Genomic DNA, 123,258 nt, shown 5'->3' with positions numbered 1-123,258 from the left:
GAGTTCTGCTTTTAAACTTCGAATCGTCTGCATTTAAATTTTTCTCCACATGATCTTCCAGAATTCTTCTAATGTGTTTTGACAAAAAAGTTTCGAGTATTCTTGTTGTAAAACCATAAACAAATATTGTTATAAAACTGATTTTGAAAAACTTATTAAAATAAGAGAAACAAATTATAAGAAAGAGAGATTGATGCAACTGAGAAGCTAAACTCTTTTAAGTTAAATATGGTGTAAAAAATAGATTTTGTGTGATATTTTCAAATCTATCATGGAATAATGCAAAAGGCTTGCTTAATTTTTAATTATATGAAATTTTAAGATGAAAAGGTGATTTTAATCTAATTACATAAAGTTTAGCTAAACGCTGCCGAAATTATTTAAAATTTGAAAGAAAAACAAAAAATAAAAGTGGAGTTGGTTAATGTCTCACGATTGCCTAACAATCAAAAATCCTCAGTTTTCTTATTTGATCAAACGAACGAACAAAAAATGGTTTAAATTTGATAACTATGAATTGTTTTGAAAACCTTTTTTAGTAGTTTGCTAAATTGAGAGAAAAAAATGAATCGTATAAATTTAAGGTCATTAAAAAGATAAATTATTGTTCTTTAACAAGGTGCAAATGTGATTTTGCCTTTTTTGTGATGTAAAAATGCCATTTTTTTTAAATATTTCACTAGCTATTGGCTAAAAAATACGAACATTATCTTAATTTTCAATTTTTAATTAAATATATTAAGAAAAATTAATTTTGATAGTTAAAAATATCGCCATTTATGAAATGTATTTCAGAATGTCGCATAAAAATTTCAAGGGCTAGTTTTCCCGTTTAGAAGAAATTCTTGGAACCGACATGTATTTTCTGCTTAATATTATACATTATTATTTATTTAAATGCACTTTGGGAAGATTCGATCCAATCTTCAAACATTTAAATATTAGTTATCGCAAATTATTACTGATTACAAAGGAATATTTCTAAGCTGAGCATTATGCTACAATTATTACTGTTATTATCATTTGTCTTTCATGATATTTTATTTTAATTTATATTCAATCATACTTTGAAATGCTGGGCCAAAGAAGCAGTTATTTTAACCAAGATTTTTATTTAAGCACTTATTATAATTCCTAATATTAAATACCTAAAATAACAGTTTTGATCTGAAATAGAGTTCAGATTGCCATTCATATCGCAATGATTGATTATTTTGAAAATCGTAAGATAAAGATACATTTTCTGTTTCATATTAAGGATTTCATATAAGCTCTGTACCGTGTTTCACATTGCAGATTTCATTTTGGGACAGTATTTTTTTCAGCAACAGATATCCAGAATTTCCAATAATATTTAGAATAATTTACTGTCTCTAATAAATAGGTGTATTTAAATACAGAAAATGAAAGAAATTGGAACTTTCATTTCGTATATTTTGAGGTTCAATTCAGAGTTTGAAATCTTCGAAACAATGTTTAGAAGATTTCGAAATATTTTTTAAAGTTCGATTCAGTTTTCTTGGCCTCCGCTTATTAAAATATATCAATCATTGAATTATGAGCTTAACGTTTTTTAAATTTTATGTCGTTTTATTTAAAACAAATACCAGCAATTAACGCTATTATTTAAAAAAGCAACTTTATTTTATCGTTTGCTATAAAATATTTTTTCGCGGATTTTTTTAAATTCAACTTTATATATTCATAAAAATTATATCAAAATAATTCAAAATACATGGGGAATATTTTAAATCTCAATTTAATTAACTGTAAAAACTTCAATTCATAATAATTACGAGATTAATTTTCCCTACTCTATACTGCAAAAGCCAATTCTACAGACAGACGGATTTTGTAAAAATGTCTTTAAATACTTTTTGCAAAATAAATTATGATAATTATTTAATTTTTATTACTAAGGTTAAGGAAACCAGTACTAACCTTAATTAATAAGATAAGAAACAAATACATTTTTAAGTTCTAAAATCTAAGATTTAGAAAGCACTTCAAACAATTTTCATACCTGAGCAAGTAATAAACAGTATACCATCTTAGAAGCCTTATCAGATTAAAATAATTTTTTAAAGTGATTGCTGAAATTCGAGACTGTTAAACATTGACTATTCTGGTCTTTTTTTTTTTCCGCTTTCAAAATTCGCTGACAAATGTCGAATGTATCCTCTTATTATCTTTTAAAAAATGCAAATTTTTGTAGAATTTACATCAAAGGAAATGTTTCAAACGCTCCACATTGTTTCACTTGGACCCGTATCAACATTTAACACTATTTATATATATATAGTCTATCTACAGCTACAGGAGCAATGGTACCGTTGTTTTCTTAACTATCACACAGATATCTTTCTTATCAAGTACTTTGAAATGTAAACTAACACGATTAAATGCAGATTATATGTGCACTATTCAATTGGTTTCGTTTTACTTAAACTATTTTGAGACTCTAAAAAAATACCAAAATAAAGAAATTATGTAAATTTTTTATTTTTAATGCATCTTCTTGGAAGTAAGCTAAAAGGTAGAAATATTATTTTATTTTAATGCATTTCTAAGAAGTGGCCTTTATATTTTAATTATTTTCTGTTATTAGGCCTTCAATATAATGTTACAAACATTATGGAATCATACAACCAGTTTCTTTTTTATCAAAAATTATTGATAGATGACGTCATTCGTAAAGAATCAAAATTTCATTAAATGAATTAAATAATTATAATTAAGTTCCAATTATATTAAAATAGTGCATTTTTATAAAGGGTATTCAAATGCAAAAAAAAAAAAAAAAAAAAAAAAAAAAAATTGAAAATGAAAATTCCTGCTAATAAGCAAGTCTGAAAAAATTATTACTAAATTTAGTCTTTATAAATATGAAAGACACCGTGTTAAATTGTTTTAAAAAGTAATGTTAGATGTATGAATTTTATTTTTTACCAACTTTAATACTTTGAAAAATCTTTAACACTGCCAAACGAGAAGAATTACATAGCATTTAAATTGGCATTATAGAAAGGCAATTTTTAAAATTTTAAAATAATCTTTAATATAAAATCTGTGATATTGTATTTTCAGAAGTTATGATGATGAAGTTATAATGTCATAATCTCCCAAAATCTCAAATTAAAAATTAATTCTTAGAAACTCTGAAATTATATGGTGTGTGTCTTTCGGACATCAAACAACATGATAATGTGATAAAGTAACAATTATAAGCAATGTCAAATTAGGAGACAGATATTTTTAAAAGCAGTATTCTGTATTAATATAAAAGATTTTACTTATTTGTAATAATAATGAAATATAATATTAGATAAATTAAGCAAACGATATTAAAATTAATTTATAATATTCAGAAATTCACCAACCAGCAATGAATCAATGGTAAAAACCTATTTTGAAATTTTTATCGTTTGTTCTCCGATGTTAACATAGCAGTAGAAACCAAATGAATTCAAACAGCTAAACATACATACAGCAAGGTACGTGTTAAATACACATTTCTGTTGCTACATGTTTTTGGTTATTTATTTCATGACACACATTTTACGAATGTTGAACGACATGGATTCAACATAGAAAACATTAAAAGCATAGAGCTAATAATTATAGGGCTATTTTAAATTATTATTATGGCTATTTATCGATTCCAAATTCAATCTGCTTTGCATTTATCCAGACTGACTGAATTCTCCATCGGACAGGGAAAACGCTCGCTAGATTTTCCCTTCTTAGGGATTACTCTGGTAACAGTACGTGATAATTCAAGAAGTTTTTGAAAGAAGGAATAAACGTTCATCTGTAGAGGTGTAGACTAAATGCAACGAAAAGATTTTGAATTTCACAATCAGGATTTTTAAATGAGCCAGCTTTAATAACTATAATATAATATGTTTATAAGTTGGATGCTATCTGTTAATTACATGTGTATGATGTGAGATTGAGAATGCAGGTACTTCTTGAATAGTATGTATCCATTAAGAAAGTATGGACCTATTTAAATTGAATTTGAATTCAAAATGAATCGGAATCTTAAAATTTTCCCTTTATTACGATTTATATAGCCGAACACGAACCGTTTTTGCGCTACTTTCAAATCAAAAATAAACGAATTTTTCAACAATTTCAATTTTATATTCATATAATTTTTACTTAAAGAGTATATATTTAAGGCTGCTGAATTGACATGTTATTGCTTTTAAATTAGGAGCAAAACGAAAAATAAAATAAAGATAGACGAATCACACCTAAGACGTAATAAAGATAAAAGCAAAATTCTAGACTGTAAGAATGAATTAAATTTATGTGTAACTTATTTTATGAAACTCATAATATTTTGTTTACAGAATATGTCTTTATATTATAAGCATGATATTTTTGTCACTACTAGCTGGAAATCTCGGAGCGGTCTTCAATGAAATATAATTTTTCATAGTCTTTGAAACGTTTTGTAGAGCAAACCAATCGTGCTTTCAGCTTCCCTATCAGTATATACTTAATTATTGGGAAGTAGGTGTTCATTATCTAAGTTCTTTTTTAAATTCTTCTTAGTTTTTAATTAATAATTAATGGAAATATTAATGCTTTTTCTCAATAACATCAAAGCATATTTTAGTTAAAAAAAATATCAATTTTACTGCAAAAAGAAAAGCAAAGAAAAAAAAAAAGAATTTTTATGCTATTTGAATGCAGTTTTTGTTAATAAGTTTCATAAAATTTGCTATGCAAAGGTTTTTTTAAACAGATTTTTGTTACTCAATTGCTATTTATATGCTCAGCAGTCTATTTAACAGAGAAGTTGGCATTTACAGTTCATAAAAAGAATAATAATTACAGAATTATTAAAAATTGTCATATTTATAATTAATTAATTTACATTTTAAAATGTTTAATTCTCTAATTTTGTGTTGAAATTTAAGGAAAAAGTTTCGTATTTTGCATTATGATATAATTTTATGAATTTGGAGACTTGCAACTAGTTGATGGATTTGAAGACTGGAGATCACTTTTTTTACCTTTGAATTTAGAGTTTTCAAGGCTGACATAATCCGGTTTGATTCTAAACCTATTCTGGTTTTGATCCTAAACCTAATCAGGCTTGATCGCGGTTCAAATCGATTCAAACAGAATCACTCCCAATCTATTTTGTTCCTCTATCACTTCCCTCCAAAATTCGTCTTCATTTTCTCACTGAAAATTTTAATTTACTTATTAATTTTATATTATTTATTTGTTTAATTATTCTTTTATTTGATTATTTATTTAATTAATGATTGATTGATTTTACTTACTGACTTTTGTGAATTTCGATTACACTTCTTGTTGCTTTGACAAAAATCATATTTTGTTAATTGAATATTTTGATAAGAAGTTGCTCTTCGAAAAACAAATATAAATAATTTATATAATATAAATATAAATAAAAAACAATAGATGCTCCCTTGGCTTAAAAATCACTGACTTCGTCAACGAGCTTGTCCATGGCAAATGTCATTAGAAACAATAACAACAACTGATCTTTAATATATTTCAATTAATAATTGGAAATAGTATGGAATGTATTATTAAAAATTCTGGAAAATTAATTTTTAGATGGCGCCATTGTTGTAAAATCTATTTTCATTGCTCTTCGAAAAACAAATAGAAATAATTTTCTAAAATGTTAATCAGATGGAAATTTTTATAAAGACGGGATAATTGTTATTATTTTATAGTTATAAAAGACGATAAATGCTGCAAAATCTTCAAAAAATAGCTGTTTTCTTTTTCGCAGTTTATATTGAACGATAATTTGTATATAAAAAATATTTTTTAGTTGTTCTATGATCAGATATGAGGAATTTTGCAAGACTCGAAGAAGGAAAATTCTGTAACAACGTAACTTTTCCGATCAATTTTATTCTGAAGTTGAATGGTTGATTATATGGCTGTAATGAAAAAAAATCCAATTTGTTTACCAATTGTTACGGAATTCTTCGGGGTTCTTTGCCGATTTGTTGGTCGATGAAATAAACCGCTCTTTAGTAATAAACGAAGACACTAATACAAGGACATCAAATATACAGCCGAGACGAATACAGGCAATAAACAGTAGCACACTACAACAAACAGTAGCCCACAAGTAGTAATCAGTAGCAATAACACCCACAGCACACAAAGCGGCCAGACAGAATTTAGCAAAAGGAGGGAATCTACGTAACTTCACTCTACGGTCTCTCCAAATATCTGCAATTCACCACTGTCGCCTTGCTTTAGCTGTATCCAACTGCCGACACGACTGGCTACTGTACACACGATACGATGCTGCTTGTACAATAAAAACCAGGACTCGGCACACAGCACATTTCAGCAATCCTTTGAGCTCCACACAACACTTGCTTTTCTCTGGACTGATAAAAATCTTCGCCATTGGCTTTTTCCATGATTACGACTAGTTTTACGACTGATTTCGGCTTTAGACCGCTTGCCTTTAAAATTCTCGGAGGATAAAGTTCTGAAATAAGCAGGCATATCTCTATTCCTATTGGCTCAATCGCAAAAATTCTGAAAGTTTCCAGTAATATCTATTTTTTCACCCAAGTCGCCAAATGTTCGCCAGGTTTGTCGCCAAGCTCTAGGATCACCGATCTAGGCACCCGATCAGCATCCAACAGAGCTGATCGTAAAAACGGTTTTTTCAGTGATCGAACTAACCATGCGGGGATGCAACATTACAGATTTAAAACAAAATTTACAGTATGGTGCAGATAATGCATGACATTTTGATGGTGTAAATGATTTATCTACGTGATCTTTCAGAAAAATAAAAATTCATGACAATTCTAAAAACCATTTAAAGAATGCACAAATAAAACAATGCTTTCCTAAACTTCACATTTGGTTTTGAAACTTAAAACTTCAGTCAACTTATGTGTTTAGTAGCATCTTTGAAGGTAAATATTCTTGATAAATATTTTTTTTTTCAGAACTACCAGTTTCTGTCTAATCGTCAAGGTCAAGACGATAAGAAAACTGCCGAGTCAAGCCTAAATCATTATCACGCGATGTGGTTTTGATTTAAAGATTCAATTTCTTTTTCTTTTTTCTCCCCTTCAAAATTTCCGTATTTATTAGCTGCAAAAATTATTCTAAATTCTTTCATGAAATTGTGAGCTTCTGTTGTTGAAACAAATATTATTCTTGAATAAAATTAACAATATATTATTTAATACACAATCTAAGGTATCCATTAGATGAAAAAGAAAATCCATGTATTTTGTCACAAGAATATTAACATGGCGATCAGTAGTAACGTGATTTCCGTTTCCGGACAACAGTGATATTTTCAATTTTTGTAAACAACGACCAAGCATAATATAAAATCTTTAAATTGAAAGCCTTAAAATGTAGTTTCAAATAACAAAATCTCCAACCAGCATTCGAATATAGTGAAGCAAATACAACCAGAGAAATAAAATTATAGTATACTATTTAAGCTTGCAATACATTTATAAAAAATAATACTAATTTATAATGATTACTTTTAATGCCTAAAGGATGAGTCTGAGCCTCGTTTAAACTTTCTCGACAGTTTTGAAAATGATGAGAAGAGTGGAAATCAGAAATAAAATTTAAGTCTAAAGAATTAAATTGAGTTAATTAAAATTTAAATAAAAGAATCAAATTAATTAAAGAAAATTTTTGACTAAAAAATATACAAATGTATTTTTAATCAAAAAAAAAAAATTAAATCGAATCCAAATTTTCCGAATTTTAGCTCATGAGTCAAAAGGAACCGAGATACCGTTCCAGAATCTTCTCTGCCGAACCCCGGGAACTATAAAAGGCCGGCCGTCTTATCTCAAGCCGAAGTCATTTGCGAATCGGTCGTAGTCGTGAAACGAGTCGTAATCATGGAAAGAGTCGACGGCGAATAGTTGTATCAGTCCAGCAAAGTGCAAGCGCTGTGTGGAGCTCAAGCGATTGCTGAATTCAGCTGTGTGCCGTGTCCTTGTGTTTATTGTAGAAACAGCATCAAGTCGTGTAAGGAGTAGCCAGTCGTGTATTAGTGTGTCGACAGTTGGATACAGCTAAAGTGCGGAGACAGTGGAGAATTGCAGGCATTTGGAGAGACCGTAGAGTGAAGCTACGAAGATTCCCTCATCCTTCTGAATTCTGTCTTGCCGCGTTGTGTGATGTGGTTGTAATTACTACCGATTACTACTTGTGGGCTACTGTTTGTTGTAGTGCACTGTTGTGTGCTTATGTTTGCCTTGGTTGTATATCTGTTAGCAGCGTACTCTTGTCTTCGCGTTTAATAAAAGTCGTCATTCGTTATTGAGACCTGTTGATTGTTTTCACACTTTACACCTACTAAAATCGAACTCTGTGACTTTACGGACTTAGCGGAATTGAAGTTCCGTGACAATATTACGAATTAGCTTAAATATAAAATAATCAATATTTCAAACTCTCATCTCATGGACAGTTGCAACAATTTAACATAGAAGAATGTAAATAAAGGGTGAAGTTGATGATCCCATTAATGATTTTTATTTGTGCTAAGCTTCGTTTGCACACATAAATCAGTCAATTAAGTCATTAAAGACTTGCTTTTTTCCACTTTAGTTTTACTTGCAGAAGTTTTACTTGCTTAGCGCCGAAACAAAGTATTTGGATTTGCATTTCCGAAAACAATGCAGAATAAAAGAGCGGGAATATTTTTTAACTCCGCCAGGTAATACGTAAAGTCGTAATACAGGGTGGGCAAATGTAAAAACTCTAAAAATTTATAAAACCCGAAAAATTTAACCAAAATAAAAAACGCTTTGCAGGTTTAGCATTCATAGGTGGCGGAATTTTTTTTAAAGATAAGAAATTTTTTTTTAATCCGATAGATGGTGCTGGTAAGAACGACTGAGTTGGAAATATGCAAATAAGACAGGTGATTATAAATACTTACGCTCTTGAGAGCCAGTTATCCAGTTATCCTTTGCATGCCATGAAAGTAAATAAGGAGGGAAAGTGGGAAAGATAAAGCTTTATTGGTGAAGCTATTTTACCTGAATCAAAAATCAGCGACTGTTGTACAACTTAGATCCCAACTTCAGAAAAATATGAAGACTGGAAAAGGACCTTTAACACTAGCAGGCTTCATAAAGCTTGTTCAGTGATTTGAGAAAACTGGATAGCTGGAAGACGGACAACCCAAGTCTAAGGCAGACACGTTCGACTTGCTTTCAGCCCAAATGGAAACATTAGCATCAGAACCCACAGCAGGGACTAGAAGTGCACGAGAAGCTGGCAGAAGTCAAGTTTCCATGGCGTCCCCGGTCTCCAGATCTGACACCAGCAGGCTATGGGGAAATTTAAAATCCAGGGTATATCGATCCCGTCCATTCAATTTGTCGGAATTGATGAATCAATCTGCCATGTACACAGCCGGGCATGCTGCACTCTGCCATTGCAGGATTTGTGACACACCTGCAATGTTTTATCACCTGTGGTGGTGGACATGTTGAACACATATCGCTATAATAAATGAATCGGTAACATTATTTTTGTTATCTGTGTGTCTTTTCTTTCACTTATTTACAAAACGCCACACGCCACCTATAGGTTGTTTTTTAAATATTTTTTTTTCATAACATAAAAAAAAATCCTATGACTTATCGATGCTAAACCTGCAAACCGTTTTATATTTTGCTTAATTTTTCCGGGTTTTACAAATTTAAAAAGTTTTTACGGGCGTTTTGCCCACCTTGTATATTATGTAATAGAATACCATTTTGAATAATCTGATTATATCTGATTATAAAGTGGAAAATGATCCTTATTATGAAAATAATTAAAACAAATTCATTTGTAGATATTTATTTAAATGTTTCACTCTGTTTGTCTCTTTGACAGAAACTCCTTTCAGCCAGTAAATATCCTAGTAATCCCAAACATGAAATCGTAAACATGATGTACAGTTTGACTGAAGTGCAGAGGAATTCACCGTAGAGAAATGGTAGCGCAAATCCAATGGAGCCGTACAAGTTCAAGCTTGAAAAGGCCGTTTCTTCCTCTCCTTGGAAAAAAACTCCATAAAGAGCTAAAAGAAAAAAAAACTATTATAATAAATTTCTGAAAATTATTTACTTACGTAAAAGTGTCTGTTCTTAGTTAACGTTCCTCTTATTCGTTGCAATCTACAGTACGCATTACAAGATAAAAAATATACGGACACTTGGGTTCAGAATTTTTCTACTTTCTCGTATACGTAGTATAGAAAAAGCATAGAAATCCCCGAAAAATTCGAACTCGAGATTTTGACGAATCTCCGTATTTTAGACTTCTCTGAGTTTGAAAAAATTTTTGGGAGATATTATCCGTCTGCCTGTCTGTGATATAGATGACTTGACGGTTGAAATCTGGTACATGATTTTTTCGCCAAATGTGCAGATTTCTATCGAATTTTGAGTAAATTCTTCTCAGCGGAATTTTGTCCTACTTTTCGAATATAAGTTAGCGCAATAAAAACAAAACGAAGACAGCTAGATGGATAAAATTCTGTATACAGAATTAACATCTATAAAGTAGACACCTATCACATTGGATTGATCTGTCTTATCAATATCTTAAAAGATTGATCTGTCTGACAGTCTTTACTTGCAAAAATATGTAAATGCACTAACTCAAAAATGAAATGATGTAAATATATCAATTTTGATATGCAATTTTGTTAGTGCAATTTTGCTCTCAAATTTCCTTTCAATCAGTTGTCTAAAATACAAATTTGATTTTCGGATATTATTAAACGCATGCGAGGGATTAATCACCAAAAAAACACTCACAAAGGATGAAACGATGTATACAATAAAAATTCTAATTTCACATCAAAGGTTAATATTTCGTAACTCTTGTTTGATAGTGCCATGCAAAGCGTTCTCTGGAATAACACCTTTATTAAACAGCATACGGGAACGTTTCGAGGAGACAACACCGGCTAATTTTGAATTATTCCAGAAATGCGGAAATTCAACTCCTACAATGTAAAAAAAATGCTTTCATTTTATAGCGATCTTTTTATAACCAAATATTTAGAGAATCGACCGGTAACTGATGAATAATGTAAAGCTCTTGCAGTTTCATATGGAGCTGAAAGGGATTAGTAACTTGAATTAAATTAGCAATGGATTTCTAATTTCGTAAAATAAGCAAGCATATTTGGGAGGATATAAGTCTTTAAAAAAAAACTCAAATTTTACATCATGTTGTTTAGTTTTAATTTGTAGGATTTTCAACAGCAAGCAACTTTGCAAACTGATTAAAATGTGGAAGAAATTTCTTCTCCTTGGTTTCTTACGCTGTTATTTCTAACATCAGGCTTTATGAAGAGTGTTTCTCGTTTTAATCTAAATCCTAAGAGCTCTGAAACTTATTTTGCCAACCGTAGTTTTGACTTGAAATAAATGAATTCTTTTTAACTTACTGAACTCATAATGTCATGGGCAATTCATTATGTGATATTAAAATTACAAATAAAATAATAAACCGGTTACATTTTGAGCCAAATCCAAAAAAGGGTTGATCGCTCAAGACTCTATATTTTCAGCAGTATATGAGCGCGATAGCTCAAAAACACAATGAACTGATATATCACATCTGGCATGAGTCTTAATGACTATCATTTTTTTTGGTATCAAGTTTTTGTTTGAATCTGTTTGATAAAATTGATCTAAATCACAAATTCGATTCGATTCATCTAATAATTCACGTTAAATTTAATACTTCGCGATTATTGTACGGAAGTCCCATGCACGTCTTTCTCTGAAATAGAACCTTTATTAGAACGTATGCGAGAAAGTTCAGAAAGACCACTCCCTCTGCTCTTTTTAGTATACTTCATGTATGAGAAAATAAAAAGTGTTTCACTCAGGGTTTAAATTCTTCACACCACTTTAGATAAAATTAAAACTTCAAGAATGCTAAATAATAATTATTGTTTTCCATGGAAGACTGCAAAATATAAAATAAACATCACATTCAGCTATCATCCATTATAATTATACTTGTATACAGGGGGATTCAAAACTTATCGTTCAAATTTCGTGGGGTGGTAGGGAATACGTCATAAAACCGATTTCACACAGGTAGGTATGTCCGCAAACGTTATCTGCATGGGCAAAATGGACAAGTCAAGTGAACACAAGGAAACAGTACATTTAAGTAGTAGCGAATGTGACTTTTATTCCAACAAAGATAAATCACAAGTTAACAGTGGGTGCAGTTCGTGCCATTGATGCGAATACAGGATTCCCAGTGCCGTTGTACAGACTGCCCAATGTCTGAAGCGGCCACTATTCGTGCAACAAGGTCCCTTTCATTGTCAAAGGGGATCTTGTATATATGGTCTTTCATGGCCAGGCACAAAAAGAAAATTACGGACGATAAATCAGGTGACCTGGGTGGCCAAGCGATCGTTCTGCCGATCCATTGAGCTCCGAATGTTCTGTTCAGGTAATAACGCGCAACAATTGTGCTATGGTCTGGAGCTCCGTCGTGCTGATATCACATATATCGACGGATATGCCGCAGGCATTGTCCGTAATACGCTCGGGTGTTTTTGAAAATGTTCGATGGTCGATGCAACGGCGCTGTTAATCCCGTGTTCGTGTAAATAGTCGCAATCCCTATTATGAAGCACCAATTGGTAAAGAATGTACTTTACCTTGTTGGAATAAAGGTCACTTTACCACTTTACTCTACTGTTTTCCTTGTGTTCACTTCACTTGTCCATTTTGTCCATTTAGATAAAGTTTGAGGGCATATTTACCTATGTGAAATCTATTTCCTGAGATATTCCCTACCTTCCCACGACATTTGAATGAAAAGTTTTGAATTACCAGATATAGGGATTTCACTTCCACCCAACGCACCATGCATCCATTCACCAGAGGATGGCACCACCGATAAACTGACAAGTATATCACAATTTGATAAAAAAAAATTGTGGAGAAGTCTCCTTAAAGGTTAACTCTTTCTAGTTACTCCAGTTTATATCATCTGAAACATCATACTCACCTTTCGTTTGAGACTGGAATATTCCACATAAAAAACCAAAAGTTCCACCTGCCAAGTAGAAAATAACGGGTTGTTGGGCGTCAGGGGTCCACAAGTAAAGCAAGACGAGACTCACTATGTTGATAATTTGAGCGCAAATTAAAACGATTCTTCTTCCTAACTGCCTGGTCAGCAGACCGGAAATAATAGAGGATAAAGAGGCAGCGACACCGAAAAAAACAGAGACCAGTCCGATACGTGAGGTGCTCCAGGAGCATGCGATGTATGACTACAAATAGACAAAATTATAGATAAGTACAAAAATAAAATAACATTTTTTTGTATGGAAATTTTTCAAATTGTAATTACTCTTTTTAAAATAAATTATTCGAGATTTGTTTATTCTTTTCAAAAAGTCAAAATATTCATTAAATATACACAGTGCACTCCCGAATATCCAGCCGAATGTAGCGAAAAGGCAGGTCAAATAACAAAAATACCGGATAAGCCAGAGTTCTACGAACTCATTTCATTGCCCACCAACACCAGAAGACAAAGTTTTTACACCAAAACTCAATGTTATAAAATGCATTTTCAAAATTCTTATTGAGTACTAAGCTTCCATTTATCTCAATGTGAACGTAGCCGCTGCCAGGTGAATCATAGAAGCAGTTGCCAGAAACGAATCGAGTTAAAATAGAAGGCTATGTACTGGTAGTTTAAATATGTTTATATACTGCACTGCACGTTTCAGGAATTTGTTAGAAAAAAGGTAAGTTAAAGGATATAAATTGCTCACATTTTAACATAAATTTTGCAATGACCAAATTAAATGTAAGAAACATAAGTAAAATATTAATTTAAGGTGTAGGCCTAATTCTTAAGAAAATTGGCTGAAACTGATTTTATTACTTACTGTTAAATGACAAGAGTCAAAACATGCAGTTTTTAAGTTTTGATACGTCCTTAATAGATGATGAATTTGAGTCCTTGCCTTCCTCATTTAAATACGATAAAAGAAAACTAGGTTGGATAGTTGCGAGCGGATACTCGGGAGTGTACTGTATTTAAACTGGCGGGTTAAAAAATGTGTTATCCCCCGAGAACGCTTTGCATTTCACTTGCAAAAAATAGTGACGAAATATTAATTTTTGGCGAGAATTTGAAATTTTTACTGAATCTATCATGTCATCCTTAGAGAGTCTTTTGGCGATAAATGCCTGGCATGCATTTTGAGGTATACGAAAATCGAAATAAAAATACGAAAACCGAATTAAGAACGTTTTTCACATTCGATTTATACAAAAATTTAATGCAAAACTGAACTTATAGGCATAAAAATCCCATGCCAAATTTGATACAAAACTGCACCTACAGTCACAACATACCATAACAAATTTAATACATTTGAATCAACGAGTTAGTCAATTATAGCGTTTATTAGTTTCCGGCTTTGCAGACCGACAAACGGTCAATCCATTGTTGTATTTGCCTCAAAATTTATCCACGCTTTAGATGTTAAATATCTGTACCGTTTTTTATCTATCTACTCTCTTTATTTTGAAGTTATCGTATAAATTTATACACAGCAGCCGGACAGACAGATTTCCCCTGAATGAATTTTACTCAAAATTTGTTAGCAGTCCACAAAATTGTTGTAAAGACCAAATACCAAAATTCATCCACCTATCTCACATCATTTTTGAATTATTTTTGTCACAGCTAGACAGACAGACGGACATTTTCCAAAAACGTATTTTTCGAACTCAAGGAGGTGTAAAACGTTGAGATTCGTCCAAATCAAGAGTTCTAATATTTTTGACGATTACTATTCTCTGTCTGTAAAAAAAAAAAAATTCTTTTATTTTTGAAATTTTTTTTAAATAAATTGACATTTTTTAAATTGATTTAACTTAATTTATTAGAATGTTATGTATAGATTTCGAGTAGACTAGGTTGACTTAGACAAAAAAAATGCCCTTTTTGAGCAGTTCGAAGTTCTTTGAAAACAAAAATTCCTTTCGATAAGAACAAATTTTTTTATAACTATTTAAATCTACATAAATTTCAATTAATATAAATATTCTGTTTTGATCGGATCTAGCTAATTCAAATTTACTTCGGTCTCGTTACTTTCACTTAAAGCAATTTTTTTTAAATGTATTAGGATGTCCCAAAATTTTCTTTCTCATCGCGCAAAAGTATCCGTTTTTAAACAGGTATGTCACTGGAGACGAAAGTGGGATTTTATATGGAAATGTCCATAGTAAACGCACTTTGTGTAAGGATAATAAGCCTTCAAATGTTGCAAAGCCGGACTACACCTCAAAAAAGTTCTTTTGCTCATTTGGGATTGAAAAGGCGGAGTTTTCTACGAGATCCTTCCTCAAGGTGAAACAATAAATTCTGCGAAATACTGTCATCAACTGAATCAGTTGAAAGCTGCCATAGCCAGAATTAATGAAAAGATGAGACATTGTTTTTCATCATGACAACGCGAGACCACATATTGCATTAGTCGTAAGAGAGAAGCTTACGACTAATGCATTTCGTCAAATTCATGTTATAATATTGAAAATAGATTTTATGCATATTTTTGAAAGCATTGCTTGCTGTGCTTGTGTTAGAAATATAGATGTCTATTTTTACAGATTAACCTTAGATTAGAGATAACAACTGACCTTCTATAATAAAATCACTATTTTAAAGACCATTTAGCCATTTAGGTGATGGTTATATTAATTATTTTAACCTTCCCAATAAAACTAATTAAATATTCAACAGGAAATAATACGAGGGTAGCAACATAATTCGGCAGATTGGGATATTTTACCGGATCCTACATATTCTAAAGATCTCGCTCCACGGATTATTACTTCGTTCTGTCCTTAAAAAATACTCTTCACGATAAGCGCTTTAAATCCATCAGCTGAATAAAAGCGAATCTCGAGGATTATTTCTTGTCCAAAGCACAAAAATTTTGGAAAGAAGACATAATGAGTTCCTGAGAGATGGAAGAAGGTAATAGAGCAAAAGAGTTCTTACATAACAAAATAAATAATATCTTAAACAGTAAATATTGTGTATTCATTTCATTTTAGATAAAAGAAAGAAACTTATGGGACACCCTAATACGTTCATTCAAATCTAATAAGAGCATTTCTTGAGCTTTAAATAAATTCAAAATCAGATTTAGGACAAAATGAGGAAATACAAATTCATTAAATTAAATAAAATGTACTTTAACATACCTTCGTGAAATCGGCGACATAAAAGGCGCGAAGCATGCTGGAACAAATGGTAAACGGTATTATAAGAAATTGTTCTTTATTTGTGATGAATTTAATGGTGGCAAAAATGTGATTCCACGATAGAGTCATTCGTCTTTTAGATTTTTCCAAGAGATCCACAAGTAGCCATATCAGTAGTACAGAAAGGATTCCACAAGCAAAGCACACGCCTGTGTAATATTGTCTGATATTTGCAGGGACTTCTTCTATTTTAGTATCAACACACACTTGGTCAGTATTACAGAAATCTGCCCCACAAGAACAGTTTGAAATTTTATCATAGTTATCCACACGTCCTGAGGCAAGCACATAGAAACTGATCAAATTACTCCAAACTTGTGCAGAACAAAATACGAAACCATGAAGGCTAAAAAACAAAGAATTCACTGAACTAAGAGATTTGGACTTTTGATTATGATTATTTTGAATATTTTTAATTCCTTGTAACTCGATAATATCTCGTTCGGTTTCCTTAATGGACTGGATGGCGTCAAACGATTTATGATCAGTGATTCTTTCGGAATTTAAGTCTTCAAAACCTTGATCATATTCTGTTATTTCTTCGAAAGTTTTTTCAGAACATTGTCGATTTGATTCTGCTTCACTTCCAGATTCAGAACGTTTATATGATGGCAGATATAGTGGTGGAGAAAATGCTAGAGAGTTCTCACAATTTTCTTCAAAGTTTAGACCTTCTGATTTTTCCATGAAGTCTTTTCCTAATAATTCTCTTGTTCCTTTTGTATTAGGTATCACAAGATTTGGAACGTAATTAGGGGATTTCTCTGTAAGGTCTATATAAAGGACTGAGCATTCATTAAAATATGTTCACTGAGCTCCCCAAAGCAGTGCGCAACCGATGCCAATCATGGCTGCTGATGGCACCAAAGTAATCCGTGAAGGATAGAAATTTGCTGCAATGTAAGGTAAATATAGAATCATGCCCACAAGTTGGGCATTCTTAGTACCAAGTTTTCTGACTAGATAACTAGAAAATAATAATGACGATATTCCGTTAGAAAAGTATAGGACAGCTTGAGCAGCCGTGCCTTTCTCTTTATTCATCGTCGTTTGCAGCTTCCGAGCTTGGTTGGTTCAATCACTGGAAAGACCATTTTACGATCAGCTCTGCTGGATGCTGTTTGGATACCGAATCAGTAGTCTCAGCGCTTGGCAAAAAATTGGCGCTTTGGTGATGGATTTGGCGACATTGGCTACAAAATAGATAATACTGGAAACTTCCAGAATTTTAGCGATTGAGCCAATAGGAACCGAGATAAGCCTGATTGTTCTAGAAATTTCTCTGTCCTCCTCCAGGAACTTTAAATGGCCGACAATCTCAAGCCGAAATCAATCATGGAAAGACTATACGACCTAATAATAGCCGCGAGGAGACTGTGAAAAATCATAGGCGTTAGGAGTGGCAGTAGAGTGAAGTTAAATAGATTACCTCCTGCTGCTGAATTCTGTCCAACCGCGTTGTGTGCTGTTGTTGTTATCACTATTTATTACTACTTTTGATCTACTGTTTGATGTAGTGTGTTGATATGTGTTTCCTGTTTTCGTCTCGGTTGTGTATTTATTGTATTATGTCTTCATGTTCAATAAACTTCGTTGTTTTTTACTCAGGCCTATTGATTGTGTGTTTCTTCATCGAATAACAAATCGTGAAAAGAACTTAATTATTCGCAACAATATGCATACTTTGAAGTTCGGTAAAGTCCTTTTGCTTTGCGTTATAATTTAAGTGGTTTATTTCAGAGAGAATCTAGGATTCCCATTTTTTATTCAAAATTTGTTGTAATGTCTCACAAAATCTTCAGCTTTGGAGAACAAAATTCACACTGATAAACGTAAATCAACCATCTGTGTGGGAGCGTAAAGTAGGAACAAAATTTTTGTTCTGTTGCATTTGTGGGAAAGACCTCGGATCGGATTTTATAAACAACACAGACTGATAAAATGGGATTTTGCAATTTCCGCTTTTTGCACGATAGACTTTTTTAACAAAATCATTCACCGGTTTCCTGTAAATCATTCATCCATTAGAAGTTGCGTGAGATTTCACTAAATTATTTGAATTCTATATAGAGAATAAAAATTGTAGCTACTATTCTACTAATAATAAACATGAAGGTGTGAATGTGTGTGTCTGTTGGAGCACTACAAGCTAGAACACCTAAACTTTACAGGAGAATTGATTTTGGAGAATAAAAATGTGCATCTCAGAGTGCCCCTTGTGAAATTTTTTTTTTAAATTTTAAGTAGAATTTCTATTAATTAAAATTTTAGCAGATATTTGGCATTTATCTTGCCATAACGTTCTACGATATTATTGTAGAAAATTAATTTTTAACCATTTCTAAAACTTTTAAAAATTATCTTTTAATTGATACCAAATTAATTATGGTTGAATTCTTTAGTTGAGGTTTAATGAATTTCTAAATATATCTTAAGTTATTTTTTAAGAACGTTTATTGCAAGATTTAGAAAAATGCCCCAATTATTTCCATTGTTATAATTGTTATTTCATCAAGAATTTTACAAATGTTACTAGTAATTAAGATATAAAAATTCGACTAGCTTTCATTATTGAATAGATTTCGGAAGCCTATCTTTAAAACCTTTTCGGGACGGGAGGCCTGTATCCTGCATGGACGTACAGGACGAAGCGTACGCGAAAGGATTCCTCCCACAGGCGAGAGGTTTTACGGCGCTAAGTCAAAAATAAAAAAACACAGAAATAAAATTTATGTCCTAACATCGTAAGTTTTTCTACCTTTTTAGACTGTTAGTTCATCCATAATATGAGTTCATTATTCCTTTGATAAATCGCGTTTTCTTGTCATCATAAACCGAAATCAAATCTTTCCGCAATAAATAGAGAAGTGTGCAAAATATATCCAAAAACTGCGGAACATACACAGAATTTCCGGAAGAACGCATAAAGAGTAGTTACGTTTAAACAGTAATAACCAAAAAGAAAAGATTTCGGAGGGAGATCAGAAACAGGAATGATTCTATCAAGTGGAAAGTTACACAACCCAACTCTGTTTTTTTACATAATTCTTACCCCCGCCCCCCGCAACAGCTGATGAAAAAAATACCAAAGGCTGACTATGAGCGAACTGAAGGTCCGGATACTAATACTATATTTATGTCAAAAGTAATGGGCACAGGGAGCCTTCTAGTGGCATTTAAAAATTATTTCAGTTTAAATTGCACATATGCATCACCGTCCCATGAGTTCGATTTCTAGAAATGCACGGGTGGTAAGCTCCGCTGTGAGAGTCGTTCACTGGTGATACATATATGTCACGCCTGTTGGGAAAAGATTAGTAAAGTTTTTTAACCTTGGAAATCAAAGTTGACCTCTAACTTCAGAAGTATAGACTGCTAAAAAAAATCTATAGTTTCTTAAAATAAAAATTATATCTTTTAGTTTGATATTTTTCTTTTTTTATAATAGTGCACATAATTTTTCTTATTGAATCAGAGAACTTACTTCAATGCAACTTCAATTTTGAATGATTCTTCTTTCTGTTCTTATAATTTAAAAAAAAATCTGTTTACTTCTCACTTAAAATTAATCATAAAATTTTTTCTGAAATGACAGAAAATCAGAAAGGCATATAATTCAATAAACAAGACAATATATAACTTTTAAAATAGCTCTTATAAAACTGATGAAATGATATGAATAATTAAATGATATTTCTTAATGTTACGAATGATATTAATAATAAAATATGAATGTTTAATATATAATATATACAGATTAATATATGAACTCATATTGATGATATGAATGATATTAATATTAAATGATATTAATGGTGATAAATTAAATGATTATTAAACTCCGAAGTTTAAAGTGAGTTCGCTATTAATATTTATTTAACTATTATTTACTACTGCATATTTACGAAGCCATATTCACGATTCAATAGATTTCTAAGTGTTTAAATTTCTAAAAGATTATAAGAAAAAAATTCTATGAAATAAATTTTTACATAATAAATTTTAGTAAAATTTATTAGAATATCGCTTGAAAATAGCATTGAGATGCTCATGTTTTGGTAGTTAATGTGAGGTAAAACTTGTTTTTATTATGCAATAATATGCGATGAAATCATTAAGAAAAAAATGTTCATATTTAAATTAATTTTTAATTAAAAATTTAATTACAATTTAAAACAACCTTTCTTAGTAAATATATACGTTCTAAGAAATAATTACATACAGAATTTTGAATCCCTCAGGTTTAAATTCTATAGCATGCTTTAAAATTTATTTTTCAAATCCTGCAATTTACAGATAGTATGCCAGTATATAAACATTTTTATATTAAAATAATTTTTCAAAGACAAATACTAATAATCTGATTTCAAAAACAATCGGTAATCTGCTTATGATTAAACAAAACATAGATCATTTTGGCCAGATTTTTCCGCATGTAGCTTTCAGTGTATATTTCAAAGACATTCAATACAATATACCCTATAACAGCTTGTAAAAAAGAAAAAACGAAATCTTTAAAGACTTACATCATGCGTAATGATTCAAACTTTCCGCATCGTTTTAATTGCAACAGCGACAACGTTTAACACTTCGTGTATAATTTAAATCTACTGGTTATGAAAGTTTTTCATAACTGCCGCATAACTATCTTATCGAGTACTTTGAAATATAAACATGCACGATTCGATTCAGATTATTTGTGCTCTTGGTTTTTTATTTGATATCATTTGAATGAAAAATTATGCCTCATTTGCATTTCAGAAAATGAAAATATAAAGAAGTCAAAAAACAATCTTTCAGTACTTTTCTAACTTCTTCTCTTTTTATTTCAATTATCTACTCTTTGATCTTTAATTTATGATTACCTTAATATAAATAAAAGTGATTGTGGCTGCCTATATATGTCTTCTCTTAAACAAGTCCATCGAATTCTAAAAAATTTTAATTCCGCGGATCATAAAAAGACGTTTGGGAAAATCAAAATCAAAATTTCGGCATTAAAAAAATGTAAATACTTTTTTTACGATATAACAATTGTATGGATAATCTTAAAAATATTTTTAATGACAAGCTCTTAATTGCTGAATTTACGATTCTTTCTCTTCAGATTCTGTTATTTTGTATTTATTATGCAATTTAGTATTTTTTTGTTATATTTATGGTTTTTATATTATTTTATGATACGATACTGTAAGGGTGATTTTTGTTTGAATTTTCTATGTTTAGAACTGCTCAAATAAATTCTGTCTTTTTTTAAATTGTTTTAATATTTGGATAAAAGATATTCTTCAATAATGTTTTTTAAAAATTAGTTGGGGGTTTGATTAAAAATTCTCAAAATAACAATACACCGTACAACCACAAAAACTTCAAGATTTAAAAAATGTTAATGCTTTATTATTAATAAACTATGTAATTGTTACGAAACATTCATTTATATATTCTTATTTCTCCATACTATAAACAAAATTTTAAGGAACTATTTAATAATTTTAAGCAATTAGAATTAATTAATAATTTTAAACATCGTTAAAAGAAAGTAAAAATCTATGAAAAAACAGTACATATTGACATCCGAAGACACCAACCAAAAAATCTATTTAAAAAACCATATATAATATTTTTAATGAAAAATGTTAATTTAAAAAAAAAAAAACCACAATTTAATATTACAGAAAATAAATTTATATTTTTTGCGAGGGGTGTAATTCGCGGATTTTTCGAAATTTTATCTATTTTTTTGCACATGCGATGAAAACCAGCGGAAATAAATTACCAAACACTTTCTGTTACACTCTCTAACAAATGTATTTAATTTATCAACAGTTTGCCAATTGTGAACGCTAGTTACGAAGAAATCTATTAAAATGCGATATTCGATCATTTTTTTTAAATTTAAAAATGGAGTAAAAATTTTTTCCTATAATTTTATGTTCTAAAGTTATTCAGAGAAAACGACAAAGTTGATATTAACTTTTAATTAGAAATTTAATTATAATATTGTTGAAAATTCTTTCTGATCAGCTATCAAAAAGTAACTATTCGCCAAATGTGGTAGTTCTTCTTCAGACAATGATTTGCCCAACAGACGATTTTCAAAGTTTATTTTTATTTTTATTATTATGCATGACACATTAAGCAAATTACAAATAATATGTCAGGCTATAAAAGGATGATATTGGAGCAGAAGAAAAAAATTCCAATGCCATTTTGCTATCAACATTCCACATTTTAAAGTTATTGTTCATTTTTTCATTTCAAAAAATAATTTTATTGAGAAAAACATGTTGCTTCTTCCACATGTCGGATTATTAAAAACTCATTTTAAAAGCTAAAGTATTATTATTATTATAAACAAGAATAAAACAATTTGATGTTTCATATTTTCTCAATGATATGTTCTGCCATCTATCAAATGACCAAGAAACTAAATAACTCTCTTAATAATGTTTTCCTTGTACTTTCGGTTATGAATAAAATTTCGAAGTTATGGCAATACGAGAAAAAAATTAAAATCAATAGGAAGAAATAGGAAAAATTAAGAATAAAATACCTTTTATATTAAATATCCCAAGACATTTTGTAATCGAGATGCAATATTTTACTATCAAGCAAAGCAAGCACACATTTCGTTTTTAAAATTCCGTCGAGTATGAAATAAAGAGAATACGTGAAATAAAAGATTTCGCCGTATGTGTGTGATAGATAAATTGTCTATTGCGAAAGAAGAAAAAAATACATACCTCTTCACTCCACAATATTTAACTTTTTTTAAGTTTTCAGGGCACTAAATTTTTTTTAACAATTCCTAAATAGTCAATATTCTAAAGTTAGTAAAGATAATAACGACATTTTTAAAAGAAAATATATAATGGTGAATACTGCTCACGCATTTAAAAATGTTTCCTTTTTACCTTCTCATATACGTATTATAAAGAATTTTAATCGTCAAAACATTCGAATTAGAGATTTTGAATAAAATCCATGTATCAACTTTCCAGAGTTCCAAAAACACTTTTTTGGAAAATGTCTGTCTGTTTGTCCGGTTGTCTGTGACAACCATAACTCAAACACTCTTTGCGGTAGAGGCTTAAAATTTGGTATGTGGTCTTTACAAGAAATTTGTAGCTTTATATCAAATTTGGAGCAATATCCGCTCAGAGGAACTCTATCTGTCCGGCGTTTCGAATATAAGTTAACACGGTAATTACAAAACGAAGTGAGCTAGATTAGGCACACAAATTTAACATCTATAGTATAAAAAATTACCAAATTTGGAGTAAATACAACGAGGAGTTGACCGTCTGTCGGTCTGTACTTTCAGAAATGTGTAATAACTCAAAAACACGATGACTTAAATGCATCAAAATAGGTGTAGAATTTTGTAACGTGCAGATTTGTGTTAAATTTTTGTTTCAATCGATTGCGAAAAATATCTCTAAAGTGCACATTTGATATTTGGATGCTATTTATTTCATGTCATGTATTAATGGATAAATATTTCGCCAAGGACACGATAGATTCAGTAAAAAAATGCTAAATTGAAGCCAAAATTTAATATTTCGTAACTATTGCACGCCAGTGTCATTTAGTACCTTTATTAGAGAGTAGCAAGAAGAATTTCGGGAAAACGTATCCTGATTGTATTCTATGTAATAAAAGTAAAAGTATAAACACCTACAAAAAGGCAGACACACACACACACACACACACACACACACACACACACACACACACACACACACACACACACACACACACACACACACACACACACACACACACACACACACACAAAATAGATATAATTAGAGAATAAATAGATTTAACACTTCATCAAAAAAATGCAATTGATATTGTTTAAATTAATTTTGAAAAATTGATTAAAAAACAAAGGAAACCTGAATGGAAATTTTTTTGAAAAGACAATTTTAAAATGTCGTTAAAAAATTTGTAAGACAGTATCTTTCAAAGCTATGGCGGAAAAAATGTAGAATCGTCTAATCCTCTTTTCCACTCCCTTTAGCAGCACAGTTGTAATTTCTTCAATAATTATAGAAAAACCTTGTAACCGGGCAGACAGACTTTCTCTGCATGGACTTTGTTCAGAATTTAATATTACTCTGCAAGTTTAACATACCTAATTTCATTCATCTTGCTAAAAACTGTTTTCAGTTATTGTGTTCGTACATCAATAACTTCACTCTCGGAGGTATGAAACATAAAAATTCGTCAGAATCTGTAAATTGATTTTTTTTTACGATTTTTCATTGTGTACTTCTCATAGGATAATGTAAAAAAACATATAATAATTTCCTTCGATTTTAAAGAAAATACACAGGCAAATATCAAATAAAGAAAAGCGTATATGATTTTTAATGAGGCGCATGTTGTAAATGTAAACATGCCGATGTATGAAAATATCTCGCTAACTGCTTTTTTCAACAGTTTTACAGCTGCACTTAATTCAACACTTCACTCATTACATGTATAAGTATTATAACATAAACACCTACTTGACGTGTCAAATACTTCATTCAGTCAGAAGTGTTACGCATTCCCTACCTCGTCCATAGGGGTTCTTTTACGATTTGATGTTCGATGCAGAAATAAACAGTCCTTTAGTAGAAAAGACGACGACTTTTATTACACTGGAAGAGACGACAAACAAACAGACGACAAAAATATTCAGCCCAGACAAAGACAGGCAACAAATAGCAGCACACTACAACCAACAGTTGTTTACGAGTCGTAAACGGTAGTAATAACAGCCACAGCACACAAAACGGCAAACAAATAATTCAAAATCGCCTTTTCATCCTATCAACGGAATAATCATGCGATTCTTACCTGAATTTCAGCATTTCTTTATACGTACCTCTCGTGATTGACGGCAATAAATTTCAGTGCTGCTTTAAATTCACGCCATTTTCGTTTTTCATCAAATGCTTACTGGCTCAGTTTTATTCCGTAATTGAAAGTTAAGGAAGAGTGCTTCTGATACTTATCTGCGGAGTTTCTATAAGAAGCTAGAAAGTGAAGTTATACTACTGCGAAAGACAACATACAATTAGAAGATAGATCCCCCTCAGACTTAAGTTTTTAATGATACTATCATGTCATTGAACCGGACTCCATCCTTGATGGAAGAGATTTTATAAAATGGTTCGAATTATTATTTTTAAATGACATTCTTTAGCCTAAATTGACTTCGGCAAAGCATGTTATGTATCAAATTAACATTATTCAAAACACAGTCCAGTGCCGCCAGTTGGGCAGGAAATTACCCCATTTAGGGTGTCATTACTTTTTGGTCCTTGATGTAAAGATTTCTCGAAACCTTAGTTAGACTTTTTTAAATTAATATTAACAGAAATTTTAATGTGGTTTTTTTCCCTCGATAACTTTGAAGCCTAATTTCCCATACAACTTACTCAACTTTGAATGTACTTGAATTATAAAGGTTTTTGAATTGAATGTCTTCTCTAAAATTAAAAATTTTTTAAAAATATTTTCAGCACTTGTTTTATTATTAATCTATTAATTTAATTAAATTTATAATTAATACGAGTGGTACAAATTTGAAAAAAGTAAATGCTTTTACACTTCTAATAATATTTATAATTACAAATCATTAATAAAAAACATACAGCATAAAACAACAGAAACTTAATTTATTTGTCTAAACAAATTTTTGTCAACGTTTTAGACAAATTAATAATAATTAAATAAATTTAACAAAATAAAATAATATTTCGATTTTGTACTACACGAATAAGAGCATGCATTTAAAAATTCTTTTTTATTTTGAACTGTACATATTTTTATTTTCTTAAAATGAAAGGCGATAAATCTTTCCAAAAAAACTACAGGAAATAAATATTCAGCTGCGCGGATAATGAATGTTTCATCGCCTTTGATCATATTGCAAAGAACTCGATAAGATACATAGTGTGATTATATACAAATTTTCTGCATCATCATTCAGATGTATATAGTGCAAAATATTAACGCTATTTCAATCAGAATGAAGTAAAATGTTTGATCCATTGTGCTTAAAGAAAGGTTTTGAAAGTTTGCATTTTTTTAAATCAATAGCAGTGTACATTACTTTCAATGTATAAGAAATATACTCTGGACATTGAAAAAAAATTAGCTAACACCACCAATGTCTGATTTGATCAAAAACAAATAATAAATTGATTGCTCAGATCGAAATATTAAGAATCGTCTTAAAAAATTATTTTATTATGAAAATTCTTGTAGGTTGACTTATCTGTAAATTTCCGGATATGAAAACCGTTTAAAATGTTCTGTAGAGCAAAACATTGGAATTTTAAGCTTCCATATTGGTGTTCGCTTTGTAAGTTCTTTTTCAAATTCTGGTTAGTTTTTAATTAATAATTAATCGAAATATTAATGCTTGTTCTCAATAACTTCAAAGCCTATTTTAGCTTAAAAAATATCAATTTTGCAGCAACCCCCCCCCCCCCCAAATTTCTTTTTATGTTATTTTAATTCAATTTTTTTTTAAATTTTAATAAACATAAAATTTGCTATGAAAAGGTTTTTTTCCCAAGAGAGTTTTGTTACTCAATTACTTTTTATATGCTCAGGAGTCTATTTAACAAAGCAGGAGTTGGCATTCACAGTTCATAAAAAGAATAATAATTTCAGAATTATTAAAAATTGTCATGTTTATAGTTAATTAATTTACTATTTAAAATAATTAATTCTCTCATTTTGTATGCTCATTTTTCGTTGAAATTAAAGGAAAAAGTTTCGTATTTTGTATTATGATATAATTTTATGAATTTGGAGACTTGCAACTAGTTGATGGATTTGAAGACTGGAGATCACTTTTTCTACATTTGACTTAAGAGTTTTCAAGGTTGACATTATCCGGTTTGATCCTAAACCTATTCTGGGTTTGATCCTAAACCCAATCTGGTTTGATCGCAGTTCAAAACGATTCAAACAGAATCACTCCCAATCTATTTTGTTCCTCTATGACTCCACTCCAAAATTCGTCTTCATTTTCTCACTGAAGATTTTAATTTACTTATTAATTTTATTTTATTTATTTGTTTAATTATTCCTTTATTTGATTATTTATTTAATTAATCATTGATTGATTTTACTTACTGACTTTTGTGAATTTCGATTGCACTTCTTGTTGCTTTGACAAAAGTCATATTTTGTTAATTGAATATTTTGATAAGAAGTTGCTCTTCTAAAAACAAATATAAATAATTTATATAATATAAATATAAATAAAAAACAAGAGATGCTCCCTTTGCTTAAAAATCACTGACTTCGTCAACGATCTTGTCCATGGCAAATGTCATTAGAAACAATAACAACAACCGATATTTAATATATTTCAATTCATAATTGGAAATAGTATGGAATGTATTATTAAAAATTCTGGAAAATTAATTTTTAGATGGCGCCGTTGTTGTTAAATCTATTTTCAGCTACATTAATTTATTTATTGATAATCAAGAAGTCTGAAATAATTAAAATATTCTATTTCATATGGAACCACCAACTGCACAAAATTTCAGAAATCTGGTATTCTTGGATACGAGTGAAAAATGGATTGCAAAGTTCTGTTCTTAAAAAAATAAGCGTATGATATTAAGTTTGATTTATATAAGACTATGAAGTAGAAAATAATATTTACTATACGAATAATTAAAACAAATTAATCAGTAGATATTTATTTAAAGGTTTCATTTTGTTTTTTTCTTCTGCTGAAACTCCTTTCAGCCCGTAAATATCCTAGTAATCCCACACATGAAGTTGTAAACATGATGTATAGTTTGATTGAAGTGCAAATGAATTCACTGTAGACAAATGGTAACGCCCATCCTATGGAACTGTACATGTTGCAGCTGGAATAGGCTGTTTCTTCTTCTCCTTGGAAGAAAACTCCATAAAGAGCTAAAATAAATTCAAATTTTTTTTTTTTTAATAAACTTCTAAAAATTATTTATTTGCGTAAGAGAGCCAGTTATCAGTTCACCTTATTCTTCTTTGTAACAATCTAATCAATCTATGATATAAGTATTATTTATCCCTAAGTATGGTATTAGTATTGTCTAAGTATGGTATATTTTCTATGTCTTCGTATTGTATAAATATTATCTGAGTATGGTATAAGTTATATATCTTCAAGTATAGTATAAATATTATCTGTCTCTAAATATGGAATTAGTATTGTCTATCTCTAAGTGTGGTATAAGTATTTCCTGTCTCTAAGTATGGTACAAGTATTGTCTATCTATAAGTATGGTATAAGTATTGTCTATGATATAAGTATTGACTATGGTATAAGTATCTCTATCACTATATAATCATAAGTATTGTCTCAATTCATTGCAATTTTTCAAAAAAGTAAAAAAAGGCACTCTTTATGTGATTACTAATTATGTCCTGTGGACTTCTTGTATTGAGGGTCCCTGAAATAATCTACCATAATCTTTTGATTTCGAACTCATTTTTTTTCATTATTTTGATATTCTGGTGGAACCATACTTATTATTCTTTACTAAATTCCCCGATGTTCTTCAAATATTTTACCAAGCAAATAAGTAGAAAATGTAGTTTATGCTCATATTTCCACGTCATGTTTTAGAGGTATTTTTTAATATATTTTGTGTGGTTTCTTATTGACTTTTTTTTCGTGGTTTCCCCAAAACACCTTAATAACCAACATGATAGATGACCAATCAGATGATTCAGTTTAATTGCAGTTTCCAAAAACTGTTTTGCATTTCAATGAGTTTATGAATTTGAGGATCGTTAACCGTTTCCTTGTGCGGACTTTCTTTGCACAGATGAAGAAAAATAAATTTGCTAATATATTGGAAGCAATCACCATCTTTATTGAGTTCCAAAAGGTATTATTTTATGAATAGAAGATTCAGAGGATACTAAGATAATTCTCTTATTTTTATTAATCAATTTCTCTCTGAAAGTTTTCTTTGCTCCTAAAGCAAGTATATCTTTTAAAGGCCATTTCACTTTCTTTTCAGTGACATCCGTGTATCCTATTGTCACGCAAATCGTATTGCGTATATCGTTTTCATTATTCCACAAAAAAGATGACCGTCTTCAGATCAACTCAAATATATTACTGATGTCCTTGACAATAGAGCTCCTACAAAACCATTTTAACATTTTAATATTCCGCCTAAATTTCAAAAGAATAGGAAATTGTCAGGGAAGGATGATGACTTCTGTTGTTGCTCAAACAATTGCGAGTACACCTTAGTTTCACTTGATAAGTCCGACTTTAGATATAAATAACACATTACCGGGAAGTGAAAATATGTTTTTATTTTTACATATAACAAATGGTTTAATTTAGAGAAAAATAAAGAACAATCAACGAAAAACTTCTAAATTGAAAGGTTTCAGTAGCATTTTAAATAAACATAAGCAAGTTTTTGCCTGAAAAAATTGAGAATACACCAATGAAGGTTTTGTAATATCTCGATTATAAAGAAATTGTCAATATTTAGTTGCATGTCTTTTGGCTTTTATAATGGCTTTTAAACGTCCTGATACTTATCGAATCAATTTTCGGGGGTATCTGAAGATATTTTACCCCATTCATCTTGGAACACTTGTTTTAAATGGGTTTTATTTCTAATTTTTTTTTTTTTGACCTCTGTTTCGAGTGTGGCCCACAGACATTTCACGACATTGATGTCGGTGGACAGTGGCAGTGTGTGTAATTGCAGTTTAAAATGAAAAAGACATCACATTTTGACGTTATGTGCTGTGTTTCTGGGGTCGTTGTCCTGCAGGAAAATGATATTTCCATCTAAAGCCAACTTTTTAGCACTTTCCTTTAGATTGCTGCAACCATATGGCTCATTCAACTTGCTGCAGAAATTTCTCAAATCATAGGCAGAAGTGTAAGTGCTGAATATTTCAGAAATAAAATGAGAAGGATATAAAAGTCGGATTGAAAACCAGTTTTTCAAAGAAAGTTATATTTAATGATCAAAGAATACTCAACATTCTTGGCAGTGACCGCCGTCGTACCGTATGAAGAAAGCCTAATGCTGCTTTGGATCCAAAAAGAATTACGTTCTATAGTTAATCCACCGAAGAATCCACCGTACTAGAAATCTGATCTCAACCAAAAATCGTACTTTAAGTGCCAACGTGAATAAGCGTTTCGGAAATAACTAAAGTTACATACTTTACTTCATACGTTTGATGCAGTACTGCTTTTTTGGCGATTTCAAGTTTCTATGATTGGCTAGACTCAAATCTTCCAAATGTGATATTTTGTATATAATCTAAAATTAATTCACTTAGGATTCAAATGTTGCATGCCATTACAGATGAAATTAAAATTATTACGATGCTAAATGCTTCATATTATTTTAATTTAATACAAGTTTATTTTAAAGTGCATTAAAGAATGAAAAATGTAAAAAATAAAAACCTCGGAACCTCTAGAACTCATTAACCTAAACTCTAATCTAATGATTCTTATATAGGAATGAAAATTGCATCCAAAGCACCGTACAACCAAATAGGGAAGTACTGGCAAATTGCCATATATCTCATAATTTGATAGAAATTGTCCAAGGTCAAATCTTCTCAAGGGTTAACTATTTTTAATTTTCTCCGATGATATAGCATACGAAACATCATACTCACCTTTCATTTGAGAATGGAATATTCCAATTACAAAGCCAAATATTCCACCGGCCAAGTAGAACATAATAGGTTGTTGTGCATCGGGAGTCCACAAATAAAGCAGGACTAGACTCACTATGTTGATAATCTGGCAGCAAATTAAAACGATTCTTCTTCCAATTAGTCTAATCAACACACCGGAAATCATAGATGATAAAGCGGAAGTAATGCCGTAAAAGACAGAAACCAATCCAATATGTGAAGTACTCCAAGAGCATGCGATATAAGACTACAAATAAATTCATTCAGTGATTAGTAAAAAACAGAAAAGAACATCTTTCTGTTCAAAGTTATTAGGTTTATTCAATTCAGAAAGAAATTCGTCTACAATTATTCTTTCAGAAAAAAATTATTCTAAAGTTTTTATATTTACAACTATTACTCTATTCAGAAAGAAATTATTCTACAATTATTATATTTAAAACAATTATTCTAGATATAATCTATTCAGAACAATTATTCTATTCAGAAAGAATAATATATTCTTATTTCTTTCTAAGAAAAGAAAATTACGAATTTAAGATATATTTTTGAAAGGATATTTTTATATTTTGGCAATTGGAATTTTTCCATTTTTTTTCCTTGACACTGGGAATGTTTCTAACATATATTTTCTAATATTTCTATTTTCTGATATTTCTACATTTATGAAAATTTATATTTAGATCAATCTCAATTTATTTAGAAGCAAAAAAATATTGTGTTTTCTCTAACAGTTCAAAATTCTTTGTAGATTAAAATTCCTTTTTAAATATTCAAATTTAATTAGAAACTAGATATAATTTGGCGTTCCGAGGATTAAAATCCTTTCATAAGTAATTCATTGAATGCAAATATTACTTTTCTATGAAATACTATAACAATTTTACGATCTGCAGTAATATTTCTGTAGTTTTATATCTATGCCCTTTGTAAATCTTATGAAATAATATCTTTTTATTATTTGAAATATTTTTTAGAAAAAATTAATATCTGAATGTAAGTTACAGATGGTTTTAAAACCTGCTATAAGCTCATTTTTCTTTATTAGTTTATAATATTAGTACTTCAAATTTTGATCACAAACGCTGTAGTGTTAGAAAATTTTACAGGGCACTATGAGAAACAATTAACTAAACAATTAATTTTTCATTAATAAATACTTGGAAAATAAAATAAATTAATAATTTTCTTGTTACAATACTTGTTGCCTTTGTTTCTGAAATCTGCTCTTAGAATTTTGCTCATGTGCTCCTGCAAAAGTTCTTCGTATGTATTGTTATTGCTAATAAGGAATATTTCATTAAGGGAATAAGGACCAATAAGGAATATTTTATTTTCTCAAGAAAGATATATTTTCCTAGTATCTTTTCTTTAAATTTGAGTGGTGCACTTATTATCATGTGAGGACATGATGTTGTTTTGGCTAGGGGTTTTGAAGCTTGAAATCACGTAGCCAATGAATAAAGCATAAGTGGCAATTTTCATCATCATCTTTTAATCGCATATATTTTTATACGCAATTCTGCTTTTACCAGTATTGCATTAATATTATGTATGCTTCTTTGAAATCAGATGCGTTTTTAAAAGGTTGACCTTTTTTTACCAGTATTGTTTTATTATTACGTATGCTTCTTTTGCAGCAGATGCGTTTTTAAAAGGTTGACATAGAACTATGACATCATAGCTATTATTTCATCTCAAAACGGTCGAGCTTCAAATCTTTGTTTGCCAGCTAGAAAAATTTAAAATAAAAGTTTTAAAAAATATTAATATATATACATATATATATTGATCTCTTTATATAAAATCATATATAAACAGAGAGAAGGGGATAGAGACCGATAGAGAAGTCTCGTGATTGTTTCAAATCGGTTTGAACTGTTTTATGACTTAAATTAATTAAGACAAGTATTGACTTAAAAGTAATAATGTTCTCACATGATAGCTTGAAATTTGTGATCGTAGATTTCATTGTAATTTTTCTTCAGTTTTGAAATATTTTTTTTATTTAGTTTCATTGTTTAATCTTTTCTTCAAAACAAAGAAAAGGAGTTCTCAGCAGATGTGTATTAATACAAGAGAGAATTAAACAAATAATGACTCAGTCATTCAATATATTAAAGTTGCGTAGTAAAGGAGTGCCAATAAATTTCCTTATTTCAGAGTCATTTGCACTAAATGTTTTTTTTAAAAATATAAATGATAATTGACCGAAATTAAATTGGTGTTATAGAAAAAGTAAAAGTTTAAACTTTAAAAGAGAGTAAAAACATAATTTTTGGAATTTTTTTCCGAACTTACTGTGGAAAACAGGCATTGATTTTGTAATTTTTCACAGCTCGAAACTTCTGTTGTGTCTGCAAGTGAAATTCAGTTCACTTGCTTGTTAAAGCTTTACTTTTCCTGGTACTTTGCAGTTAGCCAAACGCAAGCGAAAATTTAGATATCCACCAATCTGAGCACATCTTAATGCTAAAACACTTTTTGGCAACGTTTTTTTTTTTTTTTTTTTTTTTTTTTTTTTTTTATTTGGCGCAGATCAAAATAATTTGATGATATTTTTGCTTATATCCGACTAATGGAAAAGTATTCTTTTCCTATATTTTCATTCCGTCTGAGCGACTACCGTTTTATTTTATTTTTATTTTTTTGTCTTACGACATTTTAAATCACTATTTCAATGTCAGTGCAAATTGATTTCAAAGTTCTAAAATGACTCCATTTCTACTTTAAGAATAAAGATAATCCCTGTGAAAAGGCTTATTAAAATAAAAGAGGAATTTAAAAAAAATTTCTGGCAGGGTAATTGTATTAAAGCTGTTGAGCTAAGGATCATTTCCAATTATTTCAATTCAAAATACGATGCGAGAAATTTTCTGAAGGATTAATAACAATTGAAAGACAAATTGCGCAAAAATGAAATAAGTATCGTTAAAGAGGCAAAATATTCTAAATTATGGATGGTATAAATTTCCTTCGAACTTTCAGTGACAAATAGATGAAATGTGAGTAGTACTTTTTTTGCCTTTGTTAGAGTGATTGATTTACTCCTACAACAGATTCATTAAATGGTATAAAATGAACTTTAACATACCTTCGTAAAATCAGCCATATAAAACGCTTGAACCATGCCGGTGCAAATGGTTAGGGGTATTATAAAGAACGGTTCCTTTTTCCGGATGAATTTAACGGTGGCAAAGATATGATTCCACGATAAAGATACTTGCTTTTTAGATTTTTCCAAGTGATCAACAAATATCCAAATTAGTAGCACAGCTAGGATCACACAAGCAAAACATAAACCTGTGTAATACTGTCTGATATCTGAGGGCACTTCTTCTATCATAGAAGTGACACACTTTTGGTCAGTATTACAAAAATCTGCCCCACAAGAACAATTTGAAGTTTTATTATAGTTTTCAGTATGCTCTGAGGCAAGCACATAGAAACTGATTAAATTGCTCCACACTTGTGCAGAACAATACGCCAAACCATGGAAGCCGAAAAACCAAGAATTCACAGAACTAAGAGATTTGGACTTTTGATAATGATTATTTTCCATCTTGTTCTTTGTATGCAACGCAAAAGGTTTATTTTCTTTTTCCTCAATAGCTGGGATGTCCTCAGATAATTTATGATTATTGATTCTTTCGGAATTTAAGTTTTCAAAATCTTGAACATATTCAGTTGTTTTTTTGGAAGATCTTTCAGAACATTGTCGATTTGATCTTGTTTCACTTCCAGGTTCAGAGCGTTTGTATGACGGCAGATATATTGATGAAGAAGTTTTTAGAGAGTTTTCGCAATCTCCCTGAGAGTTTAGACTTATTTCTGCTGCTCGCAGAAAATGCTTTGCAGATAGTTCTTTTATCTCTCCTTTACCAGATCTATAGGTGATCACGGGACTTGGAATATAATCAGTGGAATCATCTGTAAAGTTTCTATAGAGAACTGAGCATTCATTGAAATATGTGCATTGAGCTCCCCAAAGCAAAGTGCCACCAACACCGATGATGACGGCTGACGGCAGCAGAGTAATCCACGAAGGATAAAAATTTGCTGCAACGTAGGGCAAATGCATAATCATTCCCAAAAGTTGAGTAGTTTTACTGCCAAGTTTCTTGCTAACATAACTAGAAAGTAATAAAGACGAAATTCCATAAGCAATAAACATGACAGCTTGACCGACCGTGCCTATCCCTTCCTCTTTATTCATAGTCGTTTGGAGCATAACTAAACCATCACAAGCAGTGTACAACAAAAGAAATGAGATAGATATTGCAGTCAAATTCTTAATGATTCTTAATTTGCTGAAACTTGCTTTTTGGTTTGAGATTTCCATTCTTGTGTCATTAACTAAAGGTTTCCCGAATTTCACAGAATTTTTTACAGCTTAAATGAAAATTTTGGAATGTACCTGTTGATAAAAAGTATATTTTTATTAAGGACTATTTATAATATGGATACTTTTATAACATGAAAACTAGACAATAGACTTTGTTGCAATAAAAATTAAATAGATTTATTGGTAAAATCATTTAGTTCATAAAATCATGCATAATATAAATCTTTTAATAGTCTTTTTATATAAATGTTAAATTATCTAGAAAAAAGTGCGGAAAATTTATTCTTGCACTCAAGTTCATTCGTGTCTGACTTGGAAACACATCGGACTTTCTGATTGCTAGTTTTAAAAAGAGAAAATGTTTTCAATAAATTTATTATCAAAACTACAATTAGGAATTTTGAAAGAAAAACCAAAATTAAAAGTGTAGTTGGTTAATGTCTCACGATTGCCTAACTATAAAAAATCTAGAGTTTTCTTATTTGATCAAACAAACAAACAAAAAATGGTTTAAATTTGATTACTATGAATTGTTTTTAAAATGTTTTTGGGGAGTTTGTAAAATTGAGAGAAAAAATGAATTGTGATAAATTTAAGTTCACTAAAAAGATAATTTATTGTTCTTTAACAAGGTGTAAATGCGATTTTGCATTTTTTGCGATGCCAAAATGCCATTTTTAAAAAAATATTTCACTAGCTTTTGGCTAAAAAAGACGAACATTGTCTTAAATTTCAATTTTTAATTAAATATATTAAGAAAAAAGTAATTGTGATGGTTAAAAATATCGCCATTTATGAAATGTATCTCAGAATGTCGCATATAAATTTGAAGGGCTAGTTTTTCCGTTTAGAAGGAGTTCTTGGAACCGACATGTATTTTCTGCTTAATATTATACATTATTCCTTATTTAAATGCACTTGGGGAAGTTTCGATCAAATCTTCAAACATTTAAATATTAGTTATCGCAAATTATTACTGATTACAAAGGAATATTTCTTAGCTGAGCATTATGCTACAATAATTATTGTTATTATCATTTGTCTTTCATGACTTTTTATTTTACTTTACATTCAATCATAGTTTGAATTGCCGGACCAGAGGAGCAGTTATTTTAATCACGATTTTAAATTTTTTTAACCAAGATTTTTATTTAAGCACTTATTATAATTCCTAATATTAAATATTTAAAACAACATTTTTGATCTGAAATAGAGTTCAGATTGTCATTTATATCGCAACGATTCATTATTTTGGAAATCGTAAGGTAAAGATACATTTTCTGTTTCATATTAAGGATACATGAATTCTTACCCGTATTTCACATTGCAGATTTCATTTTGGGACAGTATTTGTTTTATCAACAAATGTCCCGAATTTCGAATAAAATTTAGAACAATTACTGCTTCTAATAAATAGGAGTATTTAAATACAGAAAATGAAAAAAATTGGATCCTTCATTTCGTATATTTTGAGGTTCAATTCAGGGTTTGAAATCTTCGAAACAATGTTTGGAAGATTTCGAAATATTTGTTAAAGTTCGATTCAGTTTTCTTAAATATATCTATCATCTCTTATTGAAATCTCTTATTGAAATATATCAATCATTGAATTATGTGCGTAACTTTTTATTTTTATTTTATGTAGTTTTATTTAAAACAAATACCAGCAATTAACGCTATCATTTATAAAAGCAACTTTATTTTAACTTTTGCTATTTCAAAATATTTTTTCGCGGATTATTTTAAATTCAACTTTATATATTCATAAAAATTATATCAAAATAATTCAAAATACATGGGGAATATTTTAAATCTCAATTTAATTAACTGTAAAAACTTCAATTCATAATAATTATGAGATTAATATTCCCTACTCTATACTGCAAATGCCATTCTAGATAGACGGATTGTGTAAAAATGTATTAAACTACTTTTTGCAAAATAAATCATCATAATTATTTAGTTATTAAACAATTGCCAGCAATAAACATTATTATTAAAAAAGCAAATTTATTTTATCGTTTGCAAATTAAAAAACTTTTTCGCTTATTTTTTTTTAAATAAAGCATTACATATTCATAAAAATTATATCAAAATAATGCAAAATACCACGACCTTCGTAATACAAGGCCTCACAACTCCCAACGCGTTCAGCCCGTGACGTCACGAGTTAGGATGAATTTTCAGGAAAATTCTAAAGGCAGCTGGTGTAAAAGAGTGCGGTTAGTCACGGTAGATGTTGGCGTAGCGAAGTGCGGGTAATGTGTTACTGGTTTTATTTAAAAGTTTTCTGATCTTTTTTTCATATTAATTTTAATTTATTGTAATAAAGATGCCTAGTGCGTGCTGTGTTCCTAATTGTAAAAGTAATTACACGAAAAATAGCCCCAATATTTCAGTATTTTCGTTTCCAAGATATGAAAACACTAGAAAAGCATGGATCTCTGCAATAAAGCGGGAAAATTTCGTGCCAACTAAATATAGTAAGGTAAGTTTGATTTTTTTTTGTACAGTTTTTAGTTAATTAATTCTCTTGAACTGTGAAACATTTAAAATTATGTATAACTTCCATTTCTGTCATTTTGTTTTCTCTACATTTAGTTGCTTATGCTTCCAATTACTTTGGTATTGTTTGCTTGAGCTAAATAAAAAATTTCTTTGTTTTATTGTTACTTCTCATAGTCTTTTTTTTAAATTTGTTCTTAATATTTAAAATGTTTTGTTTCTGTATCTTTTTAATTATACTTCATATATATTTTTTTAAAATTTGACTTAAGCCTAATATTGGTTTCATATATGTAGGTCTGTGCTAAACATTTTCCAGAAAATCAGTTTTTAACTGTTAGAGAAGCGTTTAATACCAGTACAGGAGAACTTATTCAAGTACCAATGGAGTATAAAAGGTAAGTTTTTTTTAGAAATATGTAATAATTATCACCAAAATCTTACAAATTACTTAAGTGATTTACTGTTATTATACTCTTATAAAAAAGTTTAAAATCATCTAATGAATAATAAAACTTAATTTTTTATTATATATATCATGACTATAGATTGTAGCAAATTAAATTTATATTTTGTTCTAAAATATTATGTAAAAAAGTTAGATATAGTTGTAAAACAATACGAATTGCATGCTCATATAGGTTTAGAAAATGTAGTTTTTATTTGTTTATCTATAAATCATCAGATTATATATAAAACAATTAATATTTATTATTTTTAAATATCATTAGTTATACACAATCTTTAATTATAAATGAATGCAACTTTTACAAAATATCTTAAACTTTTTAAAAAAAGTAATGAAAAGTTAACTGTTTTTAAATCAATTTTTCATACCTTGTAAAATCAATTGATTAATTCATGTAGAATATTGTATTACTTGAATGGTAGTAATAATAAATAATTATTTTAGATATTCCAAGACAATATTGAACTATTTATTTTGGATGAATAAATGTTTCTGTTGATTTTAAACTTTATTATTTAATAGTATGATTTTATTTAATACTGTCCAACATACGTTAGCTTTCAGTTTATGCATTATAAAATTATTAATTTTTTTTTATCTAATGAATTCCACTTTTTTTTTCTAGGCTTGTACCTGGTGCTGTACCTTCAATTTTCCCTAATTTACCCTCATATTTTTCCTCGGAATCAAAAGCAAGAAGAGAAACTCCAATGGATAGGGCAACACGTAAGGATATGGAAAACTTAAAAGCAGCTTTAAATAGCAGTCTACAGGACATAGCAAAAAAAGAGGAGTTAGAAAAAATCAACACTTTTTCTGATTTAATTTTAAAATTTAAAAACTTTGAATCAAATATATGGAGTGTAATTCAAAAAGCAAACCAAATAATTTTTATTTGTCTAGACACTTCTCAAGCTCCTAAGGTAAGTCATTCTTTATTAATTTCTTCCAAATTAGAAGCCCATGCATATGTTGCAGATCATGAGGTTAGAAGTTTAGGCAATTTTTCTTTTCCATTAGTCATAAGTAAATCAGGTACAATTATAGAAATTCTAGATCATTTAGAAAATTTTATGTATGAGTTAAAAGGGAAAATTGAAGTAAAAGATACAGTCCAGTTAATATGCAACTTATTAAAGGCCCTTTCGGAAAATTCTGAAGTTAGCTCGCAAGCAATTAATTTTTTGATGGAGCAAGTTTCTTTTCTTGGAAATAATAAATATGCACGCAGATATTCATCTGATTTAATGATATTTTCATCTTTACTGTATACTATAGCACCATCTGCATATAAATTCCTAAGACAAAGTGGATATTTGGTTCTGCCTCATCCAAATACTATAAATCATCTGTGTTCAAAGTATTACTAACTTGAAAAAGAGGAGGGATGATAAAAATATTTAATATTAAATTTTCAAGCATAACAAGTAATATCAGTATAAATTGTTAATTGACTTTTATCACAATTGTTTCTTTTAATATTGTTATTAACTTTTATTTATAAATTTGTATTTTAACTTTATTTAATATTATAATTATTTTCATTTGTCTGTGTGAAATTTATAATAAAGTTAAGAAACAAAATGTATTTTGTTATTGTCTCTGAAAATAAAATGTTATGAATAAAATAGTGTGTGATTTTTTATTTGTGTTATCCTTTACTGTTACTTCAGATTAAGTATAAGTGCATTGAAATGTGAAATCAGATGTAATAAAAGCTAGTTTATTAAATTGTATGAATTACTAATATATTAAATGAAAACAATTCTTAATGTGAAAAAACAAGGTGTGAAAGTAATTCTTTTTTATCAACAGAATTAGTTGGTGTAAAATTTAAATCTGATATTAAATACATTAATGTTTTATTTGAAAGTTCATAAGTAATTTGAGAAGTAAACAATTATATGTTAGTTTATAAAATACATGTATTACCTGTCACTACAATAAAAAAAATCATCAAAAGCTTTAAAAAGTCTTAATGATTAATTTAATTTCAAGCTTTAAAAAATATTTTCCAAGGAAAAAATAAAACGATTTTTAACAGCTTTTAATAAAATAAAAAAAACTATTAAAACAAGAAAACTAACAATACCTCAATGTATATATCTAATAAATTTACATCTTCGAAAGTTTGAATGATATTAAATGGTCAATACGCTATAGAGGACTTTTAAGATTTTCTATCATGCCGTTTCTTTTATTCACACGGGAAAAAATAAATCTTGAATTTTATGCAAGATTCATGTCTTAATATTAAGAATAGTAAGTTATTTTTAAGTGAATTTAAAATATACCTACACATCAAGGAAGAAAGCAGGATTCTGCTCACGGCAGGCAATCAACCTAATTGTGTGACGTCACAATCTAGTTGTGAGGCCTTGTATTACGGAGGTCGTGAAAATACATAAGGAATAATTTTAATTTCAATTTAATTAGCTGTAAAAACTGCAATTCATAATAATTATGAGATTAATATTTCCTACTCTATACTGCAGAAGCGAATTCTAATGAGAGGCGGATTGCGTAAAAACGTGTTAATCTACTTTTTGCAAAATAAATTATGATAATTATTTAATTATTATTGTTAAAGTTAAGGAAAAGAATCAAACATTCATATTTCTAAAATATTATTTATTTTTTTTTGTATTTAAAAAGGCATAAAAAGAATTTTCGTGTCATTATATGCTCCGAAGTTATTGTCTAAAAAGATTAATTTTTAATTAAAAATCTAATTAAAATTGAGAAAAAGAGTTTCGTAGTCAGTACTAACCTGAATTAATAACCTAAGAAACAATTACATTCGGAAGTTCTAAAATCCAAGCTTTAGAAAGCACTTCAAACAATTTTCATACCTCAGCAAGTAATAAACAGCATTTCATCTTAGAAGCCTTATCAGGTTAAAATAATTTTTTTTAATGATTGCTGAAATTCGAGACTGTTAAACATTGACCATTCTGGTCTTTTTTTCCGCTTTGAAAATTCGCTGCATGTTTCACAAATGTCGAATGTATCCTCTTATTATCTTTTAAAAAAATGCACAATTTTTGAAGAACTTACATCAAAGGCAATGTTTCAAACGCTCCACATTGTTTCACTTGGAACAGTATCAATGTTTAACACTATTTATATATATATATATTCTGTCTACAGCTACAGGAGCAATGGTACCGTTATTTTCTTAACTATCACATAGATATCTTTCTTATCAAGTACTTTGAAATGTAAACTAACACGATTAAATCTAGATTATATGTGCACTATTCAATTGGTTTCGTTTTACTTAAACTATTTTGAGACTCTAAAAAAATACCAAAATAAAGAAATTATGTAAATTTTTTTAATGCATTTTCTTGGAAGTAAGCTAAAAAGTAGAAATATTATTTTATTTTAATGCATTTCTAAAAAGTGGCCTTTATATTTTAATTATTTTCTGTTATTAGGCCTTTAATATAATGTTACAAACATTATGGAATGGTGCGATCAGTTTCGTTTTATCAAAAATTATTGATAGATGATGTCATTCGTAAAGAATCAAAATTTCATTAAATGAATTAAGTAATTATAATTTGGAAGAGGGTTATAAGGGGAGTCTCCCTTTTACTTGTAATTTTTAGATTCTACAGAAACAGAAATTCATTACATTGCAACTTGCCTTGAGAATACACGTCGTAGGAAATGAATAACAAAAGTTTTTAAAAGTTTTTTTTTTAACACAGCTGCAACTAAAGTAAACAAGCATTAGAAAATAACATTGAACCCCCGAAATTGGTATCCCCGAATCTTTCTCGTATATCCTCCAATAAAGGTTTCATCCTGTTTCCTCCGCATAAAATTGCGGATTTTGATTTTGGGTAAGGCCACGAATACCTAGCGTGGCACTGGTGAACGATAGTTACGAAATTAAATTCTTTTGCGTGAATCTAGCATGTTTATTGAATCTATGACGAGAATATTTCGACGCCCTTTTGCCGGCCACATGACACCAGAATCTGACAAAGATCTGCAATTGTAGATACAATATCACATACAAATTTTATTGATATAAGACATTGAATGTATTAGTAATTGTATTCACATGCATGCGAAAGTACAGAAGGACAGACGATCAAGATTTGGTTCAAACATTGATAAGTATCTGTATTTCTGATGTTAAACAATGTGTGCCAAAGTTTATCAACCTTGCGCTTTGACTTTTGTAGTTATAGAGTTCGCTTATTCTCGAACAAGTGTATAGACAGATTAACTATGAATGAATTTTGCTCAAAATTTGATAAAAATCGACACATTTGGTGTAAAGACAGTATTCTAAATTTCATCCTTTTAGCTGAAAGCTGTTTTAAGTTATCTTTGTCCCAGACAGACAGACATTTTCCAAAAATATGTTTTTCGTATTCTGCATGGTTTAAACTGTAAAAATTCGTACAAATCTGGAGTTCGAATTTTTTGACAATTACAGTTATTTTCTAGCTTACTGAATACACGAGGCAGTAATGAATGTTCTTTGCATGCATTGCATATGTAATTTAAATGTGTCGCAAGAATGTTTTAAATCAATTACCAGCTTATTCACCAGGAACGCTGTATGAATGAATTATCTTATGTATAATTTGATATTTTTGATTCTTTCAAAAAGGTATTTTCAAGCATCATAATTCTATAAACATGAAAGTCGTGTTATTTTAATAGCCCTACGCCAGTTTTGCTTATTAATGACATGAACTGTTGTGTATATGAACTGTCCTAATGAAATCAATTGTTATGGCGAGATTATCAAAATGCCTTATGGTATCATATGATATAATCGCATGGATCATAGCGTAAAAGCAAAGCGCATGGGTTATCTATCTTTATTCAAAATGTACTGTTATGAGTCATACTTAAATGTCATGCTAGAAACCTTCATAATATACTTTTACGGTCAATTACAATGGGGATGTGTACGGAGAAAAGAGTCCAACAAGGCCAATAACGAATAAAGTCAATTTTTTCTACATAGTTAAAGCACTAATTCGCAGTAGCAAAACGTAAAAGAAGTAAGCATAAAACATCACTAACAGCAAAATGCAGGTCACAGGCAGAAGAGCAGTAATATGCAACCGTAACAATATCAGGAGCTCAGAGAACCCGCAGGAGAGAGACTACGTTGGACTACTCACGACTCTCGATTCGTCTGCAACTCTCAATTGACTTAATACTGACTGCTTGGAGATCCGTCTCCCAGCGGTTTGCAGTTTCAGTGACAAAGCATAGAAGATTTTAAAAATATAGTAGAAACTCAAGTCCTAATGCAGATACTGCCAAGATTTTTGTAGTCTTTAATATCTTCGATTTTTTCGCGAAAGTCGCCAGATGCATCTACATGTGACTTTACGGACTTATTACGAATTAGCTTAATTATAAAATAATCAAACTTTCAAACCTCATCTCATTGACATTTGCAACAATTCAACATAGAAGAATGTAAATAAAGCGTGAAGTTGATGATCCCATAAATGATTTTTATTTGTGCTAAGCTTCGTTTGCACACATAAATCGGTCAATTAAGTCATTAAAGAAAACAGTTTTACTTGCTTAGCGCCGAAACAAAATATTTCGATTTGCATTTCCAAAAATAATGCAGAATAAAAGTGCGGGAATATTTTTTAACTCCGCCAGGTATTACGTACAGTCGTAATACAGGGTGGGCAAATATAAAAACTCTAAAAATTTATAAAACCCGAAAAAAATAACCAAAATAAAAAAAGCTTTGCAGGTTTAGCATTCATGGGTCGCGGACTTTTTTTTAAAGATAAGAATATTTTTTAATCCGATAGATGGCGCTGTAAGAACGACTCAGTTGTAAATATGCAAATGAGACTGGTGATTTTAAATACTTACGCTCTTGATACAGATCCAGATGTATGCCGTGAAAGTGAATAAGACTGGAAAGTGGGAAAGATAAAGCTTTATTCGTGAAGCTATTTTTCCTGAATCAGAAATCAGCGACTGTTCTACTACGCAGATTCCAACTTCAAAAAAATATGAAGACTGGAAAAGGACCTTTAAAGCTTTTAACATGAAGCTTGTTCAATGATTTGAGAAAAATGGATAGCTGGAAGATGGACAATCAAGTCTAAGGCAGACACGTTCGACTTGCTTTCAGCCCAAATGAAAACATTAGCGTCAGAATCCGCTGCAGGGACTAGCAATGAATGAGAAGCAGGCAGAAGTCAAGTTTCCATGGCCTCCTCGGTCTTCAGATCTGACGCCAGCAGGCTATGAGGAAATTTAAAATCCCGAGTATCTCGATCCCTCCCATCCAATCTGTTGGAATTGAGAGATTCAATCTGCTGAGAACCGGCACACAGCCGGACATGCTGAAATCTCCCATTGATAGATTTGTGACACGCCTGCAATGTGTTATCACCTGTGGTGGCGGACATGTGGAACATATATCGCTATAATAAATGAATTGGTAACATTATTTTTACATATGTGTCTTTTCTTTCAATTATTTACAAAAAAACGCCACCTATAGGATGTTTTTTAAATAATTTTTTATATTAAAAATTACTATGATTTATTGATGCTAAACCTGCAAGCCGTTTTTGATTTTGCTTAATTTTTCCGGGTTTTACAAATTTAAAAAGTTTTTACGGGCGTTTTGCCCACCTTGTATATTATGTAATAGAATACCATTTTGAATAATCTGATTATATCTGATTATAAATTTGAAAATGATCCTTACTATGAGAATAGTTAAAACAAATTCATTTGTAGATATTTATTTAAAAGTTTCACTCTGTTTATCTCTTAGGCTGAAACTCCTTTCAGCCAGTAGATATCCTAGTAATCCCAAACATGCAATCGTAAACATGATGTACAGTTTGACTGAAGTGCAGAGGAATTCACCGTAGAGAAAGGGTAGCGCAAATCCAATGGAGCCGTACAAGTTCAAGCTTGAAAAGGCCGTTTCTTCCTCTCCTTGGAAAAAAACTCCATAAAGAGCTAAACGAAAAAAAAAAAACTATTATAATAAATTTCTAAAAATTATTTACTTGCCTAAAAGTGTCTGTTCTTAGTTAACTTTTGTCTTATTCGTTGAAACCTACGGTACGCACTACAAGATAAACTATATACGGACACTTGGATTCAAATTTTTTTTACTTTCTCGTTTACGTAGTATAGAAAAAGTATAGTAATCGCAGAGAAATTCAAAAGCGAGATTTTGACGAATTTTTGGGGAAATTATCCATCTGAGTGTCTGTGATACAGATGACTTGACGATTGAAATCTGGTATATGATCTTTTTGAAAAATGCCCAGATTATTGAATTTTGAGTAAACTCTGCTCAGCGGAATTCTGTCCTATTGTTCGAATATAAATTAGTGCAATAACAACAAAACCGAAGTGTTGACATGAAATAAATGAATTCTTTTTAACTTATTGAACTCATAATGCCATGGGCAATTCATTATGTGATATTAAAATTACAAATAAAATAATAAACCGATTACATATTGAGCCAAATCCAAAAAAGTGTTGATCGCTCGAGGCTCTATATTTTCAGTATTATATGAGCGCGATAGCTCAAAAACACAATGAACTGATATATCACATCTGGCATGAGATTTTGTGACTATCATTGTTTTTGGAATCAAATTTTTATTTGAATCTATTTTATAAAATTGATCTAAATAACACATTTGTTTCGTTTCGATTCATCTAATAATTCACGCTAAATTTAATACTTCGCGATTATTGTACGGAAGTTCCATGCAAGGCTTTCTCTGAAATAGCACCTTCATTAGAACGTATGCGAGAAAGTTCAGAAAGACCACTCCCTCTGCTCTTTTTAGTATAGTTCATGTATGGGAAAATTAAAAGGGTTTCACTGAGGGTTTAAATTCTTCACATCATTTTATATAAATTTAAAACTTCAAGAATGCTAAATAAAAATTATTGTTTTCCATGGAAGACTGTAAAATATAAAATAGACATCACATTCATCTATCATACATTATAATTATACTTGTATACAGGGTGATTCAAAACTTATCGTTCAAATTTCGTGGGTTGGCAGGGAATACGTCAGGAAACCGACTTCACACAGGAAGGTATGTCCGCAAACGTTATCTGCATGGGCAAAATGGACAAGTCAAGTGAATACAAGGAAACAGTACATTTAAGTAGTAACGAATGTGACTTTTATTCCAACAAAGATAAATCACAAGTTAACAGTGGGTTCAGTTCGTGCCATTGATACGAATACAGGACTCCCAGTGCCGTTGTATAGACTGCCCAATGTCTGAAGCGACCACTATTCGTGCAACAAGGTATCTTTCACCGTAGACGGGGATCTTGTATATATGGTCTTTCATGGCCAGGCACAAAAAGAAAATTACGGACGATAAATCAGGTGACCTGGGTGGCCAAGCAATCGTTCTGCCGATCCATTGAGCTCCGAATGTTCTGTTCAGGTAATAACGCGCAACAATTGTGCTATGGTCTGGAGCTCCGTCGTGCTGATATCACATATATCGACGGATATGCCGCAGGCATTGTCCGTAATACGCTCGGGCGTTTTTGAAAATGTTCGATGTTCGATGCAACGGCGCTGGGAATCCCATGTTCGTGTAAACAGTCGCCAATTTGATCAAATATTGTGAAGCACCAACTGGTAACGAATGTACTTTACCTTGTTGGAATAAAGGTAACATCCGTTACTACCACTTTACTCTGCTCTTTCATAGTGTCCACTTCACTTGTCCAATTTGTCCATGCAGATGAAGTTTGAGGGCATATTCACTTATGTGAAAACTTTTCCCTGAGATATACCCTACCTTCAAACGAAATTTGAATGATGAATTTTGAATCACCTTCTATAGGAATTTCACTTCCGTCCAAAGCATGAAATATGCATTGACCATAGGATGGCACCACCGATAAATTGCCAAGTATATCTCAATTTCATAAAAAAATTGGGGTAAAGTCTCCTTAAAGGTTAACTCTTTCTAGTTACTACAGTTTATATCATTTAAAACATCATACTCACCTTTCGTTTGAGACTGAAATATTCCACATAAAAAACCAAAAGTTCCACCTGCCAGGTAGAAAATAATGGGTTGTTGGGCGTCAGGTGTCCACAAGTAAAGCAAGACGAGACTCACTATGTTAATAATTTGACCGCAAATTAAAACGATTCTTCTTCCTAACTGCCTGGTCAGCAGACCGGAAATAATGGAGGATAAAGAGGCAGCGACACCGAAAAAAACAGAGACCAGTCCGATGCGTGAGGTGCTCCAGGAGCATGCGATGTATGACTGCAAATACACAAAATCAGAGATTAATACAAAAATAGAATAACATTTTTTTCTATGGAAAATTTTTTAAATTTTAATTATTCTTTTTAAAATAAATTATTCTTGATTTGTTTGTTCTTTTAAAAAGGGGAAAACATTCATTAAATTTATACATAACACTCCCGAATATCCACCCTTATGTAGCGAAAAGGCAGGTCAAATAACAAAAATGTCGGATAAGCCAGAGTTCTACGAACTCATTTCATTGCCCACCAACACCAGAAGACAAAGTTTTTACACCAAAACTCAATGTTATAAAATGCATTTTCAAAATTCTTATTGAGTACTAAGCTTCCATTTATCTCAATGTGAACGTAGCCGCTGCCAGGTGAATCATAGAAGCAGTTGCCAGAAACGAATCGAGTTAAAATAGAAGGCTCTGTACTGGTAGTTTAAATATGTTTATATACTGCACTGCACGTTTCAGGAATTTATTAGAAAAAAGGTAAGTTAAAGGATATAAATTGCTCACATTTTAACATAAATTTTGCAATGACCAAATTAAATGTAAGAAACATAAGTAAAATATTAATTTAAGGTGTAGGCCTAATTCTTAAGAAAATTGGCTGAAACTGATTTTATTACTTACTGTTAAATGACAAGAGTCAAAACATGCAGTTTTTAAGTTTTGATACGTCCTTAATAGATGATGAATTAGAGTCCTTGCCTTCCTCATTTAAATACGATAAAAGAAAACTAGGTCGGATAGTTGCGAGCGGATACTCGGGAGTGTACTGTATTTAAACTGGCGGGTTTGGTATCCCCACATCCTTCATGAATACTCTCTAAAAAATGTGTTATCCCCCGAGAACGCTTTGCATGGCACTTGCAAAAAATAGTGACGAAATATTAATTTTTGGAGAGAATTTAAAATTTTTACTGAATCTTTCCTGTCATCCTTAGAGAGTCTTTTGGCGATAAATGCCTGGCATGCATTTTGAGGTATACGAAAATCGAAATAAAAATACTAAAATCGATATAAAATACGAAAACCGAATTAATAACGTTTTTCACATTCGATTTATACAAAACTTGATACAAAACTGAACTTATAGGCATAAAAATCCCATGCCAAATTTGATACAAAACTGCACCTACAGTCACAAACATACCATAACAAATTTAATACATTTGAATCAACGAGTTAGTCAATTATAGCGTTTATTAGTTTCTGGCTTTGCAGACCGACAAACGGTCAATCCATTGTTGTATTTGCCTCAAAATTTATCCCCGCTTTAGATGTTAAATATCTGTACCGTTTTGTATCTATCTACTCTCTTAATTTTGAAGTTATCGTATAAATTTATACACAGCAGCCGGACAGACAGATTTCCCCTGAATGAATTTTACTCAAAATTTGTTAGCAGTCCACAAAATTGGAGTAAAGACCAAATACCAAAATTCGTCCACCTATCTCACATAATTTTTGAATTATTTTTGTCACAGCTAGAGAGACAGACGGACATTTTCCAAAAACGTATTTTTCGAACTCAAGGAGGTGTAAAACGTTGAGATTCGTCCAAATCAAGAGTTCTAATATTTTTGACGATTCCTATGCTCTGTCTGTAAAAAAAAAATGCTTTTATTCTTGAAATTTTTTAAAAATAAATTGATTTAACTTAATTTATTAGAATGTTATGTATAGATTTCGAGTAAACTAGGTTGATTTAGACAAAAAAAGTGCCATTTTTGAGCAGTTCGAAATTCTTTGAAAACAAAAATTCCTTTCGATAAGAACAAATTTTTTTATAACTATTTAAATCTACATAAATTTCAATTAATATAAATATTCTGTTTTGATCGGATCTAGCTAATTCAAATTTACTTCGGTCTCATTACTTTCACTTAAAGCAATTTTTTTTAAATGTATTAGGATGTCCCAAAATTTTCTTTCTAATCGCGCAAAAGATTCTGTTTTTAAACAGGTATGTCACAGGAGACGAAAGTGGGATTTTATATGGAAATGTGCAAAGTAAACACACTTGGTGTAAGGACAATAAGCCTTCAACTGTTGCAAAGCCGGACTACACCTCAAAAAAGTTCTTTTGTTCATTTGGGATTGAAAAGGCGGAGTTTTCTACGAGCTCCTTCCTCAAGGTGAAACAATAAATTCTGCAAAATACTGTCATCAACTGAATCAGTTGAAAGCTGCCATAGCCAGAATTAATGAACCGATGAGACATTGTTTTTCATCATGACAACGCGAGACCACATATCGCATTAGTCGTAAGAGAGAAGCTTACGACTAATGCATTTCGTCAAATTCATGTTATAATATTGAAAATAGATTTTATGCATATTTTTGAAAGCATTGCTTGCTGTACTTGTGTTAGAAATATAGATGTCTATTTTTACAGACTAACCTTAGATTAGAGATAACAACTGATCTTCCATAATAAAATCGCTATTTTAAAGACCATTTAGCCATTTAGGTGCTGGTTATATTAATTATTTTAACCTTCCCAATAAAACTATTAAATATTCAACAGGAAATAATACGAGGGTAGCAACATAATTCGGCAGATTGGGATATTTTACCGCATCCTACATATTCTAAAGATCTCGCTCCATCGGATTATTACTTCGTTCTGTCCTTAAAAAATACTCTTCACGATAAGCGCTTTAAATCCATCAGCTGAATAAAAGCGAATCTCGAGGATTATTTCTTGTCCAAAGCACAAAAATTTTGGAAAGAAGACATAATGAGTTCCTGAGAGATGGGAGAAGGTAATAGAGCAAAAGAGTTCTTACATAACAAAATAAATAATATCTTAAACAGTAAATATTGTGTATTCATTTCCTTTTAGATAAAAGAAAGAAACTTATGGGACACCCTAATACTTTCATTCAAATCTAATAAGAGCATTTCTTGAGCTTTAAATAAATTCAATATCAGATTTAGTAAAAATGGGGAAATACAAATTCATTAAATTAAATAAAATGTACTTTAACATACCTTCGTGAAATCGGCGACATAAAAGGCGTGAAGCATGCTGGAACAAATGGTAAACAGTATTATAAGAAATTGTTCTTTATTTCTGATGAATTTAATGGTGGCAAAAATGTGATTCCACGATAGAGTCATTCGTCTTTTAGATTTTTCCAAGTGATCCACAAGTAGCCATATCAGTAGTACAGAAAGGATTCCACAAGTAAAGCACACGCCTGTGTAATATTGTCTGATATTTGCAGGGACTTCTTCTATTTTAGTATCAACACACACTTGGTCAGTATTACAGAAATCTGCCCCACAAGAACAGTTTGAAATTTTATCATAGTTATCCACACGTCCTGAGGCAAGCACATAGAAACTGATCAAATTACTCCAAACTTGTGCAGAACAAAATACGAAACCATGAAGGCTAAAAAACAAAGAATTCACTGAACTAAGAGATTTGGACTTTTGATTATGATTATTTTGAATATTTTTAATTCCTTGTAACTCGATATTATCTCGTCCGGTTTCCTTAATGGACTGGATGGCGTCAAACGATTTATGATAAGTAATACTTTCGGAATTTAAGTTTTCAAAACCTTGATCATATTCTGTTATTTCGTCGAAAGTTTTTTCAGAACATTGTGGATTTGATTCTGCTTCACTTCCAGATTCAGAATGTTTATATGATGTCAGATATATTGGTGGAGAAAATTCTAGAGAGTTCTCATAATTTTCTTCAAAGTTTAGACCTTCTGTTTTTTCCATGAAGTCTTTTCCTAATAATTCTCTTGTTCCTTTTGTATTAGGTATCACAAGATTTGTAACGTAATTAGGGGATTTGTCTGTAAGGTCTATATAAAGGACTGAGCATTCATTAAAATATGTTCACTGAGCTCCCCAAAGCAGTGCGCAACCGATGCCAATCATGGCTGCTGATGGCACCAAAGTAATCCGTGAAGGATAGAAATTTGCTGCAATGTAAGGTAAATATAGAATCATGCCCACAAGTTGGGCATTCTTAGTACCAAGTTTTCTGACTAGGTAACAAGAAAATAATAATGACGATATTCCGTTAGAAAGGTATAGGACAGCTTGAGCAGCCGTGCCTTTCTCTTTATTCATCGTCGTTTGCAGCATGCCTAAACCACTGAAAGCAGTGAACAACCAAAGAAATGACACGGATATCACAATCAAATTCTTAATGATTCTTAATTTGCTGAAGTTTCTGTTTTGTTGAGGGTATTCCATGCTTGGGTAATTGGGTAATTAAGACTTTGAAGTGTTTCTGAAAATTTCTTGCAGCATGTGATGAAATTGAGAAAATGCCTATAGATAAAAAAAAACACATGTTTAAGCATTTGCGATCGTAGAATAATAGAAAATTTTGTTGCAATAAATAATTAAAATTCATTCACTGGCTGATTCATTTATCTTTATTGGTTATTAAGAGAGACTTAACTGCATTAAAATGGTTCGTGTACACAATCAATAGAAAAAAATGCAACACGACTTTAATATCTATCACACTCTGAAGCTTAAATATATCTTTGTGGAGATAAACATGAACATCAAACTATATATTAGAGATGAAATTTTACCACACGCAAACAGTATTCCTAGAGTATCAAATGATCATCTAAAACGGCTAGTTTGTAATACATATTGTTACAAATCTGGGATGCTGCTTCCGAGCATGGTTGGTTCAATCACTGGAAAGACCATTTTACGATCAGCTCTGCTGGATGCTGATCGGATACCGAATCAGTGGTCTCAGCGCTTGGCAACAAACTTGGCGATTTGGGGATGGATTTGGCTACATTGGCTACATAATAGATAATACTGGAAACTTCCAGAATTTTAGCGATTGAGCCATTAGGAACCGAGATAAGCCTGAATGTTCTAGAACCTTCTCTGTCCTCCTCCGGGAACTATAAAAGGCCAACAATCTCAAGCCGAAATCAATCATGGAAAGACTATACGACCTAATAATAGCCGCGAGGAGACTGTGGAAAATCATAGGCGTTTGGAGTGGCAGTAGAGTGAAGTTAAATAGATTACCTCCTCCTGCTGAATTCTGTCCAACCGCGTTGTGTGCTGTTGTTGTTATTACTATTTATTACTACTTTTGATCTACTGTTTGATGTAGTGTGTTGATATGTGTTTCCTGTTTTCGTCTCGGTTGTGTATTTATTGTATTATGTCTTCATGTTCAATAAACTTCGTTGTTTTCTACTCAGGCCTATTGATTGTGTGTTTTTTCATCGAATAACAAATCGTGAAAAGAACTCCTTAATTATTCGCAACAATATGCATACTTTGAAGTTCGGTAAAGTCCTTTTGCTTTGCGTTATAATTTAAGTGGTTTATTTCAGAGAGAATCTAGGATTCCCATTTTTTATTCAAAATTAGTTGTAATGTCTCACAAATTCTTCAGCTTTGGAGAACAAAATTCACACTGATAAACGTAAATCAACCATCTGCGTGGGAGCGTAAAGTACGAACAAAATTTTTGTTTTGTTGCATATGTGGGAAAGACCTCGGATCGGATTTTATAAACAACACAGACTGATAGAATGGGATTTTGCAATTTCCGCTTTTTGCACGACAGACTTTTCTAACAAAATCATTCACCGGTTTTCAGTAATTCATTCATCCATTAGAAATTGCGTGAGATTTCACTAAATTTTTTGAATTCTATATAGAGAATAAAAATTGTAGCTACTATTCTACTAATAATAAAGATGAATGTGTCAATGTGTGTGTGTGTGTGTGTGTGTGTGTGTTGGCGCATTACAAGCTAAAATCTTTCAGCTAGAACACCTAAATTTTACAGGAGAATTGATTTTGGAGAATAAAAATGTGCATCTCAGAGCGCCCTTGTGAATTTTTTTTGTTAAATTTTAAGTAGAATTTCTATTAATTAAAATTTAAGCAGATATTTGGCATTTATATTGCCATAACGTTCTACGATATTATTGTAGAAAATTAATTTTTAACCATTTCTAAAACTTTTAAAAATTATCTTTTAATTGATACCAAATTAATTATGGTTGAATTCTTTAGTTGAGGTTTAATGAATTTTTAAACATATCTTAAGTTATTTTTTAAGAACGTTTATTGCAAGATTTAGAAAAATGCCCAATTATTTCCATTGTTACAATTGTTATTTTATCAAGAATTTTACAAATGTTACTAGTAATTAAGATATAAAAATTCGACTAGCTTTCATTATTAAATAGATTTCGGAAGCCTATCTTTAAAACCTTTTCGGGACGGGAGGCCTGTATCCTGCATGTACGTACAGGACGAAGCGTACGCGAAAGGATTCCTCCCACAGAAGAGAGGTTTTGCGGCCCTAAGCCAAAAATAAAAAAATTTATGTCCTAACATCGTCAGTTTTTCTACCTTTTTACGCTGTTAGTGCATCTATAATATGAGTTCATTCTTCCTTTGATAAATCGCGTTTTCTTGTCATCATAAACCGAAATCAAAGCTTTCCGCAATAAATAGAAAAGTGCGCAAAATATATCCAAAAACTACGGAACATACACAGAATTCAAGGAAGAACCCAAAAAGAGTAGTTACGTTTAAACAGTAATAACAAAAAAGAAAAGATTTCGGAGGGAGATCAGAAACACGAATGATTCTATCAAGTGGACAGTTACACAACCCAACTCTGTTTTTTTTACATAATTCATACCCCCGCCCCCTCGCAACAGCTGATGAAGAAAATACCAAAGGCTGAATATGAGCAAACTGAAGGTCAGGATACTCAAACCATATTTATGTCAAAAGTAATGGGCACAGGGAGCCTTTTAGTGGCGTTTAAAAATTATTTCAGTTTAAATTGCACATATGCATCACCGTCCCATGAGTTCGATTTCTAGAAATTCACGGGTGGTAAGCTCCGCTGTGAGAGTCGTTCATTGGTGATACATATATGTCACGCCTGTTGGGAAAAGATTAGTAAAGTTTTTTAACCTTGGAAATCAAAGTTGACCTCTAACTTCAGAAGTATAGACTGCTAAAAAAATCTATAGTTTCTTAAAATAAAAATTATATCTTTTAGTTTGATATTTTTCTTTTTTTATAATAGTGCACATAATTTTTTTTATTGAATCAGAGAACTTACTTCAATGCAACTTCAATTTTGAATGATTCTTCTTTCTGTTCTTATAATTAAAAAAAAAATGTGCTTACTTCTCGCTTAAACTTAATCATAAAATTTTTGCTGAAATGACAGAAAACCTGAAAGGCATATAATTCAATGAACAAGACTATATATAACTTTTGAAATAGCTCTTATAAAACTGATGAAATCATATGATTAATTAAATGATATTTCTTAATGATACGAATGATATTAATAATGATATATGAATGTTTAATATATAATATATACAGATTAATATATGAACTCATATTGATGATATGAATGATATTAATATTAAATGATATTAATGATGATAAATTAAATGATTATTAAACTCCGAAGTTTAAAATGAGTTCGCTATGGATGGCATTCTTTAATGCGTTCACGCGATTTCATTGAAATTTTAGGCAAATGAAAATTCCATTGAACCAGCAAGTAATTATTAATATTTATTTAACTATTATTTACTACTACATATTTAGGAAGCCATCTTCATGATTCAATAGATTTCTGAGTGTTTAAATTTCTAACAAATTATAAGAAAAAAATTCTATGAAATAAATTTTTACATAATAAATTTTAGTAAATTCATTAGAATAAGAAATATCGCTTGAAAATAGCATTGAGATGCTCATGTTTTGGTAGTTAATGTGAGGTAAAACTTGTTTTTATTATGCAATAATATTCGATGAAATCATGAAGAAAAAAATGTTCATATTTAAATTAATTTTTAATTAAAAATTTAATAACAATTTTAAAAAAACTTTCTTAGCAAATATATACTTTCTAAGAAATAATTACATGCAGAATTTCGAAGCCTTAAGGTTTAAATTTTATAGCATGCTTTAAAATTTATTTTTCAAATCCTGCAATTTACTGATAGTATGCCAGTATATAAATATTTTTATATTAAAATAATTTTTCAAAGACAAATACTAATAATCTGATTTAAAAAAATCAATCTGTAATCTGCTTATGATTAAACAAAACATTGGCAATTATCGCCAGATTTTTCCACATGTAGCTTTCAGTGTATATTTCAAAAACATTCAATACAATATACCCTATTACAGCTTGTTAAAAAAAACGAAATCTTTAAAGACTTACATTATGCGTAATGATTCAAATTTTCCGCATCGTTTCAATTGCAACAGCGACAACGTTTAACACTTCATGTATAATTTAAATCTACTGGTTATGAAAGTTTTTCATAACTGCCGCATAACTATCTTATCGAGTACTTCGAAATATAAACATATACGATTCGATTCAGATTATTTGTGCTCTTGGTTTTTTATTTGATATCATTTGAATGAAAAATTATGTCTCATTTGCATTTCAGAAAATGAAAATATGAACAAGTGAGAAAACAATCTTTCAGTCCTTTTCCAACTTCTTCTCTTTTTATTTCAATTATCTACTCTTTGATCTTTAATTTATGATTACCTTAATATAAATAAAAGTGATTGTGGCTGCATATATATGTCTTCTCTTAAACAAGTCCATCGAATTCTAAAAAATTTTAATTCCGCGGATCATAAAAAGACGTTTGGGAAAATAAAAATAAAAATTTCGGCATTAAAAAAAATGTAAAAACTTTTTTTGAGATATAACAATCGTATGGATAATCTTCTTAAAAATATTTTTAATGACAAGCTCTTAATTGCTGAATTTACGATTCTTTCTCTTCAGATTCTGTTATTTTGTATTTATTATGCAATTTAGTATTTTTTTGTTATATTTATGGTTTTTATATTATATTATGATACGATACTGTGAGGGTGATTTTTGTTCGAATTTTCTATGTTTAGAACTGCTCAAATAAATTCTGTCTTTTTTTAAAATGTTTTAATATTTGGATAAAAGATATTCTTCAATAATGATTTTTAAAAATTAGTTGGGGGTTTGATTAAAAATTCTCAAAATAACAATACACCGTACAACCACAAAAACTTCAGGATTTAAAAAATGTTAATGCTTTATTATTAATAAACTATGTAATTGTTACGAAACATTCATTTATATATTCTTATTTTTCCACATTAATAAACAAAATTTTAAGGAACTATTGAATAATTTTAAGCAATTAGAATTAATTAATAATTTTAAATATCGTTAAAAGAAAGTAAAAATCTATGAAAAAACAGTACATATTGACATACGAAGACACCAACGAAAAAATCTATTTAAAAAAAACCATATATAATATTTTTAATGATAAATGTTAATTTTCAAAAAAATAACATTTTAATATTACAGAAAATATATTTATATTTTTTGCAAGGGGTGTAATTGAGGCATTTTTCGAAATATTATGTATTTTTTGCACATGCGATGAAAACCAGCGGAAATAAATTACCAAACACTTTCTGTTATACTCTTTAACAAATGTATTTGATTTATCAACAGTATGCCAATTGTGAACGATAGTTACGAAAAAATCTATTAAAATGCGATATTCGATCATTTTTTTTAAATTTAAAAATTGAGTAAAAATGTTTTCCTATAATTTTATGTTCTAAAGTTATTCAGAGAAAACGACAAAGTTGATATTAACTTTTAATGAGAAATTTAATTATAATATTGTTGAAAATTCTTTCTGATCAGCTATCAAAAAGTAACTATTCGCCAAATGTGGTAGTTCTTCCTCAGACAATGATTTGCCCAACAGACAATTTTCAAAGTTTTTATTTTTATTTTTATTATTATGCATGACACATTAAGCAAATTACAAACAATATGCCAGGCTATAAAAGGATCATATTGGAGCAGAAGAAAAAAATTCCAATGCCATTTTGCTATCAACAATCCACATTTTAAAGTGATTGTTCATTTTTTCATTTCAAAAAATAATTTTATTGAGAAAAACATGTTGCTTCTTCCACATGTCCTATTATTAAAAACTCATTTTAAAAGCTAAAGTATTATTATTATTATAAACAAGAATAAAACAATTTGATGTTTTATATTTTCTCAATGACATGTGCTGCCATCTATCAAATAAGTGAGAAATTAAATAACTCTCTTAATAATTTTTTCCTTCTACTTTCGGTTATGAATAAAATTTCGAAGTTATGGCAATACGAGAAAAAAATTAAAATCAATAGGAAGAAATAGAAAAAATTAAGAATAAAATACCTTTTATATTAAATATCCCAAGACATTTTGTAATCTAGATATAATTATTTACTACCAAGCAATGCAAGCACACATTTCGTTATAAAAATTCCGTCGAGTATGAAATAAAGAGAATATGTGAAATAAAAGATTTCGCCGTATGTGTGTGATAAATTGTCTATTGCGAAGGAAGAAATAAATACATACCTCTTCACTCCACAATATTTAACTTTTTTAAAGTTTTCAGGGCACTAAATTTTTATTAACAATTCCTAAATAGTCAATATTCTAAAGTGAGTAAAGATAATAACGACATTTTTAAAAGAAAATATATAATGGTGAATACTGCGCACGCATTTAAAAATGTTTGCTTTGTATCTTCTCATATACGTATTATAAAGAATTTTAATCGTCAAAAAAATTCGAATTACAGATTTTGAATAATATCCACGTATCAACTTTCCAGAGTTCCAAAAACACTTTTTTGGAAAATGTCTGTCTGTTTGTCCGGTTGTCCGTGACAACCATAATTCAAACACTCTTTGCGGTAGAGGCTTAAAATTTGGTATGTGGTCTTTACAAGAAATTTGTAGCTTTATATCAAACTTGGAGCAATATCCGCTCAGAGGAACTATGTCTGTCCGGCTTTTCGAATATAAGTTAACACGGTAATTACAAAACGAAGAGAGCTAGATTAGGCACACAAATTTAACATCTATAGTATAAAAAATTACCAAATTTGGAATAAATACAACGAGGAGATGACCGTCTGTTGGTCTGTACTTTCAGAAATGTGTAATAACTGAAAAACACGAAGACTTAAATGCATCAAAATAGGTGTAGAATTTTATAACGTGCAGATTTGTGTTAAATTTTTGTTTCAATCGATTGCGAAAAATATCTCTAAAGTGCAAATTTGATATTTGGATGCTATTTATTTCATGTCATGTATTAATGGATAAATATTTCGCCAAGGACACGATAGATTCAGTAAAAAAAATGCTAAATTCAAGCCAAAATTTAATATTTCGTAACTATTGCACGCCAGTGTCATTTAGTACCTTTATTAGAGAGTAGCAAAAAGAATTTCGGGAAAACGTATCCTGATGGTATTCTATGTAATAATTAATTAATCTAATTAATTTTGAAAAATGGATTAAAAAGCAAAGTAAACCTGTATGGAAAATTTTTTTGAAAAGACAATTTTAAAATGTCGTTAAAAAATTTGTAAGACAGTGTCTTTCAAAGCTATGGCGGAAAAAATGTAGAATCGTCTATTACTCTTTTCCACTCCCTTTAGCAGCATAGTTGTAATTTCTTCTATAATTATAGAAAAACCTTGTAACCGGGCAGACAGACTTTCGCTGCATGGACTTTGCTCAGAATTTAATATTACTCTGCAAGTTTAACATACCTAATTTCATTCATCTTGCTAAAAACTGTTTTGAGTTATTTTGTTCGTACAGCAATAACTTCACTCTCGGAGGTATGAAACATAAAAATTCGTCAGAATCTGTAAATTGATTTTTTTTTACGATTTTTCATTGTATACTTCTCATAGGATAATGTAAAAAAACATATAATAATTTCCTTCGATTTGAAGGAAAATACACAGGCAAATATCAAATAAAGAAAAGCCTATATGATTTTTAATGAGGCGCATGTTGTAAATGTAAACATGTCGATGTATGAAAATATCTCGCTGACTGCTTTTTTCATCATTTTTACAGCTGCACTTAATTCAACACTTCACTCATTAGATATAGAAGTATTATAACATAAACACCTACTTGACGTGTCAAATACTTCATTCAGTCAGAAGTGTTACGCATTTCCTCCCTCGTCCATAGGGATTAAATTAATATTAAATTAATATTAACAGAATTAAATTAATATTAACAGAAATTTTAATGTGGTTTTTCCCCGTCGATAACTTTGAAGCCTAATTTCCCAAACAACTTACTCAACTTTGAATGTACTTGAATTATAAAGGTTTTTGACTTGAATGTCTGCTCTAAAATGAAACATTTTTAAAAAATATTTTCAGCACTTGTTTTATTATTAATCTATTAATTTAATTAAATTTGTGTTTAATGCGAGTGGTACAAATTTGAAAAAAGAAAATGCTTTTACACTTCTAATAATATTTATAATTACAAATCATTAATAAAAAACATATAGCATAAAACTACAGAAACTTAATTTATTTGTCTAAACGAATTTTTGTCAACGTTTTGTCAAAAATTTGCCAACGTTTAATAATAATTAAATAAATTTAACAAAATAAAATAATATTTCGATTTTCTATTGCACTAATAAGAGCATGCATTTAAAAATTCTTTTTTATTTTGAACTGTACATATTTTTATTTCCTTAAAATGAAAGTCGATAAATCTTTCCAAAAAAACTACAGGAAATAAATATTCAGCTACGCGGATATTGAATGTTTCATCGCCTTTGATCATATTGCAAAGAACTCGATAAGATACATAGTGTGATTATATACAAATTTTCTGCATCATCATTCAGATGTATATAGTGCAAAATATTAATGCTATTTCAATCAGAATGAAGTAAAATGTTTGATCCATTGTGCTTAAAGAAAGGTTTTGAAAGTTTGCATTTTTTTAAAGGAATAGCAGTGTACATTACTCTCAATGTCTATGAAATATACTCTGGACATTGAAAAAAAAAAGCTAACACCACCAATGTCTGATTTGATCAAAAACAAATAATAAATTGATTGCTCAGATCGAAATATTAAGAATCGTCTTAAAAAATTATTTTATTATGAAAATTCTTGTAGGTTCTTTGTAAGTTCTTTTTCAAATTCTGGTTAGTTTTTAATTAATAATTAATCGAAATATTAATGCTTGTTCTCAATAACTTCAAAGCCTATTTTAGCTTAAAAAATATCAATTTTGCAGCAACCCCCCCCCTCAAAAAATTTCTTTTTATGTTATTTTAATGCAATTTTTTTCTTAATTTTAATAAACATAAAATTTGCTATGCAAAGGTTTTTTTTTTCAAGAGAGTTTTGTTACTCAATTACTTTTTATATGCTCAGCAGTCTATTTAACAAAGCAGGAGTTGGCATTCACAGTTCATAAAAAGAATAATAATTTCAGAATTATTAAAATTTGTCATGTTTATAGTTAATTAATTTACATTTTAAAATAATTAATTCTCTCATTTTGTATGCTCATTTTTAGTTGAAATTAAAGGAAAAAGTTTCGTATTTTGTATTATGATATAATTTTATGAATTTCTAGACTTGCAACTAGTTGATGGATTTGAAGACTGGAGATCACTTTTTCTACCTTTGAATTAAGAGTTTTCAAGGCTGACATTATCCGGTTTGATCCTAAACCTATTCTGGTTTTGATCCTAAACCTATTTTGGGTTTGATCCTAAACCCAACCCAATCTATTTTGTTCCTCTATCACTCCACTCTAAAATTCGTCTTCATTTTCTCACTGAAGATTTTAATTTACTTATTAATTTTATTTTATTTATTTGTTTAATTATTCTTTTATTTGATTATTTATTTAATTAATCATTGATTGATTTTACTTACTGACTTTTGTGAATTTCGATTACATTTCTTGTTGCTTTGACAAAAATCATATTTTGTTAATTTAATATTTTGATAAGAAGTTGCTCTTCGAAAAACAAATATAAATAATTTATATAATATAAATATAGATAAAAAACAAGAGATGCTCCCTTGGCTTAAAAATCACTGACTTCCTAAACGAGCTTGTCCATGGCAAATGTCATTAGAAACAATAACAACAACCGATCTTTAATATATTTCAATTCATAATTGGAAATAGTATTTAATGTATTATTAAAAATTCTGGAAAATTACATTTTAGATGGCGCCGTTGTTGTTAAATCTATTTTCAGCTACATTAATTTATTTATTGATAATCAAGAAGTCTGAAATAATTAAAATATTCTATTTCATATGGAACCACCAACTGCACAAAATTTCAGAAATCTGGTATTCTTGGATACGAGTGAAAAATGGATTGCAAAGTTCTGTTCTTAAAAAAATAAGCGTATGATATTAAGTTTATTTATATAAGACTATGAAGTAGAAAATAATATTTACTATACGAATAATTAAAACAAATTAATCAGTAGATATTTATTTAAATGTTTCATTTTGTTTTTTTCTTCTGCTGAAACTCCTTTCAGCCAGTAAATATCCTAGTAATCCCAAACATGAAATTGTAAACATGATGTACAGTTTAATTGAAGTGCAAAAGAATTCATTGTAGACAAATGGTAACGCCCATCCTATGGAACTGTACATGTTGCAGCTGGAATAGGCTGTTTCTTCTTCTCCTTGGAAGAAAACTCCATAAAGCGCTAAAATAAATAAAAAAAGAATTTTTTAAATAAACTTCTAAAAATTATTTATTTGCGTAAGAGAGCCAATAATCAGTTCACCTTCTTCTTTGTAACAATCTAATCAATCTATGGTATAATTACTGTCTATCCCTAATATGGTATTAGTATTGTCTAAGTATGGTATATTTTCTATGTTTTCGTATTGTATAAATATTATCTGAGTATGGTATAAGTTATCTATCTTCAAGTATAGTATAAATATTATCTGTATCTAAATATGGAATTAGTATTGTCTATCTCTAAGTGTGGTATAAGTATTTCCTGTCTCTAAGTATGGTACAAGTATTGTCTATCTATAAGTATGGTATAAGTATTGTCTATGATATAAGTATTGACTATGGTACAAGTATCTCTATCACTATATAATCATAAGTATTGTCTCAATTCATTGCAATTTTTCAAAAAAGTAAAAAAAGGCACTCTTTATATGATTACTTTTTATGTCCGGTGGAAATCTTGTATGGAGGGTCCCTGAAATAATCTACCATAATCTTTTGATTTCGAACTCATTTTTTTCTCATTATTTTGATATTCTGGTGGAACCACACTTATTATTCTTCACTAAAATCCACGATGTTGTTCAAATATTTTACCAAGCAATAAGTAGAATATGTAGTTTATGCTCATATTTCCACGTCATGTTTTAGAGGTATTTTTTAATATATTTTGTGTTTTTTCTGATTGACTTTTTTTTGTGGTTTCTCCAAAACACCTTAATAACCAACATGAAAGGTGACCAATCAGATGATTCAGTTTAATTACAGTTGCCAAAACCTTTATTGCATTTTAATGAATTTATGAATTTGAGGATCGTTAACCGTTTCCTTGAGTGGACGTTCTTTGCACAGATGAAGAAAAATAAATTTGCTAATATATTGGAAGCAATCACCATCTTTATTGAGTTCCAAAAGGTATTATTTTATGAATAGAAGATTCAGAGGATACTAAGATAATTCTCTTATTTTTATTAATCAATTTCTCTCTGAAAGTTTTCTCTGCTCTTAAAGCAAACATATCTTTTTAAGGCCATTTCACTTTCTTTTCAGTGACATCCGTGTACCCTATTGTCACGCAAATCGTATTGCGTATATCGTTTTCATTATTCCACAAAGAAGATGACCGTCTTCAGATCAACTCAAATATATCACTGATGTCCTTGACAATAGAGCTCCAAAAAACCATTTTAACATTTTAATATTCCTCCTAAATTTCAAAAGAATAGGAAATTGTCAGGGAAGGATGATGATTTCCGTTGTGTCACAAACAATTGCGAGTACACCTTACTTTCACTTGATAAATCCGACTTTCCATATAAATAACACATTACCGGGAAGTGAAAATCTGTTTTTATTTTTACATATAACAAATGGTTTAATTTAGAGAAAAATGAAGAACAATCAACGAAAAACTTCTAAATTGAAAGGTTTCAGAAGCACTTTAAATAAACATAAGCAAGTTTTTGCCTCAAAAAATTGAGAATACACCAATGAAGGTTTTGTAATATCTCGATTATAAAGAAATTGTCAATATTTAGTTGCATGTCTTTTGGCTTTTATAATGGCTTTTAAACGTCCTGATACTTATCGAATCAATTTTCGGGGATATCTGAAGATATTTTACCCCATTCATCTTGCAACACTTATTTTAAATGGGTTTTATTTCTAATTTTGTGTTTTTTGACCACTGTTTCGAGTGTGGCCCACAGACATTTCATGACATTGATGTCGGTGGACAGTGGCAGTGTGTGTAATTGCAGTTTAAAATGAAAAAGACATCATATTTTGACGTTATGTGCTGTGTTTTTGGCTTCTTTGTCCTGCAGGAAAATGAAATTTCCATCTAAACCCAAATTTTTAGCACTTTCCTTTAGATTGCTGCAACCATATGGCTCATTCAACTTGCTACAGAAATTTCTCAAATCATAGGCAAAAGTGTAAGTGCTGAATATTTCAGAAATGAAATGAGAAGGATATAAAAGTCGAATTAAAAACCAATTTTTCAAAGAAAGTTATATTTAATGATCAAAGAATACTCAACATTTTTGGCAGCGACCGCCGTCGTACCGTATTGAGAAAGCCTAATACTGCTTTGTATCCAAAAGGAATTACGTTCTATAGTTAAACATGGTTATATTTCTGTCGTGATTTGGGGTTGTAAGGCTTTATACATGGTGGGTAATTTAGTTCCTATAGATGGCATTATAAACCATAGGTTTACTTGGATATACTTCGCAGCAATATAAAGGAAAGTGCCAAAAATTTGGGTTTAGATGGAAATTTCATTTTCCTGCAGGACAATTACCCCAAACACAGAGTACGTAATGTCAAAATGTGATGTCTTTTTCATTGTTAAATGCAATTACACAAATATTGATACTTTCTTTGCATGCGAGATATTACAAAAATTTCATTGGTGTATTCTCAATTTTTTGAGACAAAAATCTGCATATGTTCATTTAATATGCTTCTGAAGCTCTTCAATTTAAAAGTTTTTCGTTGATTGTATTTGGTTTTTACTTTAAATTAAACCATCTGTTATGTGTAAAATTAAAACATATTTTCACTTCTCGGTAATATGTTTTTTTATTGAAAGTCGTATTTATCAAGTAAAAATAAGGTGTAAGGTTTGAACCACTGTACATTTAAAATATGTCTTATTGATTATTGTGCGGCATTTCTATAAAATGACGCCACCTTCAAATGGCGCTATAAATTTATTATTTGGTTTTTTTACTTTTAATTAAGGCTTTCAAACGACGCAATTAATTTATCGTTTGACTTTTTATTTTTATTTAATTAATCTTGCATCACAAAGAATCACGAGGATATCGTTTGGTGACTTCGAACTTTTTTTTCGTGTCAATTATCGTACTTTAGCAATACGATGTACTTTAGCAATTTTATGTTTATTCGTTAACGATATTTTGTATACTTATAAAAATATACAAAAGTGTGCTGTTATAAAGCACTTTTACGTCTTTAACTGAACTCTTACAAATTGTGAATGTTCCTCAGAGAATATGCTGTAAATATTACAATATAAATATACAATCTATCTGTTCTATATTCAGCGGATGTTACCACGCTTACAATATCTTCAAGAATATTCCAGTAATAACGAACATATAATCGATTTACTGGATACTGCTTACTGTTACCTTCAATTGCCACGACGCGTCATAAACAAAATAAAAAACCACTATAAAAAATCTTAAATGTTCTGGTTCATTTTCGACTCCCAGATAACTAGAAAGTTGACAAATGTCAATGAAATGCGTAAAGATCTAAATACTAACAAGAAGACCAAAAATAAGAATATTAAAGTATCGAGTTTTCTTCAAGAACCTGAATTAATAATAATGAATTAAGTACACAGTTCCTATTACAATATTAAATTTAGGAGTAAAATAATATAATGAATAAAATAAGCAGGTAAAGAGATAAGCTGAAATCAGAATATATTACTGGTCGAAGACATCATTGAAATGTTGAGATTATTCATTATTTAAAAATTTAGAGCCAATACGGCAGAAGCAACACAATTTTGAAATCAGCAACCTCAGTATATATTCTGAAACATTTTTGTAATAAAAAAAAACTTGAACATGGATATGTCTATTTTAGAACATTAAAATATTTAATGCCTTATAAAATATGATCATTAGGTACATTGGCAATTAAGTTTGCAGTCAAGGCGAAGTTCCGGTAATATAACCATCAAGCATAATTGTTGGATTTACCAAATTGGAGGAAGAATCCACCGTACTAGAAATCTGATCTCAACCAAAAATCGTACTTTAAGTGCCAAAATGAATAAGCGTTTCGGAAATAACTAAAGGTACATGCTTTACTTCATACTTTTGATGCAGTACTGCTTTTTTGGTGATTTCAAGTTTCTATGATTGGCTAGACTCAAATCTTCCAAATGTGATATTTTGTATATAATCTAAAATTAATGCACTTAGGATTCAAATGTTGCATGCCATTACAGATGAAATTAAAATTATTACGATGCTAAATGCTTCATATTATTTTAATTTAATACAAGTTTATTTTAAAGTGCATTAAAGAATGAAAAATGTAAAAAATAAAAACCTCGGAACCTCTAGAACTCATTAACCTAAACTCTAATCTAATGATTCTTATATAGGAATGAAAATTGCATCCAAAGCACCGTACAACCAAATTGGGAAGCACTGGCAAATTGCCAACTATCTCATAATTTGATAGAAATTGTTCAAGGTCAAACCTTCTTAAAGGTTAACTATTTTTAATTTTCTCCGATGATATAGCATACGAAACATCATACTCACCTTTCGTTTGAGAATGGAATATTCCAATTACAAAGCCAAATATTCCACCGGCCAAGTAGAACATAATAGGTTGTTGTGCATCAGGAGTCCACAAATAAAGCAGGACTAGACTCACTATGTTGATAATCTGGCAGCAAATTAAAACGATTCTTCTTCCAATTAGTCTAATCAACACACCGGAAATCATAGATGATAAAGCGGAAGTAATGCCGTAAAAGACAGTAACCAGTCCAATATGTGAAGTACTCCAAGAGCATGCGATATAGGACTACAAATGAGATAGAGACCGATAGAGAAGTTTCGTGAATGTTTCAAATCTGTTTGAACTGTTTTATGACTTAAATTAATTAAGACAAGTAATGACTTATAAATAATAATGTTCTCACATGATAACTTGAAATTTGTGATTGTAGATTCATTGTAATTTTTCTTCAGTTTTGAAATATTTTTTTCGCTTAGTTTCCTTGTTTTATCTTTTCTTAAAAACAAAGAAAAGGAGTTCTCAGGAGATGTGTATTAATACAAAAGAGAATTAAACACATAATGACTCAGTCATTCAACATATTGAAGTTGCGTAGTAAAGGAGTCCCAATAAATTTCCTTATTTCAGAGTCATTTGCACTAAATGTTTTTTTAAAAATATAAATGATAATTGACAGAAATTAAATTGGTGTTATAGAAAAAGTAAAAATTTAAACTTTAAAAGCGAGTAAAAACATACTTTTTGGAATTTTTTTCCGAACTTACTGTGGAAAACCGGCATTGTTTTAGTAATTTTTCAAAGCTCGAAACTTCTGTTGTGTCTGCAAGTGAAATTCAGTTCACTTGCTTGTTAAAGCATTACATTTCCTGGTACTTTGCAGTTAGCCAAGCGCAAGCGAAAATTTAGATATCCGCCAATCTGAGCGCATCTTAATGCTAAAACATTTTTTGGCAACGTTTTTTTTTTGGCGCAGATCAAAATAATTTGGTGATATATTTTTTTGTCTGACGACATGTTAAATCACTATTTCAATGTCAGTGCATATTGATTTCAAAGTTTTAAAATGACTCCATTTCTACTTTAAGAATAAATATAAGCCCTGTGAAAAGGCTTATTAAAATAAAAGAGGAATTTTAAAAAAATTTCTGGCAGGGTAATTGTAATAAAGCTGTTGAGCTAAGGATTATTTCCAAATTTTTCACTTCAAAATACGGTGAGATAAATTTTCTGAAGGATTAATAATAATTTAAAGACAAATTGCGCAAAAATGAAATAAGTATCGTTAAAGAGGCAAAATATTCTAAATTATTGATGGTATAAATTTCCTTCGAACTTTCAGTGACAAATAGATGAAATGTGAGTAGTATTTTTTTTTCCTTTGTTAGAGTGATTAATTTACTCCTACAACAGATTCATTAAATGGTATAAAATGAACTTTAACATACCTTCGTAAAATCAGCCATATAAAACGCTTGAACCATGCTGGTGCAAATGGTTAGGGGTATTATAAAGAGCTGTTCTTTATTACGGATGAATTTAACGGTGGCAAAGATATGATTCCACGATAAAGTTACTTGCTTTTTAGATTTTTCCAAGTGATCCACAAATATCCAAATTAGTAGCACAGCTAGGATCCCACAAGCAAAACATAAACCGGTGTAATACTGTCTGATATCTGAGGGCACTTCTTCTATCTTAGAATTGACACACTCTTGGTCAGTATTACAAAAATCTGCCCCACAAGAACAATTTGAAGTTTTATTATAGTTTTCAGTATGTTTTGAGGCAAGCACATAGAAACTGATTAAATTGCTCCACACTTGTGCAGAACAATACGCCAAACCATGGAAGCCGAAAAACAAAGAATTCACAGCACTAAGAGACTTCGACTTTTGATTAGGATTATATTCCATCTTGTTTTTTGTATGCAACGCAAAAGGTTTATTTTTTTTTTCCTCAATAGTTTGAATGTCCTCAGATAATTTAGGATTATTGATTGTCTCGGAATTTAAGTTTTCAAAATCTTGAACATATTCAGTTGTTTTTTTGGAAGTTCTTTCCGAACATTGTCGATTTGATTCTGTTTCACTTCCAGGTTCAGAACGTTTGTATGATGGCAGATGAAATGATGGAGAAGTTTTTAGAGAGTTTTCGCAATCTCCTTGAAAGTTTAGACTTATTTCTGCTTCTTGCAGGAAATGCTTTGCAGATAGTTCTTTTATCTCTCCTTTACCAGATCTATAGGTGATCACAGGACTTGGAATATAATCAGTGGAATCATCTGTAACGTCTCTATAGAGAACTGAGCATTCATTGAAATATGTGCATTGAGCTCCCCAAAGTAAAGTGCAGCCAACACCGGTGATGACGGCTGACGGCACCAGAGTAATCCACGAAGGATAAAAATTTGCTGCAACGTAGGGCAAATACATAATCATTCCCAAAAGCTGAGTTGATTTACTGCCAAGTTTCTTGCTAACATAACTAGAAAGTAATAAAGACGAAATTCCATAAGTAATATGTATGACAGCTTGACCGACCGTGCCTATCCCTTCCTCTTTATTCATAGTCGTTTGGAGCATAATTAAACCATCACAAGCAGTGAACATCAATAGAAATGATATAGATATTGCAGTCAAATTTTTAATGATTCTTAATTTGCTAAAACTTGCGTTTTGGTTTGGGATTTCCATTCTTGTGCCATTAACTAAAGCTTTGCCGAATTTCACACAATTTATAAATTTCCGAATTTCACACAATTTATAAATGCCGAATTTCACAGCTTAAATGAAAATTTTGGAATGTTCCTGTTGATGAAAAGAATAATTTAATTAAGGACTATTTATAATATGGATATTTTCACAATATGAAAATTAGACAATAGACTTTGTTGCAATAAAAATTAAAATAGATTTATTGGTGATATCCCTTAGTTCATAAAATCATGCATAATATAAATCTTTTAATAGTCTTTTTATATAAATGTTAAATTATCTAGAAAAAAGTGTGGAAAATTTATTCGTGCACTCAAGCTCATTCGTGTCAGACTTGGAAACACATCGGACTTCCTGATTGCTAGTTTTAAAAAGAGAAAATGTTTTCAATCAAATTATTTTTAAAAACTACTATTAAGAAATGTTTCCCATAAAATATTAGTATTTGCTAGAAAATAATTCAAAATTTTTTTTGAATTAGCATAGGAAGGTTTCAATTACTATTTTGAAAATTCATTAATTAATTCTTCTATACTTATAATAAAGCTCAATGTGTGTGTGTGTGTGTGTTGGCGCTCTACAGGCCAGACCGTTTGACATACAGCTACCAAATTTGGTACATGTATACCTTGGAGGTTGGGAATGTGCACCTGGGGTTTCTTTTTTCGAATTTTTAATTAGAATTTTAATTATTAATTAAAAATTAACTTTCCCGCCAAAAAAATCTTCCATTTTCCCCACCGCCAACTTTTTCGCCAAAAAAATCTTCCATTATCCCCAGCGCCAAACGAGAAAGGCTTCAGTTTTTTTTTTCTCCCAACAGTAATGAGGCTAGGGTTAAAATTTTTCGGCGGATTATTTCAATCAGTTCTGTTTATTTTCTTAATGTTTGATGCATGTAAAATTAAACATTGTTAATGAATCAATCTTTCAGATTCATTCTGAAGTACTTTTGAATTAAAATAAAACAGAATAAAGGAAATTAAAAATTTCTAATCCGCATAGCGTTACCCCAACTGGCGTAGAAAAAAATCACGTATTTGCGTTACGTAACCGGCGAAGAAAATTCACGCATGCGCATTCTGTTCTGATTGTTGCCATGACAACGTTATCAATGGATGATTTAAATTATTTTTGGGTTAGTTGCATGCTTTTGTAAGTAAATTGTATTTATGTTAGTTATATATTTTTTGTATATGTTTATAGTTTTAAGTACATCGTTTTTTAAGTAGTTTTTTTAAAACCTGTTTTCAACCGTTTATTTTAAACGATTCGTTTTATTTTCTTTTAATTTTAATTTAAACATTGTTAATTAATAGATCTGCTCATAATGAATCTAAGAAAATTTTGTTGACCAACTCTTGAGATATTACATAAATTTAAAAAGATATTCTTTAGTGCCCATAAAGTTTAAACGCTGAGTGACTCTATTTTCAGTAATCAGATTATAAAAAAATGCTTTGTTTCAGTAAAAAATATTATTATATTAAATGAAGATAAATTCTTTCCACTTTAATTTAAAGCATAAATTCTACCGTTTTCAACCGTTTTTTTTAAACGATTCGTTTTATTTTCTTAGTGTTTGATGCATTTAAATTTAAACATTGTTAATTAATCGATCTGCTCATAATGAATCTAAGAAAATTTTGTTGACCAACTCTTGAGATATTACATAAATTTAAGAAGATATTCTTTAGTGCTCATAAAGTTTAAACGCTGAGTGACTCTATTTTCAGTAATCAGATTATAAAAAAATGCTTTGTTTCAGTAAAAAATATTATTATATTAAATGAAAATAATTCTTTCCACTTTAATTTAAAGAATAAATTCTACGGGTGCTAACAGAAAATGAGAGAGATACATATTACGTTATGACTGAAGGCCTTTATAATATTATGAAGGAATTATATGATAATCAAAATTTGAAGTTTTAAAATATTTTGATGAAGAAGCTATTAAAGTAGAAATTGCATAAAATATTTAATTATTAAAATTTTAACGAACATTAAGATTGGCGAACCGGCTGATCGCCAAAGGCGGCTAGTAGGTAATAAAACATTAAAGTGAATAAAATAAATTACTTCTGATATAAATTATTATTCGTTTGCTTTTAAACCTTTCTTGACATGTTCTACCAGAGTTCTGCTTTTAAACTTCGAATCGTCTGCATTTAAATTTTTCTCCACATGATCTTCCAGAATTCTTCTAATGTGTTCTGACAAAAAAGTTTCGAGTATTCTTGTTGTAAAACCATAAACAAATATTGTTATAAAACTGATTTTGAAAACTTATTAAAATAAGAGAAACAAATTATAAGAAAGAGAGATTGATGCAACTGAGAAGCTAAACTCTTTTAAGTTAAATATGGTGTAAAAAATAGATTTTGTGTGATATTTTCAAATCTATCATGGAATAATGCAAAAGGCTTGCTTAATTTTTAATTATATGAAATTTTAAGATGAAAAGGTGATTTTAATCTAATTACATAAAGTTTAGCTAAACGCTGCCGAAATTATTTAAAATTTGAAAGAAAAACAAAAAGTAAAAGAGGAGTTGGTTAATGTCTCACGATTGCCTAACAATCAAAAATCCTCAGTTTTCTTATTTGATCAAACGAACGAACAAAAAATGGTTTAAATTTGATAACTATGAATTGTTTTGAAAACCTTTTTTAGTAGTTTGCTAAATTGAGAGAAAAAAATGAATCGTATAAATTTAAGGTCATTAAAAAGATAAATTATTGTTCTTTAACAAGGTGCAAATGTGATTTTGCCTTTTTTGTGATGTAAAAATGCCATTTTTTAAAAATATTTCACTAGCTATTGGCTAAAAAATACGAACATTATCTTAATTTTCAATTTTTAATTAAATATATTAAGAAAAATTAATTTTGATAGTTAAAAATATCGCCATTTATGAAATGTATTTCAGAATGTCGCATAAAAATTTCAAGGGCTAGTTTTCCCGTTTAGAAGAAATTCTTGGAACCGACATGTATTTTCTGCTTAATATTATACATTATTCCTTATTTAAATGCTCTTTGGGCAGATTCGATCCAATCTTCAAACATTTAAATATTAGTCATCGCAAATTATTACTGATTACAAAGGAATATTTCAGGGTAGAGCATTATGCTACAATTATTATTGTTATTATCATTTCTCTTTCATGATATTTTATTTTAATTTACATTCAATCATAGTTTGAAATGCTGGGCCAAAGAAGCAGTTATTTTAATCAAGATTTTAAATTTTTTAACCAAGATTTTTATTAAGCACTTATTATAATTCCTAATATTAAATACCTAAAATAACAGTTTTGAACTGAAATAGAGTTCAGATTGCCATTCATATCGCAATGATTGATTATTTTGAAAATCGTAAGATAAAGATACATTTTCTGTTTCATATTAAGGATTTCATATAAGCTCTGTACCGTGTTTCACATTGCAGATTTCATTTTGGGACAGTATTTTTTTCAGCAACAGATATCCAGAATTTCCAATAATATTTAGAATAATTTACTGTCTCTAATAAATAGGAGTATTTAAATACAGAAAATGAAAGAAAGTGGAACTTTCATTTCGTATATTTTGAGGTTCAATTCAGAGTTTGAAATCTTCGAAACAATGTTTAGAAGATTTCGAAATATTTTTTAAAGTTCGATTCAGTTTTCTTGGCCTCCGCTTATTAAAATATATCAATCATTGAATTATGAGCTTAACGTTTTTTAAATTTTATGTCGTTTTATTTAAAACAAATACCAGCAATTAACGCTATTATTTAAAAAAGCAAGTTTATTTTATCGTTTGCTATAAAATATTTTTTCGCGGATTTTTTTAAATTCAACTTTATATATTCATAAAAATTATATCAAAATAATTCAAAATACATGGGGAATATTTTAAATCTCAATTTAATTAACTTTAAAAACTTCAATTCATAATAATTACGAGATTAATTTTCCCTACTCTATACTGCAAAAGCCAATTCTACAGACAGACGGATTTTGTAAAAATGTCTTTAACTACTTTTTGCAAAATAAATTATGATAATTATTTAATTTTTATTATTAAGGTTAAGGAAAAAAATCTAACATTCATAGCTCTAAAATATTTTTTTTTTTTGTATTTAAAAAGGCATAAAAATAATTTTTGTGTCATTATATGCTCCGAAGTTATTGTTGAAAATGATTAATTTTTAATTAAAAATCTAATTAAAATTGAGAAAAAGAGTTTCGTAGACAGTACTAACCTTAATTAATAAGATAAGAAACAAATACATTTGGAAGTTCTAAAATCTAAGATTTAGAAAGCACTTCAAACAATTTTCATACCTGAGCAAGTAATAAACAGTACACCATCTTAGAAGCCTTATCAGATTAAAATAATTTTTTTAAGTGATTGCTGAAATTCGAGACTGTTAAACATTGACTATTCTGGTCTTTTTTTTTTTCCGCTTTCAAAATTCGCTGACAAATGTCGAATGTATCCTCTTATTATCTTTTAAAAAATGCAAAATTTTTGTAGAACTTACATCAAAGGCAATGTTTCAAACGCTCCACATTGTTTCACTTGGACCCGTATCAACATTTAACACTATTTATATATATATAGTCTATCTACAGCTATAGGAGCAATGGTACCGTTGTTTTCTTAACTATCACACAGATATCTTTCTTATCAAGTACTTTGAAATGTAAACTAACACGATTAAATCTAGATTATATGTGCACTATTCAATTGGTTTCGTTTTACTTAAACTATTTTGAGACTCTAAAAAAATACCAAAATAAAGAAATTATGTAAATTTTTTATTTTTAATGCATCATCTTGGAAGTAAGCTAAAAGGTAGAAATATTATTTTATTTTAATGCATTTCTAAGAAGTGGCCTTTATATTTTAATTATTTTCTGTTATTAGGCCTTCAATATAATGTTACAAACATTATGGAATCATACAACTAGGGATTGCAATACCGGTATACCGGGATACCGAATACCGGTATTTTGAGCCATTCGTACAATTTCGTTATACCGGTATTCACAAGTTTAAATACCGGTTTTTCGGTATTTACTAGAAATTTTTAAAATTGTCTCCACTATATGTTCAGGTATCGCGAACATAGCAAAATAGTATACGTTTTTGTTTTTATGTCCCCATAACGGGCGAAATTAATTAGCTAACTAATGGTTTAATTAATTGCTTAAATCTAAATTAGCGAAACATGGATTACCCCTGAAAGAAAATATTGTATCCATAACGACTGATGGAGCAACAATTATGAAAAAAGTTGGAAAGTTGATTGGTGCAAATCAGCATTTATGCTATGCACATGGAATTCAATTAGGAGTAATAGATGATTTATACTGAAAAAAAAAACCCCAGAAGAATCCAAACATTGTGGACATAGAAATTTCGGATTCCAACTTTGAAAAGAGTAAGAGTGAGAGTGATATTGATAATGAAGATAATGACAATGTAATTGTTGAAGATATTGCTAATGAGGATGAAATATTAACCTATCAAAAATTGCTTCCTATAATTTATAAAGTTCGAAAATTTTTTAAGATATTTAAACGTTTCCCTATAAAAAGGATATATTACTAAAATATATACTAACTGAAAATAAAACAGAATATATGTTAATATTAGATTCTAAAACACGTTGGAACAGTTTACTCCTAATGATGGGACGATTTTTGAAACTGGGAAATCCAATCAAAAAAAGCAATCGACTTAAACCTGTAAATTAATTTTTCAGATAGTGAATTCGGCTTAATATCCAGAACCATATCAGCTCGACTTCCAATAAAACTGACTATTGAGGCATTATGTCGGAGAGATTTGAATTTATTAACAGCTAATGCAACAAAAAATTTCATGTTGCATTCACTGAAAGAACAGCACGCATCACTATCTGAAGAATTATATATTACATTGAAAAATCTCACAGAAGCAATTCATACCGAAATAGAAAATGTCTTATGGTATTTACATAATTATAATGATTTTAAAAATGAAAATGAAAAAGAAGAAAAGAAAATAACCCAATTCAAATCTGATTAAGTTTAGAGTAAATTTTCTTAAAAATGTTTACCCACAAACCTATCCACATTCGGAAGAATTCGGTTCAATTATCGAAGATTATGATGTCACTACTGTCGATAGTGAAAAGGAATTATCTCTTGAACAAAAATTAAAATTAGCAATAAATAAAAAAAATCAACTAACCAAAATACAATACAGAAATCAGCTATATCCAAAACCATCCGACGAGAAATCGATTTATTTGAAGATGAGGCATGTTGAGGTAAATACTTGGAAAAAGTATATCGCGCATTGCTAACAGTACCACCAACTAGCGTAGATGCCGAAAGAGCGTTTTCGACAGCTGGTAATTTTTACACAAAATTACTTTTCAGGCTTAATGACAGTACAATGGATGCATCATGTTTTTTAAGATCACATTTCAAAAATTTGTAATAGTACCACAGACTGAATAGTGATATTTACACTTTTTTGTGATTTAAATAAATAAGATGTTTCTTTACTTTTTTGTGATTATATACCGTTATAATTTATAAATTACAAATTATTTTTGTGATATTTACACTCTCTAACAAAACTGGCAAATAAAAGATAGAAACACCTGTGTTTTCTTTTTTTCTGAAATGTCTAATACCGGTATTAAAACCGGTATCCCGGTATTAAGATTTAAAAAATACCGAATACCGGTATTGAAATTTTGGTCCGGTATTACAGTCCCTACATACAAACAGTTTCTTTTTTATCAAAAATTATTGATAGATGACGTCATTCGTAAAGAATCAAAATTTCATTAAATGAATTAAATAATTATAATGAAGTTCCAATTATATTAAAATAGTGCATTTTTATAAAGGGTATTCAAATGCAAAAAAAAAAAAAAAAAATGAAAATTCCTGCTAATAAGCAAGTCTGAAAAAATTATTACTAAATTTAGTCTTTATAAATATGAAAGACACCGTGTTAAATTGTTTTAAAAAGTAATGTTAGATGTATGAATTTTATTTTTTACCAACTTTAATACTTTGAAAAATCTTTAACACTGCCAAACGAGAAGAATTGCATAGCATTTAAATTGGCATTATAGAAAGGCAATTTTTAAAATTTTAAAATAATCTTTAATATAAAATCTGTGATATTGTATTTTCAGAAGTTATGATGATGAAGTTATAATGTCATAATCTCCCAAAATCTCAAATTAAAAATTAATTCTTAGAAACTCTGAAATTATATGGTGTGTGTCTTTCGGACATCAAACAACATGATAATGTGATAAAGTAACAATTATAAGCAATGTCAAATTAGGAGACAGATATTTTTAAAGCAGTATTCTGTATTATTATAAAAAATGTTACTTATTTGTAATAATAATGAAATATAATATTAGATAAATTAAGCAAACGATATTAAAATTAATTTATAATATTCAGAAATTCACCAACCAGCAATGAATCAATGGTAAAATCCTATGCTGTTTATGAATCGGCAGCCATCCGCAGGTGGTAATGAATACTCTTTTGAAATTTTTATCGTTTGTTCTCCGATGTTAACATAGCAGTAGAAACCAAATGAATTCAAACAGCTAAACATACATACAGCAAGGTACGTGTTAAATACACATTTCTGTTGCTACATGTTTTTGGTTATTTATTTCATGACACACATTTTACGAATGTTGAACGACATGGATTCAACATAGAAAACATTAAAAGCATAGAGCTAATAATTATAGGGCTATTTTAAATTATTATTATGGCTATTTATCGATTCCAAATTCAATCTGCTTTGCATTTATCCAGACTGACTGTATTCTCCATCGGACAGGGAAAACGCTCGCTAGATTTTCCCTTTTTAGGGATTACTCTGGTAACAGTACGTGATAATTCAAGAAGTTTTTGAAAGAAGGAATAAACGTTCATCTGTAGAGGTGTAGACTAAATGCAACGAAAAGATTTTGAATTTCACAATCAGGATTTTTAAATGAGCCAGCTTTAATAACTATAATATAATATGTTTATAAGTTGGATGCTATCTGTTAATTACATGTGTATGATGTGAGATTGAGAATGCAGGTACTTCTTGAATAGTATGTATCCATTAAGAAAGTATGGACCTATTTAAATTGAATTTTAATTCAAAATGAATCTTAAAATTTTTCCTTTATTACGATTTATATAGCCGAACACGAACCGTTTTTGCGCTACTTTCAAATCAAAAATAAACGAATTTTTCAACAATTTAAATTTTATATTCATATAATTTTTACTTAAAGAGTATATATTTAAGGCTGCTGAATTGACATGTTATTGCTTTTAAATTAGGAGCAAAACGAAAAATAAAATAAAGATAGATGAATCAAACCTAAGACGTAATAAAGATAAAAGCAAAATTCTAGACTGTAAGAATGAATTAAATTTATGTGTAACTTATTTTATGAAACTCATAATATTTTGTTTACAGAATATGTCTTTATATTATAAGCATGATATTTTTGTCACTAATAGTTTGAAATCTCGGAGCGGTCTTCAATGAAATATAATTTTTCATAGTCTTTGAAACGTTTTGTAGAGCAAACCAATCGTGCTTTCAGCTTCCCTATCAGGATATACTTAATTATTGGGAAGTAGGTGTTCATTATCTAAGTTTTTTTTTAAATTCTTCTTAGTTTTTAATTAATAATTAATGGAAATATTAATGCTTTTTCTCAATAACATCAAAGCATATTTTAGTTTAAAAAAATATCAATTTTACTGCAAAAAGAAAAGCAAAGAAAAAAAAAGGATTTTTATGTTATTTCAATGCAGTTTTTGTTAATAAGTTTCATAAAATTTGCTATACAAAGGTTTTTTTAAACAGATTTTTGTTACTCAATTGCTATTTATATGCTCAGCAGTCTATTTAACAGAGAAGTTGGCATTTACAGTTCATAAAAAGAATAATAATTACAGAATTATTAAAAATTGTCATATTTATAATTAATTAATTTACATTTTAAAATGTTTAATTCTCTAATTTTGTGTTGAAATTTAAGGAAAAAGTTTCGTATTTTGCATTATGATATAATTTTATGAATTTGGAGACTTGCAACTAGTTGATGGATTTGAAGACTGGAGATCACTTTTTCTACCTTTGAATTTAGAGTTTTCAAGGCTGACATAATCCGGTTTGATCCTTAACCTATTCTGGGTTTGATCCTAAACCTAATCAGGCTTGATCGCAGTTCAAATCGATTCAAACAGAATCACTCCCAATCTATTTTGTTCCTCTATCACTTCCCTCCAAAATTCGTCTTCATTTTCTCACTGAAGATTTTAATTTACTTATTAATTTTATATTATTGTTTAATTATTCTTTTATTTGATTATTTATTTAATTAATCATTGATTGATTTTACTTACTGACTTTTGTGAATTTCGATTACACTTCTTGTTGCTTTGACAAAAATCATATTTTGTTAATTGAATGTTTTGATAAGAAGTTGCTCTTCGAAAAACAAATATAAATAATTTATATAATATAAATATAAATAAAAAACAAGATATGCTCCCTTGGCTTAAAAATCACTGACTTCGTCAACGAGCTTGTCCATGGCAAATGTCATTAGAAACAATAACAACAACTGATCTTTAATATATTTCAATTCATAATTGGAAATAGTATGGAATGTATTATTAAAAATTCTGGAAAATTAATTTTTAGATGGCGCCATTGTTGTAAAATCTATTTTCATTGCTCTTCGAAAAACAAATAGAAATAATTTTCTAAAATGTTAATCAGATGGAAATTTTTATAAAGACGGGATAATTGTTATTATTTTATAGTTATAAAAGACGATAAATGCTGCAAAATCTTCAAAAAATAGCTGTTTTCTTTTTCGCAGTTTATATTGAACGATAATTTGTATATAAAAAATATTTTTTAGTTGTTCTATGATCAGATATGAGGAATTTTCAAGACTCGAAGAAGGAAAATTCTGTAACAACGTAACTTTTCCGACCAATTTTATTCTGAAGTTGAATGGTTGATTATATGGCTGTAATGAAAAAAAAAATCCAATTTGTTTACCATATTGTTAATGAATTTTTCGGGGTTCTTTGCCGATTTGTTGGTCGATGAAATAAACCGCTCTTTAGTAATAAACGAAGACACTAATACAAGGACATCAAATATACAGCCGAGACGAATACAGGCAATAAACAGTAGCACACTACAACAAACAGTAGCCTACAAGTAGTAATCAGTAGCAATAACACCCACAGCACACAAAGCGGCCAGACAGAATTTAGCAAAAGGAGGGAATCTACGTAACTTCACTCTACGGTCTCTCCAAATATCTGCAATTCACCACTGTCGCCTTGCTTTAGCTGTATCCAACTGCCGACACGACTGGCTACTGTACACACGATACGATGCTGCTTGTACAATAAAAACCAGGACTCGGCACACAGCACATTTCAGCAATCCTTTGAGCTCCACACAACACTTGCTTTTCTCTGGACTGATACAAATCTTCGCCATTGGCTTTTTCCATGATTACGACTAGTTTTACGACTGATTTCGGCTTTAGACCGCTTGCCTTTAAAATTCTCGGAGGATAAAGTTCTGAAATAATCAGGCATATCTCTATTCCTATTGGCTCAATCGCAAAAATTCTGAAAGTTTCCAGTAATATCTATTTTTTCATCCAACTCGCCAAATGTTCGCCAGGTTTGTCGCCAAGCTCTAGGATCACCGATCTAGGCACCCGATCAGCATCCAACAGAGCTGATCGTAAAAACGGTTTTTTCAGTGATCGAACTAACCATGCGGGGATGCAACATTACAGATTTAAAACAAAATTTACAGTATGGTGCAGATAATGCATGACATTTTGATGGTGTAAATGATTTATCTACGTGATCTTTCAGAAAAATAAAAATTCATGACAATTCTAAAAACCATTTAAAGAATGCACAAATAAAACAATGCTTTCCTAAACTTCACATTTGGTTTTGAAACTTAAAACTTCAGTCAACTTATGTGTTTAGTAGCATCTTTGAAGGTAAATATTCTTGATAAATATTTTTTTTTCAGAACTACCAGTTTCTGTCTAATCGTCAAGGTCAAGACGATAAGAAAACTGCCGAGTCAAGCCTAAATCATTATCACGCGATGTGGTTTTGATTTAAAGATTCAATTTCTTTTTCTTTTTTCTCCCCTTCAAAATTTCCGTATTTATTAGCTGCAAAAATTATTCTAAATTCTTTCATGAAATTGTGAGCTTCTGTTGTTGAAACAAATATTATTCTTGAATAAAATTAACAATATATTATTCAATACACAATCTAAGGTATCCATTAGATGAAAAAGAAAATCCATGTATTTTGTCACAAGAATATTAACATGGCGATCAGTAGTAACGTGATTTCCGTTTCCGGACAACAGTGATATTCTTAATTTTTGTAAACAACGACCAAGCATAATATAAAATCTTTAAATTGAAAGCCTTAAAATGTAGTTTCAAATAACAAAATCTCCAACCAGCATTCGAATATAGTGAAGCAAATACAACCAGAGATATAAAAGTATAGTTTACTATTTAAGCTTGCAATACATTTATAAAAAATAATACTAATTTATAATGATTACTTTTAATGCCTAAAGAATGAGTCTGAGCCTCGTTTAAAGTTTCTCGACAGTTTTGAAAATGATGAGAAGAGTGGAAATCAGAAATAAAATTTAAGTCTAAAGAATTAAATTAATTTAATTAAAATTTAAATAAAAGAATCAAATTAATTAAAGAAAATTTTTGCCCAAAAAATATACAAATATATTTTTAATCAAAAAAAAAAATTTAAATCGAATCCAAATTTTAATTTGTACTTTGGAAACTTTCTAGAAACCTGATACTTATATAAATGGACTTTTCAAATGCAGCACCGTATTAAAATTATTTTTTAATACAACTGCTATTTTATAGCAAAGAATAGTGGGCCAGGACGAGGATAACAGGGTTTTTGGACTTATAAAATTTGTATTTATGATTGGAAATTTTTGAAAAAAAATAGATTTAATTGTTTATTTTCGAAGTTTATATTTTTAATTAACTAAACAAAAAAATACTTTTCGACTGAAAAATAAAACTACGTTTTGTCTTATCGAATTCTGCAAAACGATGCTCATTTTATAAAAAAAACAAAAGATGAATTTATTCGTCATTTTCATTTTTTACACCTGTATATGCGCAATTTGGCCACATCTTACACTTCCGCATTCACCACAGTTTTAGTAGATTGTAATTATTAATAATCACAAAAAAATCACTTTATATTTTTTGCTTTTTCTATACAAGGTACAGAGAAAGTATTATAATCGTAAAAAAATTCGAACACTAGATTTTGACGTATCTTCACATTTAAGATCTGCCTCGGTTTTTTGGGAAATGTCTGTTTCCGTCTACCCCTCTTTGACAAGGATAACAGAAAACCACTTTCATCTAGAAGCATGAAATTTGTTATGCAGGATTTGCATCAAATTTGTAGATATCTCTAAAATTTTGATCAAAATCCCTTCAAAGGAAGTCTGCCTATTCGCTGTCCGAATATACGTTAACACGCTAACTACAAAATGAACTCCAAATGAAAAATCTAGAGTTAAAATTCGGTACAACATCCATAGTTTAGACAACTATCAAAATGTGAGCCAAATTCGTCTGTCAGTCTGAGCTTTCAGAAACCTGCAAACGCGATCACTCGAAAATGCATTGAAATGCATCAAACCTGATGTGGAATTTTGTAACTACAAGTTTAGTTTCCAAGTAAGCTTCAATAAGTTTCAAATTTTTGTTTCGATTGGTTGGGAAAAATGCGTCTGAAATACAAATTCGAGTTTGTGATACAATTAACAGCATGCCAGGGAGTACTCGCCAAAACCTCGCCAAGGAACACATGATGGATTCGATAAAAATACTACATTCAAGTTAGATATTTCGTATCGATTGTACCCCAATGTCATGCAAGGTGTACTCTGGTATGGCACCTCTATTAGAAAATTTGCTAGAAATCTTTGCGAAGACCCCTCCCGCTGGTTTTTCCCATATTTTACATCAAACAGCTTCAACATCCATTCATAAAAATTAATATTATATGGATTACTTGGCAGATTCTTTAAAAATGACATTCGTTAAATTGACAAAATATAATGAATATTACGGGATTGACGGAAAGCTATTACTTTCAATAAATTTAATATTAATCCTTGTTATAGAATGAATTATTACAAATAAATGAAAAGTAACTTTTTTTCATTATTTAAATGCCTGTTTCATTCCATTTTCAGAAACGAACCCAAGAAATGGAAATTTGATTTTACTTGTAACCGTTACATTCTATAGAACCAGAAATTCATTACTTTGCAACTTACTCTGAAAATACACGTCGTAGGCAATGAATAACAAAACTTTTTAGAAGGTTTTTTTTTTTAAAACACAGCTGCAACTAAAGTAAACAGGCATTAGAAAATAACACTGAACCCCTGAAATTGGTCTCCCCGAATCTTTCTCATATATCCTCCAATAAAAGTTTCATCCCCTTTCCTCTGCATTAAATTGTGGATTTTGATTTTCAGTAAGGCCACGAATACCTAACGTGGCACTGGTGAACGATAGTTACGAAATTAAATTCTTTTGCGTGAATCTAGCATGTTTATTGAATCTATGGCGAAAATATTTCGATGCCTTTTTGCTGGCCAGTTGATACCAGAATCTGACAGAAAACTGCAATTGAAGATACACGATCACATACAAATTTTATTGATATAAGACATTGAATTTATGAGTAATTGTTTTCACATGCATGCGAAAGTACAGAGGGACAGACGATCAAGATTTGGTTCCAAGATTGATAAGTATCTATATTTCAGATGTTAAACAATGTGTGCCAAAGTTTATCAACCTTGCGTTTTGACTTTTGTAGTTATAGAGTTCACTTATTCTCGAACAAGTCTACAGACAGATTACCTGTCAATGAATTTTGCTCAAAATTTGATAAAAATAGACACATTTGGTGTAAAGACCGTATTCTAAATTTCATCCTTTTAGCTGAAAGCTGTTTTAAGTTATCTTTGTCCCAGACAGACAGACAGACGGACATTTTCCAAAAATATGGTTTTGGAATTCTGCATGGTTTAAACTTTAAAAATTCGTACAAATCTGGAGTTCGAATTTTTTGACAATTACAATTACTTTCTCGCATACAGCGTACACGAGACAGTAATAAATGTTCTTTGCAAGCATTGCATATGTAATTTAAATGTCATGCAAAATATTTTAAATCAATTACCAGCTCGTTCTCCAGGAACGCTGGATCGACATTGAATAAATTATCTTATGTATAATTTGTTTTTTTGATTGTTTCAAACAAATATTTTTAAGCATCATGTTGCTTTAGACATGAAAGCCTTGTTATTTTAATAGCCTTACGCCGATTTTGCTTATTAATGACATGAACTTTTTGTGTATATGAATTGTCCTAATGGAATCAATTCTTATGGCTAGGTTATCACTATGCCTTTTGATATCATATGATATAATCACATGGTATCATAGTGTAAAAACAAAGTCCCTTGTTTACCAACTTCATTCAAAATATACTGTTATGAGTCATACTTAAATGTCCTGCCAGAAACCTTCATTATATACTTTTTTTGGTCAATTCCTTTGGGGATGTGTACGGAGAAAAGAGTCCAACAAGACCAATAACGGATAAAGTCTTTTTTTTCTACATAGTTAAAGCACTAATTCACAGTAGCAAAAGGTAAAAGAAGTACACACAAAATGAACAGTAAAATGCAGGTCACAAGCAGAAGAGCAGTAATATGCAACCGTAACAGTACAAGGAGCTCAGAGAACGCGCAGGAGAGAGACTTCGTTGGACTACTCACGACTCTCAATTCGTCTGCAACTCTCAATTGACTTTATACTGACTGCTTGGAGGTCCGTCTCCCAGCTTTTTCAATTTCAGTGACAAAGCATAGAAGATTCTAAAAAGATTGTAGAAACTCAGGTCCTAATGCAGATACCACCAAGATTTTTATAGTTTCTAAAGTCTTCGACTTTTTCGCCAAAGTCGCCAGATTCATCGACATTTCGCCCAATGATAGCTAAGATTTCGGATCATTACTTTTTTCTTGAAATCCCCAAATCCATTACTAAGTCGCTGAAGGGCTCAAAGATCAAGGATTATTGATTAGGCATCTATTCCGGAACTATTCAATATCAACAACCATTATTATACCTTCTTTACCAGAGACTTCCTTATTTACCAGAGATAGACAGAGAAACAATATTAGAAATTTATAACATTATTTTAACTCAGTGTCTAAGAATTTCTTTCTTATGATAAATTGTATTTAAATTTCTTGATAACAAAGCTTGGTTTTTCATGAAAGTGAATTGCTTCTTCTTTTAACTACATTTATAAAAAACATTTCGAAACATATTTATTTTTATTATTTTCTACCTTTTAGTTTTTACTATATTGTAGTTCATGTTTACAAATAGCACAGAATTTAAACACTAGAATTTATTATGTAATCTCTAGATCACGTTATTTCTATGAATTGATAAAATATTCTATTGTCATCCGGAATCAATAAGTATACAAAATTCTAGTATAAGAGAAAGTGAGGGTTAATTTAATTGCAAAATTCTGTACTTAGAAACTTGGAACATAGGAAAATAACTAAAAGCAATTAAAATATGAGATTAACTAACACTTGAAGCAGAAACCCTCACTTACATTGCCAGATTGCGTAGAGAAAAATTATTTTTAGAAACAGGATTCTTCTTCTTTTTCCATAATGCTCGCTCGTATACAAACAAAAACTAATTATTAAAATCGGAATGAAATAAATAGTGATCCACTAACTTAAAGAATGTAATGTAAATAAAAAATAATGCTGTAATAAAATAATGCCGTAATTTCCAAATGAAGTGAGAATAATGTTGCAAATCTGTCATGTTGCTTTCCAGAACGGTAAGGGCAATCACTGGAAAGACCGTTTTACGATCAGCTCTATTGGATGCTGATTGGATGCCAATCAGTAATCTCAGGGCTTGGCGATCGTTTGTTGACCTGTCGATGAATTTGGTGGTTTTGGCGAGAGAATAGGTAATACTGGAAACTTTCCGAATTTTAGCTATTGACTCAAAAGGAACCGAGACACCGTTCCAGAATATTCTCTGGCCGCCTCCGAGAACTATAAAAGGCCAGCCGTCTCAAGCCGAAGTCATTTGCGAATCGAGTCGTAGTCTTGAAACGAGTCGTAAGCATGGAAAGAGTCAACGGCGAATAGTTGTTTCAATCCAACAAAGTGCAAGCGCTGTGTGGAGCACAAGCGATTGCTGAATTGAGCTGTTTGCCGAGTCCTGGTGTTTATTGTAGAAGCGGCATCGAGTCATGTGAGGAGTAGCCAGTCGTGTATTAGTGGGTCATCAGTTGGATACATCTGAAGCGATTAGACAGTGGTGAATTGCAGACGTTTGGAGGGATCGTAGAGTGAAGCTGCGAAGATTCCCTTCTCCTTCTGAATTCTGTCTCGCCGCTTTTTGTTTTGTGGTTGTAACTACTACTTGTGGGCTAGTGTTTGTTGTAGTGTGCTGCTGTGTGTTTACGTTCATCTCGCCTCTATATCTGTTGGCAGCGTAGTCTTGCCTTCGTGTTTAATAAAAGTCATCATTCGTTATTGAGGTCTCTTGATTTATTTCACACTTTACACCTTCTACAATCGAACCCGGTGACTTTACGGACTTAGCGAAATTGAAGTTCCGTGACAATATGATGAATTAGCTTAAATATAAAATAATTAATATTTCAAACCTCATCTCATTGACATTTGCAACAATTCAATATAAAATAATGTAAATAAAGGGTGATTTTTATGATTCCATAAAGGATTTTTATTCGTGCTAAGCTTCGTTTGCACGCATAAATCAGTCAATTAAGTTATTAAAGAAAACAGTTTTACTTGCTTGGCGCCGAAACAAAATATTTGGATTTGCATTTCCGAAAATAATGCAGAATAAAAGTGCGGGAATATTTTTTAACTCCGCCACCTACATACAGTCGTAATACAGGGAGGGTAAATGTAAAAACTCTAAACATTCATAAAACCTGAAAAAAATAATCAAAATAAAAAACGCTTTGCAGTTTTAGCATTCATGGTTCGCGGAATTTTTTTTAAAGATAAGAATTTTTTTTAATCCAATAGATGGCGCTGTAAGAACGACTCAGTTGTAAATATGCAAATGAGACTGGTGATTTTAAATACTTACGCTCTTGATCCAGATCCAGATGCATGCCGTGAAAGGGAATAAGGCTGGAAAGTGGGAAAGATAAAGCTTTATTGGTGAAGCTATTTTACCTGAATCAGAAATCAGCGACTGTTCTACTACGCAGATTCCAACTTCAAAAAAATATGAAGACTGGAAAAGGACCTTTAAAGCTTTTAACATGAAGCTTGTTCAGTGATTTGAGAAAACTGAATAGCTGGAAGATGGACAATCAAGTCTAAGGCAGACACGTTCGACTTGCTTTCAGCCCAAATGAAAACATTAGCGTCAGAATCCGCTGCAGGGACTAGCAATGAATGAGAAGCAGGCAGAAGTCAAGTTTCCATGGCCTCCTCGGTCTTCAGATCTGACGCCAGCAGGCTATGAGTAAATTTAAAATCCCGAGTACCTCGATCCCGCCCATCCAATCTGTTGGAATTGAGAGATTCAATCTACTGAGAACCGGCACACAGCCGGACATGCTGAAATCTCCCATTGATGGATTTGTGTCACGCCTGCAATGTGTTATCACCTGTGGTGGCGGACATGTGGAACATATATCGCTATAATAAATGAATTGGTAACATTATTTGTACAACTTATGTGTCTTTTCTTTCAATTATTTACAAAAAAAAACGCCACCTATAGGATGTTTTTTAAATAATTTTTTATATTAAAAATTACTATGATTTATCGATGCTAAACCTGCAAACCGTTTTTGATTTTGCTTAATTTTTCCGAGTTTTACAAATTTAAAAAGTTTTTACGGGCGTTTTTCCCACCTTGTATATTATGTAATAGAATACCATTTTGAATAATCTGATTATATCTGATTATAAAGTTGAAAATGATCCTTACTATGAGAATAATTAAAACAAATTCATTTGTAGATATTTATTTAAAAGTTTCACTCTGTTTATCTCTTAGGCTGAAACTCCTTTCAGCCAGTAGATATCCTAGTAATCCCAAACATGCAATCGTAAACATGATGTACAGTTTGACTGAAGTGCAGAGGAATTCACCGTAGAGAAATGGTAGCGCAAATCCAATGGAGCCGTACAAGTTCAAGCTTGAAAAGGCCGTTTCTTCCTCTCCTTGGAAAAAAACTCCATAAAGAGCTAAACGAAAAAAAAAAAAACTATTACAATAAATTTCTAAAAATTATTTACTTGCCTAAAAGTGTCTGTTCTTAGTTAACTTTCGTCTTATTCGTTGAAACCTACGGTACGCACTACAAGATAAACTATATACGGACACTTGGATTCAAATTTTTTTACTTTCTCGTTTACGTAGTACAGAAAAAGCATAGAAATCGCAGAGAAATTCGAAAGCGAGATTTTGACGAATTTTTGGGGAAATTATCCATCTGCCTGTCTGTGATATAGATGACTTGACGATTGAAATCTGGTATATGATCTTTTTGAAAAATGTCCAGATTATTGAATTTTGAGTAAACTCTGCTCAGCGGAATTCTGTCCTACTGTTCGAATATAAATTAGTGCAATAACAACAAAACCGAAGTGTTGACATGAAATAAATGAATTCTTTTTAACTTACTGAACTCGTAATGCCATGGGCAATTCATTATGTGATATTAAAATTACAAATAAAATAATAAACCGATTACGTATTGAGCCAAATCCAAAAAAGTGTTGATCGCTCGAGGCTCTATATTTTCAGCAATATATGAGCGCGATAGCTCAAAAACACAATGAATGGATATATCACATCTGGCATGAGATTTTGTGACTATCATTGTTTTTGGTATCAAATTTTTGTTTGAATCTATTTTATAAAATTGATCTAAATCACAAATTCCATTCGTTTCGATTCATTTAATAATTCACGCTAAATTTAATACTTCGCGATTATTGTACTGACGTTCCATGCAAGGCTTTCTCTGAAATAGCAACTTTTTTAGAGCGTATGCGAGAAAGTTCAGAAAGACTCTGTTCTTTTTAGTATACTTCATGTATCAGAATGATGTTTTCCATGGAAGACTGCAAAATATAAAATAGGCATCACATTCATGTATCATCCATTATAATTATACGTGTATACAGGATGATTCAAAACTTATCGTTCAAATTTCGTGGGTTGGTAGGGAATACGTCATAAAACCGATTTCACATAGGAAGGTATGACCGCAAACGTTATCTGCATGGGCGAAATGGACAAGGCAAGGGAACACAGGGATACAGTACATTTAAGTAGTAGTGAATATGACTTTTATTCCAACAAAGATAAAGTAAAAGTTAACAGTAGGTGCAGTTCGTGCCATTGATGCGAATACGGGATTCCCAGTGCCGTTGTATAGACTGCCCAATGTCTGAAGCGGCCACTATTCGTGCAACACTGTCCCTTTCACTATGACGTGGATTTTGTACATATGGTCTTTCATGGCCAGGCACAAAAGGAAATCTACCGACATAAATCAGGTGACCTGGATGGCCAAGCGATCGTTCTGACGATTCATTGAGCTCCGAATGTTCGGTTCAGGTAATAACGCGCAACAGTTGTGCTATGGTCTGGAGCTCCGTCGTGCTGATATCACATATATCGACGGATATCCGAAGGCATTGTCCGTAATACGCTCGGGTGTTTTTGAAAAGGTTCGATGGTCGATGCAACGGCGCTGTGAATCCCGTGTTCGTGTAAATAGTCGCAATCCCTATTATGAAGCACCAATTGGTAAAGAATGTACTTTACCTTGTTGGAATAAAGGTCACTTTACCACTTTACTCTACTGTTTTCCTTGTGTTCACTTCACTTGTCCATTTTGTCCATTTAGATAAAGTTTGAGGGCATATTTACCTATGTGAAATCTATTTCCTGAGATATTCCCTACCTTCCCACGACATTTGAATGAAAAGTTTTGAATTACCAGATATAGGGATTTCACTTCCACCCAAAGCACCATGCATCCATTCACCAGAGGATGGCACCACCGATAAACTGACAAGTATATCACAATTTGATATTTAGGTGCGGGTTATATTAATTATTTTATTGGGAAGGATACTTCTCAATAAAATTATTAAATATTCAACAGGAAATAATACGAGGGTAGCAACATAATTCGGCAGATTGGGATATTTTACCGCATCCTACATATTCTAAAGATCTCGCTCCATCGGATTATTACTTCGTTCTGTCCTTAAAAAATACTCTTCACGATAAGCGCTTTAAATCCATCAGCTGAATAAAAGCGAATCTCGAGGATTATTTCTTGTCCAAAGCACAAAAATTTTGGAAAGAAGACATAATGAGTTCCTGAGAGATGGAAAAAGGTAATAGAGCAAAAGAGCTCTTACATAACAAAATAAATAATATCTTAAACAGTAAATATTGTGTATTCATTTCATTTTAGATAAAAGAAAGAAACTTATGGGACACCCTGATACGTTCATTCAAATCTAATAAGAGCATTTCTTGATTTTTAAATAAATTCAATATCAGATTTATGACAAAATGGGGAAATACAAATTCATTAAATTAAATAAAATGTACTTTAACATACCTTCGTGAAATCGGCAACATAAAAGGCTTGAAGCATGCTGGAACAAATGGTAAACGGTATTATAAGAAATTGTTCTTTATTTCTGATGAATTTAATGGTGGCAAAAATGTGATTCCACGATAGAGTCATTCGTCTTTTAGATTTTTCCAAGTGATCCACAAGTAGCCATATCAGTAGTACAGAAAGGATTCCACAAGCAAAGCACACGCCTGCGTAATATTGTCTGATATTTGCAGGGACTTCTTCTATTTTAGTATCAACACACACTTGGTCAGTATTACAGAAATCTGCCCCACAAGAACAATTTGAAATTTTATCATAGTTATCCACACGTCCTGAGGCAAGCACATAGAAACTGATCAAATTACTCCAAACTTGTGCAGAACAAAATACGAAACCATGAAGGCTAAAAAACAAAGAATTCACTGAACTAAGAGATTTGGACTTTTGATTATGATTATTTTGAATATTTTTAATTCCTTGTAACTCGATATTATCTCGTCCGGTTTCCTTAATGGACTGGATGGCGTCAAACGATTTATGATAAGTAATACTTTCGGAATTTAAGTTTTCAAAACCTTGATCATATTCTGTTATTTCGTCGAAAGTTTTTTCAGAACATTGTGGATTTGATTCTGCTTCACTTCCAGGTTCAGAACGTTTATATGATGTCAGATATATTGGTGGAGAAAATTCTAGAGAGTTCTCATAATTTTCTTCAAAGTTTAGACCTTCTGATTTTTCCATGAAGTCTTTTCCTAATAATTCTTTTGTTCCTTTTGTATTAGGTATCACAAGATTTGGAACGTAATTAGGGGATTTGTCTGTAAGGTCTCTATAAAGGACTGAGCATTCATTAAAATATGTGCACTGAGCTCCCCAAAGCAGTGCGCAACCGATGCCAATCATGGCTGCTGATGGCAGAAGAGTAATCCGTGAAGGATAGAAATTTGCTGCAATGTAAGGTAAATATAGAATCATGCCCACAAGTTGGGCATTCTTAGTACCAAGTTTTCTGACTAGATAACTAGAAAATAATAATGACGATATTCCGTTAGAAAGGTATAGGACAGCTTGAGCAGCCGTGCCTTTCTCTTTATTCATCGTCGTTTGCAGCATGCCTAAACCACTGAAAGCAGTGAACAACAAAAGGAATGATACGGATATTACAATCAAATTCTTAATGATTCTTAATTTGCTGAAGTTTGTGTTTTGGTGAGGGTATTCCATGCTTGGGTAATTGGGTAATTAAGACTGTGAAATGTTTCTCAGAATCTCTTGCAGCATATGATGAAATGGGGAAAATGCCTATAGATAAAAAAAACGCATTTTTAAACATTTGCGATAGTAGAATAATAGCAAATTTTGTTGCAATAAATAATTAAAATTCATTCACTGGCTGATTCATTTATCTTTACTGGTTATTAAAAGAGAGACTTAACTGCATTAAAATGGTTCGTGTACACAATCAATAGAAAAAAATGCAACACGACTTTAATATCTATCACACTCTGAAGCTTAAATATATCTTTGTGGAGATAAACATGAACATATATTAGAGATGAAATTTAACCACACGCAAACAGTATTCCTAGAGTATCAAATGATAATCTAAAACGGCTAGTTAGTAATACATATTGTTACAAATCTGGGATGCTGCTTCCGAGCATGGTTGGTTCAATCACTGGAAAGACCATTTTATGTCAGCTCTGCTGGATGCTGATCGGATACCGAATCAGTAGTCTCAGCTTTTGGCAACAAACTTGGCGATTTGGTGATGGATTTCGCGACATTGGCTACAAAATAGATCATACTGGAAACTTCCAGAATTTTAGCGATTGAGCCAATAGGAACCGAGATAAGCCTGATTGTTCTAGAAATTTCTCTGTCCTCCTCCAGGAACTTTAAATGGCCGACAATCTCAAGCCGAAATCAATCATGGAAAGACTATACGACCTAATAATAGCCGCGAGGAGACTGTGAAAAATCATAGGCGTTAGGAGTGGCAGTAGAGTGAAGTTAAATAGATTACCTCCTGCTGCTGAATTCTGTCCAACCGCGTTGTGTGCTGTTGTTGTTATCACTATTTATTACTACTTTTGATCTACTGTTTGATGTAGTGTGTTGATATGTGTTTCCTGTTTTCGTCTCGGTTGTGTATTTATTGTATTATGTCTTCATGTTCAATAAACTTCGTTGTTTTCTACTCAGGCCTATTGATTGTGTGTTTCTTCATCGAATAACAAATCGTGAAAAGAACTTAATTATTCGCAACAATATGCATACTTTGAAGTTCGGTAAAGTCCTTTTGCTCTGCGTTACAATTTAAGTGGTTTATTTCAGAGAGAATCTAGGATTCCCATTTTTTATTCAAAATTTGTTGTAATGTCTCACAAAATCTTCATCTTTGGTGAACAAAATTCACACTGATAAACGTAAATCAACCATCTGCGTGGGAGCGTAAAGTACGAACAAAATTTTTGTTTTGTTGCATATGTGGGAAAGACCTCGGATCGGATTTTATAAACAACACAGACTAATAAAATGGGATTTTGCAATTTCCGCTTTTTGCACGACAGACTTTTCTAACAAAATCATTCACCGGTTTTCTGTAATTCATTCATCCATTAGAAGTTGCATGAGATTTCACTAAATTTTTTGAATTCTATATAGAGAATAAAAATTGTAGCTACTATTCTACTAATAATAAAGATGAAGGTGTGAATGTGTGTGTGTGTGTGTGTGTTGGCGCATTACAAGCTAAAATCTTTCAGCTAGAACACCTAAACTTTACAGGAGAATTGATTTTGGAGAATAAAAATATGCATCTCAGAGTGCCCCCTGTGAAATTTTTTTTTTAAATTTTAAGTAGAATTTATATTAATTAAAATGTAAGCAGCTATTTGGCATTTATCTTGCCATAACGTTCCACGATATTATTGTAGAAAATTAATTTTTAACCATTTCTAAAACTTTTAAAAATTATCTTTTAATTGATACCAAATTAATTACGGTTGAATTCTTTAGTTGAGGTTTAATGAATTTTTAAATATATCTTAAGTTATTTTTTAAGAACGTTTATTGCAAGATTTAGAAAAATGCCCAATTATTTCCATTGTTACAATTGTTATTTCATCAAGAATTTTACAACTGTTACTAGTAATTAAGATATAAAAATTCGACTTAGCTTTCATTATTGAATAGATTTCTGTTGAAAGTCTACCTTTAAAACCCTTTCGAGACAGAAGTCCTGTATCCTAGACGCACGTACAGGGCGAAGCGTACGCGAAAGGATTCCTCCCACAGGAGAGAGGTTTTGCGGCGCTAAGTCAAAAATAAAATAAAACACAGAAATAAAATTTACGTCCTAACAACGTCAGTTTTTCTACCTTTTTAGGCTGTTAGTTCATCCACAATATGAGTTCATTCTTCCTTTGATAAATCGCGTTTTCTTGTCATCATAAACCGTAATCAAAGCTTTCCGCAATAAATGGAGAAGTGCGCAAAATATATCCAAAAACTAAGGAACATACACAGAATTCACGGAAGAACCCAAAAAGAGTAGTTACGTTTAAACAGTAATAACAAAAAAGAAAAGATTTCGGAGGGAGATCAGAAACACGAATGATTCTATCAAGTGGAAAGTTACCTAACGCAACTGTGTTTTTTTACATAATTCTTACCCCCGCCCCCCGCAACAGCTGATGAAAAAAATACCAAAGGCTGAATATGAGCAAACTGAAGGTCCGGATACTAAAACCATATTTATGTCAAAAGTAATGGGCACAGGGAGCCTTCTAGTGGCGTTTAAAAATTATTTCAGTTTGAATTGCACATATGCATCACCGTCCCATGAGTTCGATTTCTAGAAATGCACGGGTGGTAAGCTCGGCTGTGAGAGTCATTCACTGGTGATACATATATGTCACGCCTGTTGCGAAAAGGTTAGTAAAAACTTTTAACCTTGGAAATCAAAGTTGACCTCTAACTTCAGAAGTATAGACTGCTAAAAAAAATCTATAGTTTCTTAAAATAAAAATTATATCTTTTAGTTTGATATTTTTCTTTTTTTATAATAGTACATAGAATTTTTCTTATTGAATAAGAGAACTTACTTCAATGCAACTTCAATTTTGAATCATTCTTCTTTTTGTTCTTATAATTTAAAAAAAAATCTGTTTACTTCTCACTTAAAATTAATCATAAAATTTTTGCTGAAATGACAGAAAGTCAGAAAGGCATATAATTCAATAAACAAGACAATATATAACTTTTAAAATAGCTCTTATAAAACTGATTAAATGATATGAATAATTAAATGATATTTCTTAATGTTACGAATGATATTAATAATAAAATATGAATGTTTAATATATAATATATACAGATTAATATATGAACTCATATTGATGATATGAATGATATTAATGATGATAAATTAAATGATTATTAAACTCCGAAGTTTAAAATGAGTTCGCTATGGATGGCATTCTTTAATGCGTTCACGCGATTTCATTGAAATTTTAGGCAAATGAAAATTCCATTGAACCAGCAAGTAATTATTAATATTTATTTAACTATTATTTACTACTACATATTTAGGAAGCCATATTCACAATTCAATAGATTTCTTAGTGTTTAAATTTCTAACAAATTATAAGAAAAAAATTCTATGAAATAAATTTTTACATAATAAATTTTAGTAAAATTTATTAGAATATCGCTTGAAAATAGCATTGAGATGCTCATGTTTTGGTAGTTAATGTGAGGTAAAACTGGTTTTTATTATGCAATAATATGCGATGAATTCATTAAGGAAATAATGTTCATATTTAAATTAATTTTTAATTAAAAATTTAATTACAATTTTAAAAAAATCTTTCTTTTTAAATATATACTTTCTAAGAAATAATTACATACAGAATTTCGAAGCCCTAAGGTTTAAATTTTATAGCATGCTTTAAAATTTATTTTTCAAATCCTGCAATTTACTGATAGTATGCCAGTATATAAACATTTTTATATTAAAATAATTTTTCAAAGACAAATACTAATAATCTGATTTCAAAAACAATCGGTAATCTGCTTATGATTAAACAAAAGATTGGCAATTATCGCCAGATTTTTCCACATGTAGCTTTCAGTGTATATTTCAAAAACATTCAATACAATATACCCTATTACAGCTTGTTAAAAAAAACGAAATCTTTAAAGACTTACATTATGCGTAATGATTCAAATTTTCCGCATCGTTTCAATTGCAACAGCGGCAACGTTTCACACTTCGTATATAATTTAAATCTACTAGTTAGGAAAGTTTTTCATAACTGCCGCATAACTATCTTATCGAGTACTTTGAAATATAAACATGCACGATTCGATTCAGATTATTTGTGGTTTTGATTTTTTATTTGATTTCATTCGATTGAAAAATTATGTCTCATTTGCATTTCAGAAAAAGAAAATATGAACAAGTCAAAAAACAATCTTTCAAGACTTTTCTAACTTCTTCTCTTTTTATTTCAATTATCTACTCTTTGATCTTTAATTTATGATTACCTTAATATAAATAAAAGTGATTGTGGCTACGTATATTTGTCTTCTCTTAAGCAACTCAATCGAATTCAGTCAAAATTTAATTCCGCGGATCATAAAAAGACATCGATCGTTTGGGAAAGTCAAAATAAGAACTTCGGCATTAAAAAAAATTGAGATACTTTTTTGAGATATAACAAATGTATGGATAATCTTCTTAAAAATATTTTTAATGACAAGCTGTTAATTGCTTAATTTCCGATTCTTTCTCTTCAGATTCTGTAACTTTGTATTTATTATGCAAATTGGTATTTTTTGTTGTTGTATTTATGGTTCATATATTTATATGAAGATACGATACTGTGAGGGTGATTTTTTTTTTAATTTTCTATGTTGAGAACTGATCTAATTACATCCTGTCTTTTTTTAATTGTTTTAATATTTGAACAAGAAATATTCTTCAATAATGTTTTTTAAAAATTAGCAGGGGGTTTGATTAAAAATTCTCAAAATAACAGTACACCGTACAACCACCAAAAACTTCAGGATTTAAAAAATTTTAATGCTTTATTATTAATAAAATATTAACTATGTAATTGTCACAAAACAGTAATTTTATTTTCTTATTTCTCCATACTATAAACAAAATTTTAAGGAACTATTTAATAATTTTAAGCAATTAGAATTAATTAATAACTTTAAACATCGTTAAAAAAAAAGTAAATATCTATGAAAAAACAGTACATATTGACATACGAAGACACCACCAAAAAATCAATTTAAAAAACTATGTTTAATATTTTTAAATGAAAAATGCTAATTTGCATAAAAAAAATAACAATTTAATATTACAGAAAATATATTTATATTTTTTGCGAATGGAGTAATTCACGCATTTTTCGAAATATTATGTATTTTTTGCCTATGCGATGAAAACCAGCGGAAATAAATTACCAAACACTTTCTGTTATACTCTTTAATAATGTATTTGATTTATCAACGGTATGCCAATTGTGAACGATAGTTAAAAAAAGTCTATTGAAATGTGATATTCGACCTTTTTTTTTAAATTTAAAAATAGAATAACATTTTTTTTCTATAATTATATGTTCTGAAGTTATTCAGGGAAAACAAAAAAATTCCTATTAACTTTTAATTAGAAATTTAATTATAATACTTTTGAAAATTCTTTCTGATTAGTTATCAAAAAGTAACTATTCGCCAAATGTGGTAGTTCTTCGTCAGACAATGATTTGCCCAACAGACCATTTTCAAAGTTTGTTTTTTTTATTATGCATGACACATTATGCAAAATACAAATAATATGTCAGGCTATAAAAGGATCATATTAACGCAGCAGAACGAAATTACAATACAATTTTGCTATCAAAATTCCACATTTTAAAGTTTTTGTTAATTTTTTCATTTCAAAAAATAATTTTATTGAGAAAAACATGTTGTTTCTCCCACATATCCTATTATTAAAAACTCATTTTAAAAGATAAAGTATTATTATTATTATAAACAAGAATAAAACAATTTGATGTTTCATATTTTCTCAATGACATGTGCTGTCCTCTATCAAATTAGTGAGAAATTAAATAACTCTCTTAATAATTTTTTCCTTGTACTTTCGGTTATGAATAAAATTTCGAAGTTATGGCAATACTAGTAAAAAAATTAAAATCAATAGGAAGAAATATGAAAAATTAAGAATAAAATACCTTTTATATTAAATATCTCAAGACATTTTGTAATCTAGATATAATTATTTACTACCAAGCAATGCAAGCACACATTTCGTTATTAAAATTCCGTCGAGTATGAAATAAAGAGAATATGCGAAATTAAAGATTTCGCCGTATGTGCGTGATAAATTGTCTATTGCGAAGGAAGAAAAAAATACATACCTCTTCACTCCACAATATTTAACATTTTTAAAGTTTTCAGGGCACTAAATTTTTATGAACAATTCCTAAATAGTCAATATTCTAAAGTTAGTAAAGATAATAACGATATTTTAAAAAGAAAACGTATAATGGTGAATACTGAGCACGCATTTAAAAATGTTTCCTTTTTACCTTCTCATATACGTATTATAAAGAATTTAAATCGTAAAAAAAATTCGAATTACAGATTTTGAATAATATCCACGTATCAACTTTCCAGAGTTCCAAAAACACTTTTTTGGAAAATGTCTGTCTGTTTGTCCGGTTGTCTGTGACAACCATAATTCAAACACTCTTTGCGGTAGAGGCTTAAAATTTGGTATGTGGTCTTTACAAGAAATTTGTAGCTTTATATCAAATTTGGAGCAAAATCCTTTCAGAGGAACTCTGTCTGTCCGGCGTTTCGAATATAAGTTAACACGGTAATTACAAAACGAAGAGAGCTAGATTAGGCACACAAATTTAACATCTATAGTATAAAAAATTACCAAATTTGGAATAAATACAACGAGGAGTTGACCGTCTGTCGGTCTGTACTTTCAGAAATGTGTAATAACTCAAAAACACGAAGACTTAAATGCATCAAAATAGGTGTAGAATTTTATAACGTGCAGATTTGTGTTAAATTTTTGTTTCAATTGATTGCGAAAAATATCTCTAAAGTGCAAATTTGATATTTGGATGCTATTTATTTCATGTCATGTATTAATGGATGAATATTTCGCCAAGGACACGATACATTCAGTAAAAAAATGCTAAATTCAAGCCAAAATTTAATATTTCGTAACTATTGCACGCCAGTGTCATTTAGTACCTTTATTAGAGAATAGCAAAAAGAATTTCGGGAAAACGTATCCTGATGGTATTCTATGTAATAAAAGTAATAATAAAAACACCTACAAAAAGGCAAAAACACACACAAAAATAGATATAATTAGAGAATAAATAGATTTAACGCTTCAAAAAAAATGCAATTGATATTGTTTAAATTAATTTTGAAAAATTGATTAAAAAACAAAGCAAACCTGTATGGAAATTTTTTTGAAAAGACAATTTTAAAATGTCGTTAAAAAATTTGTAAAACAGTGTCTTTCAAAGCTATGGCGGAAAAAATGTAGAATCGTCTAATCCTCTTTTCCACTCCCTTTAGCAGCATAGTTGTAATTTCTTCAATAATTATAGAAAAACCTTGTAACCGGGCAGACAGACTTTCTCTGCAGGGATTTTGTTCAGAATTTAATATTACTCTGCAAGTTTAACATACCTAATTTCATTCATCTTGCTAAAAACTGTTTTGCAGTTATTGTGTTTATACATCAATAACTTCACTCTCGGAGGTATGAAACATGAAAATTCGTCAGAATCTGTAAATGGATTTTTTTTTTACGATTTTTCATTGTATACTTCTCATAGAATAATGTAAAAAAAAACATATAATAATTTCCTTCGATTTAAAAGAAAATACACAGGCAAATATCAAATAAAGAAAAGCCTATATGATTTTTAATGAGGCGCATGTTGTAAATGCAAACATGTCGATGTATGAAAATATCTCGCTGACTGCTTTTTCAACATTTTTGCAGCTGCACTTAATTCAACACTTCACTCATTACATCTAAGTATTATAACATAAACACCTACTTGACGTGTCAAATACTTCATTCAGTCAGAAGTGTTACGCATTCCCTTCCGAATGCGCAGAGACGACAAACACCTAGACGACAAATATATACAGCCCAGACGATTAGATAGCAGCACACTACAACTAACAGTTGTTTACGAGTCGTAAACGGTAGTGATAACAGCCACACCACACAAAACAGCAAACAAACAATTCAGAATCGCCTTTTCATCATATCAACGGAATAATCATGCGATTCTTACCTGAATTTCAGCATTTCTTAATACGTACCTCTCGTGATTGACAGCAATAAATATCATCGCTGCTTTAAATCAAGCCATTTTCCTTTTTTCATCAAATGCTTACTGGCTCAGTTTTATTCCGTAATTGAAAGTTAAGGAAGAGAGCTTCTGATACTTATCTGGCAGTTTCTATAAGGAACTACAAAGTGAAGTTATACTACAGCGAAAGACAACATACAATTAACAGATAGATCCCCCTCAGACTTAAGTTTTTAATGATACTATCATGTCTTTGACCTCGACTCTATCCTTGATGGAAGAGATTTTATAAATAGTTCGAATTATTATTTTTAAATGACATTCTTTAGCCTAAATTGACTTCGACAAAGCATGTTATGTATGAAATTAACATTATTCAAAACACAGTCCAGTGCCGCCAGTTGGGCAGGAAATTACCCCATTTAGGGTGTCATTACTTTTTGGTCCTTGATGTAAAGATTTCTCGAAACCTTAGTTAGACTTTTTTAAATTAATATTAACGGAAAATTTAATGTTGTTTTTTTCCCTAGATAACTTTGAAGCCTAATTTCCCACAAAACTTACTCAACTTTGAATGTACTTGAATTATAAAGGTTTTTGACTTGAATGTCTGCTCTAAAATTAAACATTTTTAAAAAATATTTTCAGCACTTGTTTTATTATTATTCTATTAATTTAATTAAATTTGTGTTTAATGCGAGTGGTACAAATTTGAAAAAAGTAAATGCTTTTACACATCTAATAATATTTATAATTACAAATCATTAATAAAAAACATATAGCATAAAACTACAGAAACTTAATTCATTTGTCTAAACCAATTTTTGTCAACGTTCTGTCAAAAATTTGCCAACAATTAATAATAATTAAATAAATTTAACAAAATAAAATAATATTTCGATTTTCTATTGCACTAATAAGAGCATGCATTTAAAAATTCTTTTTTATTTTGAACTGTACATATTTTTATTTCCTTAAAATGAAAATCGATAAATCTTTCTAAAAAAACTACAGGAAATAAATATTCAGCTACGCGGATATTGAATGTTTCATCGCCTTTGATCATATTGCAAAGAACTCGATAAGATACATAGTGTGATTATATACAAATTTTCTGCATCATCATTCAGATGTATATAGTGCAAAATATTAATGCTGTTTCAATCAGAATGAAGTAAAATGTTTGATCCATTGTGCTTAAAGAAAGGTTTTGAAAGTTTGCATTTTTTTAAAGGAATAGCAGTGTACATTACTCTCAATGTCTATGAAATATACTCTGGACATTGAAAAAAAAAGCTAACACCACCAATGTCTGATTTGATCAAAAACAAATAATAAATTGATTGCTCAGATCGAAATATTAAGAATCGTCTTAAAAAATTATTTTATTATGAAAATTCTTGTAGGTTGACTTATCTGTAAATTTTCGGATATGAAAACCGTTTAAAACTTTCTGTAGAGCAAATCATTGGAGTTTTAAGCTTCCATATAGGTGTTCGCTTTGTAAGTTCTTTTTCAAATTCTGGTTAGTTTTTAATTAATAATTAATCGAAATATTAATGCTTGTTCTCAATAACTTCAAAGTCTATTTTAGCTTAAAAAATATCAATTTTGCAGCAAAAACCAAAAAAAAAATGGCTTTTTATGTTATTTTAATGCAATTTTTTTCTTAATTTTAATAAACATAAAATTTGCTATGCAAAGGTTTTTTTTCCAAGAGAGTTTTGTTACTCAATTACTTTTTATATGCTCAGCAGTCTATTTAACAAAGCAGGAGTTGGCATTCACAGTTCATAAAAAGAATAATAATTTCAGAATTATTAAAATTTGTCATGTTTATAGTTAATTAATTTACATTTTAAAATAATTAATTCTCTCATTTTGTATGCTCATTTTTAGTTGAAATTAAAGGAAAAAGTTTCGTATTTTGTATTATGATATAATTTTATGAATTTCTAGACTTGCAACTTGTTGATGGATTTGAAGACTAGAGATCACTTTTTCTACCTTTGAATTAAGAGTTTTCAAGGCTGACATTATCCGGTTTGATCCTAAACCTATTCTGGTTTTGATCCTAAACCTATTCTGGGTTTGATCCTAAACCTATTCTGGGTTTGATCCTAAACCCAACCCAATCTATTTTGTTCCTCTATTACTCCAAAATTCGCTTCCCTCCAAAATTCGCTTCATTTTCTCACTGAAGATTTTAATTTACTTATTAATTTTATTTTATTTATTTGTTTAATTATTCTTTTATTTGATTATTTATTTAATTAATCATTGATTGATTTTACTTACTGACTTTTGTGAATTTCGATTACATTTCTTGTTGCTTTGACAAAAATCATATTTTGTTAATTGAATATTTTGATAAGAAGTTGCTCTTCGAAAAACAAATATAAATAATTTATATAATATAAATATAAATAAAAAACAAGAGATGCTCCCTTGGCTTAAAAATCACTGACTTCGTCAACGAGCTTGTCCATGGAAAGTGTCATTAGAAACAATAACAACAACCGATCTTTAATATATTTCAATTCATAATTGGAAATAGTATGGAATGTATTATTAAAAATTCTGGAAAATTACTTTTTAGATGGCGCCGTTGTTGTTAAATCTATTTTCAGCTACATTAATTTATTTATTGATAATCAAGAAGTCTGAAATAATTAAAATATTCTATTTCATATGGAACCACCAACTGCACAAAATTTCAGAAATCTGGTATTCTTGGATACGAGTGAAAAATGGATTGCAAAGTTCTGTTCTTAAAAAAATAAGCGTATGATATTAAGTTTGATTTATATAAGACTATGAAGTAGAAAATAATATTTACTATACGAATAATTAAAACAAATTAATCAGTAGATATTTATTTAAATGTTTCATTTTGTTTTTTTCTTCTGCTGAAACTCCTTTCAGCCAGTAAATATCCTAGTAATCCCAAACATGAAATTGTAAACATGATGTACAGTTTGATTGAAGTGCAAAAGAATTCATTGTAGACAAATGGTAACGCCCATCCTATGGAACTGTACATGTTGCAGCTGGAGTAGGCTGTTTCTTCTTCTCCTTGGAAGAAAACTCCATAAAGCGCTAAAATAAATAAAAAAAAGAATTTTTTAAATAAACTTCTAAAAATTATTTATTTGCGTAAGAGAGCCAGTTATCAGTTCACCTTCTTCTTTGTAACAATCTAATCAATCTATGGTATAATTACTGTCTATCCCTAAGTATGGTATTAGTATTGTCTAAGTATGGTATATTTTCTATGTTTTCGTATTGTATAAATATTATCTGAGTATGGTATAAGTTATCTATCTTCAAGTATAGTATAAATATTATCTGTCTCTAAATATGAAATTAGTATTGTCTATCTCTCAGTGTGGTATAAGTATTTCCTGTCTCTAAGTATGGTACAAGTATTGTCTATCTATAAGTATGGTATAAGTATTGTCTATGATATAAGTATTGACTATGGTACAAGTATCTCTATCACTATATAATCATAAGTATTGTCTCAATTCATTGCAATTTTTCAAAAAGTAAAAAAAGGCACTCTTTATATGATTTCTTTTTATGTCCGGTGGACATCTTGTATGGAGGGTCCCTGAAATAATCTACCATAATCTTTTGATTTCGAACTCATTTTTTTCTCATTATTTTGATATTCTGGTGGAACCACACTTATTATTCTTCACTAAAATCCACGATGTTTTTCAAATATTTTACCAAGCAAATAAGTAGAAAATGTAGTTTATGCTCATATTTCCACGTCATGTTTTAGAGGTATTTTTTAATATATTTTGTGTTGTTTCTGATTGACTTTTTTTTGTGGTTTCTCCAAAACACCTTAATAACCAACATGAAAGGTGACCAATCAGATGATTCAGTTTAATTACAGTTGCCAAAACCTTTATTGCATTTTAATGAATTTATGAATTTGAGGATCGTTAACCTTTTCCTTGAGTGGACTTTCTTTGCACAGATGAAGAAAAATAAATTTGCTAATATATTGGAAGAAATCACCATCTTTATTGAGTTCAAAAAGGTATTATTTTATGAATAGAAGATTCAGAGGATACTAAGATAATTCTCTTATTTTTATTAATCAATTTCTCTCTGAAAGTTTTCTTTGCTCCTAAAGCAAGTATATCTTTTTAAGGCCATTTCACTTTCTTTTCAGTGACATCCGTGTACCCTATTGTCACGCAAATCGTATTGCGTATATCGTTTTCATTATTCCACAAAGAAGATGACCGTCTTCAGATCAACTCAAATATATTACTGATGTCCTTGACAATAGAGCTACTACAAAACCATTTTAACATTTTAATATTCCGCCTAAATTTCAAAAGAATAAGAAATTGTCAGGGAAGGAGGATGATTTCCGTTGTAGCACAAACAATTGCGAGTACACCTTACTTTCACTTGATAAATCCGACTTTCCATATAAATAACACATTACCGGGAAGTGAAAATATGTTTTTATTTTTACATATAACAAATGGTTTAATTTAGAGAAAAATAAAGAACAATCAACGAAAAACTTCTAAATTGAAAGGTTTCAGAAGCATTTTAAATAAACATAAGCAAGTGTTTGCCTCTAAAAATTGAGAATACACCAATGAAGTTTTTGTAATATCTCGATTATAAAGAAATTGTCAATATTTAGTTGCATGTCTTTTGGCTTTTATAATGGCTTTTAAACGTCCTAATACTTATCGAATCAATTTTCGGGGGTATCTGAAGATATTTTACCCCATTCATCTTGCCACACTTGTTTTAAATGCGTTTTATTTCTAATTTTGTGTTTTTTGACCACTGTTTCGAGTGTGGCCCACAGACATTTCATGACATTGATGTCGGTGGACAGTGGCAGTGTGTGTAATTGCAGTTTAAAATGAAAAAGACATCACATTTTGACGTTATGTGCTGTGTTTTTGGGGTCGTTGTCCTGCAAGAAAATGAAATTTCCATCTAAAGCCAAATATTTAGCACTTTCCTTTAGATTGCTGCAACCATATGGCTCATTCAACTTGCTGCAGAAATTTCTCAAATCATAGGCAAAAGTGTAAGTGCTGAATATTTCAGAAATGAAATGAGAAGGATATAAAAGTCGAATTAAAAACCAATTTTTCAAAGAAAGTTATATTTAATGATCAAAGAATACTCAACATTCTTGGCAGCGACCGTCGTCGTACCGTATGGAGAAAGCCTAATACTGCTTTGGATCCAAAAAGAATTACGTTCTATAGTTAAACATGGTTATATTTCTGTCGTGATTTGGGGTTGTAAGGCTTTATACATGGTGGGTAATTTAGTTCCTATAGATGGCATTATAAACCATAGGTTTACTTGGATATACTTCGCAGCAATATAAAGGAAAGTGCCAAAAATTTGGGTTTAGATGGAAATTTCATTTTCCTGCAGGACAATTACCCCAAACACAGAGTACGTAATGTCAAAATGTGATGTCTTTTTCATTGTTAACTGTATTACACAAATATTGATACTTTCTTTGCATGCGAGATATTACAAAAATTTCATTGGTGTATTCTCAATTTTTTGAGACAAAAATCTGCATATGTTCATTTAATATGCTTCTGAAGCTCTTCAATTTAAAAGTTTTTCGTTGATTGTATTTGGTTTTTACTTTAAATTAAACTATCTGTTATGTGTAAAATTAAAACATATTTTCACTTCTCGGTAATATGTTTTTTTTATTGAAAGTCGGATTTATCAAGTAAAAATAAGGTGTAAGGTTTGAACCACTGTACATTTAAAATATGTCTTATTGATAACTAGCCGCGTTTGGCGACCAGCCGGTTCGCCAATCTTAATGTTCGTTAAAATTTTAATAATTAAATATTTTATGCAATTTCTACTTTAAAAGCTTCTTCGTCAAAATATTTTAAAACTTCAAATTTTGATTATCATATAATTCATTCATAATATTATAAAGGCCTTCAGTCATAACGTAATATGTATCTCTCTCATTTTCTGTTAGCACCCGTAGAATTTATGCTTTAAATTAAAGTGGAAAGAATTTATCTTCAATTAATATAATAATATTTTTTACTGAAACAAAGCATTTTTTTATAATCTGATTACTGAAAATAGAGTCACTCAGCGTTTAAACTTTATGGGCACTAAAGAATATCTTTTTAAATTTATGTAATATCTCAAGAGTTGGTCAACAAAATTTTCTTAGATTCATTATGAGCAGATCGATTAATTAACAATGTTTAAATTTAAATGCATCAAACACTAAGAAAATAAAACGAATCGTTTAAAATAAACGGTTGAAAACAGGTTTTAAAAAAACTACTTAAAAAACGATGTACTTAAAACTATAAGCATATACAAAAAATATATAACTAACATAAATACAATTTACTTACAAAAGCATGCAACTAACCCAAAAATAATTTAAATCATCCATTGATAACGTTGTCATGTCAACAATCAGAACAGAATGCGCAAGCGTGAATTTTCTTCGCCGGTTACGTAACGCAAATACGTGATTTTTTCTATGCCAGTTGGGGTAACGCTATGCGGATTAGAAATTTTTAATTTCCTTTATTCTGTTTTATTTTAATTCAAAAGTATTTCAGAATGAATCTGAAAGATTGATTCATTAACAATGTTTAATTTTAAATGCATCAAACATTAAGAAAATAAACAGAACCGATTGAAATAATCCGCCGAAAAATTTTAACCCTAGCCTCATTACTGTTGGGAGAAAAAAAAAACTGAAGCCTTTCTCGTTTGGCGCTGGAGATAATGGAAGATTTTTTTGGCGGAAAAGTTGGCGGTGGGGAAAATGGAAGATTTTTTTGGCGGGAAAGTTAGTTTCTAATTAATAATTAAAATTCTAATTAAAAATTCGAAAAAAGAAACCCCAGGTGCACATTCCCAACCTCCAAGGTATACATGTACCAAATTTGGTCAAACGGTCTACACACACACACACACACACACACACACACACATTGAGCTTTATTATAAGTATAGATTATGCGGCATTTCTTTAAAATGACGTCACCTTAAAATGGCGCTATAAATTTATCATTTGGTTTTTTTACTTTTAATTAAGGCTTTCAAACGACGCAATTAATTTATCGTTTGACTTTTTATTTTTATTTAATTAATCTTGCATCACAAAGAATCACGACGATATCGTTTGGTGATTTCGAACTTTTTTTTCGTTTCAATTATCGTACTTTAGCAATACGTAATTTATGTTTATTCGTTAACGATATTTTGTATACTTATAAAAGTGTGCTGTTATAAAGCACTTTTACGTCTTTAACTGAACTCTTACAAATTGTGAATGTTCCTCAGAGAATATGCTGTAAATATTACAATATAAATAGACAATCTATCTGTTCTATATTCAGCGGATTTTACCACGCTTACAATAGCTTCTAAAATATTCCAGTAATAACGAAATATAATCGATTTACTTGATACTACTTACTGTTACCTTCAATTGCCACGACGCGTCATAAACAAAATAAAAAACCACAGAAAAAAATCTTAAATGTTCTGGTTCATTTTCGACTCCCAGATAACTAGAAAGTTGACAAATGTCAATGAAATGCGTAAAGATCTAAATACTAACAAGAAGACCAAAAATAAGAATATTAAAGTATCGAGTTTTCTTCAAGAACCTGAATTAATAATAATGAATTAAGTACACAGTTCCTATTACGATATTAAATTTAGGAGTAAAATAATATAATGAATAAAATAAACAGGTAAAGAGATAAGCTGAAATCAGAATATATTACTGGCCGAAGACATCATTGAAATGTTGAGATTATTCATTATTTAAAAATTTAAAGCCAATAAGGCAGAAGCAACACAATTTTGAAATCAGCAACCTCAGGATATTCTAAAACATTTTTGTAATAAAAAAACACTTGAACATGGATATGTCTAATTTAGAACATTAAAATATTTAATGCCTTATAAAATATGATCATTAGGTACATTGGCAATTACGTTTGCAGTCAAGGCGAAAATTCGGCAATATAACCATCAAACATGATTGATGGATTTACCATACTGGTGGAAGAATCCACCGTACTAGAAATCTGATCTCAACCAAAAATCGTACTTTAAGTGCCACTGTGAATAAGCGTTTCGGAAATAACTAAAGGTACATACTTTACTTCATACTTTTGATGCAGTACTGCGTATTTGGTGATTTCAAGTTTCTATGATTGGCTAGACTCAAATCTTCCAAATGTGATGTTTTGTATATAATCTAAAATTAATCCACTTAGGATTCAAATGTTGCATGCCATTACAGATGAAATTAAAATTATTACGATGCTAAATGCTTCATATTATTTTAATTTAATACAAGTTTATTTTAAAGTGCATTAACGAATGAAAAATGCAAAAAAATAAAAACCTTGGAACCTCTAGAACTCATTAACCTAAACTCTAATCTAATGATTCTTATATAGGAATGAAAATTGCATCCAAAGCACCGTACAACCAAATAGGGAAGTACTGGCAAATTGCCATATATCTCATAATTTTATAGAATAGTCCAAGGTCAAATCTTCTCAAGGGTTAACTAGTTTTAATTTTCTCCGATGATATAGCATACGAAACATCATACTCACCTTTCGTTTGAGAATGGAATATTCCAATTACAAAGCCAAATATTCCACCAGCCAAGTAGAACATAATAGGTTGTTGTGCATCAGGAGTCCACAAATAAAGCAGGACTAGACTCACTATGTTGATAATCTGGCAGCAAATTAAAACGATTCTTCTTCCAATTAGTCTAATCAACACACCGGAAATCATAGATGATAAAGCGGAAGTAAAGCCGTAAAAGACAGTAACCAGTCCAATATGTGAAGTACTCCAAGAGCATGCGATATAAGACTACAAATAAATTCAGTCAGTGATTAGTAAAAAATAGAAAATAACATCTTTTTATACAAAGTTATTAATTTTATTCAATTCAGAAAGAAATTAGACTGCAATTATTCTTTCAGAAAGAAATTAGTCTACAATTATTTTTTCAGAAACAAATTATTCTAAAATTATTATATTTACAACAATTATTCTATTTAGAAAGAAATTATTCTATTCAGAACAATTATTCTATTCAGAAAGAATAATATATTCTTATTTCTTTCTAAGAAAAGAAAATTATGAATTTAAGATGTATTTTTGAAAGGATATTTTTATATTTTGGCACTGGGAATTTTTCCATTTTTTTTCCTTGACATTGGGAATGTTTCTAACATATATTTCCTAATATTTCTACATTTATGAAAATTTATATTTAGATCAATCTCAATTTATTTAGAAGCAAAAAATATTGTGTTTTCTCTAACAGTTCAAAATTCTTTGTAGATTAAAATTCCTTTTTAAATATTCAAATTTAATTAGAAACTACATATAATTTGGCGTTCCCAGGATTAAAATCCTTTCATGTGTACTTCTTTTAATGTAAATATTACTTTTCTATGAAATATTATAACAATTTTACCATCTGCAGTCCTATCTTTCTGTAGTTTTATATCTATGCCCTTTGTAAATCTTATGAAATAATATCTTTTTATTATTTGAAATATTTTTTAGAAAAAAATTAATATCTGAATGTAAGTTACAAATGGTTTTAAAACCTTCGGTAAGCTAATTTTTCTTTATTAGTTTATAATATTAGTACTTCAAATTTTGATCACAAACGCTGTAGAGTTAGAAAATTTTACAGGGCACTTTGAGAAACAATTAACTAAACAATTAATTTTTCATTAATAAATACTTGGAAAATAAAATAAATTAATAATTTTCTTGTTACAATACTTGTTGCCTTTGTTTCTGAAATCTGCTCGTAGAATTTTGTACATGTGTTCTTGCAAAAGTTCTTCGTATGTATTGTTATTGGTAATAAGAATATTTCATTAAGGGAATAAGGACCAATAAGGAATATTTTATTTTCTCAAGAAAGACCTATTTTCCTAGTATCTTTTCTTTAAATTTGAGTGGTGCACTTATTATCATGTGAGAACATAATGTTGTTTTGGCTAGGGGTTTTGAAGCTTAAAATCACGTAGGCAATGAATAAAGCATAAGTGGCAATTTTCATCATCATCTTTTAATCGCATATATTTTTATACGCAATACTGCTTTTACCAGTATTGCATTATTATTATGTATGCTTCTTTGAAAACAGATGCGTTTTTAAAATGTTGACGTTTTTTTACCAGTATTGTTTTATTATTACGTATGCTTCTTTGACAGCAGATGCGTTTTTAAAAGGTTGACATAGAACTATGACATCATGGCTATTATTTCATCTCAAAGCGGTCGAGCTTCAAATATTTGTTTGCCAGCTAGAAAAATTTTAAATAAAAGTTTAAAAAAATATCAATATATACATATATATATATTGATCTCTTTATATAAAATCATAAATTAACAGAGAGATATAGATGAGAGATAGAGACCGATAGAGAAGTTTCGTGATTGTTTCAAATCGGTTTGAACTGTTTTATGACTTAAACTAATTAAGACAAGTAATGACTTATAAATAATAATGTTCTCACATGATAACTTGAAATCTGTGATTGTAGATTTCATTTTAATTTTTCTTCAGTTTTGAAATATTTTTTTCGTTTAGTTTCATTGTTTAATCTTTTCTTCAAAACAAAGAAAAGGAGTTCTCAGGAGATATGTATTAATACAAAAGAGAATTAAACACATAATGACTCAGTCATTCAATATATTGAAGTTGCGTAGTAAAGGAGTGCCAATAAATTTCCTTATTTCAGAGTCATTTGCACTAAATGTTTTTTTAAAAATATAAATGATAATTGACAGAAATTAAATTGGTGTTATAGAAAAAGTAAAAATTTAAACTTTAAAAGAGAGTAAAAACATACTTTTTGGAATTTTTTTCCGAACTTACTGTGGAAAACAGGCATTGTTTTAGTAATTTTTCAAAGCTCGAAACTTCTGTTGTGTCTGCAAGTGAAATTCAGTTCACTTGCTTGTTAAAGCTTTACTTTTCCTGGTACTTTGCAGTTAGCCAAGCGCAAGCGAAAATTTAGATATCCGCCAATCTGAGCACATCTTAATGCTAAAACATTTTTTGGCAACGGTTTTTTTTGGCGCAGATCAAAATAATTTGGTGATATTTTCGCAATATCCGACTAATGGAAAAGTATTCTTTTCCTATATTTTCATTCCGTCTGAGCGACTACCGTTTTATTTTATTTTTATTTTTTTGTCTTACGACATGTTAAATCACTATTTCAATGTCAGTGCAAATTGATTTCAAAGTTTTAAAATGACTCCATTTCTACTTTAAGAATAAATATAAGCCCTGTGAAAAGGCTTATTAAAATAAAAGAGGAATTTTAAAAAAAAATTTTTGGCAGGGTAATTCTATAAAAGCTGTTGAGCTAAGGATTATTTCCAAATTTTTCACTTCAAAATACGGTGAGATAAATTTTCTGAAGGATTAATAATAATTGAAAGACAAATTACGCAAAAATGAAATAAGTATCGTTAAAGAGGCAAAATATTCTAAATTATTGATGGTATAAATTTCCTTCGAACTTTCAGTGACAAATAGATGAAATGTGAGTAGTACTTTTTTTTTGCCTTTGTTAGAGTGATTGATTTACTCCTACAACAGATTCATTATATGGTATAAAATGAACTTTAACATACCTTCGTAAAATCAGCCATATAAAACGCTTGAACCATGCTGGTGCAAATGGTTAGGGGTATTATAAAGAGCTGTTCTTTATTACGGATGAATTTAACGGTGGCAAAGATATGATTCCACGATAAAGTTACTTGCTTTTTAGATTTTTCCAAGTGATCCACAAATAACCAAATTAGTAGCACAGCTAGGATCCCACAAGCAAAACATAAACCTGTGTAATACTGTCTGATATCTGAGGGCACTTCTTCTATCTTAGAATTGACACACTCTTGGTCAGTATTACAAAAATCTGCCCCACAAGAACAATTTGAAGTTTTATGATAGTTTTCAGTATGTTCTGAGGCAAGCACATAGAAACTGATTAAATTGCTCCACACTTGTGCAGACCAATACGCCAAACCATGGAAGCCGAAAAAAAAAGAATTCACAGAACTAAGAGATTTGGACTTTTGATAATGATTATTTTCCATCTTGTTCTTTATATGCAACGCAAAAGGTTTATTTTCTTTTTCTTTAATAGCTTGGATGTCCTCAGATAATTTAGGATTATTGATTGTCTCGGAATTTAAGTTTTCAAAATCTTGAACATATTCAGTTGTTTTTTTGGAAGTTCTTTCAGAACATTGTCGATTTGATTCTGTTTCACTTCCAGGTTCAGAACGTTTGTACGATGGCAGATGAAATGATGGAGAAGTTTTTAAAGACTTTTCGCAATCTCCCTGAGAGTTTAGACTTGTTTCTGCTTCTTGTAGGAAATCTTTTGCAGATAGTTCTTTTATCACTTCTTTACCAGATCTATAGGTGATCACAGGACTTGGAATATAATCAGTGGAATCATCTGTAAGGTCTCTATAGAGAACTGAGCATTCATTGAAATATGTGCATTGAGCTCCCCAAAGTAAAGTGCAACCAACGCCGAGGATGATTGTTGACGGCACCAGAGTAATCCACGAAGGATAAAAATTTGCTGCAACGTAGGGCAAATACATAATCATTCCCAAAAGCTGAGTAGTTTTACTGCCAAGTTTCTTGCTAACATAACTAGAAAGTAATAAAGACGAAATACCATAAGTAATATGTATGACAGCTTGACCGACCGTGCCTATCCCTTCCTCTTTATTCATGGTCGTTTGGAGCATAGCTAAACCATCATAAGCAGTGAACATCAATAGAAATGATATAGATATTGCAGTCATATTTTTAATGATTCTTAATTTGCTAAAACTTGCGTTTTGGTTTGGGATTTCCATTCTTGTGCCATTAACTAAAGCTTTGCCGAATTTCACACAATTTATAGCCGCTTAAATGAAAATTTTGGAATGTTCCTGTTGATAAAAAGAATAATTTAATTAAGGACTATTTATAATATGGATTTTTTCACAATATGAAAATTAGACAATAGACTTTGTTGCAATAAAAATTAAAATAGATTTATTGGTGATATCACTTAGTTCATAAAATCATGCATAATATAAATCTTTTAATAGTCTTTTTATATAAATGTTAAATTATCTAGAAAAAAGTGTGGAAAATTTATTCGTGCACTCAAGCTCATTCGTGTCAGACATGGAAAAACATCGGACTTCTTGATTGCTAGTTTTAAAAAGAGAAAATGTTTTCAATCAAATTATTTTTAAAAACTACTATTAAGAAATTTTCCCCATAAAATATTAGTATTTGCTAGAAAATAATTCAAAATTTTTTTTCATAAATTATGAAGCATAGGAAGGTTTCAATTACTATTTTGAAAATTCATTAATTAATTCTTCTGTAATAAAACATTAAAGTGAATAAAATAAATTACTTCTGATATAAATTATTATTCGTTTGCTTTTAAACCTTTTTTGACATGTTCTACCAGAGTTCTGCTTTTAAACTTCGAATCGTCTGCATTTAAATTTTTCTCCACATGATCTTCCAGAATTCTTCTAATGTGTTCTGACAAAAAAGTTTCGGGTATTCTTGTTGTAAAACCATAAAAAAATATTGTTATAAAACTGATTTTGAAAAACTTATTAAAATAAGAGAAACAAATTATAAGAAAGAGAGATTCATGCAACTGAGAAGCTAAACTCTTTTAAGTTAAATATGGTGTAAAAAATAGATTTTGTGTGATATTTTCAAATCTATCATGGAATAATGCAAAAGGCTTGCTTAATTTTTAATTATATGAAATTTTAAGATGAAAAGGTTATTTTAATCTAATTACATAAAGTTTAGCTAAACGCTGCCGAAATTATTTAAAATTTGAAAGAAAAACAAAAAATAAAAGTGGAGTTGGTTAATGTCTCACGATTGCCTAACAATCAAAAATCCTCAGTTTTCTTATTTGATCAAACGAACGAACAAAAAATGGTTTAAATTTGATAACTATGAATTGTTTTGAAAACCCTTTTTAGTAGTTTGCTAAATTGAGAGAAAAAAATGAATCGTGATAAATTTAAGATCATTAAAAAGATAATTTATTGTTCTTTAACAAGGTGTAAATGTGATTTTTCATTTTTTGTGATGTAAAAATGCCATTTTTTTTAAATATTTCACTAGTTATTGGCTAAAAAATACGAACATTATCTTAATTTTCAATTTTTAATTAAATATATTAAGAAAAAATTAATTTTGATAGTTAAAAATATCGCCATTTATGAAATGTATTTCAGAATGTCGCATAAAAATTTCAAGGGATAGTTTGGGGAAGATTCGATCCAATCTTCAAACATTTAAATATTAGTTATCGCAAATTATTACTGATTACAAAGGAATATTTCAAGGCCGAGCATTATGCTACAATTATTATTGTTATTATCATTTGTTTTTCATCATATTTTATTTTACTTTACATTCAATCATAGTTTGAAATGCCGGACCAGAGGAGCAGTTATTTTAATCACGATTTTAAATTTTTTTAACCAAGATATTTATTTAAGCACTTATTATAATTCCTAATATTAAATATCTAAAATAACAGTTTTGATCTGAAATAGAGTTCAGATTGCCATTCATATCGCAACGATTCATTATTTTGGAAATCGTAAGGTAAAGATACATTTTCTGTTTCATATTAAGGATACATGAGCTCTTAACCGTATTTCACATTGCAGATTTCATTTTGGGACAGCATTTTTTTCATCAACAGATATCCAGAATTTCAAATAATATTTAGAATAATTTACTGTCTCTAATAAATAGGAGTATTTAAATACAGAAAATGAAAGAAATTGGAACCTTCATCTCGTATATTTTGAGGTTCAATTCAGGGTTTCAAATCTTCGAAACAATGTTTGGAAGATTTCGAAATATTTGTTAAAGTTCGATTCAATTTTCTTGCCCTCCTCTTATTGAAATATATGAATCAATGAATTATGTGAGTAACTTTTTTTTAATTTTATGCCATTTTTTTAAAAGCAAATGTCAGCAATTAATGTTATTATTTAAAAAAGCAACTTTATTTTATCGCTTGCTATTTCAAAATATTATTTCGCTTTTTTTTTTTAAATTCAACATTATATATTCATAAAAATTATATCAAAATAATGCAAAATACATGGGGAATATTTCAAATCTCAATTTAATTAACTGTAAAAACTTCAATTCATAATAATTACGAGATTAATTTTCCCTACTCTATACAGCAAAAGCCAATTCAACAGACAGACGGATTTTGTAAAAATGTCTTAAACTACTTTTTACAAAATAAATTATGATAATTATTTAATTATTATTATTAAGGTTAAGGAAAAAAAATATAACATTCATAGCTCTAAAATTTTTTTTTTTTGCATTTAAAAAGGCATAAAAATAATTTTTGTGTCATTATATGCTCCGAAGTTATTGTTGAAAATGATTAATTTTTAATTAAAAATCTAATTAAAATTGAGAAAAAGAGTTTCGTAGACAGTACTAACCTTAATTAATAAGATAAGAAACAAATACATTTGGAAGTTCTAAAATCTAAGATTTAGAAAGCACTTCAAACAATTTTCATACCTGAGCAAATAATAAACAGTATACCATCTTAGAAGCCTTATCAGATTAAAATAATTTTTTAAAGTGATTGCTGAAATTCGAGACTGTTAAACATTGACTATTCTGGTCTTTTTTTTTTCCGCTTTCAAAATTCGCTGACAAATGTCGAATGTATCCTCTTATTATCTTTTAAAAAATGCAAAATTTTTGTAGAACTTACATCAAAGGCAATGTTTCAAACGCTCCACATTGTTTCACTTGGACCCGTATCAACATTTAACACTATTTATATATATATAGTCTATCTACAGCTATAGGAGCAATGGTACCGTTGTTTTCTTAACTATCACACAGATATCTTTCTTATCAAGTACTTTGAAATGTAAACTAACACGATTAAATCTAGATTATATGTGCACTATTCAATTGGTTTCGTTTTACTTAAACTATTTTGAGACTCTAAAAAAATACCAAAATAAAGAAATTATGTAATTTTTTTATTTTTAATGCATCATCTTGGAAGTAAGCTAAAAGGTAGAAATATTATTTTATTTTAATGCATTTCTAAGAAGTGGCCTTTATATTTTAATTATTTTCTGTTATTAGGCCTTCAATATAATGTTACAAACATTATGGAATCAGACAACTAGGGATTGCAATACCGGTATACCGGGATACCGAATACCGGTATTTTGAGCCATTCGTACAATTTCGTAATACCGGTATTCACAAGTTTAAATACCGGTTTTTCGGTATTTACTAGAAATTTTTAAAATTGTCTCCACTATATGTTCAGGTATCGCGAACATAGCAAAATAGTATACGTTTTTGTTTTTATGTCCCCATAACGGGCGAAATTAATTAGCTAATTAATGGTTTAATTAATTGCTTAAATCTAAATTAGCGAAACATGGATTACCCCTGAAAGAAAATATTGTATCCATAACGACTGATGGAGCAACAATTATGAAAAAAGTTGGAAAGTTGATTGGTGCAAATCAGCATTTATGCTATGCACATGGAATTCAATTAGGAGTAATAGATGATTTATACTAAAAAAAAAAAAAAAAAAAAAAAAAAAAAAACCCAGAAGAATCCAAACATTGTGGATATAGAAATTTCGGATTCCAACTTTGAAAAGAGTAAGAGTGAGAGTGATATTGATAATGAAGATAATGACAATGTAATTGTTGAAGATATTGCTAATGAGGATGAAATATTAACCTATCAAAAATTGCTTCCTATAATTTATAAAGTTCGAAAATTTTTTAAGATATTTAAACGTTTCCCTATAAAAAGGATATATTACTAAAATATATACTAACTGAAAATAAAACAGAATATATGTTAATATTAGATTCTAAAACACGTTGGAACAGTTTACTCCTAATGATGGGACGATTTTTGAAACTGGGAAATGCAATCAAAAAAAGCAATCGACTTAAACCTGTAAATTAATTTTTCAGATAGTGAATTCGGCTTAATATCTAGAACCATATCAGCTCGACTTCCAATAAAACTGACTATTGAGGCATTATGTCGGAGAGATTTGAATTTATTAACAGCTAATGCAACAAAAAATTTCATTTTGCATTCACTGAAAGAACAGCACACATCACTATCTGAAGAATTATATATTACATTGAAAAATCTCACAGAAGCAATTCATACCGAAATAGAAAATGTCTTATGGTATTTACATAATTATAATGATTTTAAAAATGAAAATGAAAAAGAAGAAAAGAAAATAACCAATTCAAATCTGATTAAGTTTAGAGTAAATTTTCTTAAAAATGTTTACCCACAAACCTATCCACATTCGGAAGAATTCGGTTCAATTATCGAAGATTATGATGTCACTACTGTCAATAGTGAAAAGGAATTATCTCTCGAACAAAAATTAAAATTAGCAATAAATAAAAAAAATCAACTAACCAAAATACAATACAGAAATCAGCTATATCCAAAACCATCCGACGAGAAATCGATTTATTTGAAGATGAGGCATGTTGACTTAAATACTTGGAAAAAGTATATCGCGTATTGCTAACAGTACCACCAACTAGCTTAGATGCCGAAAGAGCGTTTTCGACAGCTGGTAATTTTTACACAAAATTACTTTTCAGGCTTAATGACAGTACAATGGATGCATCATGTTTTTTAAGATCACATTTCAAAAATTTGTAATAGTACCACAGACTGAATAGTGATATTTACACTTTTTTGTGATTTAAATAAATAAGATGTTTCTTTACTTTTTTGTGATTATATACCGTTATAATTTATAAATTACAAATTATTTTTGTGATATTTACACTCTCTAACAAAACTGGCAAATAAAAGATAGAAACACCTGTGTTTTCTTTCTTTTCTGAAATGTCTAATACCGGTATTAAAACCGGTATCCCGGTATTAAGATTTAAAAAATACCGAATACCGGTATTGAAATTTTGGTCCGGTATTACAGTCCCTACATACAACCAGTTTCTTTTTTATCAAAAATTATTGATAGATGACGTCATTCGTAAAGAATCAAAATTTCATTAAAGGAATTAAATAATTATAATTAAGTTCCAATTATATTAAAATAGTGCATTTTTATAAAGGGTATTCAAATGCAAAAAAAAAAAATGAAAATTCCTGCTAATAAGCAAGTCTGAAAAAATTATTACTAAATTTAGTCTTTATAAATATGAAAGACACCGTGTTAAATTGTTTTAAAAAGTAATGTTAGATGTATGAATTTTATTTTTTACCAACTTTAATACTTTGAAAAATCTTTAACACTGCCAAACGAGAAGAATTGCATAGCATTTAAATTGGCATTATAGAAAGGCAATTTTTAAAATTTTAAAATAATCTTTAATATAAAATCTGTGATATTGTATTTTCAGAAGTTATGATGATGAAGTTATAATGACATAATCTCCCAAAATCTCAAATTAAAAATTAATTCTTAGAAACTCTGAAATTATATGGTGTGTGTCTTTCGGACATCAAACAACATGATAATGTGATAAAGTAATAATTATAAGCAATGTCAAATTAGGAGACAGATATTTTTAAAGCAGTATTCTGTATTATTATAAAAAATGTTACTTATTTGTAATAATAATGAAATATAATATTAGATAAATTAAGCAAACGATATTAAAATTAATTTATAATATTCAGAAATTCACCAACCAGCAATGAATCAATGGTAAAAACCTATGCTGTTTATGAATCGGCAGCCATCCGCAGGTGGTAATGAATACTCTTTTGAAATTTTTATCGTTTGTTCTCCGATGTTAACATAGCAGTAGAAACCAAATGAATTCAAACAGCTAAACATACATACAGCAAGGTACGTGTTAAATACACATTTCTGTTGCTACATGTTTTTGGTTATTTATTTCATGACACACATTTTACGAATGTTGAACGAAATGGATTCAACATAGAAAACATTAAAAGCATAGAGCTAATAATTATAGGGCTATTTTAAATTATTATTATGGCTATTTATCGATTCCAAATTCAATCTGCTTTGCATTTATCCAGACTGACTGAATTCTCCATCGGACAGGCAAAACGCTCGCTAGATTTTCCCTTTTTAGGGATTACTCTGGTAACAGTACGTGATAATTCAAGAAGTTTTTGAAAGAAGGAATAAACGTTCATCAGTAGAGGTGTAGACTAAATGCAACGAAAAGATTTTGAATTTCACAATCAGGATTTTTAAATGAGCCAGCTTTAATAACTATAATATAATATGTTTATAAGTTGGATGCTATCTGTTAATTACATGTGTATGATGTGAGATTGAGAATGCAGGTACTTCTTGAATAGTATGTATCCATTAAGAAAGTATGGACCTATTTAAATTGAATTTTAATTCAAAATGAATCGGAATCTTATAATTTTCCCTTTATTACGATTTATATAGCCGAACACGAACCGTTTTTGCGCTACTTTCAAATCAAAAATAAACGAATTTTTCAACAATTTAAATTTTATATTCATATAATTTTTACTTAAAGAGTATATATTTAAGGCTGCTGAATTGACATGTTATTGCTTTTAAATTAGGAGCAAAACGAAAAATAAAATAAAGATAGACGAATCACACCTAAGACGTAATAAAGATAAAAGCAAAATTCTAGACTGTAAGAATGAATTAAATTTATGTGTAAGTTATTTTATGAAACTCATAATATTTTGTTTACAGAATATGTCTTTATATTATAAGCATGATATTTTTGTCACTAATAGCTGGAAATCTCGGAGCGGTCTTCAATGAAATATAATTTTTCATAGTCTTTGAAACGTTTTGTAGAGCAAACCAATCGTGCTTTCAGCTTCCCTATCAGGATATACTTAATTATTGGGAAGTAGGTGTTCATTATCTAAGTTCTTTTTTAAATTCTTCTTAGTTTTTAATTAATAATTAATGGAAATATTAATGCTTTTTCTCAATAACATCAAAGCATATTTTAGTTAAAAAAAATATCAATTTTACTGCAAAAAGAAAAGCAAAGAAAAAAAAAAGAATTTTTATGTTATTTCAATGCAGTTTTTGTTAATAAGTTTCATAAAATTTGCTATGCAAAGGTTTTTTTAAACAGATTTTTGTTACTCAATTGCTATTTATATGCTCAGCAGTCTATTTAACAGAGAAGTTGGCATTTACAGTTCATAAAAAGAATAATAATTACAGAATTATTAAAAATTGTCATATTTATAATTAATTAATTTACATTTTAAAATGTTTAATTCTCTAATTTTGTGTTGAAATTTAAGGAAAAAGTTTCGTATTTTGCATTATGATATAATTTTATGAATTTGGAGACTTGCAACTAGTTGATGGATTTGAAGACTGGAGATCACTTTTTTTACCTTTGAATTTAGAGTTTTCAAGGCTGACATAATCCGGTTTGATTCTAATCCTATTCTGGTTTTGATCCTAAACCTAATCAGGCTTGATCGCAGTTCAAATCGATTCAAACAGAATCACTCCCAATCTATTTTGTTCCTCTATCACTTCCCTCCAAAATTCGTCTTCATTTTCTCACTGAAGATTTTAATTTACTTATTAATTTTATATTATTTATTTGTTTAATTATTCTTTTATTTGATTATTTATTTAATTAATGATTGATTGATTTTACTTACTGACTTTTGTGAATTTCGATTACACTTCTTGTTGCTTTGACAAAAATCATATTTTGTTAATTGAATATTTTGATAAGAAGTTGCTCTTCGAAAAACAAATATAAATAATTTATATAATATAAATATAAATAAAAAACAAGAGATGCTCCCTTGGCTTAAAAATCACTGACTTCGTCAACGAGCTTGTCCATGGCAAATGTCATTAGAAACAATAACAACAACTGATCTTTAATATATTTCAATTAATAATTGGAAATAGTATGGAATGTATTATTAAAAATTCTGGAAAATTAATTTTTAGATGGCGCCATTGTTGTAAAATCTATTTTCATTGCTCTTCGAAAAACAAATAGAAATAATTTTCTAAAATGTTAATCAGATGGAAATTTTTATAAAGACGGGATAATTGTTATTATTTTATAGTTATAAAAGACGATAAATGCTGCAAAATCTTCAAAAAATAGCTGTTTTCTTTTTCGCAGTTTATATTGAACGATAATTTGTATATAAAAAATATTTTTTAGTTGTTCTATGATCAGATATGAGGAATTTTGCAAGACTCGAAGAAGGAAAATTCTGTAACAACGTAACTTTTCCGATCAATTTTATTCTGAAGTTGAATGGTTGATTATATGGCTGTAATGAAAAAAAAAATCCAATTTGTTTACCATATTGTTACGGAATTCTTCGGGGTTCTTTGCCGATTTGTTGGTCGATGAAATAAACCGCTCTTTAGTAATAAACGAAGACACTAATACAAGGACATCAAATATACAGCCGAGACGAATACAGGCAATAAACAGTAGCACACTACAACAAACAGTAGCCCACAAGTAGTAATCAGTAGCAATAACACCCACAGCACACAAAGCGGCCAGACAGAATTTAGCAAAAGGAGGGAATCTACGTAACTTCACTCTACGGTCTCTCCAAACATCTGCAATTCACCACTGTCGCCTTGCTTTAGCTGTATCCAACTGCCGACACGACTGGCTACTGTACACACGATACGATGCTGCTTGTACAATAAAAACCAGGACTCGGCACACAGCACATTTCAGCAATCCTTTGAGCTCCACACAACACTTGCTTTTCTCTGGACTGATAAAAATCTTCGCCATTGGCTTTTTCCATGATTACGACTAGTTTTACGACTGATTTCGGCTTTAGACCGCTTGCCTTTAAAATTCTCGGAGGATAAAGTTCTGAAATAATCAGGCATATCTCTATTCCTATTGGCTCAATCGCAAAAATTCTGAAAGTTTCCAGTAATATCTATTTTTTCACCCAAGTCGCCAAATGTTCGCCAGGTTTGTCGCCAAGCTCTAGGATCACCGATCTAGGCACCCGATCAGCATCCAACAGAGCTGATCGTAAAAACGGTTTTTTCAGTGATCGAACTAACCATGCGGGGATGCAACATTACAGATTTAAAACAAAATTTACAGTATGGTGCAGATAATGCATGACATTTTGATGGTGTAAATGATTTATCTACGTGATCTTTCAGAAAAATAAAAATTCATGACAATTCTAAAAACCATTTAAAGAATGCACAAATAAAACAATGCTTTCCTAAACTTCACATTTGGTTTTGAAACTTAAAACTTCAGTCAACTTATGTGTTTAGTAGCATCTTTGAAGGTAAATATTCTTGATAAATATTTTTTTTTCAGAACTACCAGTTTCTGTCTAATCGTCAAGGTCAAGACGATAAGAAAACTGCCGAGTCAAGCCTAAATCATTATCACGCGATGTGGTTTTGATTTAAAGATTCAATTTCTTTTTCTTTTTTCTCCCCTTCAAAATTTCCGTATTTATTAGCTGCAAAAATTATTCTAAATTCTTTCATGAAATTGTGAGCTTCTGTTGTTGAAACAAATATTATTCTTGAATAAAATTAACAATATATTATTCAATACACAATCTAAGGTATCCATTAGATGAAAAAGAAAATCCATGTATTTTGTCACAAGAATATTAACATGGCGATCAGTAGTAACGTGATTTCCGTTTCCGGACAACAGTGATATTCTTAATTTTTGTAAACAACGACCAAGCATAATATAAAATCTTTAAATTGAAAGCCTTAAAATGTAGTTTCAAATAACAAAATCTCCAACCAGCATTCGAATATAGTGAAGCAAATACAACCAGAGAAATAAAATTATAGTATACTATTTAAGCTTGCAATACATTTATAAAAAATAATACTAATTTATAATGATTACTTTTAATGCCTAAAGGATGAGTCTGCGCCTCGTTTAAACTTTCTCGACAGTTTTGAAAATGATGAGAAGAGTGGAAATCAGAAATAAAATTTAAGTCTAAAGAATTAAATTGAGTTAATTAAAATTTAAATAAAAGAATCAAATTAATTAAAGAAAATTTTTGACTAAAAAATATACAAATGTATTTTTAATCAAAAAAAAAAAAAATTAAATCGAATCCAAATTTTCCGAATTTTAGCTCATGAGTCAAAAGGAACCGAGATACCGTTCCAGAATCTTCTCTGCCGAACCCCGGGAACTATAAAAGGCCGGCCGTCTTATCTCAAGCCGAAGTCATTTGCGAATCGAGTCGTAGTCGTGAAACGAGTCGTAATCATGGAAAGAGTCGACGGCGAATAGTTGTATCAGTCCAGCAAAGTGCAAGCGCTGTGTGGAGCTCAAGCGATTGCTGAATTCAGCTGTGTGCCGTGTCCTTGTGTTTATTGTAGAAGCGGCATCGAGTCGTGTGAGGAGTAGCCAGTCGTGTATTAGTGTGTCGACAGTTGGATACAGCTAAAGTGCGGAGACAGTGGAGAATTGCAGGCAT

The 123,258-nt window shown here is 29.9% G+C and overlaps 1 protein-coding gene across 3 annotated transcripts; it reads right to left on the bottom strand.

The window, feature by feature from the left end:
- Positions 1–62,058: 62,058 nt before the first annotated feature.
- Positions 62,059–118,517, bottom strand: LOC129980896 (protein unc-93 homolog A-like). 3 transcript variants are annotated; one of them, XM_056091354.1, is made up of 4 exons: positions 118,474–118,517; positions 68,083–69,444; positions 66,655–66,922; positions 62,059–62,300 (listed from the first exon to the last, which is right to left on the bottom strand). In XM_056091354.1, the coding sequence occupies exons 2-4, from the start codon at positions 69,328–69,330 to the stop codon at positions 62,077–62,079; spliced, it is 1,740 nt and encodes a 579-aa protein (XP_055947329.1). In that variant the 5' UTR covers positions 69,331–69,444; positions 118,474–118,517; the 3' UTR covers positions 62,059–62,076. The 3 variants fall into 3 exon arrangements, with proteins under 3 accessions (XP_055947329.1, XP_055947330.1, XP_055947331.1); XM_056091355.1 differs by lacking the exon at positions 118,474–118,517 and adding an exon at positions 76,840–76,917; XM_056091356.1 differs by lacking the exon at positions 66,655–66,922.
- Between the last annotated feature and the right edge of the window lie 4,741 nt (positions 118,518–123,258).

This window comes from Argiope bruennichi, chromosome 8 (genome assembly GCF_947563725.1).
Source record: "Argiope bruennichi chromosome 8, qqArgBrue1.1, whole genome shotgun sequence".
Classification (NCBI taxonomy): Eukaryota; Metazoa; Arthropoda; class Arachnida; order Araneae; family Araneidae; genus Argiope; species Argiope bruennichi.
This window is presented reverse-complemented; position numbering and strand designations above follow the sequence as displayed.

What these genes read in the sequence shown, in the direction of transcription:
- LOC129980896 (XM_056091354.1), bottom strand. Translation starts at nt 69,330, where the DNA reads ATGGAAATCCCAAACCAAAACGCAAGTTTTAGCAAATTAAGAATCATT. An exon ending in ATATGGCTGATTTTACGAAG is followed by an intron (nt 66,923 to 68,082) that starts GTATGTTAAAGT and finishes TCTCATTTGTAG; the next exon opens with TCCTATATCGCATGCTCTTG. An exon ending in ATTCCATTCTCAAACGAAAG is followed by an intron (nt 62,301 to 66,654) that starts GTGAGTATGATG and finishes TATTTATTTTAG; the next exon opens with CGCTTTATGGAGTTTTCTTC.